At 42.1% G+C, this 128,321-nt stretch overlaps 3 protein-coding genes and 2 non-coding genes across 9 annotated transcripts; 2 read left to right on the top strand and 3 right to left on the bottom strand.

Annotated features, from left to right (window-relative positions):
- Positions 1–6,873: 6,873 nt before the first annotated feature.
- LOC145515075 (uncharacterized) lies at positions 6,874–89,871 on the bottom strand. The gene is given in 19 exon segments (XM_081514530.1): positions 6,874–8,420; positions 8,423–11,565; positions 16,264–16,356; positions 16,851–16,977; positions 19,085–19,215; positions 22,171–22,297; positions 25,135–25,269; positions 25,825–26,090; positions 48,192–48,284; positions 48,777–48,903; positions 57,649–57,779; positions 59,783–59,909; positions 62,738–62,821; positions 63,428–63,693; positions 68,095–68,190; positions 82,484–82,576; positions 83,071–83,197; positions 85,313–85,443; positions 88,532–89,871. Coding segments are annotated over 19 exon segments (5,481 nt in total). The 5' UTR covers positions 88,608–89,871; the 3' UTR covers positions 6,874–8,312.
- On the bottom strand, positions 75,003–78,956 carry LOC145512360 (uncharacterized). The gene is given in 4 exon segments (XM_081506105.1): positions 75,003–76,666; positions 76,751–76,912; positions 78,295–78,401; positions 78,811–78,956. Coding segments are annotated over 4 exon segments (2,079 nt in total).
- Positions 89,872–97,410: 7,539 nt separating the features above from the next.
- LOC145515953 (small nucleolar RNA SNORA73 family) lies at positions 97,411–97,614 on the top strand. Its single transcript, XR_014061149.1, has one exon. It is a non-coding gene; the product is annotated as a small nucleolar RNA SNORA73 family (small nucleolar RNA).
- Positions 97,615–99,886: 2,272 nt separating this feature from the next.
- On the bottom strand, positions 99,887–127,758 carry LOC145515077 (uncharacterized). Of its 5 annotated transcripts, none has more exons than XM_081514537.1 (7): positions 127,709–127,758; positions 121,302–121,509; positions 117,773–117,906; positions 108,672–108,798; positions 108,452–108,573; positions 108,086–108,178; positions 99,887–103,391 (listed from the first exon to the last, which is right to left on the bottom strand). In XM_081514537.1, exons 5-7 carry the CDS (start codon positions 108,474–108,476, stop codon positions 100,900–100,902), a joined length of 2,610 nt encoding a protein of 869 aa, XP_081370663.1. In that variant the 5' UTR covers positions 108,477–108,573; positions 108,672–108,798; positions 117,773–117,906; positions 121,302–121,509; positions 127,709–127,758; the 3' UTR covers positions 99,887–100,899. The 5 variants fall into 5 exon arrangements, with proteins under 5 accessions (XP_081370663.1, XP_081370662.1, XP_081370661.1 ...); XM_081514536.1 differs by having other exon boundaries at positions 121,302–121,385; XM_081514535.1 differs by lacking the exon at positions 108,452–108,573.
- On the top strand, positions 115,997–116,069 carry TRNAG-UCC (transfer RNA glycine (anticodon UCC)). The gene has a single exon. It is a non-coding gene; the product is annotated as a tRNA-Gly (tRNA).
- Positions 127,759–128,321: the final 563 nt, after the last annotated feature.

The raw sequence follows: 128,321 nt of genomic DNA, 5'->3' as shown, positions 1-128,321 counted from the left end.
ATCCCACTGCACCAGCCTCGAGCACCCTGTATCATGCATCAAACTTGGACTGGCGATTACTTTCAGATATGATAATTTACATGTTTTAATGCCATTCTCCCATATCATCCCGCCCTCGCCCTCTCCCAGAGTCCAAAAGACTGTTCTATACATCTGTGTCTCTTTTGCTATCTCGCACACAGAGTTATTGTTACAGTCTTTCTAAGTTCCATATATATGCGTTAGTATACTATATTGGTGTTATTCTTTCTGGCTTACTTCATTCTGTATAATAGGCTCCAGTTTCATCCACTTCATTAGAACGGATTCAAATGTATCCTTTTCAATGGCTGAGTAATATTCCATTGTGTATATGTACCACTGCTTTCTTATCCATTCATCTGCTTATGGACATCTAGGTTGCTTCCATGTCCTGGCTATAAGAAACAGTGCTGCGATGAACACTGTGGTACACATGTCTCTTTGAATTCTGGTTTCCTCAGTGTATATGCCCAACAGTGAAATTGCTGGGTCATATGGCAGTAATATTTCCAGTTTTCTAAGGAATCCAACCAGTCCATCCTAAAGGAAATCAGTCCTGAATATTCACTGGAAGGACTGATGTTGAAGCTGAAACTCCAATACTTTGGGCACCTGATGCGAACAGCTGACTCATTTGAAAAGAACCTGATGCAGGGAAAGATTGAGGACAGGAGGAGAAGGGGATGATGGAGGATAAGATGGTTGGAAGACATCACCGACTCAATGCACATGGGTTTGGGTGTACTCTGGGAGTTGGTGATGGACAGGGAGGCCTTGTGTGCTGCTGTTCATGGGGTCGCAAAGAGTCAGACACGACTGAGCGACTGAAGTGAACTGAACTGAATCTGTGTATCAACAGATTCTGGCAGGAGTAACGGTATGTCATTTGTGTGGTTATGTTACAAACGACAATGTGGGTTCCAGTCTCCCTCTTTCCTTCTGGACTCCCTTCCTAAGGGAAAAGCCAGCTGCCCTGTTGTAAGCAGGTCTCTGGTTACAATTACTGAGGTTTCCTCCCAACGGATCATCTGAGTGATTCAGTTCAGTTCAGTCGCTCAGTTGTGTTCGACTCTTGGGACCCCATGGACTGCAGCATGCCAGGCCTCCCTGTCCATCACCAACTCCCGGAGTTGACTCAAACTCACCTCCATTGAGGTGGTGATGTCATCCAACCATCTCATCCTCTGTTGTCCTTTCTGCTCTTGTCTTCAACATTTCCCAGTGTTAGGGTCTTTTCCAATGTCACTTCCTCGCATCAGGTGGCCAAAATATTGGAGTTTCAGGTTCAGCATGAGTCCTTCCAATGAATATTCAGGACTGATTTCCTTTAGGATGGACTGGTTGGATCTCCTGGCTGGCCAAGGGACTCTGAGAGTCTTCTCCAAAACACAGTTAAAAAGCATCAATTCTTCGGCACTCAGCTTTCTTTATACTCCAACTCTCATATCCATACATGATTACTGCAAAAACCATACTTTTGTCTACATGGACCTTTGCTGGCCAAGTAATATCTCTGCTTTTTAATATGCTGTCTAGCATGTTCATAACTTTTCCTCCAATGAATAAATGTCTTTAAATTACATGGCTGCAGCCACTATGTACAGTGATTTTGGAACCCGAAAAAATAAAGTCTGTCACTGTTTCCATTGTTTCCCATCTATTTGCCATGAAGTGTTCAGACCAGATGCCATGATGTTCGTTTTCTGAATATAGAGTTTTAAGCCAACTTTTTCCCTGTCCTCTTTCCGTTTCATCAAGAGGCTCTTCAGCTCTTCTTCGATTTCTGCCCTAAGGGTCATGTCATCTGCATATCTGAGATTATTCCTATTTCTCCCAGCAATCTTGATTCCAGCTTGTGCTTCCTCCTGACCAGCATTTCTCATGAGGTACTCTGCATAGGAGTTAAATAAGCAGGGTGACCCAGGCTTAAGGTGGGGCCAAGAGCAGTGCCAATAATAGGACCGCACAAGAGCTTGCTGGAGCCTGAAAGGGACACACAGAGCACACCCCGAGGGGAACATGCTGAGAGGAGCCACACTCAGCGGCCACTCTCCCCATGGGTGTGCTCCAGTCCCACCAGCCCCGCACCACAGATCAGAAACATAGCTACGGAACAGAGCTGGGGCTCTATTCCACCAACCAGGGAGCAGGCATCCCCACAGAGAGGGCAGTGAAAACCACAGAGCAATGCGGAAGTTCCCCTCAATATCCACTACCGGCTCTGGTCATAGGAACGCAATCAAAGCCAAGATCAAGGGGATAAGGGCACAAACCTCGGGACCAACCTCACCCACAAAGTAGCAGACACCAGAAGGAAGACTAACTAGGTTCCCATAGCCTTCAAAATAGAGGTCGAAGACAGAAAACTGGACAAAATGAGATGGCAAAAAATAGGTTATATAGAGAGAAGAAACATCAAACCCTACAAGAAGCACTAAATGAAGAGGAGATAGGCAGTCTAATGATTGCTTCTTGCTTTTAGTTGCCTTAAGTGGAGACACCAGATGTTTTTCACAAATCCTTGGTGCCTGATAATTCTTTAATCCACTTCTTCTGACACATGTTTCTGAGAATGTTCTATTAGATGTTTCAATCTAAAAATCATAAATGATAGTGACAGAAAACTAATCAGAAAGTGAGGACACATAAGACAGTGTCCAAGGAAGTGGATGACAAATAAGATAAACCTAATAAAGTGCTAGTTCTTAAGAAATTTAATAAGAAAAGGGCCTTTAAAAAATATTGTTGAAACACAGGGACCTCTACTCATAGCTCTGTGGAGACCAAAGTGGGATGGAAATCAATAGAATGGGGAAGCCTGGAGATCTCCTCAAGAAAATTGATATACCAAGGGAAATTTTCATACAAAGATGGGCACAATAAAGGACAGAAATGGTATGGACCTAACAGAAGTGGAAAATATTAAGAAAAAGGGAGAAAAATACAACAGAAGAGATATATAAAAAAGATATTAATGACCAATATAACCAAGATGGTGTGATCGCTCACCTAGAGACAGACATCTTGAGGTCTGAAGTCAAGTGAGCCATAGGAAGGATCATTATGCATAAAGCTAGTGGAGGTGATAGAATTCCAGTTGAGCTGTTTCAAGTTCTAAAAGATGATGTTGCTAAAGTGCTGCACTCAATATGCCAGCCAACTTGGAGAACTCAGCAGTGGCCACAAGACTGGAAAAGGTCAGTTTTCATTCCAATCCCAAAGAAAAGCAATGCCAAAGAAATATCAAACTATCACATAATTTCACTCATTTCACACTACCAAAGTAAGATTCAAAATTCTCGAAGCGTGGCTTCAACTGTATGTGAACAGAGAACTTCTAGATGTTCAAGCTGGATTTAGAAAAGTCAGAGGAACCAGAGATTAAATTACCAGCATCCGATGAATCATAGAAAAAGCAAGAGAGTTCCACAAAAACATCTACTTATGCTTTATTGACTACGCCACTGTCATTGACGGTGTGGATCAAAACAAAGTATGGAAAATTCGTAACGAGATGGGAATACCAGACCACCTCATCCGTCTCCTGAGAAATGTGTATGCAAGTCAAGAAGAAACAGTACTGGACATGCAACAACAAGAGACTTTACAGGGACTTTCATACAGTTACTCAAAATGGGCACAGTTTTCCTAGGACTCCCAAGAAATGGAACAGTAACCAATGAAAACAATGAATGCAGTTTGTCACAAGCCAGGAGGAGACTTTTAGTTCACACTGTGCTGAAGATAAGTTATCACTGGAGATGAATTCATGAATGATTTAAGAGACAGAATGGGACAGGTGATACATTTCTATGACAGCAGTGGACACAAAACCAGATTTGCCAAAATGATTTCCAGTGAAGATAATCTTCTAAAACCACCTGACGAAGGATGACTTCCTCACTGCTCCTTGAACCTGTCATGAGTCATCATCTCCATCCATTCATACCTACCTGGGTATATGGCGGTTGTCTCCATTCTCCTTATACTCCTGGGATCATTCAGTTGCTCCAGAAAGGTGATCAGGTCCAGCTTAGTGACCACAAGATCTGTTCATCAGAGAAAGGAATATTTGTGTGGCCAGAGTTTCATCAGTGTCCAATCCAATATGTATTCAGTTGAGACAAGAACACATGGGAGAATGATTTCCCCAAACTCTTTATTCAGATCACCTATATAACACTAACAAACACATAACATCAGATCCTGAGATACTGGTCAATTACTGCAAAGGCAAATAAGTGTGTAATTGTGAAATTAAGAAAAGGTGCAACTATTGAACTACAGAGCTCATACAATTACCACTAACCTAGAACGAAGTGAGAGCTTACAGTGAAGGGTGTCAGATTCATGATCCCCAAACAAGAAGATTTAACTTCAGGACCAGGGACCAGGCACCAGGCTTGATCACTCAAGAGCTTTTGTGTAGCACAGTTTTATTAAAGTGAAAAAGGGACAGAGAAGCTTCTGACATAGATACCAGAAGCGGGTGGAGAGTGCCCCTTTTGATACTCTAAGCAAGGGACCTATATAGTTTTTTAATCAGTAATTACAATAAATCAAAAGAATGACTCAAGGTTGTAAAAATCTTACCAGACCCACTCCTACAATTTATGTTTGAGGATAACAAGATTAGAACTTAACAATAGAAAGATCCTAGCAGACCCAGACCGCTTTATTGACTATGCCAAAGCCTTGGACTGTGTGGATCACAACAAACTGTGGAAAATTCTTCAGGAGATGGGAACACCAGACCATTTCACTTGCCTCCTGAGAAATCTGTATACAGGTCAAGAAACAAAAGTTAGAACTGGACATGGGACAACAGACTGTTTCCAAATCGGGAAAGGAGTACTCAAGGCTGTATATTTTCACCCTGCTTATTTAAATTTTATGCACAGTACATCATGAAAAATGCTGAGGTGGATTAAGCACAAGCTGGACTCAAGATTGCCAGGAGAAATATCCATAACCTCAGATATGCAGATGACACAACCCTTATGGCAGAAAGCAAAGAACTAAAGAACCTCTTGAAACTGAAATGGGAAACCACTACAATATTATAAAGTAATTAGCCTCCAATTAAAATAAATAAATTTTAAAAACTACTATCTATAAAATAGATAAGTAACAAGTATATATTGTATAGCATAGGGAATTATACCCATTATCTTGTGATTACTTTTAATAGAGTATAATCTTTAAAAATGCTGACTCACTATGCTTTATACCATAGGGAGCTCCTAAGGCTCTGCTCACACAGACGTTAGTTCACTGACTTCCCTGGTCCAAATCCAGCTAGACCAACCCTGAGGGCTCTCCTGGACTGATGCGGGGACTCAGCTCTCACAAAGGGACCAGGAACCACGTCCTTAACCTGGGCCTCTCCTTAGAATCCCCTGGAAAGCTTCCTACACACCACACTGATGCTCCCACAGGACCGACACAAAATTCTGTTGGGAGGGCATCAGTCAGGACACTGATCACGTGATGCAGATGGGAACCCAGATGGAAACCACTTGGCTGAAGATCTTTCTGAAGCATTTCAATAAATACAAATCCCTGGTGGTCAGGTCCCCACTCCAAAAAGTTATGAATCTGCAGGTCTACAGTGGGGCCATGAAAGGAATCATCAGCAAATCCCATTTTTTTCTGATATTTCTTTCCCCAAACCAACGTTCAGAAGTCCTGAACTCAAAGCCTCACAGTCACCACACCTAAGACCTCTCTGTAGGGAAGGATTTAGGGCAGGAATTTCTGAGAGAGGTCAAAGCTGAAATCAGGCAGAGAAAACAGGAGCACTTGCAGTTCAGCTTTTATAAGTTACCCTGAGTGAAGTGCCTCGGGCTCCCTAGGCTGAGTGTGTATTATTAGTCCGTTGAAACCAAGACAAGGATTCTGGTGAGCACTGTGAGGATGTTGAAAGGTTGCTGCTCAAGCACAAAAGATGCCTGGGTTATTGGCCTCCTGAGAAGAACTCGATCTGGGGCCAGAGATGAGGCTTGATCACTCAGAGCATTTGTGTAATAAAGGTTTATTGGAGCATAAAAGAGATAGAGAATTCATCTGACATAGACATCAGAAGGGGGCAGAAAGAGTGCCCCCTCACTAGTGATGGCAGAAGAGGTATATACTTTTAATTAGTTATTACAGTGAAACAAAAGAATGTCTGGAGGTTGTAAAGACCTCACTAGACCCACTCCCATAATTTTCATTTTAAGAGAACAGGACTAGCCAGGTTTTTCTCCAGACTGTCTGAAAAGCAGGATAATGTTTTACATAAATCTAAGGAATGTAGAGGGGAAAAAAACAAGTTTCTTCATCTTCCTCCTTGAGAATTGCAGACTCATCTCTCCGTGGGGACCCCCGGACTTATCAACCTGCCTAGAAATTGACTCTCTCAGTGTGACTGAAGCGGGGCCTGTGCAGTAGACCCTGGGGTTCAGCGAGACTGCTGATCTCAAGGTGGGTGGTCATCTAGGGCAGGTGCTCACAGGACTGGCTGGTGTGAGTTCAGGGACCTGCAGGCCGCCTGCTGCCCAGACAGATGCTGAGGCAGCAACAGCATGGAGCAGTTCAGGTAAGCTCTGAAACAATACTCTGTATAATCTTTCTCATTACAACCATCACAGTGTCCAAGTAGTTACAAAATGGGAGAGGAGATACAACATAGAAATATTGGGATATATCTGAAGTTATGAGAAATTTAAAGCCAGTGAGTAAAGTAATTTCCACATATTGCATCTCTCTGTGCTACGAATAGTTCATTGTGGTCTCTTCACTACAACCTTAAATAAGGTGGGTGAGGTTGCTGTTGGTGGTGGGTTAACATTTCATTGATTACAATCAATGGAAACACGAAAAGCCATTCACTTTTATTAATAACCATGCATCAATTTCACACATAGTTGAAATAAAACCATTTACAATCCACAGTATGATCCATGATTAAATACAGATGAAAAGTACGGAGAAAGATATTCATTTTTTGATATAATAATGTCAGATTTGTGACTTTTACAGCTTACCAAACAAAGCCTAGGAAGCACTTAGCAAGCATGATATACATTAATTCCATGCCTTTTCCAGGAAGGCTTTCTAATATGTTTCTAGGTTATCATTGTCTTCATTTCAACATTGTCAAGTAATAATCATGACTAGTCTTGATATTATAAAGATACATCAATATTGCAGTGAACTGTCATTGGGTTCTTCTTACAAATCAAGGATATTACTATTGAAACCTGACAACCAACTTCTGTCTTACTTTAATATATGGGAAGATTAAATGATCACTTATATCATGGCAACCTCCAGATATTTGACATCAATGCCAAACACCTCCACTTAGATGTGTATTGTACATCTTACATTATGGTATGCTTCATCTTCTAGTGGAGAATAGATAGAAATGGTTTCAACACAATATAAAAAGGCTAATCTTTTATGAAGCATCAAAAACCTATGTTTCCAAACACACTAGAAACAAAGCATAGTACGGATTATTTGATTCCCGAATTACATTCCCTTCAGTTCAGTTCAGTTCAGTTGCTCAGTCGTGTCCGACTCTTTGCGACCCCATATATTGCCACACGCCAGGCCTCTGTGTCCATCACCAACTCCCGGAGTCTACCCAAACCCATGTCCATGGAGTCAGTGATGCCATACAACCATCTCCTCCTTTGTCATCCCCTTCTCCTCTTGCCCCCATTCCTACCCAACATTAGGGTCTTTTCCAATGAGTCAACTCTTTGCACGTGGTGTGCAAAGTATTAGAGTTTCAGCTTCAACATCAGGCCTTCCAATGAACACCCAGGATTGATCTCTTTTAGGATGGATTGATTGGATCTCCTTGCTGTCCAAGGGACTCTCAAGAGTCTTCTCCAACACCACAGTTCAAAAGCATCAATTCTGCAGTGCTCAGCTTTCTTCACTGTCCAACTCTCACATCCATACATGACCACTGGAAAAACCATAACCTTGAATAGACGGACTTTTATTGGCAAAGCAATGTGTCTGCTCTTACATAGAGAATCGCAAATCACATCATTATTAACAAGTATACATACATTGGTAAGAATTATAACTTTCTAACCATCAACCTTCATCTCACGATTCATGCTAATATATCCAGTTTGTATGGGTTTTAACTATGGAGTACTCCCTACAGTCATTCTGCTTCAGAGAAACTTCTGAAAACAAAATTGATGAAATGCTTTCTAGTATGCAATGTCTGATATTTCGATTTAACTTTTCATTAAATACCGTTCTATATATTTGTTATAACATTTCTATAGATTTTTTTGTATAAACTCTTGTGTTTTCTGATGCATGTTTAGGGCAAACCTCTCCATCAGTTCTTGCATTACTAGGGTTTCTCTCCAGTGTGTCTTCTCAGATGTTTAGTGAGATTACTACTATAACTAAAGGCTTTACCACATTTTGTACATTTATAAGGTCTCTCTCCAGTATGAATTCGCCGATGTTGGGTAAGCGCTGAATTGCAAGCAAAAGCTTTGCCACATTCAGTACATTTATATGGTCTCTCCCCAGTATGCATTCTCTGATGTTTAGTAAGAGTAGAAGCCTGAATAAAGGCCTTGCCACATTCTGTACATTTATAACGTCTATCCCCGGTATGAATTCGGTGATGGTAAGAAAGGTCCGAACTCTTAATAAAGGCTTTGCCACATTGTTTACATTTATAAGGTCTCTCTCCAGTATGAATTTGCTGATGGTGGGTAAGATGTGACAACCGAATAAAGGCTTTGTTACATTCTTTACATTTATAAGGCTTCTCCCCAGTATGAAGTGGCTGATGTTGAGTAAGATGTGACAACTGAATAAAGGCTTTGTTACATTCTTTACATTTATAAGGTCTCTCCCCAGAATGAATTCGCTGATGTCGAGTAAGAGTTGAGCGACGATGAAAGGCTTTGTTACATTCTTTACATTTATAAGGTCTCTCTCCAGTATGAGTTCGCTGATGGTGGGTAAGATGTGACAAGCAAATAAAGGGTTTGTTACATTCTTTACATTTGTAAGGCTTCTCCCCAGTATGAAATCGCTGATGTTGAGTAAGATGTGACAACTGAATAAAGGCTTTGTTACATTCTTTACATTTATAACGTCTCTCCCCAGAATGAATTCGCTGATGTGTAGTAAGATTTGAGGGAAGATGAAAGGCTTTGTTACATTCTTTACATTTATAAGGTCTCTCCTCAGAATGAATTCGCTGATGTCGAGTAAGAATTGAGCGAAGATGAAAGGCTTTGTTACATTCTCTACATTCATAAGGTCTCTCTCCAGTATGAATTCTCCGATGTTTACTAAGCGTTGAAGTATCACCAAAGGCTTTGCCACATTCAGTACATTTATACGGTCTCTCTCCAGTATGCACTCGCTGATGTTCAGTAAGACGAGAACCCTTAATAAAGGCCTTGCCACATTCTGTACATTTATAACGTCTATCCCCGGTATGAATTCGACGATGTTGAGTAAGGGCCGAATTCCTAACAAAGGTTTTGCCACATTCTTTACATTTGTATGGTGTCTCCCCAGTATGGATTCGATGATGTACAATTAACTCTGAATGAAAAATAAAGGTTTGGCCACACTCTGTACAATGATAAGGTCTCTCTCCAGAATGAATTCGCTGATGTTGAGTAAGAAATGAGCAACGGATAAAGGTTTTGCCACATTCTTTACATGTATAAGGTCTCTCCCCAGTATGAATTCGCTGATGTTGGGTAAGATGTGAGGATTGGATAAAGGCTTTGTTACATTCTTTACATTTATATGGCTTCTCCCCAGTATGAATTTTCTGATGGTGAGTAAGATGTGACCGCTGAATAAATGCTTTGTTACATTCTTTACATTTATAAGGTCTCTCTCCAGTATGAATTCGCTGATGTTTAATAAACGTTGAGGTGTAACCAAAGGCTTTGCCACATTCAGTACATTTATACGGTTTCTCTCCAGTATGCACTCGCTGATGTTCAGTAAGAGTAGAACCCTTAATAAAGGCCTTGCCACATTCTGTACATACATAACGTCTATCCGCAGTATGAATTCGGTGATGTTGCGTAAGGGCCGAAGTCGTAATAAAGGCTTTGCCACATTCTTTACATTTGTATGGTTTCTCCCCAGTGTGGATTCGATGATGTACAATTAATTCGGAATGAAAAGTAAAGGTTTGGCCACACTCTGTACAATGATAAGGTTTCTCTCCACAATGAATTCGCTGATGTTGAGAAAGAAGTGAGCAACGGATAAAGGCTTTGCCGCATTCTTTACATGTATACGGTCTCTCCCCAGTATGAATTCGCTGATGTTGGCTAAGATGTGAGGATTGGATAAAGACTTTGTTACATTCTTTACATTTATAAGGCATCTCTCCAGTATGAATTCGCTGATGCTCCATTCGATGTGAGTAAGAGATAAATGCTATGTTACATTCTGTACATTTGAAAGGTTTCCTTCCTGTATGAATTGTCCTATGCTTACATAGATTGGATGACTTACTAAAGACTTTCCCACATATCTTACACTTGCTTTCTTTCTGTGGATTCTGAACAGTGTGCTGTTGAAAAAGTTTTGAAGACTGCTTAGAAGTCTTAACATATTCAGTACAAGTCCTCTCTTCAGTAGAAGTACTCTTATCTAGAGAAAAACCTGACATTTGATAAAAGGTATTTCTATATTTATTACCTTTAGATTCCTTGTTTGAAGATTCGGGTCCCTGATATTTCAAAAGGTTTGAGTCTCCTTCAACCATACACCCAGTTTCATTGCCTGAACACCCTCTTACTTCACCATAAATGCTCTTGTAATTATTGAAGCTGGAGCTCTTACTTAAGATCTGACTCATTTCATCACACATGGAGCGCTGTTGTGTATTGACCACATCACAATATGTTTTCAACAATGATGGTTGAATTATGTCTCTTCCATTATCATCAACATTATGCATCTTCGGATGGAGCGAAAATATCTGTTGCGGGAACAATAATGACCCCCTGCTCATGCTTAGATTGATTACCCCCTCAAATTGATTAGATTGTGAGTTTTCCCACTCACTGGTAAATTGTAGGTGTTCAGACATGCTTGAATGTATGCTTAGTCCAAGCCTATGTTCAGAATTGTCTGAATGAGTATTTGCAGTAGAGACTAGATTACATTCCAGGTTTTCCACATTTCCTTTCAGAAAACATGTGTGTTCCATAGAAGGAGGGAAACCTTTTCTTAAACACTTACACTTCTCGGCAGATATTGAAGACTGAAGTTGGTGTTTTCCCCAGTTTGACTCATACTTTTCATTTCTTTTTGCACTAATGTTAGCATTACGTGTAACTGTCTCCATTTCTTTATGTCCATAAAAACATCCTCTCCGTCTTTCATATATTCTCATATATTCCCCGTCTTTCATTAAACTTAAGTTTCCGAGGTGAAATGTTTGATATATTCCTATGTTTGCTTTTGGGAATACATCTTCTAATGCTGGATTCTTTGGCATCAAATGATGGGTGTCTTGTGGAGACAAAGCTGAAAGATACCAAATGGCAAGTAATTTTACCTGCTTTTCTCAGTGAATATCTTTAAAGATTTAGAGACAATAGATGACCATTAGCTAGTTTAAAAATACAAGCGGGACAGAAGAATCAAGATGCCAGAGGTTTAGGCAGATGTGGAGATCATCTCTCCTCCACAAATGAATGAGAAATGGAACAATTCTCACACAGCCCGGCTGAACACTAGCAGAGGCCCCTGGAAATCTGAAAGGACAAGAAATATTCCTGCTAAGCCAGGGAGGACAAAAGAAAGAAGAAAGAAAACAAAGAGACGAAGTGGGTTTGGGCCTGCAATGCTGCAAGGAGATGAAAGTGAGGAGACATCTCCATATCCGGGGAAGCCCCTCACTTGGGGAGCTCAGTGTGGACAAGGAGAGCCTCATTCTCTGTGGGAAGAGAACACAGCAACCAGCGTGTGGCAGCAGGACAGAGTGTGACCTGTACAGAGGCTGCTGACCCCAGCCCTGCCCACCCAGCCTCAGAGGCATGTCCACCACTGCAGACAAGGGCTGGGTGGAGAATGTGGGGTCTGGAGGGCAGACCCAGGCAGAGGACTGCTGTGGGCTATGAGGAAACATCCTTAAGGGATGGGAGTGTGGGAAGAGCTCTGCAAACGGGAATGCTTGAGGTGACGCCTGAACCACCATAGAGCACAGTGCCATTGGTGAGTGATGGCCAAAGAAGGAGCCCATTGCATCCCTCGTCCCTTACGCCGGCCTGTTCTCAGCAGGACTACGAAGAACTCCACTCATGTAGGTGTTTTCATCCCGCAGCCACGACCTCCCCCATCGACCTCATCCACAATCAGTAGACTCCAGGGCTCTGGGGCAGTCTCAGGAGCACACACGTGTGAGTTGGCCACAAGCTCAGATGGAGCTGAAAGCACACCTGAACCCCAGGGATAAGCAAGAAAAGCGGAAACCTCTCCTTGCAGCAACACAAGCCATGGTCTTACACCCACGACCAGCTTTGCAACCTCAGCCCCTACAAAACATGTGAGTCAACTACCAGGCCTGTCCCAGTCAGGGCAGGTGTAGCTTTAGCAGCTGTACACTCTGTGGGCTCCTACACAAGGGGCCGGGGCCAGCACAGAGCCTCAGCTGCCCCGGAGCACCACAGTGGGTCCAGCTCCACATTGAATGCAATCCCAGGACCTGAGTTCTCTGAATCTATGTGGTGGCCTTGTGAAAACAACATCTGAGAGACACCAAGGCCATATGCCATCAGGCCCATGGTGAAGGTGGGCCAGAGCAGTGCCAACACTAGCATCACATGAGCGCTCGCAGAATGCATGAGAGGGGACACCAGAGCACATCCCAAGGTGAACATCCCCAGAGGAGTAATACTCAGAGACTTCTCTCCCAGTGGGTGTGCTCCAGTCCCACCAGCCTGGCATCACGGCACAGAATCACAGCTAAGGATCAGATCTCGGGGCTCTATTCCACCAAGCAGGGAGCAGGCACCACCAGAGAGAGGGCAGTAACAACCACAGAACAATGGGGAAACAGCCCTGAATATCCACGGCAGGCCCTGGTAACAGTTAACAACAATCAAAGCACAGATCAACAGGATAAGGGCACAAATTTCTAGACCAACCTCATCCACCAAGGGGCAGACACCAGAAGAAGTCTAAGTAGGTTCCTGCGGCCTTCAAAACAGAGACAACAAATAGAAAGCTGGACAAAATGAGATGGCAAACAAATAGGTTCTAGAGGAAGAAGCAAGATAAAACCTACAAGGACCACTAAATGAAGAGGAGTTAGGCAATCTAATGATTACTTCTTGCTTTTAGTCATCTTATTTGGAGACACCAAACACTTTCACAAATCCTAGGTACCTAATAATTCTTTAATCCTCTTTTTGCCACACATGGTTCTGAGAATGGTCTATTAGATGTTTAAATCTAAAAACCATAAATGATAGTGACACAGAACAAATCAGAAACTGAGGACACATAGGACAGTGTCCGAGGAAGCTGAATACAAAGAAGATAAACTTAATAAAGTACTTGTTTTAAGCAATTAAATAAGAAGAGTCTTTAAAACTATGATTGAAAGAGGGAACTCTACTCCTTGCTCTGTGGTGACCTACATGGGAAGGAAATCAATGCAATGGTAAAGGCTAGAGATCTCTTGAAGAAAATGAGAGGTACCGGGAATATTTCATGCAAAGATGGGAACAATAAAGGACAGAAACGGGATGGACCTAAAAGAAGCAGAAGATATTAAGAGAAGCTGGCAAGAATACATGGAAGAACTATACAAAAAAGACCTTAATGACCCAGATAACCACCATGACGTGCTCACTCACCTAGTAACAGACATCCTGGTATCCAAAGTCAAGTCGGCCTTAGAAGGCATGACCACCAACAAAGCTAATGCAGGTGACAGAACTCTAGCTCACCTACTTCAAGTCCTAAAAGATCATAATGCTAAAATTCTGCACTCAATAAACCAGCAAATTTGGAAAACTCAGCAGTGGTTACAGGACCGGAAAAGGTCAGTTTTCATTCCAATGAAAAAGAAAGGCAATGCCAAAAATGCTCAAACTACTACACAATTTCCCTCATTTCAAACAATAGCAGAGGTCAAATTTTTTCCTAGTGAGGCTTTAACAGTACCTGAGCCGAGAGCTTCCAGATGTTCAAGTTGGACTTATAAATGGCACAGGAACCAGAGATCAAATTGCCAACATCCCTTGGATCATACAAAAAGCAAGAGAGTTCTGGAAAAACAACTACATCTGCTTTATTGACTACACCACAGCCTTTGATTGTGTGGATCTCAAGAAACTGTGGAAAATTCTTAAAGAGATGGGAACACTACCATCTCTTACCCGCCTTACCCGCCTCCTGAGCAATCTGTATGCATGTCAAGCAGCAGCAGTTAGAACCGGACATGTGACAACGAACTGATTCCAAACTGGGAAAGGAGTACGTCAAGGCTGTATATTGTCAGTTTGCTTATTTAACTTATATGCACAATATGTCATGTGACATATTGGGCTGGATTAAGCACAAATTGGAATCAAGATTTCAGGGAGAAATATCTGTAATCTCAGATATACAGATGATACCACCCTTATAGCAGAAAGTAAAGAGGAACTGAGGAGTCTCTTGATGAAACTGAAAGAAGTTGAAAAAGCTAGCTTCAAACTCAACATTCAAAAAATAAAGATCATGGCACCAGTCAGATAGTTTCATGGCAAACGGTGGGAGAAACAGTGGAAACAGTGAGAAACATTAATTTTGGGGGCTCCAAAATCACTGCACATGGTGACTAGAGCCATGAAAATAAAAGATGCTTGCTCCTTGGCAGACAAGCTACGACCAACCTAGGCAGCATATTGAAAAACAGAAACATTACTTTGCTGACAAAGGTCCATCTAGTCAAAGCTTGGCTTTTCCAGTAGTCATGTATGGATGTGAGAGTTGGACCATGAAGAAGGCTGAGCATCGAAGAATTGATGCTTTTGAACTGTGGTGTTGGAGAAGACTCTTGAGAGTCCCTTGGACTGAAAGGAGATCACACCACTCCATCCTAAAGGAAATCACTCCTGAATACTCATTGGAAGAACTGAAGCTGAAGCTCTGATGCTTTGGCCACGTGATGCAAAGAACTGACTCACTGAAAAAGATCCTGATGCTGGGAAAGACTGAAGATGGGAGGAGAAGGGGACGACAGAGGATGAGATGGTTGGATGGCATTAGTTACTCGATGGACATGAGTTTGAGCAGGCTCTGGGAATTGGTGATGGACAGGGAAGCCTGGCTTGCTGCAGACCATGGATCACAGAGTAGGACTCGACTGAGCAACTGAACTGAACTGACCGCTAGGCATAAATGATTCTCTCTGCTCTACTGGAGTACAAAATTGGAAAATAGCTATATTCCAATTAGAACTTTTAAAAAAGATTTCTTTATATAACCTAAAATTTGTCATAGTTTGAATCAGCCATTAATAATATAGTAGAAAATGTGTTAAAGTTTTATGTCAATTTATTTTAAAATTCTATGAGGTAATAGAATAAAGTATTTTAGCAAGTTAGAATTGGGGCAAATACACTTAAGATATTTAATATGAGGTCATATAATTAAAAGAAAAACTTTGAAGTCAACCTGAGATGGGCATTCTTTCATTTCCACGAGGTTTTGCTTTCTGCAGTGCAAAATTACTTGAATTTGAAATTTCTTTAGAAGGTTCTAAGTGTTGCTCCTAGTGGATACAAAATTATAAACCAGAGAACAAAAACCTGTCCCCAGTATTCCTAGAAGTTTGGCAGTTTGTTTACCACTCTTCTCACACATTTCTGTCTAGAAGTAGAAAGAAACTTTAAAAGGAGTGTCATACAGTTACTGAGAAATGGACAGTTTTCCTAGGGCCCCGAAGAAACCAAAAAGCAAAGAATGAGTGCAGTTTGTCACAAGCCAAGAGGAGACTTTGAGTTGACACTGTGATGGAGAAAAGTGATCACTGGAGATGAATTCATGAATGATTTAAGGGACAGAATGGGTCAGGTGATACATTTCTATGGAAGCAGCAGACACAAACCCAGGTTTTCGAAAACCATTTCCATGGAAGCAAATCTTCAGAAACCATGTGACGAAGGATGAGTTCCTCACGGCTCCTTGGACCTCTCATCTGAATCATCATCTCCATCCATTTATACCTACCTGGGAATATGGCTGTTGTCTCCAGTCTCCTCATATTCCTGGGATCCTTCAATTGCTCCAGAAAGGCGACCAGGTCCAGCTTAGATACAAGCCCTGTTGATCAGAGACAGGAATATTTGTATTGTTAGAGATTCATTAGTATCGAATCCAATATGTATTCAGTTGAGACGAGAAACTATTTTGTTCTAGGAAACGATTTCCCGAAATACTTTATTGAAAGCCACTACAGAATACTAACAAACACGTAACAATCAGATCCTGAGATTCTGGTCAAGTAGTACTAAGGCAAAAGTAAGTAGTGTGAATGTGAAATTAAGACAGAGTGCAACTATTTAATACCACAGAACTTGTACAATTATCAGTAACCTAAAATGAAGGAGGCAGAGTACATCAAGGAAGAAAAAGCTTACCAGCATAACGAATCATCATGAAGCCTTTCTTTCTAAACTCACAAATACCCATTTTCCCCTAGAAAGCGGAGATCTGAAACTACTGTGGAAAGCAGAAAATTACAGAAGACGTTCTTGAAATGATGGAACCAAAACCCAGTGGGTAGATAAGGGATTCTGGAAGGCAGTTATCCTCACCCAAGGAGGCCAGGTTCCTGTAGTTCTCTACCATAACGTCCCTGTACAATTCCCGCTGACTGAGGTCCAGGCATTCCCACTCCTCTTGAGTGAAGTCTATGGTCACATCCTCGAATGTCAGCCGACCCTGAAACACAAAGTACAGATGCCATGTGGCCGTGGGAAGACTTCCTAATGTGACCCAAGGTGAAAACAGCACATTCAGAGACCTGTTCATGATTTAGCGACTTGGCTGGTATTACAGGATATATTTTTTACACAGCGATACTTTCTACCCAATTTCTAACGTGAAGAAAAGAGGATGAGTTATGATTCACAAGTCATTAGAGAAACTATTCTCATCTGAAAGAGAAATTATAAAATCATCAGAGTGACATTAGCATATTTATTTTTCAGTGTTCTACTCGTGTGACATAGGATAAATTGTTTATCAAAGGAACAGGAAATTTTTTGTTTTTAAAGTGTATTCTGAGCCAAGAGATCTGAAGTGGTGCCAAAGTGCCACTTTTTTAGCAGGGTTATTTGAGTTGCTAATGTTGAAAATTCTGCTTAATGAATGATGATTTTGAACAGCAATGAAAGAGAATAGTACGGTAAGAATTGATACTTAAGTTGGAACTTCAATTCTTTTACGGATTTTACCAGGTCTAATAGGATAGTCTGGAAGCCTTTACAAGTGGCAGTCATCCAGTGAATTTGCAGGAGTCGGGGAAGCTTGGTCCTTCCCACTCCTGAGAAACAGGACCACAGCACGCCAGGACTCCCTGTCCATCACCACCTCCCGGAGCCGACTCAGACTCATCTCCACTGAGTACAGACACACTCAAATGGGGCTCTATACTCTTCAAGGGTAAGAGAGAAAACGTTTCAGGTCACTAAACTCAGGTAATTTTGAATGGATTAAAAATGTGCATAATGTTTGAGGATGATATTCTTTATTTGTACTGAGCTGTATTTTAAATTTTAATACAGTCCAGCATAGATTAGGACTAATAAGATTCTTGTAAACATTTTGGAAAATACAAACTGTGATGAGACTCTGTGATGTGAGCATGGAGTGTACTGCAAAGGATAAGACCTGGGCTTGGGATGAAAACCCCTACTCCCCAAATCCAGTATCTCTGCTGAACACACATGAGTGTTCATTTTCCAGAGGAGAAAGAGAGAAGATGTGAATTTACTCCATTAATTGTGATAGTTTAGATACATCCCTCACTTTTTCTTTCCAAGACACTTGTTCAAGTCCAATCGAAAAAAATAAATTCAGAGCATGGGAATCTCACAGAAACACCTAAACCAGTGAACATGAGTCATGAGGTAAGACGTACCTGGAAGAATGCATTATCACTGCATGGGTATTTCGGCACTATTATGGAAACTATGATCTGAATCTATCATTAAAAAATGTTAGTTTGGGGACTTCGTGTTGATCCAGTGACTAAGACCCTGAGCTCCCAATGCATGGAACTCTGGTTCTTTCCCTAATCAGCAAACTAGATCCCACATGCTGAAGCTAAGGGTTTTTATGTCACAACCAAAGAACCTGAAAACTACAAGGATGACTGAAGATCCTACCTGCCACAAGAAGATCCGGTGCAGTCAAATTAATAAATATTTTAAAAACGTGTTGTATGCAAATTTTACTGCATATATGCCTTCCCTCATCTGTAGGCTAATAATACATTTAAGTAGTTAGTCTCACTTATCGATATAGAGCAGTCTCTGCAACGTTTTTATTTCTGAAACTTTTCTAAAGAACTGTGGACCACTGAGTTCACCCTGTTTAGAAGAACAATCTGTAACTCCTGTTCTAACCACCTGAAGCTGCAACCACATGTAAACTCATCATGGCATTTCCCCTCCTTCCCTATGATCCTGACACCAGACCATATCCCAGTGGGAATCTCTGGTACCTGTGCCTCCCCGTGCTCATCTCACACAAAGGGCATAGAGTCAACAACTGAACATCACTAATTCATGCTGAGAACTCATCATGCTCTAGAGAAAGCCGGGATACAGACAATGGATAACAGGCTCTGAGATTCAACGGAGAAGTTAGTCTAAAGAGCTGCTCTTCACTATTATAAGAACAAAAGGAAAAAATAAGAAGTAGATATCAACAAACCCCCAGGGAGAAAACTTAGAATCAGAGAAGTAAAGGTTTGCAGGTTCTCAGTCCAGGCATTTCAGGAGGAAAAGCAGACACATTCCCAGACCCGGGACAGGACATTTACCCGAGAAGCTGCCATTTCCTCCTCTTCCTGCTGTTCTGCGTCTTCTCGCGGGATGTTACGTCGCAAACTCACATCCACAGGTTGAGAAAATACCTTCAAAGGCATCCACACAGCCCTTTCACCTGCAACTGCTGCAGAGAAAAGAAGAAAAGAGGTTCTTGTTTCTCCAGCCGTTTTATGAGCCTATTTTTGGCTTCCTGTTCCTGATCGGCAGGCGGCAATCAAGCCTAATCTCACATGCTAATAACATCCTGTGTTTGGTGCTTACCTTTGGTGCATTCTCTTTGCAGACCACCCCTGAGAGTTCTCCTTTCCTTCTGCATTAGAGAGCAGGTCACAGTAGAATTCACGGGAGATAATGGACCAGACTACTGACCTAGCTGACAAATATTTTGAGGGATTTTCAAACATCACAAGAGGAAGACCTGCATTCAGGAGCCCTGAGCTGCAGCCTCACACTCCGCACACCTGAGACCTCTCTGGAGCTGAGGATTAGGGCGGGAACTTCTAGAAACAAAGGATGTTGGGCTGATTGCCTGGGGAGGGGCTCTTTCTAGGATGGGTGTGGCCCTCCCCTGCCTCTGCCTGTGCCCTTGGGGGAGGGGTGGTAGGGAATGCTTGCTTGGTGAGAATCACCTGGGAGCCTTGGGTTCCTGCAAAGTTTTGCCCAGAATTGTTCCCAAAGATGCCTTGCCTTCAGCGTGCTAAATCCGACTCTTTGCCTCTCCATGGACTGTAGCCCGCCTGCCTCCTCTGGCAATGGGGAATCTCCAGGGAAGAATACTGGACTGGGTCGCCATGCCCTCCTCCAGGGGATCTTCCTGACCCAGGAATTGAACCCACATATGTTGATGTCTCCTGCATTGCCAAGCGGTTCTTTACCACTAGTGCCACTTTGAGGCAGGATGCCCTGAGTACTTAGATTTTTTTTCCCTACCCTCTGCAGCCTGGGGACACAGGTTTGCACAAAATGATTTGCACTGTGAGCACCTGTCTGCAAGTGAGGACGTCGAACTTCAGAGACCAGGAGGCTGAAAGCATTTCCATTGTTGCAGAAAGGAAGCGTCACACTCAGTGGAGAACTCAGGTTTATTTTGCCGGGCCGAGGGGGGGAGCCAGAGGACTTAACATTCTAAGCTCTAAGCCCCAAACAATGGGGTTACAGAGGTTTTATACACGGACAGGCATGATTAAGAGAGTTTGCAGGGGCTAGGGCAATTGCCAAGAGCAGGACAAGGGTGAGTGAGATAAATTCCAGTTCCTAGTATAGGGAGTCCCCACTTTTTGAGACCTATGTGATCAAGACTTTGCAAAGAGCAAGCTGAGCTACAGAGGCAGAAGGAGCTGGAGGTTATGGAAAAATGTGACATTCTCCTCTTCATTGCTCCCTCTGGATACTTCTACCACTCACTGTAGAGAGCATCATCTCAAGTTTGATAGGACATTCAGAGCTAGCCGTCGTTTACAACTATATTGAGCTATTAACATTTGTAACCTTACGGATTCAATTCGCGAGGTTATGAACTGAGTAATATCTTGAGAATACAAGGGCCAAACAAAGGCGCCGCAAAGAACATGAAGAGAGGACTGGTTAAAGGGAGAAGCCATGATGCCCAGCTCCAGATATTGTTCCAATTACCCCAGGAATTTGCTACTTCCTCTCTCCTTTTCATGATTCATTCCCTTAGCTGTTGGACCACGTCTTTGACTATTCTTAATTGGTTTACATAAAAGCAGAATTCTTCATTCAAGAAGAGGCAGAGGCCTGCCTGCCTTTTCAGCTGTCAGTAGGTCTAGCCCTCTCCTATTCCTTAAAACCACCTCAGCCAAGGGATCTACTTGGTCCTGTAAGGCCACTAGATGTGGCTACTCTCTCAATGTCGTATGTGTGTTGTAGCCACACGTTCTGGGAAACAAACTCACTCAGAAAACAATGCAGATAGTGGAGTGCAGCTTATTACACCGGTGGGCCCAAGGCAGAGTCTCGTCTTAGCCAAGGACCCCGACCAGTTTTTGTGAAAGCCTTATATACCCTAAGTGTATAAGGTTGCCTGAAACTAGTCTGAAGAAAGGAAAAAGAAAGATACACTCTTAACCCCCGATCATATGCCTTAAGCCTACGTAGTTAACAGTGGACAGTTATCAAGAGGCCTGTGGTCATACCCCAATAAGCACAATGGAATGTATGATTCTATTCCGTTACACAGATAATTAGGGTATTCTTTTAGGTAACGGAGAGCCCTGGGGTCTTCCTTCTGTGGGCCTGGTTTTCCAGTTGATATGTCGTTTGCATAGATACTGGGCATATAGCTCAATGTCCACAGTCATTGACAGAGATTCATCACTTTCCAATCTAGTATGTATCTAGGTGGGGAGAGAATGCATGATAGAATGTTAAGACAGCCTAGAAAATGATTTCCTCAAATACTTTATTGAAAGCACCGATACAACACTAGGGAGGAGGAAATGGCAAACCAATACAGTATTCTTGCCAGGAGAATCCCATGGACAGAGCAGGCTGGTAGGCTAAAGTCCACTGGGTCGCGGAGAGTAGGACACGACTGAGCAACTTCACTTTCACTTTTCACTTTCATGCACTGGAGAAGGAATGCCAACCCACTTCAGTGTTCTTGCCTGGAGTATCCCAGGGACGGGGGAACCTGGTGGACTGCTAGCTACGGGGTCGCACTAAGTCAGTCACAACTGAAGCAACATAGCAGCAGCAGCAGCATACAACACTTACTACATAAAAATCAAATTCTGAGATTCTGGTCACCAACGACAAGGCAAAAGTAAGTAGTGGAAATTAGATTTGAAGAGGAAGGTAGCATCATTTTATAGCACAAACCTCACAGAATTAGCACTAACTTAGAGGAAGCAGGCAGATTACATCAAGGGAGAAATAAAGTAGAATCATAATAAATCATCATGAAGTCTTCTTTCTAAACTTGGAAATTCCCATTTTCCCATAGAAATCAGGGATCTGAAATGGTATTATAAGTAGAAGATTCCAAGAGACATTGTAGAAATACAGGAAGCAAAACCCTGACAGTAGATAAGGCATTCTGGAAAGAAGTTATCCTCACCCAACATGGCCAAGTTCCTATAGTTCTCTAACGTCACGTCCCTGTACAATGCCCGCTGACTGAGGTCCAGGCATTCCCACTCCTCTTGGGTGAAATCTATGGTCACATCCTGGAACATGAGCTGTCCCTGAAATACAAAGTACAGATGCTATGTGACTGTGAGAAAACTTCCTAACGTGCCCAAAGACAACAACAGCAAGCTCACACAGAACTGGTTTCGATACAGGAGAGGGTCTGGTGTTATACTATACTCTGACTTTTACATGGTAATATTTTCACCATATTTCTAACCCAAGAAAAAATGAGCTATGGCCCACAAATCATTTCAGAAACTATTCTGATCTGGAAGAGAAATGATAAAGGAATCAGATAAACAATGGCATATTTATTTTTGAGTGTTGTATTCGTATAACACGGAATGAATTGCCTATCAAGGAAACAGGTAGTATTTTTAAAAAGCCTAGTCTGATCCAAGAGTTTTTGAGTGGGACAAATGTGCCATTTCTTTGAACAATCTTATTGTTTCTTCTTAGTATTTTTAACAAGCTTCTTTGAACTAGTAATGTTGAAATTCTGCTTCATGAATGACCATTTTGAACAGTAAGGAAGTACAATACTAAGGTAAGCATTCATACTTACTTTTGAACTTCAAGTGTTTTACAAATTTTACAGATCTACTAGGATAGCATCCTCAGCAGCAACAATCATTTTAACTATATGATATACTAAATATCTTTCTAAGAGTTTTTACAGAGTATTGGATGCGCAACAGAAATAATTTAAAATCAATAATGTTGTTTCCCCAACTTTTTGCAAATATTTAGCAAACGTTCCTTAAATAGGTTAAATTTACTTCAGTTTATGTACTCTAGACTTTAACTAACAAAACACAGACAAATACATAGGGACAACTCTAATGAAAGTTCATAGAAGTTTCTCTAATTGTGAAGAATACAAAAAACAAGAAAATTAATTGATCAAATCATATGAACATTTTCATGCATATATATATTAAAATGGAACTATATATTCATTTCATAAAATGAAACAATCTAAGGCCATGGAAAATATGTAAGAACAATTTTCAAAGGTGAGAATAAAGAAAAATATTCCTGAAATGATGATGTCTTTAATATATACTCTAGGTTTTGCTTGCATACACACATGCACATAAACACACATAAGGTAAAAGCAATCTTCTGTAAATAACACATCTTTTGGAAGAAACATTTTTAATCTTTTTTTTTTTAACTCATGTGTATTTTAGAATTTATGGTAAAACAACTATTTCTAATTCTGCATGAATGTGTTCTAAGTCACATCAACATGGCCAACTCTTTGTGACCCCATGGGCTGGAGCCCTCCAGGCTCCGCTGTCAATGGGATTTCCCAGGTAAGAATACTGGAATGGGTTGCCATTTCCTTCTCCAGGGGACCTTCCCAACCCAGGGATCAGACTCAGGTCTCCTGCATTGGCAGGCAGATTCTTTACCGCTGAGCCAACTGGGTACACTGAAAACAATTTTTCTTCTTTAGTAACAGTAATTAAAAACACAATATGAGAAACAGTCTACATTTTACTAGCAAATATACCATGACAGCTATTTACAACACATTTCCAGACCTATGTGAAGAAACTGTAAAACTTTACTGAAGCAGATAAAGTCTGAAAATCACAACTTTTACCTGGAAGATGTAGTGACATAAAGACTTCAGTGACTGCAAATTCAGAAGAATTCAAACTCAAAACAAACATGGATATGTCAAATGTAAGTCTCAGCTGTATCTAGGAAAGCTAACATAATTTTGCATATAAAAAACAAAAAAGCCTAATCAAAGGGAACCTGTCAAATGACAGATGAAGCTATCACTGTATAGACTAGTTGAAATTTTAAAATAACTGAAGCAAAATAGCTACAAGGTAGCCAAAGAAGCTCACCGAAAGAGAGACTTGGACATTGTTTTCAACACTAAAAGAGTAGGATGCAACGCAACATAATATTTTGTAATCATGCAGCAGGTGAGGTATTCCAAAGCAACATCTAAAATCAGAGGGGGAAAAAATATCACAGGGCATAAAGGAAAGATTTAGGTTTCAGCATTGTGTAATAAAGAATGTAGGGACTTGCCTGATGGTCCAGTGGTGAGAAATTTGCCTGTCAATTCAGAGACATGGGTTCCATGCCTGGTCAGGGAAGATCCCAATGCCTTGAAGGAACTGAGCTAGTGTGCCACAACTACTGAAGCCCACTTGCTCCAGAGCCTGCCAGTTATTAAGGCAATCACTGAATCCCTGCCTTAGAGCCAGAGCTCCACAACAAGTCTCCTCCTAATCACAACAGAGAAAGCCCAAGACCATCAGCAAAATCCCAGCAGAGCCAAAACTAAACAAATATTAAAATTTAAAATGAAAAAGAGAATTTAGACGGCTTTGGTCCACAGGTTCTAGAAGTTTGCTTTCAATCTTGGAATCTAAGTTTTTTCACTCTTGGTATTTCCTTAGTGACTGCAATGGCTTTATTACTCTCCATGGGCCGTCATAATTTATGTTAACAAGATGACTTATGTGGGCCCCTAGTTTAATAAGGGGTGACTCAGGTTGTGAGGCTGGTCATTTCACAAAGACCAACGAAGTGACTAGAGGTTTGGGGCTTTGAGCCAGGTGGGCTTATTAGCCCAACCTCTAAGGAGGGGAGAATGCTGGAGCTGTTATCAACCATGCATATGTAGCTAAACCTCAATAAAAACTCGGGACTTAAAAGCTTGAGGGAGCTACTTTGGCTGGCAATACTCTTGTTTTCTATCACACCGATAGGCCAGGAGGGAAATGGGTCCCTTCGGATGATGACTATGGGTCAGTTCAAACAAACCCGTTCAGAAGTTAAGGAGCTTATCAAGTCCAAAAAAAAGAGCATTTCAGGAAAGAGAGACAGAACAAACAAACAAAAGGACTATGCCTCTTACCTCGGAACGAGTCATTTCTGACTCCTTGCTTTTCTCTTCCTCTGGGCTTCCTTCTCCAGTAAGATCAGTCTTGGGAAGTGACCCCTCAATGTTGAAAATAGGCTGTTCAATACTTAGAGAAACACACCGAGGACCCTGTAACACAGCCCCACACAGAGGGAGTATCTCAACAGCTACAAAACACAATCCCCTATGACCACCGACACAGCAGGGAGTCTGGAACACAGATTCAAACGAGGTGTTTCCAGTTTTATTTTTCAGAACTCGCGGTCCTTCCTCTGAAAACCACACGTTCTAGGCTGACCCTCGCCTTCAAACCATAGGCGAGACTCTGACCAAACTCCACACACAATAGAGCCTCCTTCACCTCTTCGTGGATCAGGGACCTAGCGGTTGGGCAATGCAGGACTTTAAGGAGCGGTCTCTACAAGTTAGAAGGCAGAACTGCCAGAGAAGGACATGGACTCTAGAACGATGTTAACAGGAGGCGGACGTGGGCCCCAGGGACCCGGCAGCTAAGCTAACGGACTTCAGAACTTCTCACGGCGATGCGAGCACACACTGGGGACGGGGAAATGGGGACGGTAGTTTGAACGTCCACAGAGACCTCGAAACCCACGTGTGAAGGACAACAGGCTGTGGGACTACGAAATCCAGGTTGTAGACAAACAAACCTACAAACAAACTCACCAGAACTCTCTGCCGCTCATTTAAACTCAATTCCGGGTCTTCATGATACTGCGCAGGCGCGGGCGGAAGATCCGGTACAGAGGAAGGTGAGCGCGCTACGCCGCGTCGATCGAAAGGCGACGTCAGGGGAGAGGGTGCGACGAGGCCGGAAACGCAGGTACGAAGGGGCGGGGCCAGTGGGGACGAAGCCTTGCCTCCCCTCACCGCCGTCCCTGTCAGTTTTGGATCTGTTGGTTTTTCTGTCCAAGTGTGCTTCCTTTCTCTGCCTTTTTTTTTTTTAATACAAAAAATTCCTTTATTTTTGAAAAAATACTATTAAAGAGAAACATTTCAAGTCCCTTTAACTGTTTTTATTGCTTTCAAATTACTGTCTTAAATTTGTGGAATATATCCATTCAATACATATATATATCTCTACCTTAACACCTATATAAATTAGGTCTCACAGCATCACTATTACTAATTAAAATGATTTTCGCCCTGTTAAGAATGAACCTGCTATTCATTCTGTCCTCAAGGTTTTTGTGTTTGTTTGTTTTGGTTTTGGTTTTTTCAGCAGTTTATTTTTTTATTTTTTGTTGTTTTTGATTTATTTTTTACTTTACAATATTGTATTGGTTTTGCCATATATTGACATGAATCCACTATGGGTGTACATGTGTTCCCCATCCTGAACCCCCCTCCAATCTCCCTCTCCATCCCATCCCTCTGGGTCATCCCACTGCACCAACCCCAAGCACTTGGTATCATGCATCAAACTTGGACTGGCAATTCTTTTCACATATGATAATTTACATGTTTTAATGTCATTCTCCCATATCATCCCGCCCTCGCCCTCTCCCAGACTCCAAAAGACTGTTCTATACATCTGTGTCTCTTTTGCTATCTTGCACACAGAGTTATCGTTAAGGTCTTTCTAAGTTCCATATATATGCGTTACTATACTATATTGGGGTTTTTCTTTCTGACTTACTTCATTCTGTATAACAGGCTCCAGTTTCATCTACCTCATTAGAATGGATTCAAATGTATCCTTTTCAATGGCTGAATAACATTCCATTGTGTATACGTACCACAGCTTTCTTATCCATTTGTCTGCTTATGGACATCTAGGTTGCTTCCATGTCCTGGCTATTAGAAACAGTGCTTCAATGAACACTGTGGTACACATGTCTCTTTCAGTTCTTGTTTCCGCAGTATATATGCCCAGCAGTGGAATTGCTGGGTCATATGGCAGTAATATTTCCAGTTTTCTAAGGAATCCAACCAGTCCATCCTAAAGGGAATCAGTCCTGAATATTCACTGGAAGGACTGATGTTGAAGCTGAAACTCCAATACTTTGGGCACCTGATGCGAAGAGCTGACTCATTTGAAAAGACCCTGATGCTGGGAAAGATTGAGGGCAGGAGAAGGGGATGATGGAGGATGAGATGGTTGGAAGACATCACCGACTCAATGGACATGGGTTTGGGTGGACTCCGGGAGTTGGTGATGGACAGGGAGGCCTGGCGTGCTGCTGTTCATGGGGTCGGAAAGAGTCAGAGACGACTGAGTGACTGACCTGAACTGAACTGAATCTGTGTATCAATAGATTCTGGCAGGAGTAACGGTTTGTCATTTGTGTGGTTATGTTATAAACGACAATGTGGGTTCCAGTCTCCCTCTTCCTTTCTGGACTCACTTCCTAAGAGAAAAGCCAGCTGCCCTTTTGTAAGCAGGTCTCTGGTTACAATTACTGAGGTTTCCTCCCAACTGATCATGTGAGTGATTCAGTTCATCTCAGTTCAGTCACTCAGTCGTGTCCGACTCTTGGGACCCCATGGACTGTAGCATGCCAAGCCTCCCTGTCGATCACCAACTCCCGGAGTTGACTGAAACTCACCTCCATTGAGGTGGTGATGCCATCCAACCATCTCATCCTCTGTTTTCCCTTTCTGCTCCTGTCTTCAACCTTTCCCAGTATCAGGGTCTTTTCCAATATCACTTCCTCGCATCAGGTGGCCAAAATATTGGAGTTTAAGCTTCAACATCAGACCTTCCAATAAATATTCAGGACTGCTTTCCTTTAGGGTGGACTGGTTGGATCTCCTGGTTGGCCAAAGGACTCTGAGAGTCTTCTCCAGCAACACCGTTAGAAAGCATCAATTCTTCGGCACTCAGCTTTCTTTATAGTCCAACTCTCATATCCATACATGATTACTGGAAAAACCATACCTTTGCCTACATGGACCTTTGCTGGCCAAGTAATATCTCTGCTTTTTAATATGCTGTCTAGCATAGTCATAACTTTTCCTCCAAGGAATAAATGTCTTTAAATTACATGGCTGCAGTCACTATCTACAGTGATTTTGGAACCCGAAAAAGTAAAGTCTGTCACTGTTTCCATTGTTTCCCATCTATTTGCCATGAAGTGTTGGGACCAGATGCCATGATGTTCGTTTTCTGAATATTGAGTTTTAAGCCAACTTTTTCACTGTCCTCTTTCCGTTTCATCAAGAGGCTCTTCAGCTCTTCTTCCCTTTCTGCCCTATGGGTCGTGTCATCTGCATATCTGAGATTATTGGTATTTCTCCCCACAATCCTGATTCCACCTTGTGCTTCCTCCAGTCCCGCATTTCTCATGAGGTACTCTGCATACGAGTTAAATAAGCAGGGTGACCCAGGCTTAAGGTGGGGCCAAGAGCAGTGCCAATAATAGGACCACACAAGAGCTTGCTGGAGCCTGAAAGGGACACACAGAGCACACCCCGAGGGGAACATGCTCAGAGGAGCGACACTCGGCGGTGTCTCTCCCCGGGGGTGTGTTCCAGTCCCACCAGCCCCGGACCACAGATCACAAACGCAGCTACGAAACAGATCTGGGGCTCTACTCCACCAACCAGGGAGCAGGCATCCCCACAGAGAGGGCAGTGAAAACCACAGAGCAATGGGGAATTTCCCCTCAATATCCAGGGCAGACTCAGGTCATAGGAACGCAATCAAAGCCCAGATCAAGGGGATAAGTGCACAAACCTCTGGACCAACCTCACCTACCAAGTTCCTAAAACCAGAAGGAAGACTATCTAGGTTCCCGTAGCCTTCAAAACAGAGGTCACAGATAGAAAACTGGACAAATTGAGATGGCAAAGAAATAGGTTATATAGAGAGAAGCAACATCAAACCCTACAAGAAGCACTAAATGAAGAGGAGATAGGCAATCTAATGATTACTTCTTGCTTTAAGTTGCCTTAAGTGGACACACCAGACGTTTTTCACAAATTCTTGGTGCCTGATAATCCTTTAATCGACTTCTTTTCACACATGTTTCTGAGAATGTTCTATTAGATGTTTCAATCTAAAAATCATAAGTGATAGTGACAGAAAACTAATCAGAAAGTTAGGACACATGACAGTGTCCGAGGAAGTGGATTACAAATAATATAAACCTAATAAAGTGCGAGTTCTTAAGTAATTAAATAAGAAGAGAGTCTTTAATATCGTTGAAACACAGGGAAGTCTACTCATAGCTCTGTGGAGACCAAAGTGGGATGGAAATCAATAAAATGGGGAAGACTGGAGATCTCTTCAAGAAAATTGATATACCAAGGGAATTTTTCATACAAAGATGGGCACAATAAAGGACAGAAATGGTATGGACCTAACAGAAGCGGAAAATATCAAGAAAAAGGGAGAAGAATACACAGAAGATATATATTAAAAAGACCATAATGACCAATATAACTAGGATGGTGTACTCACTCACCTAGAGACAGACATCCTGTAGTCTGAAGTCAAGTGGGCCATAGGAAGGATCACTATGAATAAAGCTAGTGGAAGTGATAGAATTCCACTGAGCTAGATGTCCATCAGTGGACGAATGGATATGGAAGCTGTGGTACATATACATAATGGAATATTACTCAGTCATTAAAAAAATACATTTGAACCGGTTCTATTGAGATGGATGAAACTGGAGCCCATTATGCAGAGTGAAGTAAGCCAGAAAGAAAAACACCAATACAGTATACTAATGAATATATATGGAATTTGGAAAATGGCAACGGTAACCCTATATGCGAGACAGAATGAGAGACACAGATGCATAGAGCAGTCTTGTGGACTCTGAGGGAGAAGGTGAGGGTGGGATGTTCTGGGAGAATAGCACTGAAACATATATATTATCATATGTGAAACAGAACACCATTCCATGTTCGATGCATGAGACAAATGCTCAGGGCTGGGGCAATGGGATGACCCAGAGGGATGGGATAGGGAGGGAGGTGGGAGGGGGGCCCAGGAAGGGGAACACATGTAAACCCATGGCTGATTCATGTCAATGTATGGCAAAAACTACTACAATATTGTAAAGTAATTAGCCCCCAACTAAAATAAATAAATTTATTAAAAAAAAAAAAAGAATTCCACTGAGCTGTTTCAAGTCCTAAAAGATGATGTTGCTATAGTGGTGCACTCAATATGCCAGCTAATTTGGAAAACTCAGCAGTGGTCACAGGACTGGGAAAGGTCAGTTTTCATTCCAATCCCAAAGAAAGGCAATGCCAAAGAATGAGCAAACTACCGCACAACTGCACTCATTTCACATACTACCAAAGTAAGGGTCAAAATTCTCCAAGCGTGGCTTCAACCGTATGTGAACCGAGAACTTCCAGATGTTCAAGTTGAATTTAGAAAAGTCAGATCAACCAGAGATTAAATTGCCAACATCCATTGAATCATAGGAAAAGCAAGAGAGTTCCAGAAAAACAACTACTTATGCTTTACTAACTAAGCCACAGCCTTTGACAGTGTGGATCAAAACAAAGTGTGGAAAATTCTTAACAAGATGGGAATACCAGACTACCTTACACGGCTCCTGAGAAATCTGTATGCAAGTCAAGAAGAAACAGTACTTTACATTTAACAATGGATTTGTTCCAAATTGGGAAAGGAATATGTCACGACTGCCTATTGTCCCCCTGCTTATTTAACTTATATGCAGAGTACATCATGCAGGAGACCTCGGTTCGGTCCCTGGGTTGGGAAGATCCCCTGGAGAAGGGAATGGCTACCCAGTCCAGTATTCTGGCCTAAAGAATTCACTGGATTGTATAGTCCATAGGGTCACAAAATTGGTCAGAACTGAGTGACTTTCACTTTCACTTTTCATCATGGGAAATGTCGGACTTGAAGAAGCACAAACTGGAATCAAGACTGCAGGGAGAAATATCAATAACCTCAGATACACAGATGTTACCACCCTAATGGCAGAAAGCAAAGAGGAACTGAAGAGTCTGTTGATGAAACTGAAAGAGAGGAGTGAAAAAGTTGGCTTGAAACTCAGCATTTAGAAAACTAAGTGCATGGCATCTGGTCCCATCACTTCATGGGAAATAGATGGGAAAACAATCAAAACAGTGACAGACTTTATTTTCTTGGGCTCCAAAATCACTGCAGATGTTGACTTCAACCATGTAAGTAGAAAACGCTTACTCCTTGGAAGGAAAGCTATGAGCAATGTAGACAGCATAATAAAAAAATAGAGACATTACTTTGCAGACAAATGTCTGTCTGCTAATGTCTAAGCTAAGGTTTTTTCAGTAGTCATGTATGGATGTGAGAGTTGAACCATAAAGAAGGCTGAGTGTCGAAGAATTGATGCTTTCGAACTGTGGTTTTGGAGAAGACTGTTGAGAGTCTCTTAGACTGCAAGGAGATCACACCACTCCATTCTAAAGGAAATCAATCCTGAATATTCCTTGGAAGGACTGATGCTGAAGCTGAAGCTCCAATACTTTGAGCATCTGATGCGAAGAACTGATGCATTGGAAAACATTCTGATGCTGGGAAAGACTGAGGGCAGGAAGAGAAGGGGATGACGGAGGATTAGGTGGTTGGATGGCATCACTGACTGGATGGACATGAGTTTGAGCAGGCTCTGGGAGTTGGTGATGGACAGGGAAGCATGGTGTGCTTTAGTCCACGGGGTCCCAAAGAGTTGGACATGACTGAGTGACTGAACTGAACTGACTGATAGGTATAATTGATTCTCTTTGCGGTACAGTAGTACAAAATTGTAAAACAGCTATATTCCAATTAGAACTTTTTAAACTGATTTCTTTATATAATCTAGAATTTGTTATAGCTGGAATCAAGTGTTAATAATATAGGGGAAATGTGCTAAGCATTTATGCCATTTTATTTTAAAATTCTATGAGGTAATTGAATATACTAAATATTTTAGCATTTTAGAATTGCGGCAAATACACTTAAGATATTTAATATGAGATCCTAAAGGAAAAGAGAAACTTTGAAGTAAACCTGAGATGTGCATTCTTTCATTTTCAGGAGGTTTTGCTTTCTGCACTGAAAAAAGTACTTGAGTTTGAAATTCATTTAGAAGGTCCTATCTCTAGTTCCCAGTGGATAGGAAGTTATAAATCAGAAAACAAAAACCTGTCCCCAGTATTCCTAGAAATTAAGCAGTTTGTCTACCACTTTACTCACACATTTTTGTCTAGAGGTACAAAGAAACTTTAAAAGGACTGTCATACAGTTACTCAAAATGGGCAGTTTTCCTAGGACCCCCAAGAAATGAAAGAGCAACCAATGAATGCAGTTTGTCACAAGCCAAGAGGAGACTTTCAGTTGACACTGTGATGGAGAAAAGTAATCACTGGAGATGAATGCATGACTGATTTAAGAGACAGAATGGGGCAGGTGATACATTTCTATGACAGCAGTGGACACAAAAGCAGGTTTTCCAAAATGATTTCCAATGAAGATAATCTTCCAAAACCACCTGATGAAGGATGACCCTCACAGCTCCTTGGACCTCTCATCTGAGTCATCATCTCCATCCAACCACACCTACCTGGGTAAATGGCTGTTGCCTCCATTCTCCTTATACTCCTGGGATCATTCAATTGCTCCAGAAAGGTGATCAAGTCCAGCTTAGAGACCACAGGACCGGTTCATCAGAGAAAAGGATATTTGTGTTGTCAGAGATTCAGCAGTGTCCAATCCAATATGTATTCAGTTGAGATGAGAATGCATGGGAGAATGTTAATACAGCCTGGGAAATGATTTCCCAAAATTCTTTATTCAAATCACCTATATAACACTAACAAACACATAACATTAGATCCTGAGATACTGGTCAAGTACTACGAAGGCAAATAAGTGTGTAATGTGAAATTAAGAAAAGATGCAACTATTTAATACTGCAGAGCTTATACAATTACCACTAACCTAGAATGAAGTGACAGCTTACAGGGAAGGGTGTCAGATTCATGATCTCCAAACAAGAAGATTCAACTTCAGGACCAGGGACCAGGCACCAGGCTTGATCACTCAAGAGCTTTTGTGTAACACTCTCCGACATAAATCACAGCAGGATCCTCTACGACCCACCTCCCAGAATATTGGAAAGAAAAGCAAAAATAAACAAATGGGACCTAATTAAAATTAAAAGCTCTGCACAACAAAGGAAACTATAAGCAAGGTTAAAAGATAGCCTTCAGAATGGGAGAAAATAATTGCAAACAAAGCACTGACAAATAATTAATCTCAAAAATATTCAAGCAACTCCTGCAGCTCAATTCCAGAAAAATATATGACCCAGTCAAAAAGTGGGCCAAAGAACTAAACAGACATTTCTCCAAAGAACACATACAGCTGGCTAACAAACACATGAAAAGATGCTCAACATCACTCATTATCAGAGAAATGTAAATAAAAACCACAATGAAGTACCATTTCACGCCAGTCAGAATGGCTGCTATCCAAAAGTCTACAAGCAATAAATGCCGGAGAGGCTGTGGAGAAAAGGGAACCCTTTTACACTGTCAGTGGAAAAGCAAACTAGTACTGCCACTATGGAGAACTGTGGAGATTCCTTAAAAAACTGGCAATAGAACTGCCATATGACCCAGCAATCCGACTGCTTGGTATACACACCGACGAAACCAGAATTGAAAGAGACACATGTCCATCACAACACTGTTTATAATAGCCAGGACATGGAAGCCACCTAGATGTCCATCAGCAGACGAATGGATAAGAAAGATGTGGTACATATACACAATGAAATATTACTCAGCCATTAAAAAGAATACATTTGAATCAGTTCTAATGAGGTGGATGAAACTGGAGCCTATTATACAGAGTGAAGCAAGCCAGAAAGAAAAACACCAATAAAGTATATTAATGCATATATATGGAATTTAGAAAGATGGTAATAATCACCCTGTATGTGAGACAGCAAAAGAGACACAGATGTATAGAACAGTGTTTTGGACTCTGTGGGAGAGGGTGAGGGCGGGATGATTTGGGAGAATGGCATTGAAACATGTATATTATCGTATGTGAAATGAATCGCCAGTCCAGGTTCAATGTATGATACAGGGTCCTCGGGGCTGGTGCAGTGGGATGACCCAGAGGGATGGGATGGGGAGGGAGGTGGATGGCAGATTCATGTCAATGTGTGGCAAAACCAATACAATATGTAAAGTAATTAGTCTCCAATTAAAATAAATAAATTAAAAAAAAAAGAGCTTTGGTGTAGCAGAGTTTCATTAACGTGAAAAAGGGACAGAGAAGCTTCTGACATAGACACCAGAAGGGGGCAGAGAGTGCCTCCCCTTGCTAGTCTAAGAAAGGGAGCTATATACTTTTTTTCAGTTAATCAATAAATCAAAAGAATGTCTCAAGGTTGCAAAAATGTTACCAGACCCACTCCCACAATTTACATTTGAGGATAACAGGATTCCAACTTAGCAATAGAAAGATCCTACTAGACCCAGACCAATTTATTGGCTACACCAAAGCCTTTGACCATGTGGATCACAGCAAACTGTGGAAAATTCTTCAGGAGATGGAACACCAGACCACCTCACCTGCCTGCTGAGAAATCTGTATACAGGTTAAGAAGCAACAGTTAGAACTGGACATGGGACAACAGACTGCTTCCAAATTGGGAAAGGAATACTCAAGGCTGTATATTGTCACCCTGCTTATTTAATTTATATGCACAGTACATCATGAAAAATGCTGGGCTGGATGAAGCACAAGCTGGAGTCAAGATTGCCAGGAGAAATATCCATAACCTCAGATATGCAGATGACACCTCCCTTATGGAAGAAAGTGAAGAAGGACTCAAGAACCTCTTGATGAAACTGAAAGAGGAAACCATTACAATATTGTACAGTAATTAGCTTCCAATTAAAATAAATAAATTTTTAAAAAGCTACTATGTATAAAATATATACTATGTATGTATACATATGTATACATGTATGTATACATATGTATACATGTATACTATGAATAAAATTTATACTATGTATAAAATAGATAAGTAACAAGGATATATTATATAGCATAGGGAATTATACCCTTTATCTTGTGATAACTTTTAATGGAGTATAATCTGTAAAAAATACTGAATCACTATGGTATATACCTGAAACTAATGTAATATTGTACATCAATTATACTTCAATTAAGAAAAGAATTCAGAACAAAATAAGTATGAGATTTTTTTTTTTTCTTGGAAGAAGTGCTCAACTCAATGTAAATACAGGTTCTTCTTTCTAGGGGAAAAAAAAAGAAAGAAACTGAAAGAGGAGAGTGAAAAAGTTGGCTTAAAACTTAACATTCAGAAAACTGAGATCATGGCATCTGGTCCCATCACTTTCTGGCAAATAGATGGGGAAACAATGTAAACAGTGATAGGCTTTATTTTGTGGGGGCTCCAAAATCACTGCAGATGGTGACTGAAGTCATGAAATTAAGAACACTTGCTCGTTGGAAGAAAAGTTATGACCAACCTAGATAGCGCATTAGAAAGCAGAGACATTACTTTGCCAACAAAGGTCCATCTAGTCAAAGATGCTTTTTCAAGAAGTCATATATGGATGTGAGAGTTGGACTACAAAGAAAGCTGAACACCGAAGAATTCATGCTTTTGAACTGTGGTGTTGGAGAAGACTTTTGGAAGTCCCTTGGACTGTAAGGAGATTCAATCAGTCCATCCTAAAGGAAATGAGCTCTGAATATTCATTGGAAGGACTGATGCTGAAGCTGAAACTCAATACTTTGGCCAGATGATGTGAAGAGCTGACTCATTTGAAAAGACCCTGATGCTAGGAAAGATTGAAGGCGGGAGGAGAAGGAGAACACAGAGGATGAGATGGTTGGATGGCATCACCGATTCAATGGACATGAATTTGAGTAAACTCCAGGAGTTGGTGATGGACAGGGAGGCCTTGTGTGCTGTGGTCCATGGGGTCACACACAGTCAGACACGACTGAGTGACTGAACTGAACTGAACCAGACCCACTCCCATAATATAAATTCTAAGATATCAGGATTAGTCAGAAGGTTTTCAGGAAAGAGAAACTATACTCAAGCAGGATACGTTGTTGTTATATAATCCCTAGTACAGAGTTTAAACCGACTTGTTTGCTGTTTAATCATCAGTTCTGGGCTTAAAGGAAAAGTCATGTTTCTAAGACACATAAAAAAAGTCATTTTATGTGTCTAAGACCAAGGAATGTAGAGGAAAAAACGGTGTTTGTCCTTTCCCCCTCCTTGAGAATTCCAGACCCCTATCTCTTCTTCGAGAGTCCCAGACTCCTCCTTCCTCCTCAGGGACCTCGGACTTCTTATCAACCTGCCTAGGAATTGACTCTCACAGAAGGAGGCAGAGAACATCAGGGAAGGAAAAGGTTACCAGCATAATGAATTATCCTGAAGCCTTTCTTTCGCAACTCATACATACCCATTTCCCCTAGAAAGGAGAGATTTCAAACTACTGTGGGAAGCAGAAAATTTCAGAAACATTCTAGAAGTGATGGAACCAAAACCCAGTGGGTAGATAAGGGATTCTGAAAGGAAGCTGTCCTCACCCAAGCAGGCCAGGTTCCTATAGTTCTCTAACATCACGTCCCTGTACAATGCTCGTTGAAAATTTTCTGAAAAACTGGACCACTGAGTTGATTCACTGAGCTTCCCAGCTGGCTCAGTGGTCAAGAATCTGCCTGCAGATGCTGGAGATGTGGCTTCAGTCTTGGGGTGCAGAGAATCCCTGGGATGACGAAATGGCCACCCACTGCAGAATTCTTGCCCGGAAAATCCCATGGACAGAAGAGAGTTGGCTCTATGTATAACGGCATTTTCAAACTCTGTTTTAAATATCTAAATTGCATCCAGGTGCTAAGTCATCACTGCATTTCCCAACTTCCCTAAAATCCCAACATCAAACCACATCCCAGTGGGAATTAGGATTGGAGTGACTCCCCATGCTGATCTCTCACAAAAAGAATATTTTCAACAGTGGAACGTCACTGATTCATGTTGAGAATTCATCATGCTCCATAGAAAGCGAGGATGCAGACAATGCAGAAAAGGCTGAGGGACACAAGGAAGTAGTCTAAAGGGCTGGTCTTCACTATTATAAAAAGAAATGGGAAAAAATAAGATGATAACCAATGCCCCGGAAGAAATATTAGAAGAAGAGAGCTAAAGGCTTGCAGATTCTCATTCGGGCATTTCAGAAGGAAAAGCAGACACAGCCCAGGACAGGACATTTACCCGAGAAGCTGCCATTCCCTTCTCTTCTTCCTCCTGCTCTGTCTTCTCTGGGGATATTATGCTGCAAACGCAATTCTGAGTTTTGAGAAAATACCTTTGAGGGCATCAACACAGCTCTTTGACCTGCAACCATCGTTCCTACAGAGAGAAGTTCCTGGAAAAGCTGAGAAGACCGACCTCTCCTGTCCTCTGTCTCAGGAGAGATTCAGGAACAAACAATTCCTACCTGGAGACCAGCCTGTGAACTAATTTCTTGATTGTTCTCTCCTCATAGAGAGTTCCTAACACTCTGCTCACACAGACGATGTGAGGCGACTTACTTCCCTGGTCCAAATCCAGCTAGACCAACCCTGCCGCCTCTCCTCAGGCTGACCTCTGGGCTCAGCTCTCACAAAGGGACCGGGAGCCACGTCCTTAACCCGGGCCTCCCCGTAGAGTCCCCTGGAGCACTTCCTACACACCACATTGATGCTCACACAGGACCAACACAGAACTCTTTTTGGCAGGGCATCAGTGCAATCATTTCTTGACACTGGTCACATGATTCTGATGGGAAACCAGGTGGAAATTACTTCGCTAAACATACTTTCTGAACCATTTCAATGAATACAAATCCCTAGTGGTCACATCCCCACTCCAAGAATTTACAAATCTCCAGGTCTACAGTAGGTCCATGAAAGGAGTCATCAGCAAATCCTGTTTTTTCTGATGTTTCTTCCCCCAAACCAACGTTCAGGATTCCTGAGGTCAAAGCCTCACAATCACCACACCTAAGACCTCTCTGTAGGGGAGGATTTAAGGCAGGAATTTCTGAGAGAGGTCAAAGCTAGAATCAACTCGAGAAAACACCAGTACTTGCAGTTCAGCCTTTAGAAGTTACCCTGCGTGAAGTGTCTGGGCTCCGAAGTTAGAGTGTGGATTGCTGAATTCAAACTACGACAAGGATTCTGGTGAGCCCTGTGAGGGTGTTAAACGTTGCTGTTCAACCAGGAAAGATGCCGGGATTACGCCGGGATTCTCGGCCTCCAGAGGAGAAGAATTCAATCTGTGGCCAGAAATGAGGCTTGATTGCTCAGAGCTTTTGTGTAATGAAGTTTTACTGAATCATAAAAGAGATCAAGAAAGCTTCTCACATAGACATCAGAAAGGGGAGGGAAGAGTGCCCCCGATGCTAGTGTTGGAGTTATATACTTTTAACTAGTTATTACAGTGAATCAAAAGAATGTCTGGAGGTTGCAAAGACCTCACTAGACCCACTCCCATAATTTGCATTTTAAGATAATAGGATTAGCCAGAAGGCTTTTTCCAGAGACTGTCCTCAAGCAGGATAATTTGTTATATAATTGTAAGGAATATAGAGGAAAAAAACCGTTTGTCCTTCCTTCTTCCTTGAGAATTCCAGACCCCTCTCTCCTTGGGGACCCCCGGACTTATCAACCTGCCTAGACATTGACTCTCTCAGTGTGATTGAAGGGGGGCCTGTGCAGTAGACCCTGGGGTTCAGCGAGACGGCTGAACTCAAGGTGGATGGTCATCTAGGGCAGGTGCCCACAGGACTGGCTGGTGTAAGTTCAGGGACCTGCAGGCTGCCTGCTCCCCAGACAGATGCTGAGGCAGCAACAGCATGGAGCAGTTTAGGGAAACTGTCAACAGTACTCTGTATGATCCTTCTTATTAGAACCTTCACAATGTCCAAGCAGTTACAAAATGAGAGAGGAGATACAACATAGAAATGATGGACTATATCTGAAGTTATGAGAAATTTAAAGCCAGTGAGTAAACTAATTTCCACATATGCCATCTCTCTGTGCTACCAACAGTTCATTGTGGTCTCTTCACTACAACCTTAAATGAGGTGGGCGAGATTGCTGTTGGTGGTGGGTTAACATTTCATTCATTACAACCAACTGAAACACTAAAAGCCGTTCACGTTTATTAATAACCATATATTAATTTCACACATAGTTGAAATAAAACCTTTTACAATCCATGGTATGAACCATGAGTAAATACAGATCAAAAGTACAGAGAAAGATACTCATTTTTTGATATAATGATGTGAGATTTGTAAGTTATATGGCTTACCAAACAAAGCCTAGGAAACACTTAGCAGGAATGATATACACTAATTCCATGCCTTTGCAGGAAGAGTTTCTAATACATTTCTAGGTTATCATTGTTTTTATTTCAACAATGTCAAATAATAATCATGACTTGTTTTCATATTCTAAAGATACATCAATATTGCAGTGAACTGTCATTGTGTTCCTCTTACAAATCAAGGATATTACTATTGAAACCTGACAACCAACTTCTGTCTTACTTTAATACATGGGAAGATTAAATGATCACTTACATCATGGCAACCTCCAGATAGTTCACATCAATGCCAAACACCTCCATTTAGATGTTCACTGTATATTTTACATTATGGTATCCTTCATCTTCTAACGGACAATAGATAGAAATGGTTGCAACACAATATAAAAAGGCTAATCTTTAATAAAGCATCAAAAACGTATGTTTGCAAACACACTAGAAACAAAGCATAGTATGGATTACTTGAGTGCTGAATTACATTCCCTTCAGTTCAGTTCAGTTCAGTTCAGTCGCTCAGTCGTGTCCGACTCTCTGCGACCCCATGAATTGCAGCACGCCAGGCCTCCCTGTCCATCACCAACTCCCGGAGTCTACCCAAACCCATGTTCATCGAGTCGGTGATGCCATCCAACCATCTCATCCTCTGTCGTCCCCTTCTCCTCCCGCCCCCAATCCTACGCAGCATTAGGGTCTTTTCCAATGAGTCAACCCTTCGCATGAGGTGGCCAAAGTATTGGAGCTTCAGCTTCAACATCAGACCTTCCAATGAACACCCAGGATTGATCTCTTTTAAGATGGATTGACTGGATCTCCTTGCAGTCCAAGGGACTCTCAAGAGTCTTCTCCAACACCACAATTCAAAAGCATCAATTCTTCAGCGCTCAGCTTTCTTCACCGTCCAACTCTGACATCCATACATGACCACTGGAAAAACCATAGCCTTAACTAGACGGACTTTTGTTGGCAAAGTAATGTCTCTGCTTTTAAACATGCTATCTAGGTTGGCCATAACCTTCCTTCCAAGGAGTAAGCGTCTTTTAATTTCATGGCTGCAGTCACCATCAGCAGTGATTCTGGAGCCCAAAAACATAAAGTCTGACACTGTTTCCACTGTTTCCCCATCTATTTCCCATGGAGTGATGGGACCAGATATCATAATCTTAGTTTTCTGAACGTTGAGCTTTAAGCCAACTTTTTCACTCTCCTCCTTCACCTTCATCAAGAGGCTCTTTAGTTCTTCTTCACTTTCTGCCATAAGGGTGGTGTCATCTGCATATCTGAGGTTATTGATATTTCTCCCAGCAATCTTGATTCCAGCTTGTGTTTCTTCTAGCCCAGCATTTCTCATGATGTACTCTGCATATAAGTTAAATAAGCAGGGTGACAATATACAGCCTTGACGTACTCCTTTTCCTATTTGGAACCAGTCTGTTGTTCCATGTCCAGTTCTAACTGTTGCTTCCTGACCTGCATACAGGTTTCTCAAGAGACAGGTCAGATGGTCTGGTACTCCCATCTCTTTCAGAATTTTCCACAGTTTATTGTGATCCACACAGTCAAAGGCTTTGGCATAGTCAATAAAGCAGAGATAGATGTTTTTCTGGAACTCTCTTGCTTTTTCGATGATCCAGCGGATATTGGCAATTTGATCTCTGGTTCCTCTGCCTTTTCTAAAACCAGCTTGAACATCTGGAAGTTCACGGTTCACGTATTGCTGAAGCCTGGCTTGGAGAATTTTGAGCATTACTTTACTAGCATGTGAGATGAGTGCAATTGTGCAGTAGTTTGAGCATTCTTTGGCATTGCCTTTCTTTGGGATCGGAACGAAAACTGACCTTTTCCAGTCCTGTGGCCACTGCTGAGTTTTCCAAATTTGCTGGCATATTGAGTGAAGCACTTTCACAGCATCACCTTTGAGGATTTGAAATAGCTCAACTGGAATTCCATCACCTCCACTAGCTTTGTTCGTAGTGATGCTTACATTCCCTTCAGAGAATCTCAAATCACGTCATTATTAACAAGCATACATACATTGCTAAAAATTGTAACTTTCTAACCATCAACCTTCATCTCACGATTCATGCTAATACATCAATTTTCTATGTGTTTTAACTATGGAGTACTCCCTACAGTCATTCTGCTTCAGAGAAACTTCTGAAAACAAAATTGATGAAATGCCTTTTAGCATGAAATCTCTGATATTTATTTTGATTTAACTTTTGATTAAATACCTTTCTACATATTTGTTACATCATTTCCATAGGCTTCTTGTATAAACCCTTGTTTTCTGATGCATGTTTAGGGCAAACCTCTTCCATCACTTGTTCCATTACTAGGGTTTCTCTCCAGTGTGTGTTCTCAGATGTCTAGTGAGATTAGCACTACTACCAAAGGCTTTGCCGCATTCTGTGCATTTATAACATCTATCCCCGGTATGAATTCGGTGATGTTGAGTAAGGGCCGAACTCGTAATATAGCTTTGCCACATTCTTTACATTTGTATGGTTTCTTCCCAGTATGGATTCGATGATGTACAATTAACTCTGAATGATAAAGAAAGGTTCGGCCACACTCTGTACAATAATAAGGTTTCTCTCCAGAATGAATTCGCTGATGTTGAGTAAGAAGTGAGTAACGGACAAAGGCTTTGCCACGTTCCTGACATTTATATGGTCTGTCTCCAGTATGAATGGCCTGACGCTTGCTAAGAGTTGAGTACTGAATAAAGGCTTTGTTACCTTCTTTGCATTTATAAGGTTTCTCTCCAGTATGAATTCGCTGATGATAGGTTAGCTGTGAGTAACTGATAAAGGCTTTGCTACATTCTGTACATTTATAAGGTTTCTCTCCAGTGTGAATTCTCTGATATTTAGTAAGAAGTGAGCGAAGGTTAAATGCTTTGCTACGTTCTGTACATTTGAAAGGTTTCCTTCCTGTATGAAATTTCCTATGTTTACTTAGATGGGATGACTTAGTAAAGACTTTCCCACATATCTTACACTTGTTTTCTTTCTGTGGATTCTGAACAGTCCGTTGTTGAATAAGTTTTGAAGATTGATTAGAAACTTTACCATATTCAGTACAAGTCCTCTCTCCAGTACAAGTCCTCTTATCTAGAGAAAAACCTGACATTTGATAAAAGGTATTTCTACATTTATTACTTTTAGATTCCTTGTTTGAAGATTCGGGTCCCTGATGTTTCATAAGGTTTGAGTCTCCTTCAACCATACACCCAGTTTCATTAACTGAATACCCTCTCACTCCACCATAAATACTCTTGTAATTATTGGAGCTGTAGCTCTTACTTAAGGTCTGACTCATTTTATTACACATGGAAAGCTGTTGTGTATTAACCATATCACAATATGTATTGAACAATGATGGTTGGATTACGTCTCTTCCATTATCCTTAACATTATACATCTTGGACTGGAGAGAATATACCTGCTGGGGGAAGAATAATGATCCCCTGCTCATGGATCCCTCAAATTGATTAGATTGTGAGTTTTCCCCCTCACTATTAAATTGTACGTCTTCAGACATGCTTGAATGTATGTTTCGTCGAAGCCTACGTTCAGAATTGTCTGAATGAGTATTTGCAGTAGAGACTAGATTACCTTCCAGATTTTCCACATTTCCTTTCAGAGAACATGTATGTTTCAAAAAAGGATGGAAATCTTTCCTTAAACACTTACACTTCTCAGCAGACGTTGAAGACTGAAATTGGTGTTTTTCCCAATTTGACTCATGGTGCTCATTTCTTTTTGCAGTAATGTTAGCATTATCTGTAACTGCCTTCATTTCTTTATGTCCATATAAACATCCTTTCTGTCTTTCGTATACTCTAGTATATTCCCAGTCTTTCATTAAATTTAAGTTTCTGAGGTGAAATGTTTGATATGTTCCTAGGTTTGCTTTTGAGAATACATCTTCTAATGCTGGATTCTTCGGCATCAAATCCTGGATGTCTTGTGGAGAGAAAGGTGAAAAATACCAAATGGCAAGTAATTTTACCTGCTTTTCTCAGTGAATATCTTTAAAGATTTAGAGACAATTGATGACCATTAGCTAGTTTAAAAATAAAACGGAGTCAGAAGGATCAAGATGGTAGAGGATTAGGCAGATGTGGATATCATCTCTCTCTCCAGAAATGAATGAGAAATGGAAAAATTGTCACAGAGCCCAGCTGAACACTAGCAGAGGCCCCCGGAAATCTGAAAGCACAAGAAAGATTCCTGCTGAGCCAGGTAGGACAAATGAAAGAAGGAACAGGAAGAGGAGAGGAAGTGGGTTGGGGCCTGCAACCCTGCAGGGAGATGAAAGTGAGGAGAGATCTCCACATCCAGGGAAGCCCCTCACTGGGGGAGCTCAGTTTGGACAGAAGGGGAGCCTCGTTCTCTGTGGAAGAGAACACGGCAACCAGTGTGCAGGACAGAGTGTGACCTGTACACAGCGTGCTGACCCGAGCCCTGCCCACCCAGCCTGAGAGGCATGTCTACCACTGCAGACAAGGGCTGGGTGCTGGAATGTGGAGTCTAGAGGGCAGACGCAGGCAGAGGACTGGTGTTGGCTATGAGGAGACATCCTGAAGGGATGGGAGTGTGGGAAGAGCTCTGCAAACAGGAATGCTTGAGGTGACGTCTGAACCACCATAGAGCAGAGTGCCGTTGGTGAGTGATTGCCAAAGACGCAGCCCATTGCATCGCTTGTCCCTTATGCCGGCCACTCCTCGGCAGGACTACGGAGAACTCCACCCATGTAGGTCTTTTGATCCCCCAGCCACAGCCTCCCCTATTGACCTCCTCCACAATCAGCAGACTCCTGGGCTCTGGGGCAGTCTCAGGAGCAGACACCTGTGAGTTGGCCACATGCACAGGTGGAGCTGAAAGCACAGCTGAACCCCAGGGATAAAGAAGAAAAGCGGAAACCTCTCCTTGCAGCAACACAAGTCATGTCTTACACCCAAGACCGGCTTTGCAACCTCAGCCCCTACAGAGCATGTGAGTTAATGACCAGGGCTCTCCCAGCCATGGCAGGTGTAGCTTTAGCAGCTATACACTCTGTGGGCTCCTACACAAGGGGCCGGGGCCAGGACAGAGCCTGAGCTGCCCCAGAGCACCACAGTGGGTCCAGCTCCACGTTGAATGCAATCCCAGGGCCTGAGTTCTCTGAATCTATGTGGTGACATTGTGAAAACAACATCTCAGAGACCAGGGCCATAGCCATCATTCCCACGGTTAAGGTGGGGCCAGAAGCAGTGCCAACACTAGCATCACATGAGAGCTTGCAAAAGGCATGATAGGGGGCACCAGAGCACACCCCGAGGAAAACATCCCCAGAGAAGTAACACCCAGCGACTTCTCTCCCAGTGGGTGTGCTAAAGTCCCACCATCCTCGCACCACAAATCAGAATCACAGCTAAGGATCAGATCTGGGGGTCTATTCGACCAAGCAGGGAGCAGGCACCACCAGAGAGAGGTAAGTAAGAACCACACAACAATGGGGAAACAGCACTGAATATCCACAGCAGGCTCTGGCCACAGTTAACAGCAATCAAAGCACAGATCAAGAGGATAAGGGCAGAAACCTCTGGACAACCTCACTCACCAAGGGGCAGACACCAGAAGGAAGTCTACGTAGGTTCCTGTAGCCTTCAAAACAGAGACCACAGACAGAAAGCTGGACAAAATGAGATGGCAAAGAAATAGGGTCTAGAGGAAGAAGCAAGATAAAAACCTACAAGAACCACTAAATGAAGAGGTGATAGGCAATCTAATGATTACTTCTTGCTTCTAGTCATCTTAAGTGGTGACACCAAACACTTTCACAAATCCTAGATGCCTAAATAGTTCTTTAATCCACTTCTTGCCACAAATGTTTCTGAGAATGTTCTAATAGATGATTCCGTCTAAAAATCATAAGTGATAGTGACACAGAAGGAATCAGAAACTGAGGTCACATAGGACAATGTCTGAGGAAGCAGAATACAAATGAGATAAACCTAGGAAAGTACTCGTTTTCAGGAATTAAATAAGAAGACAGACTTTAAACTATGATTGGAAGACGGAACTCTACTCATTGCTCTGTGGAGACCTAAATGTGAAGGAAATCAATACAATGATAAAGACTAGAGATTTCTTGAAGAAAAGTAGAGGTACCGGGAATATTTCATGCCAAGATGGGAACAATAAAGGACAGAAACGGGATGAACCTAAAAGAAGCAGAAGATATTAAGAGAAGTTGGTGAGAATACTTGGAAGAACTATACGAAAAAATCTTAATGACCGAGATAACCCTGATGGTGTGATCACTCACCTAGTAACAGACATCCTGGTGTCCAAAGTTAAGTTGGTCTTAGTTAAGGTGGCCTTAGGAGGCATGACTACCAACAAAGCTAGTATAGGTGATGGAACTCCAGCTGACCTATTTCAAGTCCTGAAAGAGGATAATGCTAAAGTCCTGCATTCGATAAGCCAGCAAATTTGGAAAACTCAGCAGTGGCCTCATGATGGGAAAAAGTCAGTTTTCATTCCAATCACAAAGAAAGGCAATGCCAAAGAACGCTCAAATTGTGACACAACTTCCCTCATTTCAAACAATAGCAAAGGCTCAAAATTCTCTAAGACAGGCTTTAACAGTAGGTGAACCAAGAGCTTCCAGATGTTCAAGCTGAATTTAGAAACGGCAGAGGAACCAGAGATCAAATTGCCAATATCCCTTGGATCATATAAAAAGCAAGAGAGTTCCGTAACAACAACTACATTTGCTTTATTGACTACACCACAGCCTTTTTTTGTGTGGATCACAAGAAACTGTGGACAATTCTTAAAGAGATGAGAAACTAGACTACCTTACCTGCCTCCTGAGGAACCTGTATGCATGTCAAGAAGCAACAGTGAGAACTGGACATGTGACCATGGACTGATTCCAAATTGGGAAAGGAGTACGTCAAGGCTGTATATTGTCACCCTGCTTATTTACCTTATATGCACACTACCTCATGTGACATAGCGGGCTGAATGAAGCACAAATTGGAATCAAGATTTCAGGGAGAAATAGCCATAGTCTCAGATATACAGATGACACCACCCTTATAACAGAAAGCAAAGAGGAACTGAGGAGTCTCTTCATGAAACTGAAACAAGAGGTTGAAAAAGCTGGCTTCAAATTCAATGTTCAAAAAAACAAAGATCATGGCACCAGTCAGATCGTTTCATGGCAAACGGCGGGAGAAACAGTGGAAACAGTGAGAGGCTTTATGTTTTTGTGTTCCAAAATCACTGCAGATGGTGACTACAGCCATGAAAGTAAAAGATGTTTACTTCTTGGAAGAAAAGCTATGAGCAAGCTAGGCAGCATATTAAAAAGCAGGAACATTACTTTGCTGACAAAGGTCAGTCTAGTCAAAGGTATGGTTTTTCCAGTGGTCATGCATGGATGTGAGAGTTGGACCATGAAGAAAGCTGAGCGCAGAAGAATGGATGCTTTTGAACTGTGGTGTTGGAGAAGACTCTTGAGAGTCCCTTGGACTGCAAGAAGATCACACTACTCCATCCTAAAGGAAACCAGTCCTGAATATTCATTGGAAGGACTGATGCTAAAGCTGAAGCTCCGATACTTTGGCCACTTGATGCAAAGAACTGACCCACTGAAAAATATTCTGATGCTGGGAAAGATTGAAGATGGGAAGAGAAGGGAACAAGAGAGGATGTGATGGTTGGATGGCATCACTGACTTGATGGACATGAGTTTGAGCATGCTCTGGGAGTTGGTGATGGCCAGGGAAGCCTGGCTTGCTGCAGATCACGGGGTTGCAGAGTCAGATTCGACTAAGCGACTGAACTGACTGCCATGTATAATTGATTCTCTTTGCTGTATATGAGTACAAAATTATAAAACAGGTATATTCCAATTAGAACTTTTAATAAAGATTTCTTTATATAATCTAAAACCTGTCATAGTTTGATTCAATCATTAATAATATTGTGGAAAATGTGCTAAGATTTTGTGTCAATTTATTTTAACATTGTATGAGGTAATAGAATGTAATAAAGTATTTTAGCATGTTAGAGTTGGGGCAAATACACTTAAGATATTTAATATGAGATCATATAAGGAAAAGAGAAACTTTGAAGTCAATCTGAAATGTGCATCTTTCATTTTCAGGAGGTTTTGCTTTCTGCAGTGAAAAATTACTTGAATTTGAAATTTCTTTAGAAGGTTCTATGTGTTACTCCCAGTGGACAGGAAATTATAAACCAGAGAACAAAAACCTGTCCCCAGCATTCCTAGAAGTTTTGCAGTTTGTCTACCACTCCACTCATACATTTCTGTCTAGAGGTAGAAAGAAACTTTAAAAGGAGTGTCATATAGTTACTCAGAAATGGGCACTTTTCCTAGGGCCCCGAAGAAACCGAAGAGCAAAGAATGAATGCAGTTTGTCACAAGCCAAGAGGAGACTTTTAGTTCACACTGTGATGGAGAAAAGTGATCACTGGAGATGAATTCATGACTGATTTAAGGGACAGAATGGGGCAGGTGATACATTTCTATGACAGTAGCAGACACAAACCCAGGTTTTCAAAAACCATTTCCACTGAAGCAAATCTTCCAAAACGATGTGATGAAGGATGAGTTCCTGGCTGCTCCTTGGACCTCTCATCTGGGTCATCATCTCCATCCATTCATACCTACCTGGGTAAATGGCTGTGGTCTCCATTCTCCTCATATTCCTGGGATCCTTCAATTGCTCCAGAAAGGCAACCAGGTCCAGCTTAGAGACAAGACCTGTTGATCAGAGAACGGAATATTTGTGTTGTTAGATTCATCAGTATCGAATCCAATATGTATTCATGTGAGACGAGAACACATTTTGTTCTAGAAAATGATTTCCCGAAATACTTTATTCAAAGCAGCTATACAATACTAACAAACACCTAACAATCAGATCCTGAGATTCTGGTCAAGTAGTACTAAGGCAAAAGTAAGTAGTGTGAATATGAAATTAAGAGAGGGTACAACTATTTAATACCACAGAACTTACACAATTAGCACTAACCTAGAACTAAGGAGGCAGACTGTATCAAGGAAGAAAAACATCACCAGCATAACAAATCACCATGAAGCCTTTCTTTCTAAACTCACAAATACCCATTTTCCCCTAGAAAGCAGAGATCTGAAACTACTGTGGGAAGCACAAAATTTCAGAAGATATTCTAGAAATGTAGGAACAAAAACTCAGTGGGTAGATAAGGGATTCTGGAAGGCAGTTATCCTCACCCAAGGAGGCCAGGTTCCCGTAGTTCTCTACCATCACGTCCCTGTACAATTCCCGCTGACCGAGGTCCAGGCATTCCCACTCCTCTTGAGTGAAGTCTATGGTCACATCCTGGAACGTCAGCCGTCCCTGAAACACAAAGTACAGATGCCATGTGGCCGTGGGAAGACTTACTGATGTGACCCAAGATGAAAACGGCAAGTTCAGAGACCTTCTCGAGATTTAGTGGCTTGGCTGGTATTGCAAGCTATATTTTTTACACAGTGATACTTTCTAACCAATTTCTAATGTGAAGAAAAGAGGATGAGTTATGATCCACAAGCCATTAGAGAAACTATTCTCATCTGAAAGAGAAATTATACAATCATCAGGGCAACATTAGCATATTTAGTTTTCAGTGTTCTACTCATGTGACATAGGATAAGTTGTTTATCAAAGAAACAGGAAAAAAATTTTTTTAAAGCATATTCTGAGCCAACAGTTCTAAAGTGTGGCCAAAGTGCCACATTTTTAGCAAGGTTATCTGAGTTAGTAATGTTGAAAATTCTGCTCGATGAATGACCATTTTGAACAGCAATTAAATAGAATAGTAAGGAAAGAAATCATACTTAAGTTTGAACTTTGTTGTACAGATTTTAACTGGTCTAATAGGATAGTAACCTTTCTTGTGGTCTGGGTTGGAAAAGAATTTCCAGACATGAGACAAAATGAGAGGGAAATAAAGTTTATTAGAATTGGAGGCGCTGTTAGAACAGCAGGCCAGCTCAAGGGAGAATGGATGTTGAACAGGGATCCTTAGTCCACTTTCATAGCCAGGATACAAGAAGTGGGAGATAAGGGTCTTGTGGATCATTTGCTGAATGGATGGGGCACATATACTGGTTGGGGGAAGAGTAAGAAAGATACTTTTTCATTATGGGGGAGGAGGGAGGACAGTTTATGCTGCTCAGGAGGACCTGAAATCCATCAGTAGTCACAACATGGGGGCGGGAAAGATGCTAAGGGCCTTGACTTTCCATTCCTGCATTCCAAACCCTCCTTGGTTTTCTCTACTTTTTTGTCCCTGGGTCACCACATACCTCCCTCTCTTTATTTTTAGGGCCAATTCTTTGGCCCCTGTTGATATCCTGTTCATGTCTAACTGTCTACTCATTTCACTTGTCACACATTTGGGAATCCAGTTTCAAGGGAAAAGGGGCGATGACCGCTCTGGCTTCTTCAGGCTGAGCAGGGGCACCTTGGGGCTCTGGGTTCCCTTTGCCTACTCTGTCCAGGTGCATTTATGGAGGGAGATGAGAGTACGTGGAATGATAAGGTGACATGTTTCACCATTGTCTAGGTGTTGGTCAGGGAATGTTCTTGTACGACCACTTGGAAATGTGTTGTATTTTAGAAGAAACAAACTTTACAAGAAAGTTAAAGGTACATGACCCAAAGATTAAGAGAAGTAGAAAAGCTCCTCAGGGGCTAGCCAGGAGAACCAGGCCCGGACATCGGTTCATGACGTTAGTGTTTCTCTAGGTACGAGAAGCAGCAAGAATTTGGGCTCATAAAATCTTTACCTGAAAACAGCTGACTATCGGAAGGTCTGTTCTTCTGGACTTTCCCAGAGGACAGAGTGCCTTATTTCTGATCTCTACTCTGAACTCCTTCGGGGGCTGTGGAAGGCCAGCAGCTTGCAGTAGTCATGATGTAATCTTTGTAGAGACAGCTGGCAGAGTCCAGTCAGCAGGGTCCCTTCATAGCCACATATTTGACCATGCTTTGGGGGCATTTCTTGGCCATTGTGTCCTGTGGCACTGGGAAGGATCATTCCCAGGTCTAGGGAAGGTCCATTGATAGGCCACTCAATGTGCTGTTTCTAGAGCAGACCTTGTGAGTAGCAAAATCTCTGGACCATATCTGTCTTACTAGCCTCTTGGTCCAGGAAAATATTCCCTCTGCTTGCTTCTTCCCATATCTAGAGTTACATTATTACAATCACTGATGTCATAGGGAACTGCATAGCAGCTTTTTATCACAGGCTCAGTCACACACCGAGCAACATAAGAAACAATCTTCTGAAACAAGCGACATAGAAAATAATATAGCTATAGCTAGAAGTTATTAGTAAGTTATTATTAAGTTATCAGTAAGGTCGTAAGTAAGAATGATAAGTCAAGAACTTTCATTAGGTAGAGCCCAGTGTACCCCAGGTCATCTGACTTGATTTGTTCAATGACTAAAGCCTGGTGTTAATCTCCTGGTTGGACATCATGGAGTATCTACTCTTTATCTGAAGATTGCTTACTGAGATTAGCTTTAGAAACAAACTTAGAGTGTCCTTTTTAATAACTTAATTGAATCTTTTAGAAATATAACCTAACAAGGAACTATCTCAGAAGTGAGTTTTAGTAAACACTAGACTTTAATTAACAAAACTAGAAACTTAGTTTAACAATGAACAAAAGTTAATATTCAGTGAAACACAATTTTTTCATTATGAGGACATTAACCCTGTAGCCAGGGAAGGGTTTAACCCATCAAATAAAAAGGAGGTTTGTCAGGGAGCCGTGGAAAGCCAGGCAGCCATCTTGGATTTCCCATAGCCCTGACTCTTTGATTTACAGCTATTGTTCACTCATTTTTAATTCCTCAATTTAGGAGCAGACTATGGCCATGTTTTAAAGACATCAGGATAGCAAAGTCCAACAGTGAGGGGTTATTTTTGTAGAAGAATCAGCTTTGTCTACATGTACCAGAATCTTCAATAATGCTTATTTACTTTACCAAAGTAACAAAAGATTTTAAAAATGAATATAAATCACTTAAAGGCAAAGAAATTCATAATGTCTTATTGAAAGCTGCAATCTAAGAAAACTTTCTTCTATTAATATAGAGATTAAATTTCAGTCTAGTAGTAGCAGACCAGATAAGAAACAAACAAAATTCGTTTATCAGTTAACCTTAGAAAAATCTTTTCCATACATCTTGAAGTAGCAGTATTCTGATTAAAGTGCAATTGACAGTGTAGCCTGGTCATTGTTGTGACTTGTAACACTTTAACAGGATAACTAGAATTATAGTTGACCACATTTTATTAGGGCATATCAGATCTATATGACCTCCACATAATTTTAGGATATCTCTATTAGTAACACCAACCATACAGCATAATCTGAGAAGACTTATCACCCCTTCAACCGTACTTCCCATGTAATTTAACATGGCCAATGAACCTAGGTAGTTTAATATCTCCCTGGGATGTCGGAGGGGCCCTCTGAAGCATTCCAAAGCCATCTAGAAGTCAAGTCATTTAGGAAGTTTTGTTGACAAACATCAAAAGGGATTATAACTTTCAGTCAGAAAATATCATATAAATCACTGGGAAACAATATATTCATTTAGCCAAAGTAACAAAGAAGATTTCAAAGGTAAACATAGAATAAATCACGTCAGAGGTCAAGAAACTTAAAATCCATTATCAAAGGCAGTTCAACATCTCAAGAAAACTTGTATTTACGCACAAAACTCTTCCTTCCCTTGGGGTCCACTTTCCATAAAACCTTCTTATCACTTTCTGTACCCATTACTTTGTTCTCCCATCCTGAAACAGCCACCGTAAGTCAGACCTACTTCCTTTTCCCTTCATAAAATGTAATTTCATTCCTCACAGCTTCTTTACTGAAAATACACATGCTACTTTCCTTAAGCAACCAAGAACTTAAGCATTCTATAGATTGCCGAACATAAATACAAGTGATAATTTCTAAAAAAAATTCTAGAGAACATCTCAGGATGGCATCAAACATTACTCACGAATAGTCCCAAACCCCTAGTTTCTCTGTAAGAGGACGTTAGTCCTCAGTAATGAATGTTTCAGAATCTTATTTTATTTTGAAATGACTCAGCTGTTCAATAAACTTCCATCACATAGTTTAACAGAGCCCTAGAAATTCAGGTTGCCACAATCTAGAGACTGTTTTAGACAGACATTTCTTAAGTTTAATTATTCTTAATAGAGTTTATCTGAAAGCTCATATCTCTTTTACATTTTCTTTGAAGTTATTTTTCTCCCCAAGAGGTACTTTCCTGGTGACAAACTTGTAACAGATATAACAATATAACAATATTGAACTTACAATAAACCTAGGCACAATGAAAATTCTATGCTTAATGACTCTTAGACATATCTATATTAGATTAGCAAACAAACATTAATACTAGATATTAAATATGGAATAATTCCCAGTTCACGTGAATCTGAAATTCATGTAGGTTAGTTTCTCTTGTAGTTAGAACTGTCTGTTTCTATGTGCTTACTTTTCTTTGGGTCAATTAAATTAGAACTCATTTACAACTTCAGCTATTATAAAAAATAAAAAAAAGGACGCACACTGAGACATACATACATCCAGACAGACAGAGAATTCATAGATTTCTGCCTGTTATTTAAAACATCTCTTTGCCCCTTTTTTTGTTTGTTTCTTTGGCTTGAAGTTCTCATTTGCCCAAGGCTGAGTGAGGTCTCAGGCAAAGTGGGCAGTGTATTTCAAGGACATGGAAAGGGTAAACTTCAAGCTTATCCCTAGGCAGGCCTTTTAACAAGCTAGTTGTTTTTAAATGCATATGCAAAAAGAACCGGTTGCCCAGTTTCCAATGGAAAGAAAATCTCATTTTAACCAGTTTTCTCCAGAGTCTAAAGAATATCAGGGCCATCCTGTGTCAAGAAATTATCTTTCCTTTCTGTAGTCTTAGTTGTATAGCTAAAATATAGACCAAACAGTGCTCAAACTGACTCTGACATCAGGGGCATTTCAGCTGATAAAAATCTTGGACTGTCCCTCTGGTGGGAAGTGAAGTCTTTGTCCCATGAGAAGAATCTGAAGGGTTAAGGGAATTTGCAGGAGTGGGGGAAGAGTGGTCCTTCCCAGCCCTGAGAAACAGGAGTAGTCAGAAGGGAATTCTTTAGGATGTTCAGGACAGGGCGGGGGGGCGGGCCTGGTTCCCTCCCCACGTGAGAGATAAGCTTAGCTAGAAATAACTGAATATCAGTAATGTTACTCTTATACCTTTTGGCAAATATTAACAAACAGTCATTAACTGGCAGAGCTTAAACTTTACTTCAGTTTATGTACTTCAGGTTTTAACTAATAAAACACAGACCAGATTCACTAAGACAACGCTAAGAAAAGGTGATAGAAGTTTCTGTAACTGTAAAGAATATTAAAGACGAGAAGAGTTTTAGTCACTCAGTCATGTCCAGTTCTTTGTGACCCCATGGACTCTAACTTGCCAGGTTCCTCTGTCTAAGTAATTCCCAAGCAGGAATACTGGGGTGGGTAGTCATGCCCTTCCACAGAAGTTCTTCAAAAAAACTAACTAAAAAGAAGAAGAAGAAGAAGAAAATTGATCAAGTCATGTTAATATTTTCATACATACATTCGAGTTCAGTTCAGTCGCTACGTCCTGACCGACTATTCGCGACCCCATTGACCACAGCACGCCAGACCTCCCTGTCCATCAGTTCAGTTCAGTTCAGTCGCTCAGTCGTGTCCGACTCTTTGAGACCCCATGAATTGCAGCACGCCAGGCCTCTCTGCCCATCACCAACTCCCGGAGTCTACCCAAACCCATGTCCATCGAGTCGGTGATGCCATCCAACCATCTCATCCTCTGTCGTCCCCTTCCCCTTCCACCCCCAATCCTACTCAGCATTAGGGTCTTTTCCAAAGAGTCAACCCTTCGCATGAGGTGCCCAAAGTATTGGAGTTTCAGCTTCAACATCAGGCCTTCCAATGAACACACAGGATTGATCTCTTTTAAGATGGATTGACTGGATCTCCTTGCAGTCCAAGGGACTCTCAAGAGTCTTCTCCAACACCACACTTCAAAAGCATCAATTCATTGGCTCTCAGCTTTCTTCACCGTCCAACTCTCACATCCATACATGACCACTGGAAAAACCATAGCCTTGACTAGACGGACTTTTGTTGACAAAGTAATGTCTCTGCTTTTAAATATGCTATCTAGGTTGGCCATAACCTTCCTTCCAAGGAGTAAGCGTGTTTTAATTTCATGGCTGCAGTAACCATCAGCAGTGATTCTGGAGCCCAAAAACATAAAGTCTGACACTGTTTCCACTGTTTCCCCATCTATTTCCCATGAAGTGATGGGATCAGATGCCATGATCTTAGTTTTCTGAACGTTGAGCTTTAAGCCAACTTTTTCACTCTCATCTTTCATTTTCATCAAGAGTCTCTTTAGTTCTTCCTCACTTTCTGCCATAAGGGTGGTGTCATCTGCATATCTGAGGTTATTGATATTTCTCCCAGAAATCTTGATTCCAGCTTGTGTTTCTTCCAGCCCAGCATTCCTCATGATGTACTCTGCATATAAGTTAAATAAGCAGGGTGACAATATACAGCCTTGACGTACTCCTTTTCCTATTTGGAACCAGTCTGTTGTTCCATGTCCAGTTCTAACTGTTGCTTCCTGACCTGCATACAGGTTTCTCAAGAGACAGGTCAGATGGGCTGGTATTCCCATCTCTTTCAGAATTGTCCACAGTTTATTGTGATCCACACAGTCAAAGGCTTTGGCATAGTCAATAAAGCAGAAATAGATGTTTTTCTGGAACTCTCTTGCTTTTTCGATGATCCAGCGGATGTTGGCAATTTGATCTCTGGTTCCTCTGCCTTTTCTAAAACCAGCTTGAACATCTGGAAGTTCACGGTTCACGTATTGCTGAAGCCTGGCTTGGAGAATTTTGAGCATTACTTTACTAGCATGTGAGATGAGCGCAACTGTGCGGTAGTTTGAGCATTCTTTGGCATTGCCTTTCTTTGGGATTGGAACAATCCCAGATAGCTTACAGATAGCTGGGAAGAGAAGAGAAGCGAAAAGCAAAGGAGAAAAGGAAAGATATTCCCATCTGAATGCAGAGTTCCAAAGAATAGCAAGGAGAGATAAGAAAGCTTTCCTCAGTGATCAGTGCAAAGAAATAGAGGAAAACAACAGATTGGGAAAGACTAGAGATCTCTTCAAGAAAATTAGATATACCAAAGGAACATTTCATGCAAAGATAGGCTCGATAAAGGACAGAAATGCTATGGACCTAACAGAAGCAGAAGATATTAAGAAGAGGTGGCAAGAATACACAGAAGAACTGTACAAAAAAGATCTTCACGACCCAGATAATCACGATGGTGTGATCACTCACCTAGAGCCAGACATCCTGGAATGTGAAGTCAAGTGGGCCTTAGAAAGCATCACTACGAACAAAGCTAGTGGAGGTGATGGAATTCCAGTTGAGCTATTTAAAATCCTCAAAGGTGATGCTGTGAAAGTGCTGCACTCGATATGCCAGCAAATTTGGAAAACTCAGTAGTGGCCAGAGGACTGGAAAAGGTCAGTTTTCATTCCAATCCCTGTCCATCACCAACTCCCAGAGCCTACTGAAACTCATCTCCACTCAGTACACACACACCCTCAAATGGGGCTATATACTCATTAAGAGGAAGAGAAAAAAAGTTTCATGTCAGTAAACTCAGGTAATTTTGAATGGATTAAAAATGTCCATAATGTTTGAGGATGATGTTGTTTATTTGCACTGAGCTGTATTTTAAATTTTAATACAGTTGAGCATAGATTAGGACTAATAAGATTCTTGTAAACATTTTGGAAAACACAAAACTGATGAGACTCTGTGATGTGAGCATGGAGTGTACTGGAAAAGATCCGACCTGGGCTTGGGATGAAAACCCCCACTTCTGAAATCCAGTATCTCTGCTGAACACACGTCAGTGTTCATTTTCCAGAGCACAAAGTAGGAAGACATGAAGTTACTCCGTTAATTGTGATAGTTGAGGTACATCCCTCACTTTTTCTTTCCAAGACACTTGTTGAAGGCAAATCAAAAAAAACAACATCAGAGCATGGGAATCTCACAGAAACACCTAAACCAGTGAACAGGAGGCATGGGGTAAGACGTACCTGGAAGAAAGCATTATCACTGCATGGGTATTTTGGCACTATTAAGGAAACTATGATCTGAATCTATCATTAAAAAATGTTAGTTTGGGGACTTCATGATGATCCAGTGACTAAGACCCTGAGCTCCCAATGCATGGAGCTCTGGTTCTTTCCTTGATCAGCAAACTAGATCCCACATGCTGTAGCTAAGAGTTTACACGTCACAACCAAAGAACCTGAAAACTACAAGGATGACTGAAGATCCTAACTGCCACAACGAAGACCCAGTGCAGCCAACTAAATAAATATTTTTACAGTGTGTTGTAAGCAAATTTCACTGCATATGTGCCCTCCCTAATCTGTAGCCTAATATAACATGTAAGTAGTTAGTCTCACTTATCAATATAGAGCAGTCTCTGCAACGTTTCTATCTCTGAAACTTTTCTGAAGAACTGTGGACCACTGAGTTCACTCTGTTTAGAAGGACAATCTGTAACTCCTGTTCTAAGGAGCTGAAGCTGCATCCACATGTAAACTCATCACGCCATTTCCCCTCCTTCCCTATGATCCTGACACCAGACCACATCCCAGTGGGAATGTCTGGTACCTGTGCCTCCCCGTGCTCATCTCGCACAAAGGGCATATAGTCAACAACTGAACGTCACTAATTCAAGCTGAGAATTCATCATGCTCTAGAGAAAGCCGGGATACAGACAATGGATAACAGGCTCTGGGATTCAACAGAGAAGTTAAAGAGCTGCTCTTTGCTATTATAAGAGCAAAAGGAGAAAATAAGTCGATAACAACAAACCCCCCAGGGAGAAAACTTAGAATCAGAGAAGTAAAGGTCTGCAGGTTCTCAGTCCAGGCATTTCAGGAGGAAAAGCAGACACATTCCCAGACCAGGGACAGGACATTTACCCGAGAAGCTGCCATTTCCTCCTCTTGCTGCTGCTCTGCGTCTTCTCGGGGGATGTTATGTCGCAAACTCACATCCACAGGTTGAGAAAATACCTTCAAAGGCATCCACACAGCCCTTTCACCTGCAACTGCTGCAGAGAAAATGAAGAAAAAAGGTTCTTGTTTCTCCAGCCCTTTTCTGAGCCTTTTCTTTGGGTTCCTCTGTTCCTGCAGGCGGCAATCAAGCCTAATCTGACATGCTAATCACATTTGTGTTTGGTGCTTACCTTGGGTGCATTCTCTTTGCAGACCACCCCTGAGAGTTCTCCTTTCTTTTTGCATTACAGAGAGCAGGTCACAGTACAATTCACGGGAGACAATGGTCCCGACTATGGGGCTAGCTGACACACATTATGAGGGTTTTTGAAACATGGCGGGTGAAGACCCTCATTTAGGAGCCCTGAGTTGCAGCCTCACACTCTGCACACCTGAGACCTCTCTGGAGCTGAGGATTAGGGTGGGAACTTCTAGAAACAAAGGAATTGGGCGGATTGCCTGGGGAGGGGCTCTCTCTAGGATGGGTGTGGCCCTCCACTGCCTCTGCCTGTGCCCTTGGGGGAGGGGTGGCGGGGAATGCATGCTCTGTGGGAATCACAAAGATGCCTTGCCTTTAGCATGCTAAGCCCGACTCTTTGCCTCCCCATGTGCAGTAGCCCACCTGGCTCCTGTCAGTGGGGAGTCTCTAGGGAAGAATCCTGGAATGGGTTGCCACGCCCTCCTCCAGGGGATCTCCCTCACCCAGGAATTAAACTCACATCTCTTAATGTCTCCTGCATTGCCAAGTGGTTCTTTATCACTAGTGCCACTTTGGACAGAACCACCTCAGCCAAGAAATCTACTTGGTCCTGTTAAGGCCACTAGATGTGGCTACTCTTTCAGTGTCGTCTGAGTGTTGTACCCAAGCATTGTGGGAAACAAACTCCCTCAGAAGGACAACCCAGATAGTGGAGTGCAGTTTATTACACTGGCGGGCACCAGGCAGAGTCTCCTGTTAGCCGAGGACCCCGGCCAGTTTTTGTGAAAGCCTTATGTACCCTAAGTGTATAAGGTTGCCTGAAACTAGTTTGAACAAAGGAAAAAGAGAGATACAATCAAAATTAATCCTGGATCATAAGCCTTAAGCCTAGGTAGTTAACAGTGGACAATTATCAATAGGCCTGTGGTCATACCCCAAAAAGCACAATAGAATGTATGATTCTATTCCATTACACAGATAATTAGGGTATTCTTTTAGGCAATGGAGAGCCCTGGGGTCTTCCTTGCACGGGCCTGGTTTTCCAGTTGATATGTCGTTTCCATAGATACTGGGCATATAGCTCAATGTCCACAGTCATTGACACAGATTCATCACTTTCCAATCTAGTATGTATCTAGGTGGGGAGAGAATGCATGATAGAATGTTAAGACAGCCTAGAAAATGATTTCCTCAAATACTTTATTGAAAGCACCTATACAACACTAGGGAGATGGAAATGGTAAACCACTCCAGTATTCTTGCCAGAAGAATCCCATGGACAGGGGAGCCTGGTAGGCTAAAGTCCATGCGGTCTCTGAGAGTCGGACCCGATTGAGCGACTTCACTTTCACTTTACACTTTCATACACTGGAGAAGGAAATGGCAACCCACTTCAGTGTTCTTGCCTGGAGAATCCCAGGGACGGGGGAGCCTGGTGGGCTGCTATCTATGCAGTTGCACAAAGTAAGTCATGACTGAAGCAATTTAGCAGCAGCAGGAGCATACAACACTTACTACATAAAAATCAAATTCTGAGATTCTGGTCACGAACTACAAGGCAAAAGTAAGTAGTGGAAATTTGATTTGAAGAGGAAGGTAGCACCATTTATATCACAGAACTCATAGAATTAGCACTAACTTAGAGGAAGCAGGCAGATTACATCAAGGGAGAAATAAAGTAGAATCATAATAAATCATCATGAAGTCTTCTTTCTAAACTCAGAAATTCCCATTTTCCCATAGAAATCAGGGATCTGAAATGCTATTATAAGAAGTAGAAGATTCCAAGAGACATTCTAGAAATGCAGGAAGCAAAACCCCGAGAGTAGATAAGGGATTCTGGAAAAAAGTTATCCTCACCCAACGTGGCCAAGTTCCTATAGGTCTCTAACATCACGTCCCTGTGTAATGCCCGTTGACCGAGGTCCAGGCATTCCCACTCCTCTGGAGTGAAATCTATGGTCACATCCTGGAACATCAGCTGTCCCTGAAATACAAAGTACAGATGCCATGTGACTGTGAGAAGACTTCCTAATGTGCCCAAAGACGACAACAGCAAGTTCACACAGAACTGGTTTCGATAAAGGGGAGGGTCTGGTGTTATAGTATACTCTGACTTTTACACGGTAATATTTTCACCATATTTCTAACCCAAGAAGAAATGAGCTATGGCCCACAAATCATTTCAGAAACTATTCTGACAGGAAGAGAAATGATAAAAGTATCAGATCAACAATGCCATATTTATTTTTGAGTGTCGTATTCGTATAACACAGGGTGAACTGCCTATTAAGGAAACAGGTAATATTTTTAAAAAGCATACTCTGATCCAAGAGTTCTCGAGTGGAACAAATGTGCAATTTATTTTCCAACCTTATTTTTTCTTCTTAGTATTTTTAACAAGCTTCTTTTAACTAGCAATGTTGAAATTCTGCTTCATGAATGACCATTTTGAACAGTAAGGAAATACAATACTAAGGTAAGCATTCATACTTAGTTTTGAACTTCAAGTGTTTTACAAATTTTACAGATCTACTAGGATAGCATCCTCTGCAGCAACAATCATTCTACCTATTTAGAATATACTGTATATCTTTCTTAGAGTTTTTACAGAGTATTGGATGTGAAACAGAGATAATTTAAAATCAATAATGTTGTTGCTCCACCTTTTAGCAAATATATTTAGCAAACATTCCCTAAATAGCTTAAATTTACTTCACTTTATGTACTCTAGACTTTAACCAATTAAACACAGACAAATACATAGGGACAACTCTAATGAAAATTCATAGAAGTTTCTCTAATTGTGAAGAATACAAAAAACAAGAAAATTAATTGATCAAATCATATGAACATTTTCATGCATATATATATTAAAATGGAACTATATATTCATTTCATAAAATGAAACAATCTAAGGCCATGGAAAATATGTAAGAACAATTTTCAAAGGTGAGAATAAAGAAAAATATTCCTGAAATGATGATGTCTTTAATATATACCCTAGGGTTTGCTTGCACATACACATGCACCTAAACACACATAAGGTAAAAGCAACCTTCTGTGAATAACACATCTTTTGGAAAAAACATTTTTAATCTACCTTTTTTTTTAAACTTGAGTATTTTAGCATTTATGGTAAAACAACTATTTCTAATTGTGTTCTAAGTACATGAATGTGTTCTAAACCATGTCCAACTCTTTCTGACCCCATGGGCTGGAGCCCTCCAGGCTCCTCCATCCATGGGATTTCCCAGGCAAGAATACTGGAGTGGGTTGCCATTTCTTTCTCCAGGTGACCTTCCTAACCCAGGGGTCAAACCCAGGTCTCCTGCACTGGCAGGCAGATTCTTTACCGCTGAGCCAACTGGGTTCACTGAAAACAATTTTTCCTCTTTAGTAACAGTAATTAAAAACACAATATGAGAAACAGTCTACATTTTGTTAGCAAATATACCATGACACCTATTTAGAACACATTTCCAGACCTATGTGAAGAAAGTATAAAACTTTACTTAAGGATATAAAGTCTGAAAATCAAACTTTTACTTGGAAGTGTAATGACATAAAGACTTCAGTGACTGCAAATTCAGAACAATTCAAACCCAAAACAAACAAGGATATGTCAAATGTAAGTCTCAGCTGTATCTAGGAAAGCTAACATAATTTTGAATATAAAAAACAAAAAAGCCTAATTAAAGTCAAATGACAGTTGAAGCTATCACTGTAGAGACTAGTTGAAATTTTAAAATAACTGAAGCAAAATAGCTACAAGGTAGCCAAAAAAGCTCACCAAAAGAGAGACTTGGACATTGTTTTGAACAATAAAAGAGTAGGATGCAACGCAACATAATATTTTGTAATCATGCAACAGGTGAGGTATTCCAAAGCAACATCTAAAATCAGAGGGGGAAAAAATATCACAGGGCATAAAGGAAAGATTTGGGTTTCAGCGTTGTGTAATAAAGAATTTACGGACTTGCCTGTGGTCCAGTGGTGAGAAATCTGCCTGTCAATTCAGAGACATGGGTTCCATCCCTGGTCAGGGAAGATCCCAATGCCTTGAAAGAACTGAGCTATTGTGCCACAACTACTGAAGCCCACTTGCTCCAGAGCCTGCCAGTTATTAAGGCAATCACTGAACCCCTGCCTTAGAGCCAGAGCTCCACAACAAGTCTCCTCCTAATCACAACAGAGAAAGCCCAAGACCATCAGCAAAATCCCAGCAGAGCCAAAACTAAACAAATATTAGAATTTAAAAAGAAAAAGAGAATTTAGCAGGCTTTGGTCCACAGGTTCTGGAAGTTTGCTTTTACTCTTGGAAGCTAAGTTATTTCACTCTTGGAATTTCCTTAGTGACTGCAGTGGCTTTATTACTCTCCGTGGGCCCTCATAATTTATGCTAACAAGATGACTTATGTGGGCCCCTAGTTTAATAAGGGGTGACTCAGGTTGTGAGGCTGGTCATTTCACAAAGACCAACGAAGTGACTAGAGGTATGGGGCTTTGAGCCAGGTGGGCTTATTAGCCCAACCTCTAAGGAGGGAAGAATGCTGGAGCTGTTATCAACCATGCCTATGTAGCTAAACGTCAATAAAAACTCGGGACTTAAAAGCTTGAGGGAGCTTCTTTGGCTGGCAATACTCTGTTTTCTATCACACCGATAGGCCAGGAGGGAAATGGGTCCCTTCGGATGATGACTATGGGTCAGTTGAAACAAACCCGTTCAGAAGTTAAGAAGCTTATCAAGTCCAAAGAAACAGCATTTCAGGAAAGAGAGACAGAACAAACAAACAAAAGGACTATGCCTCTTACCTCGGAACGAGTCATTTCTGACTCCTTGCTTTTCTCTTCCTTTGGGCTTCCTTCTCCCGGAAGATCAGTCTTGGGAAGTGACCCCTGAATGTTGAAAATAGGCTGTTCAATACTTAGAGAAACACACCGAGGACCCTGTAACACAGCCCAACACAGAGGGAGGATCTCAACAGCTACAAAACACAATCCTCTATGGCCACCGACACAACAGGGATTCTTGAACACAGATTCAAACGAGGTGTTTCCAGTTTTATTTTTCAGAACTTGCGGTCCTTCCTCTGAAAACCACACGTTCTAGGCTGACCCTCCCCTTCAAACCATAGGCGAGACCCTGACCAAACTCCATACACAATAGAGCCTCCTTCACCTCTTCGTGGATCAGGGACCTAGGGGTTGGGTAATGCAGGACTTTAAGGAGCTGTCTCTACAAGTTAGAAGGCAGAACTGCCAGAGAAGGAGATGGACTCTAGAACGATGTTAACAGGAGGCGGACGTGGGTCCCAGGGACCCGGCAGCTAAGCTAACGGACTTCAGAACTTCTCACGGCGATGCGAGCACACACTGGGGACGGGGAAATGGGGACGGTAGTTTGAACGTCCACAGAGACCCTGAAACCCACGTGTGAAGGACAACAGGCTGTGGGACTACGAAATCCAGGTTGTAGACAAACAAACCTACAAACAAACTCACCAGAACTCTCTGCCGCTCATTTAAACTCAATTCCGGGTCTTCATGATACTGCGCAGGCGCGGGCGGAAGAGCTGGTACAGAGGAAGGTGAGCGCGCTACGCCGCGTCGATCGAAAGGCGACGTCAGGGCAGAGGGTGGGACGAGGCCGGAAACGCAGGTACGAAGGGGCGGGGCCGGTGGGGACGAAGCCTTGCCTCCCCTCACCGCCGTCCCTGTCAGTTTTGGATCTGTTGGTTCTTCTGTCCAACTGTGCTTACTTTCTCTGCCTTTTTTTTTTAAATACAAAAAATTCCTTTATTTTTATAAAAATACTGTTAAAGACAAAAATTTCAAGTCCCTTTAACTGTTTTTATTGCTTTCAAATTACTGTCTTAAATTTGTGGAATATATCCAATCTATGTATCTATCTATCTATAAACTCTGTACCTTAACACATATATTAATTAGGACTCTCAGCATCACTATTGCTAATTAGAATGATTTTGGCCCTGTTAAGAATGAACCTTCTATTCATTCTGTCCTCAAGGTTTTTTTGTTTGTTTTCTTTTCATTTTGTTTTTTTAGCAGTTTATTTTTTTATTTATTTATTTTTAATTTTTTACTTTACAATATTGTGTTGGTTTTGTCATACATTGACATGAATCCCCCATGGGTGTACATGTGTTCCCCATTCTGAACCCCCTCCCAGCTCCCTCCTCATCCGATCCCTCTGGGTCATCCCACTGCACCAGCCCTGAGCACCCTGTATCATGCATCAAATCTGGACTGGCGATTCTTTTTACATATGATAATTTACATGTTTCAATGCCATTCTCACATATCATCCCACTCTCGCCCTCTCCCACTGAGTCCAAAAGATTGTTCTATACATCTGTGTCTCTTTTGGTGTCTCACATACAGGGTTATCATTACCGTCTTTCTAAATTCCATATATACGTGTTAGTATACTGTATTGGTGTTTTTCTTTCTGCCTTACTTCATTCTGTATAATAGGCTCCAGTTTCATCCACCTCATTACAATTAATTCAAATGTATTCTTTTCAATGGCTGAGTAATATTCCATTCTGTATATGTACCACACCTTTCTTATCCATTCCTCTGCTGATGGATATCTAGGTGGCTTCCATGTCCTCGCTATTAGAAACAGTGCTGCGATGAACATTGGGGTACACGTGTCTCTTTGAATTCTGGTTTCCTCAGTGTGTATGCCCAGCAGTGTAATTGCTGAGTCATATGGCAGTTCGATTTTCAGTTATTTAAGGAATCCAAACAGTCCATCCTAAAGGAAATCAGTCCTGAATATTCATTGGAAGGACTGATGTTGAAGTTGAAACTTCAATACTTTGGGCACCTAATTCGAAGAGCTGACTCATTTGAAAAGACCCTGATGCTGGGAAAGATTGAGGGCAGGAGGAGAAGGGAACGATGGAGGATGAGATGGTTGGATGGCATCACCGACTCGATGGACAGGGGTTTGGGTGGACTCTGGGAGTTGGTGATGGACAGGGAGGCCTCCGCGTGCTGCTGTTCATGGGGTCGACTGAGTGACTGAACTGAACTGAACCTGTGTATCAACAGATTCTGTCAGGAATAATGGTATGTCATTTCTGTGGTTATGTTATAAACGACAATGCGGGTTCGGGTCTCCCTCTTTCTTTCTGGACTCAGTTCCTAAAAGAAAAGCCAGCTGCCCTGTTGTAAGCAGGTCTCTGGTTACGATTACTGAGGTTTCCTCTCAACGGATCATCTGAGTGATTCAGTTCAGTTCAGTCGCTCAGTCATGTCCAACTCTTTGGAACCCCACGCACAGCAGCTCTCAAGGCCTCCCTGTCCATCGCCAACTCCTGGGGTTGACTCAAACTCATCTTCATTGAGTCAGTGATGCCATCTACTCATCTCATCCTTTGTTGTCCTCTTCTGCTCCTGTGTTCAACCTTTTCTAGTATCAGAGTCTTTTCCAATGTCACTTCTTTGCATCAGGTGGCCAAAATATTAGAGTTTCAGCTTCAGCATCAGTCCCTCCAATGAATATTCACGACTGCTTTCCTTTAGGATGGACTGGTTGGATCTCTTTGATGGCAAAGGGACTCTGAGAGTCTTCTCCAACAACATAGTTAAAAGGCATCAATCCTTCGGCACTCAGCTTTATTTAGAGTCCAAATCTCACATCCATACATGACTACTAGAAAAACAATACCTTTGATTACATGGACCTTTGTTGGCCAAGTAATATCTCTGCTTTTTAATATGCTGTCTAGGATGGTCATAACTTTTCTTCCAAGGAATAAACGTCTTTAAATTACATGGCTGTAGCCACCATCTACAGTGATTTTGGAACCCCAAAAAATAAAGTCTGTCACTGTTTCCATTGTTTCCCATCTATTTGCCATGAAGTGTTCGGACCAGATGTCATGATCTTAGTTTTCTGAATATTGAGTTTTAAGCCAACTTTTTCACTCTCCTCTTTCCGTTTCATCAAGATGCTCTTTAGCTCTTCTTCGCTTTCTGCCCTAAGGGTCATGTCATCTGCATATCTGAGATTATTCCTATTTCTCCCAGCAATCCTGATTCCAGCTTGTGCTTCCTCCAGTCCAGCATTTCTCATGAGGTACTCTGCATAGGAGTTAAATAAGCAGGGTGACCCAGGCTTAAGGTGGGGCCAAGAGCAGTGCCAATAATAGGACCACACAAGAGCTTGCTGGAGCCTGAAAGGGACACACAGAGCAGACCCCGAGGGGAACATTATGAGAGGAGCGACATTCGGTGGCGTCTCTCCCCGGGGGTGTGCTCCAGTCCCACAGTCCCGCACCACAGATCAGAAATACAGCTACGAAACAGATCTGGGGCTCTATTCCACCAACCAGGGAGCAGGCATCACCACAGAGAGAGCAGTGAAAACCACAGAGCAATGGGGAATTTCCCCTCAATATCCAGGCCTGGCTCTGGTCATAGGAACGCAATCAAAGCCCAGATCCACGGGATAAGGGCGCAAACTTCTGGACCAACATCACCCACCAAGTTGCAGACACCAGAAGGAAGACTAACCAGGTTCCCGTAGCCTTCAAAACAGAGGTCACAGACAGAAAACTGGAAAGAATCAGATGGCAAAGCTATAGGTTGTATAGAGAGAAGCAACATCAAACCCTACAAGAAGCACTAAATGAAGAGGAGATAGGCAGTCTAATGATTACTTCTTGCTTTTAGTCGCCTTAAGTGGAGACACCAGACGTTTTTCACAAATCCTAGGCGCCTGATAATTCTTTAATCCACTTCTTTTCACACATGTTTCTGAGAATGTTCAATTAGATGTTGCAATCTAAAAATCATAAATGATAGTGACAGAAAAGTAATCAGAAAGTGAGGACACATAAGATCGTGTCTGAGGAAGTGGATTACAAATAAGATAAACCTAATAAAGTGCTAGTTCTTAAGAAATTAAATAAGAAGAGAGTCTTTCAAAAATATGGTTGAAATATAGGGAAGTTTACTCATAACTCTGTGGAGACCAAAGTCGGATGGAAATCAATAGAATGTGGAAGACTGGAGATCTCTTCAAGAAAATTGATATACCAAGGGAATTTTTCATACAAAGATGGGCACAATAAAGGACAGAAATGGTATGGACCTAACAGAAGTGGAAAATATTAAAAAAGGCAGAAAAATACAACAGAAGAGTTATATTAAAAAAGATCTTAATGACCAATATAACCAAGATGGTATGAACGCTTACCTAGAGACAGACATCTTGAGGTCTGAAGTCAAGTCGGCCATAGAAAGGATCATTATGCATAAAGCTAGTGGAGGTGATAGAATTCCAGTTGAGCTGTTTCAAGTCCTAAAAGATGATGTTGCTAATGTGCTGCACTCAATATGTCAGCTAATTTGGAGAACTCAGCAGGGGCCACAAGACTGGAAAAGGTTAGTTTTCATTCCAATCCCAAAGAAAAGCAATGCCAAAGAAAGATGAAAGTATTACACAATTGCACTCATTTCACGTACTACCAAATTAGGGTTCAAAATTCTCCAAGCGTGGCTTCAACTGTATGTGAAACCAGAACTTCTAGATGTTCAAGCTGGATTTAGAAAAGTCAGAGGAACCAGAGATTAAATTGCCAGCATCCGTTGAATCATAGAAAAAGCAAGAGAGTTCCAGAAAAACATCTACTTATGCTTTATTGACTATGCCACCGCCTTTGATGGTGTGGATCAAAGCAAAGTGTGGACAATTCGTAATGAGATGGGAATACCAGACCACCTCACCCGTCTCCTGAGAAATCTGTAAGCAAGTCAAGAAGAAACAGTACCGGACATGGAACAACAAGAAACTTTAAAGGGACTGTCATACAGTTACTCAAAATGGGCACAGTTTTCCTAGGACCCCCAAGAAATGGAGGAGCAACCAATGAATGTAGTTTGTCACAAGGCAAGAGAAGACTTTAGGTTCACACTGTGATGAAGTAAAGTAATCACTGGAGATGAATTTATGAATGATTTAAGAGACAGAATGGGGCAGGTGATACATTTCTATGACAGCAGTGGACAGAAAACCAGATTTCCCAAAATGATTTCCAGTGAAGATGATCTTCCAAAACCACCTGACGAAGCATGACTTCCTCACAGCTCCTTGGACCTGTCATGAGTCATCATCTCCATCCATTCATACCTACCTGGGTATATGGCAGTTGTCTCTATTCTCCTTATACTCCTGGCATCCTTCAATTGCTCCAGAAAGGTGATCAGGTCCAGCTTAGTGACCACAAGACCTGTTCATCAGAGAAAGGAATATTTGTGTTGTCATAGTATCATCAGTGTCCAATCCAATATGTATTCAGTTGAAACAAGAACACATGGGAGAATATTAATACAGCCTGGGAAATGATTTCCCCAAATTCTTCTTTCAAATCACCTATATAACACTAACAAACACATAACATCAGATCCTGAGATATTGGTCAAGTACTACAAAGGCAAATAAGTGTGTAACTGTGAAATTAAGAAAAGGTGCAACTATTGAACTACAGAGCTTACATGATTACCACTAACCTAGAATGAAGTGATAGCTTACAATGAAGGGTGTCAGATTCATGATCTCCAAACAAGAAGATTCAACTTCAGGATCAGGGACCAGACTTGATCACTCAAGAGCTTTTGTGGAGCAGAGTTTTATTAAAGTGAAATAGGGACAGAGAAGCTTCTGACATAGACATCAGAAGGGGGTGGAGAGTGCCCCCCTTGCTACTCTAATCAAGGGAGCTATATACTTTTTTAATCAGTAATTACAATAAATCAAAAGAATGATTTAAGGTTGTAAAAATGTTACCAGACCCACTCCTACAATTTATGTTTGAGGATAATAGGATTCGAACTTAACAATAGAAAGATCCTAGCAGATCCAGACCCCTTTATTGGCTATGCCAAAGCCTTTGACCATGTGGATCACAACAAACTGTGGAAAATTCTTCAGGAGATGGGAATACCAGTCCATTTCACCTGTCTCGTGAGAAATCTGTATACACGTCAAGAAACAACAGTTAGAACTGCACATGGGACAACAGACTGTTTCCAAATCGGGAAAGGAGTACTCAAGGCTGTATATTTTCACCCTGCTTATTTAACTTTTATGCACAGTACATCATGAAAAATGCTGAGCTGGATGAAGCACAAGCTGGACTCAAGATTGCCAGGAGAAATATCCATAACCTCAGATATGCAGATGACACAACCCTTATGGCAGAAAGCAAAGAAAAACTAAAGATCCTCTTGATGAAACTTAAAGAGGAAACCACTACAATATTGTAAAGTAATTTGTCTCCAATTAAAATAAATAAATTTAAAAAACTACTATGTATAAAATAGATAAGTAACAAGTATATGTTCCCTCTCTGTCTGCGGCCTGTCCCTGGGCCATCTCCCCACAGTGTCACTAGGTGGTGCTGTGGGGTAAAACAGGAGCCCAAAAATAGTTCTTGGAGACTGAAGAGGAGCTGAATATAACTCAACAGAGATGGACAGCCCTCTGGGGTTGAGAATTCCCTGGGCTAACTTATGCCTGACTTTCAAGAATATTTTCACAAGGTCTAGTATGGTCACTTAAGACGATAACTTAAGGATATAAAAGATGGTATTTTTAAATAAATTTCAAAGGGTTATGAAAGGAACATGGGCTATGGAATAACAACTGGATTTGGGCTCTAAATTTGTCACTAACTAGCTAGTTGCATCGGAGAAGGCAATGGCACCCCACTCCAGTACTCTTGCCTGGAGAATCCCATGGATGGAGGAGCCTGGTAAGCTACAGTCCATGGGATCGCTAACAGTTGGACACGACTGAGCGACTTCACTTTCCCTTTTCCCTTTCATGCAGTGGAGAAGGAAATGGCAACCCACTCCAGTATTCTTGCCTGGAGAATCCCAGGGACGGCGGAGCCCGGTGGGCTGCCGTCTATGGGGTCGCACAGAGTTGGACACGACTGAAGCAACTTAGCAGCATATATTGTATAGCATAGGGAATTATACACATTATCTTGTGATTACTTTAAATGGAGTATAATCTTTAAAAATACTGACACGCTATGGTATATACCTGAAACTAATATAATATTGTACATCAACTATACTTCAGTTAACAAAAGAAATCAGGAAATAATAAAGATAACAGATGCTCTTTTTTTTGCTTGGAAGAAGAGCTCAACTCAGTATAAATAAAGGTTGTTCTTTCTAAAAACTAAAAAAAAGAAATGGAAAGAGGAGGGTGAAAAAGTTGGCTTAAAACTCAACATTCAGAAACTAAGATCATGGCATCTAGTCCCATCACTTCTTGGCAAATAGATGAGGAAACAATCTAAGCAGTGATAGAGTTTATTTTTGGGGGGCTCCAAAATCACTGCAGATGGTGACTTCAGCCATGAAATTAAAAGACGCTTGCTCATTGGAGGAAAAGTTATGAACAAACTAGATAGCGTACTAAAAAGCAGAGACATTACTTTCTAACAAAGGTTCATCTAGTCAAAGATATGGTTTTTGCAGTAGTCCTGTGTGGATGTGAGAGTTGGACTAGAAAGAAAGCTGAGCGCCGAAGAATTGATGCTTTTGAACTTTGGTGTTGGAGAAGAGTTTTGGAAGTCCCTTGAACTGTAAGGAGATCCAACCAGTTCATCCTAAAGGAAATCAGTTCTGAATATTCATTGGAAGGACTGATGCTGAAGCTGAAACTCCAATACTTCAGGCACTTGTTGCGAAGAGCTGACTCATTTGAAAAGACCCTGAGGCTGGGAACGATTGAAGGCGGGAGGAGAAGGGGACCATAGAGGATGAGATGGTTGGATGGCATCACCGACTCAATGGACATGAGTTTGAGTAACTCTGGGAGTTGGTGATGGACAGGCAGGCCTGGAGTGCTGCGGTCCATTGGGGTCGCAATTAGTGAGACAGGACTGAGCGACTGAACTTAATCGAACCAGACCCACTCCCACAGTATAAATTCTAAGATATCAAGATTAGTCAGAAAGTTTTCAGGAAGGAGAAACTGTCCTCAAGCAGGATACGTTGTTGTTATATAATCCATAGTACAGAGTTTAAACCGAGTTATTTGTTGTTTAATCATTAGTTCTGGGCTTAAAGAAAAAGTCATGTGTCTAACACACATAAAAAAGTCATTTCATGTCTAAGACCAAGGAATGTAGAGGAAAAAAAGGTATTTGTCTTTTCCTCCTCCTTGAGAATTCCAGATCCCTATCTCCTCTATGAGTGTCCCAGGTCCCCCCTCCTCCTTGGGGACCCCAGACTTCTTATCAACCTGCCTAGGAATTGACTCTCACAGAAGGAGGCAGAGCACATCAAGGAAGGAAAAGGTCACCAGCATAATGAACTATCCTGAGGCCTTTCTTTCTAAACTCATACCTACCCATTTCCCCTAGAAAGGAGAGATTTCAAACTATTTTGGGAAGCAGAAAATTTCAGAAACATTCTAGAAATGATGGATATGGGATTCTGGAAGGAAGCTGTCCTCACCCAAGCAGGCCAGTTTCCTATAGTTCTCTAACATCACGTCCCTGTACAATGCCCTTTGAAACTTTTCTGAAAAACTCGGGACCACTGAGTTGATTCACTGGGCATCCCAGCTGGATCAGTGGTAAAGAATCTGCCTGCCAATGCTGGAGATGCGGCTACAGTTGGGGGGTGTATAGAGACCCTGGGACGAGGAAATGGCAACCCACTGCAGTATTCTTGCCTGGAAAATCCCATGAAGAAATGTGAATTGATTCTATGTATAATGACATTTTCAAACTCGGTTTTAAATATCTAAATTGTATCCAGGTGCTAAGTCATCACTGCATTTCCCAACGTCCCTAAAATCCCAACACCAAACCACATCCTAGTGGGATTTAGGATAGGAGTGACACCCCATGCTGATCTCTCACAAAAAGAATATTTTCAACAGTTGAAATTGGCTGATTCATGTTGAGAATTCATCATGCTCCATAGAAAGCGAGGATGCAGACAACGGAGAAAAGACTCTGGGACACAAGGAAGTGGTCTAAAGGGAGGTCTTCACTATTATAAGAAGAAATGGGAAAAACTAAGATAACAAATGCCCAGGAAGAAAAATTAGGAGCAGAGAGCTAAAGGCTTGCAGATTCTTCTTCGGGCATTTCAGTAAGAAAAGCAGACACAGCCCCAAACCCAGGACAGGACATTTACCCTAGAAGCTGCCATTTCCTCCTCTTCTTCCTCCTGCTCTGTCTTCTCTGGGCACGTTATGCTGCAAACGCACTCCTGAGTTTTGAGAAAATACCTTTGAGGACATCAACACATCTCTTTAACCTGCAACCACCGCTCCTACAGAGAGAAGGACCTTGAAATGCTGAGAAGACCGACCTCTCCTGTCCTCTGTCTCAGGAGAGATTCAGGAACAATCAATTCCTACCTGGAGACCAGCCTGTGAACTAATTTCTTGATTGTTCTCTCCCCATAGGGAGCTCCTAACGCTCTGCTCACACAGACGGTGTTAGTTCACTGACTTCCCTGGTCCAAATCCAGCTAGACCAACCCTGTGGCCTCTCCTGGACTGATGTGGGGACTCAGCTCTCACAAAGGTACCAAGAGCCACGTCCCTAACCCGGCCCTCTCCTTAGAATCCCCTGGAAAGCTTCCTACACACCACACTGATGCTCCCACAGGACCGGCACAGAATTCTGTTGGGAGGGCATCAGTCAGGACACTGGTCACATGATCCATATGGGAAACCAGATGGAAACCACTTGGCTAAAGATTCTTTCTGAAGCATTTCAATGAATACAAATTCCTGGTGGTCAGGTCCCCACTCCAAAAAGTTATGAATCTGCAGGTCTACAGTGGGGCCATGAAAGGAGTCATCAGCAAATTCTGTTTTTTTCTGATGTTTCTTCCCCCAAACCAACGTTCAGAAGTCCTGAACTCAAAGCCTCACAGCCACCACACCTAAGACCTCTCTGTAGGGGAGGATTTAGGGCAGGAATTTCTGAGAGAGGTCAAAGCTGAAATCAGGCAGAGAAAACAGGAGCACTTGCAGTTCAGCTTTTATAAGTTACCCTGAGTGAAGTGCCTCGGGCTCCCTAGGCTGAGTGTGTATTAATCCGTTGAAATCAAGACAAGGGTTCTGGTGAGCACTGTGAGGATGTTGAAAGGTTGCTGCTCAAGCACAAAAGATGCCTGGGTTATTGGCCTCCTGAGAAGAACTCGATCTGGGGCCAGAGATGAGGCTTGATCACTCAGAGCATTTCTGTAATAAAGTTTTATTAAAGCATAAAAGAGATAGAGAATTCTTCTGACATAGACATCAGAAGGGGGCAGGAAGAGTGCCCCCTCGCTAGTGATGGCAGAAGAGGTATATACTTTTAATTAGTTATCGCAGTGAATCAAAAGAATGTCTGGAGGTTGTAAAGACCTCACTAGACCCACTCCCATAATTTTCATTTTAAGACCACAGGACTAGCCAGGTTTTTCTCCAGACTGTCTGAAAAGCAGGATAATGTTTTACATAAATCTAAGGAATGTAGAGGGGAAAAAAAAAGTTTCTTCATCTTCCTCCTTGAGAATTGCAGACTCATCTCTCCGTGGGGACCCCCGGACTTATCAACCTGCCTAGAAATTGACTCTCTCAGTGTGACTGAAGCGGGGCCTGTGCAGTAGACCCTGGGGTTCAGCGAGACTGCTGATCTCAAGGCGGGTGGTCATCTAGGGCAGGTGCTCACAGGACTGGCTGGTGTGAGTTCAGGGACCTGCAGGCCGCCTGCTACCCAGACAGATGCTGAGGCAGCAACAGCATGGAGCAGTTCAGGTAAGCTCTGAAACAATACTCTGTATAATCTTTCTCATTACAACCATCACAGTGTCCAAGTAGTTACAAAATGGGAGAGGAGATACAACATAGAAATATTGGGATATATCTGAAGTTATGAGAAATTTAAAGCCAGTGAGTAAAGTAATTTCCACATATGCCATCTCTCTGTGTTACCAATAGTTCATTGTGGTCTCTTCACTACAACCTTAAATAAGGTGGGTGAGGTTGCTGTTGGTGGTGGGTTAACATTTCATTGATTACAATCAATGGAAACATGAAAAGCCATTCACTTTTATTAATAATCATGCATCAATTTCACACATAGTTGAAATAAAACCATTAACAATCCACGGTATGATCCATGATTAAATACAGATGAAAAGTACGGAGAAAGATATTCATTTTTTGATATAATGATGTCAGATTTGTGACTTTAACGGCTTACCAAACAAAGCCTAGGAAGCACTTAGCAAGCATGATATATACTAATTGCATGCTTTTTCCAGCAAGGGTTTCTAATACATTTCTAGGTTATCATTGTCTTCATTTCAACATTGTCAAGTAATAATCATGACTAGTCTTGATATTATAAAGATACATCAATATTGCAGTGAACTGTCATTGGGTTCTTCTTACAAATCAAGGATATTACTATTGAAACCTGACAACCAACTTCTGTCTTACTTTAATACATGGAAAGATTAAATGATCACTTATATCATGGAAACCTTCAGATATTTCACATCAATGCCAAACACCTCCATTTAGATGTTTATTGTACATTTTACATTATGGTATCCTTCACCTTCTAATGGACAATAGATAGAAATGGTTGCAGCACAATATAAAATGGCTAATCTTTAATAAAGCATCAAAAACGTATGTTTGCAAACACACTAGAAACAAAGCATAGTATGGATTACTTGAGTGCTGAATTACATTCCCTTCAAAGAATCTCAAATCACGTCATTATTAACAAGCATACATACATTGGTAAGAATTGTAACTTTCTAACCATCAACCTTCATCTCACGATTCATGCTAATATATCCATTTTCGATGTGTTTTAACTATGGAGTACTCCTTACAGTCATTCTGCTTCAGAGAAACTTCTGAAAACAAAATTGATGAAATGCTTTCTAGTATGCAATGTCTGATATTTTGATATAACTTTTGATTAAATACCTTTCTATATATTTATTATAACATTTCTATAGATTTTTTGTATAAACTCTTGTGTTTTCTGATGCATGCTTAGGGCAAACCTCTTCCATCAGTTCTTCCAGTACTAGGGTTTCTCGCCAATGTGTGTGTTCTCAGATGTTTAGTGAGATTACTACTATGACTAAAGGCTTTGCCACATTCTGTACATTTATGAGGTCTCTCCCCAGTATGCATTTGCTGATGGTTAGTAAGAGTAGAACCCTTAATAAAGGCCTTGCCACATTCTGTACATTTATAACGTCTATCCCCGGTATGAATTCGGTGATGCTAAGAGAGGTCCGAACTCGTAATAAAGGCTTTGCCACATTCTTTACATTTATAAGGTCTCTCTCCAGTATGAATTTGCTGATGGTAGGTAAGATGTGAGTACTGGATAAAGGCTTTGTTACATTCTTTACATTTATAAGGCTTCTCCCCAGTATGAAGTCGGTGATGTTGAGTAAGATGTGACAACTGAATAAAGGCTTTGTTACATTCTTTACATTTATAAGGTCTCTCCCCAGAATGAATTCGCTGATGTTGAGTAAGAATTGAGCGAAGATGAAAGGCTTTGTTACATTCTTTACATTCATAACGTCTCTCTCCAGTATGAATTCGCCGATGTTTACTAAGCGTTGAGGTATCACCAAAGGCTTTGCCACATTCAGTACATTAATACGGTCTGTCTCCAGCATGCATTCGCTGATGTTGAGTAACACTAGAAACCTTAATAAAGGCCTTGCCACATTCAGTACATTCATAACATCTATCCCGTGTATGAATTTGGTGATGTTGAGTAAGGGCCGAACTCCTAATAAAGGTTTTGCCACATTCTTTACATGTATAAGGTCTCTCCCCAGTATGAATTCGCTGATGTTGGGTAAGATGTGAGCATTGGATAAAGGCTTTGTTACATTCTTTACATTTATATGGCTTCTCCCCAGTATGAATTCTCTGATGTTGAGTAAGATGTGACTGCTGAATAAAGGCTTTGTTACATTCTTTACATTTATAAGGTCTCTCTCCAGTATGAATTCGCCGATGTTTCCTAAGCGTTGAGGTATCACCAAAGGCTTTGCCACATTCAGTACATTTATACGGTCTCTCTCCAGTATGCACTCGCTGATGTTCAGTAAGACTAGAAGCCTTAATAAAGGCCTTGCCACATTCTGTACATTTATAACGTCTATCTCGTGTATGAATTCGGTGATGTTGAGTAAGGCCCGAATTCCTAATAAAGGTTTTGCCACATTCTTTACATTTGTATGGTTTCTCCCCAGTATGGATTCGATGATGTACAATTAACTCTGAATGACAAATAAAGGTTTGGCCACAGTCTGTACAATGATAAGGTTTCTCTCCAGAATGAATTCGCTGATGTTGAGTAAGAAATGAGCAACGGATAAAGGTTTTGCCACATTCTTTACATGTATAAGGTCTCTCCCCAGTATGAATTCGCTGATGTTGGGTAAGATGAGAGGATTGGATAAAGGCTTTGTTACATTCTTTACATTTATATGGCTTCTCCCCAGTATGAATTCTCTGATGTTGAGTAAGATGTGACCGCTGAATAAAGGCTTTGTTACATTCTTTACATTTATAAGGTCTCTCTCCTGTATGAATTCGCTGATGTTTAATAAGTGTTGAGGTGTAACCAAAGGCTTTGCCACATTCTTTACATGTATACATTCTCTCCCCAGTATGAATTCGCTGATGTTCCATTCGATGTGAGTAAGAGATAAATGCTTTGTTACATTCTGTACATTTGAAAGTTTTTTTTCCTGTGTGAATTTTCCTATGCTTACTTAGATTGGATGACTTACTAAAGACTTTCCCACATATCTTACACTTGTTTTCTTTCTGTGGATTCTGAACAGTGTGCTGTTGAAAAACTTCTGAAGACTGATTAGAAATCTTACCATATTCAGTACCAGTCCTCTCTTCAGTAGAAGTACTCTTATCTAGAGAAAAACCTGACATTTGATAAAAGGTATTTCTATATTTACTACTTTTAGATTCCTTGTTTGAAGATTCGGGTCCGTGATGTTTCAAAAGGTTTGAGTCTCCTTCAACCATACACCCAGTTTCATTGCCTGAACACTCTCTTACTTCACCATAAATGCTCTTGTAATTATTGAAGCTGGAGCTCTTACTTAAGGTCTGACTCATTTTATCACATACGGAGCGCTGTTGTGTATTAACCACATCACAATATGTTTTCAACAGTGATGGTCGAATTGCATCTCTTCCATTATGATCAACATTATGCATCTTGGGGTGGAGCGAAAATATCTGTTGGGGGAACAATAATGACCCCCTGCTCATGCTTAGATTGATTACCCCCTCAAATTGATTAGATTGTGAGTTTTCCCACTCACTGGTAAATTGTAGGTGTTCAGACATGCTTGAATGTATGCTTAGTCCAAGCCTATGTTCAGAATTGTCTGAATGAGTATTTGCAGTAGAGACTAGATTACATTCCAGGTTTTCCACATTTCCTTTCAGAGAACATGTATGTTCCATAGAAGAAGGGAAATCTTTTCTTAAACACTTACACTTCTCGGCAGATATTGAAGACTGAAGTTGGTGTTTTCCCCAGTTTGACTCATACTTTTTATTTCTTTTTGCACTAATGTTAGCATTATGTGTAACTGTCTCCATTTCTTTATGTCCATATAAACATCCTCTCCGTCTTTCATATATTCTCATATATTCCCCGTCTTTCATTAAACTTAAGTTTCTGAGGTAAAATGTTTGATATATTCCCAGGTTTGCTTTTGGGAATACATCTTCTAATGCTGGATTCTTTGGCATTAAATCATGGGTGTCTTGTGGAGACAAAGCTGAAAGATACCAAATCGGAAGTAATTTTACCTGCTTTTCTCAGTGAATATCTTTAAAGATTTAGAGAAAATTGATGACCATTAGCTAATTTAAAACTACAATAGGGACAGAAGAATCAAGATGCCAGAGGCTTAGTCGAATGTGGAGATCATCTCTCCTCCACAAATGAATGAGAAATGGAACAATTCTCACAGAGCCCAGTGGAACACTAGCAGAGGCCCCTGGAAATCTGAAAGGACAAGAAAGATTCCTGCTGAGCCAGGGAGGACAAAAGAAAGAAGAAAGAAAACGAAGAGAGGAAGCGGGTTGGGGCCTGCACCCCTGGGGGGAGATGAAAGTGAGGAGAGGTCTCCATATCCGGGGAAGCCCCTCACTGGGGGAGCTCAGTTTGGACAGAAGGAGAGCCTCATTCTCTGTGGGAAGAGAACACGGCAACCAGCGTGTGGCAGCAGGACAGAGTGAGACCTGTACACAGGATGCTGACCCCAGCCCTGCCCACCCAGCCTGAGAGGCATGTCCACCACTGCAGACAAGGGTGGATGCCGGAATGTGGGGTCTGGAGGGCAGACCCAGGCAGAGGACTGCTGTTGGCTATGAGGAGACATCCTGAAGGGATGGGAGTGTGGGAAGAGCTGTGCAAACGGGAATGCTTGAGCTGACGCCTGAACCACCATAGAGCAGAGTGCCATTGGTGAGTGATGGCCAAAGAAGGAGCCCATTGCATCCCCTGTCCCTTATGCCGGCACCTCCTCAGCAGGACTATGAAGAACTCCACCCACATAGGCCTTTTGATCCCCCAGCCACAGCCTCCCCCATCGACCTCCTCCACAATCAGCAGACTCCTGGGCTCTGGGGCAGTCTTAGGAGCAGACAACTGTGAGCTGGCCACAAGCACAGATGGACCTGAAAGCACAGCTGAACCCCAGGGATAAGCAAGAAAAGTGGAAACCTCTCCTTGCAGCAACACAAGCCATGGTTTTACATTCACGACCGGCTTTGCAACCTCAGCCCCTACAGAGCATGTGAGTCAACGACCAGGGCTCTCCCAGTCATGGCAGGTGTAGCTTTAGCAGCTGTACACTCTGTGGGCTCCCACACAAGGGGCCGGGGCCAGGACAGAGCCTCAGCTGCCCCGGAGCACCACAGCGGGTCCAGCTCCATGTTGACTGCAATCCCAGGACCTGACTTCTCTGAATCTATGCTGGTGACCTTGTGAAAACAACATCTGAGAGACACCAAGGCCATGTGCCATCAGGCCCATGGTGAAGGTGGGCCAAAAGCAGTGACAACACTACATCACATGAGAGCTCACAGAACGCATGAGAGGGGGCACCAGAGCACGTCCCGAGGTGAACATCCCCAGAGGAGTAATATTCAGTGCTGTCTCTCCCAGTGGGTGTGCTCCAGTCCCACCAGCCTGGCACCACAGAACAGAATCACAGGGAAGAATCAGATCTGGGGGCTCTATTGCACCAAGCAGGGAGCAGGCACCACCAGAGAGAGGGCAGTAACAACCACAGAACAATGGGGAAACAGCCCTGAATATGCACGGCAGGCTCTGGTCACAGTTAACAGCAATCAAAGCACAGATCAAGAGGATAAGGGCACAAACCTCTAGACCAACCTCATCCACCAAGGGGCAGACACCAGAAGAAGCCTAAGTAGGTTCCTGTAGCCTTCAAAACAGAGACCACAAATAGAAACCTGGACAAAATGAGATGGCAAAGAAGTAGGGTCTAGAGGAAGAAGCAAGTTAAAACCTACAAGGACCACTAAATGAAGAGGAGTTAGGCAATCTAATGATTACTTCTTGCTTTTAGTCATCTTATTTGGAGACACCAAACACTTTCACAAATTCTAGGTGCCTAATAATCCTTTAATCCTCTTCTTGCCACACATGTTTCTGAGAATGGTCTAGTAGATGTTTAAATCTAAAAATCATAAATGATAGTGACACAAAACGAATCAGAAACTGAGGACACATAGGACAGTGTCCGAGGAAGCTGAATACAAAGAAGATAAACTTAATAAAGTACTTGTTTTAAGCAATTAAATAAGAAGAGTCTTTAAAACTATGATTGAAAGAGGGAACTCTACTCCTTGCTCTGTGGTGACCTACATGGGAAGGAAATCAATGCAATGGTAAAGGCTAGAGATCTCTTGAAGAAAATGAGAGGTACCGGGAATATTTCATGCAAAGATGGGAACAATAAAGGACAGAAACGGGATGGACCTAAAAGAAGCAGAAGATATTAAGAGAAGCTGGCAAGAATACATGGAAGAACTATACAAAAAAGACCTTAATGACCCAGATAACCACCATGACGTGCTCACTCACCTAGTAACAGACATCCTGGTATCCAAAGTCAAGTCGGCCTTAGAAGGCATGACCACCAACAAAGCTAATGCAGGTGACAGAACTCTAGCTCACCTACTTCAAGTCCTAAAAGATCATAATGCTAAAGTTCTGCACTCAATAAACCAGCAAATTTGGAAAACTCAGCAGTGGCCACAGGACTGGAAAATGTCAGTTTTCATTCCAATCAAAAAGAAAGGCAATGCCAAAAAATGTCAAACTACTACACAATTTCCCTCATTTCAAACAATAGCAAAGGCTCAAATTTCTTCCCAGCGAGGCTTTAACAGTACCTGAGCCGAGAGCTTCCAGATGTTCAAGTTGGACTTATAAATGGCACAGGAACCAGAGATCAAATTGCCAACATCCCTTGGATCATACGAAAAGCAAGAGAGTTCTGGAAAAACAACTACATCTGCTTTATTGACTACACCACAGCCTTTGCTTGTGTGGATCACAAGAAACTGTGGAAAATTCTTAAAGAGATGGGAATACCTTACCTGCCTTCTGAGCAATCTGTGCGCATGTCAAGAAGTAAGAGTTAGAACCGGACATGTGACAATCGACTGATTCCAAACTGGGAAAGGAGTACGTCAAGGCTGTGTATTGTCATCTTGCTTATTTAACTTATATGCACAATACATCATGTGACATACTGGGCTAGATGAAGCACAAATTGGAATCAAGATTTCAGGGAGAAATATCTGTAATCTCAGATATACAGATGATACCACCCTTATAGCAGAAAGTAAAGAGGAACTGAGGAGTCTCTTGATGAAACTGAAAGAAGTTGAAAAAGCTAGCTTCAAACTCAACATTCAAAAAACAAAGATCATGGGACCAGTCAGACCATTTCATGGCAAACGGCAGGAGAAACAGTGGAAACAGTGAGAGGCTTTAATTTTAGGGGTTCCAAAATCACTGCAGATAGTGACTAGAGCCATGAAAATAAAAGACACTTGCTCCTTGGAAGAAAAGCTATGGCCAACATAGGCAGCATATTGAAAAGCAGAAACATTACTTTGCTGACAAAGGTCCATCTAGTCAAAGCTTGGCTTTTCCAGTAGTCATGTATGGATGTGAGAGTTGGACCATGAAGAAGGCTGAGCATCGAAGAATTGATGCTTTTGAACTGTGGTGTTGGAGAAGACTCTTGAGAGTCCCTTGGACTGAAAGGAGATCACACCACTCCATCCTAAAGGAAATCACTCCTGAATACTCATTGGAAGAACTGAAGCTGAAGCTCTGATGCTTTGGCCACGTGATGCGAAGAACTGACTCACTGAAAAAGATCCTGATGCTGGGAAAGACTGAAGATGGGAGGAGAAGGGGACGACAGAGGATGAGATGGTTGGATGGCATTAGTTACTCGATGGACATGAGTTTGAGCAGGCTCTGGGAATTGGTGATGGACAGGGAAGCCTGGCTTGCTGCAGACCATGGATCATAGAGTAGGACTCGACTGAGCAACTGAACTGAACTGACTGCTAGGTATAATTGATTCTCTTTGCTGTATTGGAGTAAAAAATTGGAAAATAGCTATATTCCAATTAGAAATTTTAAAAGAGATTTCTTTTTATAACCTAAAAATTGTCATTGTTTGAATCAACCTATAATAATATAGTAGAAATGTGTTAAAGTTTTATGTCAATTTATTTTAAAATTCTATGAGGTAATAGAATATAATAAAGTATTTTAGCAAGTTAAAATTGGAGCAAATACACTTAAGATATTTAATATGAGGTCATATAATTAAAAGAAAAACTTTGAAGTCAACCTGAGATGTGCATTCTTTCATTTCCACGAGGTTTTGCTTTCTTCAGTGAAAAATTACTTGAATTTGAAATTTCTTTAGAATGTCCTATGTGTTGCTCCCAGTGGATAAGAAATTATAAACCAGAGAACAAAAACCTGTCCCCAGTATTCCTAGAAGTTTGGCAGTTTGTCTACAACTGCTCTCACACATTTCTGTCTAGAAGTAGAAAGAAACTTTAAAAGGAGTGTCATATAGTTACTCAGAAATGGACAGTTTTCCTAGGGCCCCTAAGAAACCAAAAAGCAAAGAATGAGTGCAGTTTGTCACAAGCCAAGAGGAGACTTTGAGTTGACACTGTGATGGAGAAAAGTGATCACTGGAGATGAATTCATGAATGATTTAAGGGACAGAATGGGGCAGGTGATACATTTCTATGACAGTAGCAGACACAAACCCAGGTTTTCGAAAACCATTTCCATGGAAGCAAATCTTCAGAAACCATGTGACGAAGGATGAGTTCCTCGCGGCTCCTTGGACCTCTCATCTGAGTCATCATCTCCATCCATTCATATCTACCTGTGAAAATGGCTGTTGTCTCCATTCTCCTTCTATTCCTGTGATCCTTCAATTGCTCCAGAAAGGCGACCAGGTCCAGCTTAGATACAAGCCCTGTTGATCACAAAAAGGAATATTTGTGTTGTTAGAGATTCATTAGTATCGAACCCAATATGTATTCAGTTTAGATGAGAACATATTTTGTTCTAGGAAACAATTTCCCGAAATACTTTATTCAAAGCCACTGCAGCATACTGACAAACACGTAACAATCAGATCCTGAGATTCTGGTCAAGTAGTACTAAGGCAAAAGTAAGTAGTGTGAATGTGAAATTAAGAAAGGGTGCAACTATTTAATACCACAGAACTTGTACAATTATCAGTAACCTAGAATGAAGGAGGTGGAGTACATCAAGGAAGAAAAGGCTTACCAGCATAACAAATCATCATGAAGCCTTTCTTTCTAAACTCACAAATACCCATTTTCCCCTAGAAACTGGAGATCTGAAACTACTGGGGAAAGCAGAAAATTTCAGAAGACATTCTTGAAATGATGGAACCAAAACCCCGTGCGTAGATAAGGGATTCTGGAAGGCAGTTATCCTCACCCAAGGAGGCCAGGTTCCTGTAGTTCTCTACCATCACGTCCCTGTACAATTCACGCTGGCCGAGGTTCAGGCATTCCCACTCCTCTTGAGTGAAGTCTATGGTCACATCCTGGCATGTCAGCCGTCCCTGAAACACAAAGTACAGATGCCATGTGGCCCTGGGGAGACTTCCTAATGTGACCCAAGATGAAAACAGCAAGTTCAGAGACCTGGTCATGATTTAGCGGCTTGGCTGGTATTACAGCATGTATTTTTTACACAGCAATACTTTCTACCCAATTTCTAATGTGAAGAAAAGAGGATGTGTTATGATCCACAAGTCATTAGAGAAACTATTCTCATCTGAAAGAGAAATTATAAAATCATCAGAGTGACATTAGCATATTTATTTTTCAGTGTTCTACTCGTGTGACATAGGATAAATTGTTTATCAAAGAAACAGCAAATTTTTTTTTAAAGTGTATTCTGAGCCAAGAGTTCTGAAGTGGAGCCAAAGTGCCACATTTTTAGCAAGGTTATTTGAGTTAGTAATGTTGAAAATTCTGCTTGATGAATGACGATTTTGAACAGCAATGAAAGAGAATAGTAAGGTAAGTATTCATACTGAAGTTGGAACTTGAACTGTTTTACAGATTTTAACAGGTCTAATAGGATAGTCTGGAAGCCTTTCTAAGTGGCAGTCATCCAATGAATTTGCAGGAGTCGGGGAAGCTTGGTCCTTCCCACTCCTGAGAAACAGGACCACAGCACGCCAGGACTCCCTGTCCATCACCAACTGCCAGCGCCTACTTAAACTCATCTCCACTGAGTACAGACACACTCAAATGGGGCTCTATACTCATCAAGTGTAAGAGAGAAAAAGTTTCAGGTCACTAAACTCAGGTAATTTTGAATGGATTAAAAATGTGCATAATGTTTGAGGATGATATTCTTTATTTGTACTGAGCTGTATTTTAAATTTTAATACAGTCCAGCATAGGTTAGGACTAATAAGATTCTTGTAAACATTTTGGAAAATACAAAATGTGATGAGACTCTGTGAGACTCTGTGATGTGAGCATGGAGTGTACTGCAAAGGAACAGACAAGGGCTTGGGATGAAAACGCCTACTCCCCACACCCACTATGTCTGCTGAACACACGTGAGTGTTCATTTTCCAGAGCAGAAAGAAAGTAGGAAGATGTGAATTTAATCCATTAATTGTGATAGTTTAGGTACATCCCTCACTTTTTCTTTCCAAGACACTTGTTGAAAGCAAATCGAAAAAAACAAATTCAGAGCATGGGAATCTCACAGAAATACCTAAACCAGTGAACATGAGTCATGGGGTAAGACCTACCTGGAAGAATGCATTATCACTGCATGGGTATTTTGGCACTATTATGGAAACTACGATCTGAATCTATCACTAAAAATGTTAGTTTGGGGACTTCGTGATGATCCAGTGACTAAGACCCTGAGCTCCCAATGCATGGAACTCCGGTTCTTTCCCTGATCAGCAAAGTAGATCCCATATGCTGTAGCTAAGAGTTTACATGTCACAACCAGAGAACCTGAAAACTACAAGGATGACTGAAGATCTTAACTGCCACAAGAAGACCCAGGGCAGCCAACTAAATAAATATTTTAAAAATGTGTTGTAAGCAAATTTCACTTCATATGTGCCTTCCCTAATCTGTAGCCTAATACTACATTTAAGTAGTTAGTCTCACATCGATATAGAGCAGTCTCTGCAACGTTTCTATTTCTGAAACTTTTCTGAAGAACTGTGGACCACTGAGTTCACTCTGTTTAGAAGGACAATCTGTAACTCCTGTTCTAAGGAGCTGAAGCTGCATCCACATGTAAACTCATCACGCCATTTCCCCTCCTTCCCTATGGTCCTGACACCAGACCATATCCCAGTGGGAATCTCTGGTACCTGTGCCTCCCCGTGCTCATCTCACACAAAGGGCATATAGTCAACAACTGAACGTCACTAATTCATGCTGAGAATTCATCATGCTCTAGAGAAAGCCGGGATACAGACAATGGATAACAGGCTCTGAGATTCAACGGAGAAGTTAGTCTAAAGAGCTGCTCTTCACTATTATAGGAACAAAAGGAAAAAATAAGAAGCAGATATCAACAAACCCCCAGGGAGAAAACTTAGAATCAGAGAAGTAAAGGTTTGCAGGTTCTCAGTCAAGGCATTTCAGGAGGAAAAGCAGACACATTCCCAGACCCGGGACAGGACATTTACCCGAGAAGCTGCCATTTCCTCCTCTTCCTGCTGCTCTGCGTCTTCTCGGGGGATGTTATGTCGCAAACTCACATCCACAGGTTGAGAAAATACCTTCAAAGGCATCCACACAGCCCTTTCACCTGCAACTGCTGCAGAGAAAATAAGAAAAAAGGTTCATGTTTCTCCGGCCCTTTTCTGAGCCTTTTTTTGGCTTCCTCTGTTCCTGATCGGCAGGCGGCAATCAAGAATAATCTGATATCTAATCACATCCTGTGTTTGGTGCTTACCTTTGGCGCATTCTCTTTGCAGACCACCCCTGAGAGTTCTCCTTTCTTTTTGCATTACACAGAGCAGGTCACAGTAGAATTTACGGGAGATACGGACCGGACTACTGACCTACCTGACACACATTTTGAGTGTTTCTGAAACATCACAAGAGGAAGACCTGCATTTAGGAGCCCTGAGCTGCAGCCTCACACTCTGCACACCTTAGACCTCTCTGGAGCTGCTGATTAGGGCGGGAATTTCTAGAAACAAAGGATGTTGGGCTGATTGCCTGGGGAGGGGCTCTTTCTAGGATGGGTGTGGCCCTCCACTGGCTCTGCCTGTGCCCTTGGGGGAGGCGTGGTGGGGAATGCTTGCTTGGTGGGAATCACCTGGGGGCCTTGGATTACTGCAAAGCTTTGCTCTCGGAAAGAAAAGAAAAAAGTGAAATTGCTCAGTCGTGTCCGACTCTTTGCGACCCCTGGACTATACCCTACCAGGCTCCTCTCTCCTTGGAATTTTCCAGGCAATCGTCCTGGAGTAGACTGCCATTTCCCTCTCCAGGGAATCTTCCTGACCCAGGGATCAGACTGAGGTCTCCTGCATTGCAGGCACCAGGAAAGCACCCCAAGAACAAAGGCCCAACCATGCCTTGCCTTTATCGTTCTAAGTCGCTCAGTAGTGTCCGACTCTTTGCCACCACATTGGGTAGCCAGCCTGGCTCCTCTGCCCTGGGGAGTCTCCAGGAAAGAATATTGGAATATGGGTTGATATGCCCTCCTCCAGGGCATCTTCCTGACCCAGGAATTGAACTCACATCTCTCGGTGTCTCCTGCATTGCCAAGCGGCTCTTTACCACTAGTGCCACTTTGGAAGCCACAGGATACCCTGAGTACCTAGGATTTCTTCACTACCCTCTGCAGCCTGGGGACTCAGGTTTTCACAAAATGATTTGCAGTATCACCACCTGTCTGCAGGTGAGGGACCTCCAACTTCAGAGACCAGGAGCCTGAAGGCATTTCCATTGTTGCAGAAAACAAGCACCACACTCTGAGAGTTGGAGAACTCAGGTTTATTATGCCGGGGGACCCAGAGGACTTAACACTCCAAACTCTGAGCCCCAAACAAAGGGGTTACAGAGTTTTTATACATGGACAGGCATGATTAAGCCGGTTTACAGGGGCTAGGGCAATTGCAAAGAGCAAGACAAGGGCGAGTGAGATAAGTTCCAATTCCTGGTATTGTCAATCCCCTCTTTTTGAGACGTACATGATCAAGACTTTGTGAGGAGCAAGCTGAGTTACAGAGGCAGAAGGGGCAGGCGGTTATGTAAAAATTTCAAATTTTCCTCTTCCTTGCCCCTCCTGATGCTTCTATCAGTCATTGCAGAAAGCATCAGCTCATGTTTGGTAGGTAATTCAGAGCTCATTTCGTTCGGGGGACTATATTGATCTATTGCCATTTGTAACTTATGGACTGAATTTGAGACGTTATGAACTGGCTAAGATCTTTGAGAATACAAGGGCCAAACAAAAGTGCCGCAAAGAACATGAAGAGAGGACTGGTTAAAGGGAGAAGCCATGATGCCCAGCTCCAGATATTGTTCCAATTACCCCAGGAATTTGCTAGTTCCTCTCTCCTTTTCATGATTCATTCCCTTAGCTGTTGGGCCACGCCTTTGACTATTCTTAATTGGTTTACATAAAAGCAGAATTCTTCATTCAAGAAGACGCAGAGGCCTGCCTTTTAAGCTGTCAGTAGGTCTAGCCCTCTCCTATTCCTTAAAACCACCTCAGCAAGGAATCTAGTTGGTGCTCTAAGGCCACTAGATGTGGCTACTCTCTCAATGTCGTATGTGTGTTGTAGCCACGCGTTCTGGGAAACAAACCCACCCAGAAAACAATGCAGATAGTGGAGTGCAGCTTATTACACCTGCGGGTCCAAGGCAGAGTCTCCTCTTAGCCAAGGACCCCAACCAGTTTTTGTGAAAGCCTTATATACCCTAAGTGTATAAAGGTTCCCTGAAGGTAGTCTGAATAAAGGAAAAAGAAAGATACAATCAAAGTTAACCCACGATCATATGCCTTAAGCCTAGGGAGTTAACAGTGGACAATTATCAATAGGCCTGTGGTCATACCCCAATAAGCATAATAGAGTGTATGATTCTATTCGGTTACACAGATAATTAGGGTATTCTTTTAGGCTTCGGAGAGCCCTGGGGCTCTTCCTTCCGGGGTCCTGGCTTTCCAGGAGGTATGTCGTTTCCATAGATACTGCTCAGACAGCTCAAAGGCCGCAGCCCGGCCCAGGATGCAGTCCTGCTTTCCAGTCGGAGCCTGCTGTTTCCTCCTTCCTTCCCCACTCTTGGCACTCTTAACTCATAGTATCAGCATCATTCACAGGGATATATTGCACCCTGGCTCTCCAACCCCCGATTTGGGAGAACGACACCAACCTCTGTTACAAAGTCCATACTACATTGTAAAATGCACGGTCCACAAAGCAGCTATAACAATGGTAAGCACAATAATGGTAAATATAGTTTTCTACCAATCACCCTTCACCCAAGATAGTACCAAGGTCCAGAAAGGAATGTTTTCCTTTCACATTGTTTTTACATGGTTTTTCATGACATCTAAAGCAGGAATATATATACAACATTCAACCTTAATTATAGCACAGGTCCCTCCTTGGGCAGCTGTGACCATGTCCAAAACCATTCTCTTTTGGATTACCGCTTTCGTTACTTCTATGAAACTGGTATTTACATAATATGTAACTCCATGACCTGAGTCTATTGACTGTAGGTCTGGCTTAGACCAAGAGGGCAGGGAGAGATTATGATTGACAAGAGAAAGGAAAGTCTCTTTGTTGTCCCAGAAAAGAGCAGAGTGGTTTAAAATCTCCTTGGCGGAGCGATGACACCCTCCAGGAAAGTCCATCCATCACAGACAGAGGCACAGCCCCACATACCCAAGAGTTGGAGGTGTTGTGAAAGTCCGCGAAGGAATGTGCATGTTGATGAGGCCAAGCAGCAGGAATTGATCATGTGGCTGCATCCTCAAGGGGCTTGTCTAGGATATTCTTTTCCTTCTTAAGGATGATCTTAGTCTCTCGAGGGTCAGTAGGGTCCCTCTGCGCAGTCCACTCAGCGTTTTGGGGTCTTGGTGGTATGCTCTCTTCACCCTCCTATGATGTATCTAAGGGGCAACACCTGCAACTTTAACTGCAGTAGGGGTAGTTAGAATAACAGTATAAGGCCCTTCCACTGAGGGGCTAGTAAATCATGTTTCCAATCTTTGACCCATACTTGGTCACCAAGTGTAAACTCATGAATCTGTTCCTCAAGGGAGAACGGCACCCTTTCTTGTACAAACCTAGTTACCTGATTTATCACTTTACCCAGTTGTTCCATCTGCTGTGAAATCTCATCCCCTCTACCTGAGGCAAATTTGTTGACACCTGTTTTATTATGCGAGGGGCCTCCCATACACAATTTCGTACAGAGAATAGCCATGGGACCGTGGGGTCATCCTGAGTCTGAGCAGAGCCATCGGAAGCAAGTACACTGAGGAGCAGTCAGTCTCTATGATCCATTTGGAGAGTGTCTCTTTAAGTGTCCGGTTGGTTCGTTCCACCATCCCAGAACTCTGGGGCCTATATGCAGTGTGCAGTTCAGTTCAGTTCATTTCAGTCGCTCAGTCGTGTCCGACTCTTTGTGACCCCATGAACCGCAACACACCAGGCCTACCTGTCCATCACCATCTCCCAGAGTCCACCGAAACCCATGTCCATCGAGTTGGTGATGCCATCCAGCCATCTCATCCTCTGTCATCCCCTTCTCATCCTGCCCCCAATCCTTCTCAGCATTAGGGTCTTTTCCAATGAGTCAACTCTTCCCATGAGGTGGCCAAAGTATTGGAGTTTCAGCTTCAACAGCAGTCCTTCCAATGAACACTGAGGACTGATCTCCTTTAGGATGGACTGGTTGGATCTTCTTGCAGTCCAAGGGACTCTCAAGACTCTTCTCCAACACCACAGTTCAAAAGCATCAATTCTTGGGCTCTCAGCTTTCTTCACTGTCCAACTCTCACATCCATACATGACTACTGGAAAAGCCATAGCCTTGACTAGATGGACCTTTTTTAGCAGAGTAATGTCTCTGCTTTTCAATATGTTATCTAGGTTGGTCATAACCTTCCTTCCAAGGAGTAAGAGTCTTTTAATTTCATGGCTGCAATCACCATCAGCAGTGATTTTGGAGCCCCCCCAAATTAAGTCTGACACTGTTTCCACTGTTTCCCCATTTATTTCCCATGAGGTGATGGGACCAGATGCCATGATCTTAGTTTTCTGAATGTTGAGCTTTAAGCCAACTTTTTCACTCTCCTCTTTCACTTTCATCAACAGGCTCTTTAGTTCTTCTTCGCTTTGCTTTCTGCCATAAGGGTGATGTCATCTGCATATCTGAGGTTATTGATATTTCTCCTGGCAATCTTGATTCCAGCTTGTGTTTCTTCCAGCACAGTGTTTCAAATGATGTACTCTGCATATAAGTTAAATAAGCAGGGTGACAAACTACAGCCTTGACGTTCTCATTTGCCTATTTCGAACCAGTCTGTTGTTTCAGGTCCAGTACTAACCGTTGCTTCCTGACCTGCATACAGGTTTGTCAAGAGACAGGTCACATGGTCTGGTATTCCCGTCTCTTTAAGAATTTTCCACAGTTTATTGTGATCCACACAGTCAAAGGCTTTGGCATAGTCAATAAAGCAGAAATAGATGCAGTGTGCAGTTTCCATTTATTGTTTAAAGTTGTCAGCTATGAAAGCCGGGCCATTGTCTGATCCAATGCTGGTAGGAAATCCAAATCTGGGAACTATTTCCCTAAGCAGGCACCGGGCTACTTCTGATGCTCTTTCAGTCCGGGTAGGAAACACTTCTACCCATCCCGAGAATGTACATACCACGATCAGTAGGTAACGGTAGTGTCGGTGAGGTTTCATTTCAGTGAAGTCCACTTCCAGGTGTTCAAAGGGCAGCGTGCCTTTCAGCTGAATCCCCGGAGGTTTTCGTCTGTGCCGAGAGGCAGCATTGACCTGTGAGCATGCCAAGCAGTTCTGAGGTTCTGTCCTGCACAGGGAAGAGAGGTGGGGAACCAAGAAATATTTTCGAATTAGCTCTTCCAGTTTATCATGTCCTAGGTGGGATGCTTGGTGTGTTTGGCTTACCAGTGTGGGTGCCAGCTCCTTCGGTACCAATAATTTGCCACTTGGCAATTCCCACCATCCCTTTTCAGTCCTGATGGCCCCCTTCCACTTTGGCTGTTGGTTTTAGGCTTCAGTGGGCTCCCGTGTTAGCTCAGGCAGCTCCACCAATACGAGAGCTTTAATAGGGGCTTCACCTGTCACCCCCAGCCCTCGGCTGCTTGTTTAGCGGTCTTATCTGCCAGTCTGCTTCCCCGAGCCTGGTGGGTATCCTCTTTTTGATGTCCTCGGCAGTGTATGACTGCAACGCCTTCTGGTTCCCAAACAGCACCTAATAGGGTCAGGATTTCTTCTTTATTTTTAATGTCCTTTCTGTTGGCTGTCAGAAGACCTCTCTCTTTATATAAAGCCCCACGTACATGTAAAGTGGCAAAAGCATACCTGGAGTCTGTGTAAATGTCTGTCTTCTTACCTTTTGACAGCTGGAGGGTCCGGATTAGAGCACATAGTTTGACCCGTTGAGCAGATCAGTGTGATGGCAGAGAGCTAGCTTCAACGATGGTTTCTTCCATGACTGCTGCATATCCCGACAGTCGTCCTTGTTTCACCAGGCTGGTGCCATTGCTGTACAGCACCCAATATGGGTCCGTGATTCGCTGGTCTTTTAACACATCTTAGAATCAGGGGATGTTGATCTGAACGGAAAAATATTGTAAGAGTCATTACGTAGAAGAACATGTGCTATATAAATAGAGACTAAAGCAATAAAGATTATGGTCCTTGGGCCATCAAAAACACTCTGTTTCTTTCTTTCCTCTTGCCAACGTCGTTCATGCCTTGGGGACCCCTGGACCAGCTGGAGTGGGACTCCGGCACATTCTGCCTTAGTGGGCTTGATCAGGTGTGGATGAAAACACAGATGGGTTAAATATCCTGCATCCCAGGCTGTCTCCGGGAAAGTCAATTCATACTCACTTATGTATCCCACTCCTTCTAGCCTGACAATTCCGAGGAGGTCAAGAATTTCACGGCAGATGGGACACCTCCTGGGGGAGGGTAGAATACGAGCACACAAGGACCAAGTTTCTTCTAAACATCTCCTGGAGTTTGCTTGGTAATAATCTTCCCCAAGACAGCATGGACACACCTCCTAAATGACCTTCACAAATTTCCTTACTAAACCCTAACATGCTCTTTCACCTATGTACCAAGCAATTGCTGCCACCTGACTATTCCAGGCTCCTGTGGGTCTGTGCCCCTTCTAGTCCCTCCCAGGGGGATGATCAGGCCCCCTCTTCCACCCTGCCGGATGGGTTCCTCCTCACCTGAGCGCTCAGTTCCCCTGCTGCAGTCCACTACCTGCTAACGTGAAAGGTCCGGGCGTTGAGAAGCAGAATCCTTCCAGAAGGGCGAGATGCCTTTCCCCGTCTAGAAGATTCAAGCCGCAAGGCCTCGGAGTAGTCCTAAATGTACTTGTCTCCTTAAAGTGAGAAGTTTCCCTGCCAACGCACCAAATGTAAGCCACATGTTCTGGAAAACAAACTCACTCAGAAGGACAATGCAGATAGTGGAGTGCAGTTTATTACACTGGCGGGCCCAAGGCAGAGTCTCCTCTTAGCCAAAGACCTCGACCAGTTTTTGTAAAAACCTTATATGACCCAAGTGTATGAGGTTCCCTGAAACTAGTCTGAAAAAAGGAAAAAGAAAGATACAATCAAAGTTAACCCGCGGTCATAAGCCTTAAGCCTACGTAGTTAACAGTGGACAATTATCAATAGGCCTGTGGTCATACCCCAATAAGCAAAATAGAGTGTATGATTCTATTCGGTTACACAGATAATTAGGGTATTCTTTTAGGCGATGGAGAGCCCTGGAGCTCTTCCTTCCGGGGGCCTGGTTTTCCAGTTGATATGTCGCTTCCATAGATACTGGGCATATGGCTCAAAGTCCACAGTCCGGCCCAAGATGGAGTGCTGCCTTCAAGAGAGAGCCTGTTCTGTTTCCTCCTTCATGTGAAGTCCCTGGATAGTGTATGGCAGAACGCGATTGATGAAGCAATTCCTCCTATTCCAATACTTACTCCAGCCAAAATTTCCAACCCAACTAGTAGGGGTATAAACTGGATGGCTCTTTTTGACCACATATGTGCTGTCAGAGGTACGGTAAGAGTCTGGTTGTTAGGGCCAATATTCATCTGGGGAGTGAGGAAAACTAAGGTGCACATACCCATCCAATTGATTGGTAGACATAAGTAAGCATCTGTCCCACATCCTGACCCAAACCCCAGTCCTGGGGTGTGACTGAAGCTAGTTCTGTAGCGAAGAGCACAGCAATAATACCAATCAGGGATAGAGGCCAGGGTTGACAATAAAAATCCATTGATATTTGGATAGCCTGATCATGAAGATTCCACCTTGCGTTGAGCAGCCAGCTGCCAGAGTGAGGCTGGAGCAAGGCTGAAGAATCTTCAAGCTTCTGCCGTGTGTGGACTAGTTAGCTTCTGGGGGGACTAGAGCAGGGCTCAGCGTCTTTTGTGGGTGAGGGCCTTTGTTTTTGGAACCAAACCTTGAGGGGATTTTCAGGGTCTGGAAATGTTTTTCAGGTGTCCTCATTACAGGAAGCCGCTGCCTTCTTGAGTCTGGTGTGGTGGATCCAAGGCATGATGCCTGTAACTTTAAGAGCAGTAGGTGTTGCCAGGACAACCGTGTGAGGGCCTGTCCCAACTGGCTGACATGGTTCTTTATTCCAATTTTCAACCCATACCTCATCTGGCTGATTGGGTTGAACCTATTTGCCCAAAAGAATGGGTGTCCTTTCTACGGTTTCTCGGGCGATATGGTAGAAGACTTTTCCCAGGACCTGGAGGTGTCGGGACATCTCCAGGTCAGCTAGTTGTTGGGGGTTTCCCTTGAGTTTTTCTCTCACTGGGGGTTTTCTCTCGTAAAAGATCTCAAAGGGAGAATAGCCTGAGGACTCAGGGTGCATGGGGCTCGGAGTAAGACTGGGGGTTAACATATTGACCCAAGATAACTGGTCTCCTGACAGAGTTTAGCTAATGTCGTCCTGAGGGTACAATTTATGCGTTCAACTTTCCCTAAGCTCTGTGGCCTGTAAGCGGTGTGAAGCTTCCATTTGATCCCCAGTGTGCAGGATAAAGTTTGGATTATCTGAGACCTTATGGAGAGAGGCAGCCCATATCTTGGGATCATGTCTCTTCACAGGGCCTTGGCCACTTCTCGTGCCCGTTCAGCGCAAGGGGGTAGGGTTCAGCCCGTCCTGTGTAGTTGCAGACTAGCACAAGGAAATACTTAAAGCCCCTATAAGGGCTTCAGTAATGTCCACTTCTAGACCTTCAAAGGGCAGTGTCCCAACTGTCAGCACCCCTGGGTTGGGTCTCGGTCCTTCGCTGGCATTGTTCTGAGCACAAGTCACACAGCTAGACCTGATCTGCACACACAAGGTTGGGAGCTTAGGAAAGCAATAGTAGCGGCTCAGTAAGCTCTCCAGTGCGGTTTTTCCTAAACGAGTTTTCTCATGATGTTGTTTTACCAGCTGGATTTCTATATTGCTGGAGACAAAGAGTCTTTGGTCTGGGAGATTCCAGCAGCCCTCCTTTTTTTATTCTTCCCTCATTTAGAGCCCATTGATCTTCTTCTTGGGGTACTTTGGTGATGGAGGCAATTCTGCTGCCAAGAGGACCTTAAAGATTGAATTGGGACCCACTGTGGGGCTCGGTTGGGTCGCAGCCTCCTTGGCCGCCTGGTCACCCAACCAATTCCCTTTGCTGATTGGATCAGTTCCTCGCTGATGGCCTTTACAATGGATGACTGCCACTGGGAAGGCTTCCAGACTGCTTCTAGCAGCTGAAGATTTCTTTTTTGTTTTTAATCTCCTTTCCCCCTGCTGTGAATAGCCCCCTTTCTTTATAAATGGCTCCATGTACATGTAAAGTAGCAAAAGCACACCTCACCTCGGTATAGATGTTGACTCCTTTCCCTTTGGCATGTCTTAGTGCCTAGGCGAGTGCCCATAGCTCAGCCCGCTGTGCTGACCACCCTTGTGGCAGGGCCTCAGGCTTCACTATCTAGTCAGTTGTTATGGCAGAGCCTGCTTTGGGCTGCCCCTCTGGGATGAAACTGCTTCCGTCAGTGAATAGTTGCAGTTCTGGGTTCCAGAAGGGAATGTCCATCAGGTGCAGCCCGCTTGAGTAAATCTCATCTATGAGCTCCTCACTGTTATGATCGGGGTTCCTGCTTCTGTAGGTAAAAAGTGGTGGGATTCAGTGTCCGCACAGTCTTGAGTTGGACCCGTGGGTTTTTGCAAAGCAGTTCTTGATGGTGAATCATCCTGGAGATGGTCAGCCACTTGTGTGCCCTGTTCATCAGGGCAGTAACAGCATGGGGAACCTTTACATTTACATTTTGTCCCAGTGTAAGCTTATCTGCTTCTCTGGCCAAAATCACAGTGGCAGCTATTGCCCAGAGGCATGGCGGCCATCCGTGGCCACTGGATCCAGTCGTTTGGACAGGTATGTGACTGGGCGCTGCCATGGCTCAACTGTTTGTGTGAGGACCCCCAGTGCAGTGTGATTTTTTCATGTACAAAGAGGGTAAGGTCCCGTGTCTCATCTGCAGCCTTAATGCTGGAGCACTGTTCAAGGGTCTCTTAATCTCCTTAAAGGCCCTCTCGTTGTTCAGGTCCCCACTCCAGGGGGTCCTTACCAAACCCTGCTGTGACTTTATACAAAGGCTTGGCAATTTCAGAGAAACCCGGTCTCCAGATCCGGCAGAATCCAGGAGTGCCAACTCAGGGACTTCTTTCTTGGTGTTCAGCCGAGGTATTGAACAGATGGCTTGTTTCCTCTCATGTCTCAGTGCCCAATGCCCTTTTGAGATGACAAACCTGAGGTACTTGACCTTCTGTCTGCAGATCTGAGCCTTTTCCATGACACGTTGTGTCCTGTGGTGGAGAATAGAGCCAGCGGGGCTTTGGTGCCTCCAGCAGTTCCCTGGGTGGGACCGGCTAGCAACAGGTCATCCACGTGCTGGAGTGGGGTGCAGTTCTAAGTTTCTCCAGGAAAGGCAGCAAGGTCCATAGCCAAGGGTTCACCAAACAGGGTAGGTGAGTTTTTAAAGCCTTGTGGCAGTCTGGTCCAAGTCAGCTGTGTCTTTCTCCAGATGTGTGGGTCATCCCATTGAAAGGCAAACAAGGGCTGACTGGCTGGTGACAGCTGGAGGCAGAAGAATGCATCCTTGAGATCGAGGCATGTGAACCAGCTTGCCTGAGCAGGTAAGAGACTCATGAGAGTGCAAGGATTTGGGACCACTGGATGGATGATGATCACTGCACTGTTGATGGCGGGGAGGTCCTGGATGGGGCGGTAATCATTACCTCCAGGCTTTTGGACTGGTAAGAGTGGGGTGTGCCAAAGATACTGACATTAGATTACCATCTTGGCATCTCGTAGGCACTGGACATGGTCCTAAATTCCCAGGCGTGCCTCCCATGGTTCTGGATATTGTTTCCGTCTAACAGGTGTGGCTTCTGGCCTCGGGGCCACTGTAATGGGCACATGGTTATTGACAAAACCTGGGAGCCCCTTCTCTGCCCAGACATCAGGGAATTCTTTTAGTACTCTGGGGGGATTTATTTGTTCCCTCCCTGAGGAATAGAGATGTCATTGATCTTCACTGGGCACAGTCACGTCCATCATCAGAGCTGATTGTCTCCTCAGGGTGAGGCTCACAGGCTTTCCGGGAGCAAAGGTGATTATTTGTGCCCCCAGCTTTGTCAGTAGGTTTCTACCTAGCAGGGGAATGGGGCATTCCGGTAAGTGGAGAAATTCATGAGTTCCCAGATGGCCCCCTAGCTGACACAAATGGGCCTTGCAAAATGAGTGGGCTTTCATGTCCACTGTGGCCCCCAAAATAGTCGCTGTTCAGCCTGTGAGGGGAGCCACAGGTGTGGTTACCACGGAGTGTTCAGCCCTGGCATCCGCCATAAAAGTCATTGATTGGCCCCCTACTTTCGTTGTGACCATGGGCTCCCGGGGGCCTAGGATCAGGGAGCTGGGTCTTCCCTACTCTGATTCTGCTCCAGCCAGGCAGATAAGGTTTTGGAAGGCTGGCTCAGGCTGGTACATTTCTTTGTCGGGTCGACTGAATTTCTTGGGCCCTTTCGATGTCCCTCTGCAATGGGGGAACTCATTCCTCCAGGATCTGGTCTCTTTGCAATGGGCACACTGCTCATGACATAGAGGTGGTCTCTTCTTAGTTTCCCCTTTCCACGAGGGATCAGTCTGTTTCACTTGATCTGAGCTCCTCAGTGCCGCTGCTAGCAGGGCCGCTTTCTTTCTGTTTCATTCTTTTATCGGCTTCTTGTTGGGCTTCACGGTCTCGGTTTACAAAGACTTTATCTGCTACCTCCAGAAGCTGTGTGGCATTCATACCAGCCGAAGCCTTCCAGCTTTTGGAGCTTTCGTTGGATGTCTGCACAGGATTGAGCCACAAAGGCAGCGTTAATCATCCGTTGATTCTCAGGGGTCTCAGGATCGAACGGGGTGTGTGTCCAGAACGCTTCACACAGTCTTTCACAGAAATCGGTGGGAGTCTCATGTACTTTCTGTATTATCATTGCAATTTTGGACCAACGTGGATACCCCGGGAGGTCACTCTGCCCGGGCTCTGTCCAGGTGGCGTACGGGAGCACAGGGCTCTGCCCGGTGATGTACAGTCCCCTTCCAGAGCGTTGGAGATGAAGCCGGGCCTTGAGTCTGCGCCTGCATATTCCTACGTCTTCTCAGAGTCCTGTGGACAATGACTGGGGAGAAAAACCATGCAGGAAACAGATCTCTAGAGCAATCTGTCTGGATATGGGGTGCTCCAAAGTGAGTTTTTTTTAATTGTGTTAACCTGTTTTGCTGTACAGTTGGGTTAAGGTTTTCCTCTTTTGCAGCATTTCGTTTGGGATTCCAAATACAACTAGATTTGAGGAGAGAAGAGCCTCACCAGCTTTGCAGTTAGCAATGCTCTGGAGTCTGTCTTTGACAGGGAAATGAGTAAAGTAAAAATTAATTCTCCAGGCAAGAATACTGGAGAGAAACCCATTCCTTTCTCCATGGGGATCTTCCTGACCCAGGGATTGAACCTAGATCCTACTGCATTGTAGATAGATTCTTTACCTTCTGAAACACCAAGTAAAGTGAGTAATACATTAATTGAAGGTAAGCTTGGGAGATTTGGAAGTGTATAGGTACGATATTTAACCCCTGGAACTGCACCTTACAACCCAGCAGAGTTATTTAGTGTTCTGTTGCCCAGGCACTTACAGAAATTTACAAGAAATGCCAGAGACCATATGGGCAGGTCTTAGAAGGTATAGTAACCTGGAAGGCTCAAGAGATCTTTTCAGGTTTCCTATCTGGTGAAAACGTGATGTAATGACAGTAAGATATTGACCTCTCTGTCAGTCTTAAAAGTGGAAAGTAGGTGCCCATGAGAATGCATGTCTTAAAGAAATACATCAATTTCTAATGTAATCGTGAACTTTAATAAAGATGACTGTGTATGTACAAAAAAAAAAAAGAAAGTCACTGATTCATGTTGAGAATTCATCATACTCCGTAGAAAGTGAGGATGCAGACAACGGAGAAAAGGCCCTGGGACACAAGGAAGTAGTCTAAAGGGCTGGTCTGCACTATTATAAGAAGAAATGGGAAAAAATAAGATGATAACAAATGCCTGGGAAGAAAAATTAGGAGCAGAGAGCTAAAGGCTTGCGTATTCTCATTCGGGCATTTCAGGTGGAAAAGCAGACACAGCCCCAGCCCCAGGACAGGACATTTACCTGAGAAGCTGCCATTCCCTCCTCTTCTTCCTCCTGCTCTGTCTTCTCTGGGCATGTTATGCTGCAAACGATTTCTGAGTTTTGAGAAAATACCTTTGAGGGCATCAACACAGCTCTTTAACCTGCAACCACTGCTCCTACAAACAGAAGGACCTGGAAAAGCTGAGAAGACCTACATCTCCTGTCCTCTGTCTCAGGAGAGATTCAGGAACAATCAATTCCTACCTGGAGACCAGCCTGTGAACTAATTTCTTGATTGTTCTCTCCTCATAGAGAGCTCCTAACACCCTGTTCACACAGACGATGTGAGCTGACTGACTTCCCTGGCCCATATCCAGCTAGACCAACCCTGCTGCCTCTCCTTGGACTGAAGCCGGGTCTCAGCTCTCACAAACGGACCCGGAGCCACGTCCTTAACCCGGGTCTCTCCTTAGAATCCCCTGGAGCACTTTCTACACACCACAGTGATGCTCCCACAGGACCGACACAGAGCTCTGTTGAGAGGACATCACTGCGGTCATTTCCTGACATTGGTTAAATGATCCTGATGGAAACCAGGTGGAAACCACTTGGCTAAAGATTCTTTCTGAAGCATTTCAATGAATACAAATCCCTGGTGGTCAGGTCCCCACTCCAAGAAGTAATAAATCTGCATGACTACAGTGGGGCCAGGAAAGCAGTCATCAGCAAATCCCGTTTTCTGTTTCGTCCCCCAAACCAACGTTCAGGAGTCCTGAGCTCAAAGCCTCACACTCACCACAGCTAAGACCTCTCTGTAAGGGAGGATTTAGGGCAGGAATTTCTGAGAGAGCTCAAAGCTAGAATCAGGCACAGAAAACACCAGTACTTGCGGTTCAGCCTTTAGAAGTTACCCTGGGTGAAGTGCTCTGGAATCCCTAGGTGGAGTGTGGATTGCTGAATTCAAGCCAAGACAAGGATTGTGGTGCAGGCTGCCTGCTCCCCAGACAGATGGTGAGGCAGCAACAGCATGGAGCAGTTTAGGGAAACTGTCAACAATACTCTGTATAATTTTTCTTATTAGAACCATTACAGTGTCCAAGGAGTTACAAAATGGGAGAGGAGATACAACATAGAAATGATGGAATATATCTGAAGTTATGACAAATTTAAAGCCAGTGAGTAATTTCCACATATGCCATCTCTCTGTGCTACCAAATAGTTCATTGTGGTCTCTTCACTAAAATTTTAAATAAGGTGGGCAAGGCTACTGTTGGTGGTGGGTTAACATTTCATTCACTGCAATCAACCGAAACACTAAAAGCCATTCACTTTTATTAATAACCATGAATTAATTTCACACATAGTTGAAATAAAACCTTTTACAATCCATGGTATGACCTATGATTAAATACAGATCAAAAGTACATAGAAAAATATTCATTTTTTGATATAATGATGTGAGATTTGTGACTTTTACAGCTTACCAAACAAAGCCTAGGAAACACATAGCAAGCATGATATACACTAATTACATGCCTTTTCTAGGAAGGGTTTCTAATATGTTTCTAGGTTATCATTGTCTTTATTTCAACATTGTCAAGTAATAATCATGACTAGTCTTGATATTATAAAGAAACATCAATATTGCAGTGAACTGTCACTGTGTTCTTACAAATCAAGGATATTACTATTGAAACCTGACAACCAACTTCTGTCTTACTTTAATACATGGAAAGATTAAATGACCACTTACATCATGGCAACCTCCAGATATTTCACATCAATGACAACCACCTCCATTTAGATGGTCATTGTACATTTTACATTATGGTATCCTTCATCTTCTAGTGAACAATAGATAGAAATGGTTGCAACAGAACATGAAAAAGTTAATCTTTAATAAACCATCAAAAATCTATCTTTGCAAACACACTAGGAAGAAAGCATAATATGGATTATTTGAGGGCTGAATTACATTCACTTCAAATAATCTCAAATTACGACCTTATTAACAAGCATACATACATTGCTAAGAATTGTAACTTTCTAACTATCAACCTTCATCTCATGATTCATGCTAATATATCCATTTTCTATGTGTTTTAACTACGGATTACTCTCTACAGTCATTCTCCTTCAGAGAAACTTCAGAAAAGAGGATTGATGAAATGCTTTCTAGTATGCAGTCTCTGATATTTATTTAGATTTGATTTTTGATTAAATATCTTTCTACATATTTGTTACATCATTTCCATAGGTTTCCTGTATAAACTCTTGTGTTTTCTGATGCGTGTTTAGGGAAAACCTCTTCCATCACTTGTTCCATTACTAGGGTTTGTCTCCAGTGTGTGTTCTCAGATGTCTAGTGAGATAAGCACTACGACCAAAGGCTTTGCCACATTCTGTGCATTTATAAGGTCTCTCTCCAGTATGAATTCGCTGATGTTGAGTAAGCGTTGCCTTGTAACCAAAGGCTTTGCCACATTCTGGACATTTATAAGGTTTCTCTCCAGTATGAACTCGCAAGTGTGTAGTAAGAATTGAGTTCCAAATAAAGGTTTTGCCACATTCTGTACATTTATACCGTCTCTCTGCAGTATGGATTCGCTGATGTTTAGTAAGAGTAGAACTGTTAATAAAGGCCTTGCCACATTCTGTACATTTATAACATCTATCCCTGGTATGAATTTGGTGATGTTGAGTAAGGACCAAACTCGTAATAAAGGCTTTGCCACAGTCTTTACATTTATAAGGTCTCTCTCCAGTATGAATTTGCTGATGTTGAGTAAGATGTGAGCACTGAATAGAGGCCTTGTTACATTCTTTACATTTATATGGCTTCTCTCCAGTATGAATTCGCTGATGTTGAGTAAGCTGAGAGCACTGAATAAAGGCTTTGCCACATTCTTTACATTTATAGGGTCTCTCCCCAGAATGAATTCGCTGATGTCGGTTAAGAGTTGAACGAAGGTGAAAGGCTTTGTTACATTCTTTACATTTATAAGGTCTCTCCCCGGAATGAATTCGCTGATGTCGGGTAAGAAGTGAGCGAAGACGAAAAGCTTTGTTACATTCTTTACATTTATAAGGTCTCTCCCCAGAATGAATTCGCTGATGTCCAGTAAGAAGTGAGCGAAGACGAAAGGCTTTGTTACATTCTTTACATTTATATGGCTTCTCTCCAGTATGAATTCGCTGATGTTCAGTAAGTTGTGAGCACTGACTAAAGGCTTTGCCACATTCTTTACATTTATATGGTCTCTCCCCAGAATGAATTCGCTCATGTCGGGTAAGAACAAAGCAACTGTGAAAGGCTTTGTTACATTCTCTACATTTATAAGGTCTCTCCCCAGAATGAATTCGCTGATGTCCAGTAAGAAGTGAGCGACGATGAAAGGCTTTGTTACATTCTTTACATTTATAAGGCTTCTCTCCAGTATGAATTCGATAATGCTGAGTAAGCTTTGTGCGCTGAATAAAGGCTTTGCTACATTCTGTACATTTATAAGGTCTCTCTCCAGTATGAATTCGCTGATGATAGGTTAGCTGTGAGCAAGAGATAAAGGCTTTGCTACATTCTGTACATTTATAAGGTTTCTCTCTAGTATGAATTCGCTGATGTTCAATAAGTTGTGAGTTGTAAGTAAACGCTTTGCCACATTCTGTACATTTATATGGTTTCTCTCCAGTGTGAATTCTCTGATGTTTAGTAAGAAGAGAGCGAAGGTTACACACTTTGCTACGTTCTGTACATTTGAAAGCTTTCCTTCCTGTATGAACTGTCTTATGTATACTTAGATAGCATGACTTACTAAACACTTTCCCACATATCTTACACTTGCATTCTTTCTGTGGATTCTGAACAGCCTGCTGTTGAATAAGTTCTGAAGACTGATTAGAAACCTGACCATATTCAGTACAAGTCCTCTCTCCATTACAAGTCCTCTTATCTAGAGAAAAACTTGACATTTGATAAAAGGTATTTCTGCATTTATTACTCTTAGAATCTCTGTTTGAAGATTTGGGTCCCTGATGTTGCATAATGTTTGAGTCTCCATCAACCATATACCCAGTTTTATTGCCTGAATACCCTCTCACTCCACCATAAACACTCTTGTAATTATTGGAGCTGGAGCTCTTACTTAAGGTCTGACTCATCTTATTACACATGGAAAGCTGTTGTGTATTAACCACATCACAATCTGTTTTGAACAATGATGGCTGGATTGCGTCTCTTCCATTATCATCAACATTACACATCTTGGAATGGAGAGAAAATATCTGTTGGGGGAAGAATAATGATCCCCTGCTCATGGATCCCTCAAATTGATTAGATTGTGAGTCTTCCCCCTCATTGTTAAATTGTAGGTGTTCAGACATGCTTGAATGTATGTTTAGTCGAAGCCTACATTCAGAATTGTCTGAATGAGTATTTGCAGTAGAGACAAGATTACCTTCCAAACTTTCCACGTTTCCTTTCATAGAACACGTATCTTTCAAAAAAGGATGGAAATCTTTTCTTAAACTCTTACACTTCTCGGCAGATGTGAAAGACTGAAGCTGGTGTTTTTCCCAATTTGACTCCTGTTTCTCATTTCTTTTTGCAGTAATGTTAGCATTATGTTTAACTTTCTCCATTTCCTTATGTCCATATAAACATCCTCTCTGTCTTTCATATACCCTCGTATATTCCCAGTCTTTCATTAAATTTAAGCTTCTGAGGTGAAATATTTGATATATTCCTAGGTTTGCATTTGGCAATACATCTTCTAACAGTGGATTCTTCGGCATCAAATCCTGGGTGTCTTGTGGAGACAGAGCTGAAAGACACCAAATGGCAAGTAATTTTACCTGCTATTAACAGTGAATATCTTTAAAGATTTAGAGAAAATTGATGACCATTGGCTAGTTTAAAAATAAAATAGAGACGGAAGGATCAAGATGCCAGAGGCTTAGTCGAATGTGGAGATCATCTCTCTCTCCACAAATGAATGAGAAATGGAACATTTCTCACAGAGCCCGGCTGAACACAAGCAGAGGCCCTTGGAAATCTGAAAGGACAAGAAAGATTCCTGCTGAGCCAGGTAGGACAAATGAAAGAAGGAACAGGAAGAGGAGAGGAAGTGGGTTGGGGCCTGCAACCCTTCGGGAGATGAAAGTGAGGAGAGGTCTCCACATCCAGGGAAGCCCCTCAGTGGGGGAGCTCAGTTTGGACAGAAGGGGAGCCTCATTCTCTGTGGAAGAGACCACGGCAACCCGTGTGCAGGACAGAGTGTGACCTGTACACAGGCTGCTGACCCCAGCCCTGCCCACCCAGCCTGAGAGGCATGTCTACCACTGCAGACAAGGGCTGGGTGCTGGAATGTGGAGTCTGGAGGGCAGACCCAGGCAGAGGACTGCTGTTGGCTATGAGGAGACATCCTGAAGGGATGGGAGTGTGGGAAGAGCTCTGCAAACGGGAATGCTTGAGCTGACGCCTGAACCACCATAGAGCAGAGTGCCGTTGGTGAGTGATGGCCAAAGAAGGAGCCCATTGCATCCCCTGTCCCTTACGCCGGCACCTCCTCGGCAAGACTATGAAGAACTCCACCCACGTAGGTCTTTTGATACCCAGCCATGGCCTCCCCCATCGACCTCCTCCACAATCAGCAGACTCCTGGGCTCTGGGGCAGTCTCAGGAGCAGACAACTGTGAGCTGGCCACATGCACAGATGGAGCTGAAAGCACAGCTGAACCCCAGGGATAAAGAAGAAAAGCGGAAACCTCTCCTTGCAGCAACACAAGCCATGTCTTACACCCACGACCAGCTTTGCAACCTCAGCCCCTACAGAGCATGTGAGTCAATGACCAGGGCTCTCCCAGTCATGGCAGGTGTAGCTTTAGCAGCTGTACACTTTGTGGGCTCCTACACAAGGGGCCGGGGCCAGGACAGAGCCTCAGCTGCCCCGGAGCACCACAGCGGGTCCAGCTCCATGTTGACTGCAATCCCAGGACCTGACTTCTCTGAATCTATGCTGGTGACCTTGTGAAAACAACATCTGAGAGACACTAATGCCGTGTGCCATCAGGCCCATGGTGAAGGTGGGCCAAGAGCAGTGCCAGCACAACATCACATGAGAGCTCACAGAACGCATGAGAAGGGGCACCAGAGCACGTCCCGAGGTGAACATCCCCAGAGGAGTAATATTCAGTGCTGTCTCTCCCAGTGGGTGTGCTCCAGTCCCACCAGCCTGGCACCACAGAACAGAATCACAGCTAAGAATCAGATCTGGGGGCTCTATTGCACCAAGCAGGGAGCAGGCACCACCAGAGAGAGGGCAGTAACAACCACAGAACAATGGGGAAACAGCCCTGAATATGCACGGCAGGCTCTGGTCACAGTTAACAGCAATCAAAGCACAGATCAAGAGGATAAGGGCACAAACCTCTAGACCAACCTCATCCACCAAGGGGCAGACACCAGAAGAAGTCTAAGTAGGTTCCTGTAGCCTTCAAAACAGAGACCACAAATAGAAACCTGGACAAAATGAGATGGCAAAGAAGTAGGGTCTAGAGGAAGAAGCAAGTTAAAACCTACAAGGACCACTAAATGAAGAGGAGTTAGGCAATCTAATGATTACTTCTTGCTTTTAGTCATCTTATTTGGAGACACCAAACACTTTCACAAATTCTAGGTGCCTAATAATCCTTTAATCCTCTTCTTGCCACACATGTTTCTGAGAATGGTCTAGTAGATGTTTAAATCTAAAAATCATAAATGATAGTGACACAAAACGAATCAGAAACTGAGGACACATAGGACAGTGTCCGAGGAAGCTGAATACAAAGAAGATAAACTTAATAAAGTACTTGTTTTAAGCAATTAAATAAGAAGAGTCTTTAAAACTATGATTGAAAGAGGGAACTCTACTCCTTGCTCTGTGGTGACCTACATGGGAAGGAAATCAATGCAATGGTAAAGGCTAGAGATCTCTTGAAGAAAATGAGAGGTGCCGGGAATATTTCATGCAAAGATGAGAACAAAAAAGGATAGAAACGGGATGCACCTAAAAGAAGCAGAAGATATTCAGAGATGTTGGCAAGAATATATGGAAGAACTGTACAAAAAAGATCTTAATGACCGAGATAACCACGATGGTGTGATCACTTACCTAGTAACAGACATCCTGGCGTCCAAAATCAAGTCGGCCTTAGCAGACATGACTACCAAAAGCTAGTCCAGGTGATGGAACTCCAGCTGACCTATTTCAAGTCCTAAAAGATGATAATGCAAAAGTTCTGCACTCGATCAGCCAGCAAATTTGGAAAATTCAGCAGTGGCCGCAGGACTTGAAAAGGTCAGTTTTCATTCCAATCACAAAGAAAGGCAATGCCAAAGAATGCTCAAAGTACTATACAGTTTCCCTCATTTCAAACAGTAGTAAAGGTTCAAATTCTCCAAGCGAGGCTTTAACAGTATGTGAACCGAGAGCTTCCAGTTGTTCAAGCTGGGTTTAGACGGCAGAGGAACCAGAGATCAAATTGCCAACATCCCTTGATTCATATAAAAACCAAGAGAGTTTTGGAAAAAGAACTACATCTGCTTTATTCGCTACACCACAGCCATTGATTGTGTGGGTCAGAAGAAACTGTGGAAAATTCTTAAAGAGATGGTAACACCAGACTACCTTACCTGCCTCCTGAGAAATCTGTATGCATTTCAAGACGCAACTGTGAGAACTGGACATGTGACAACGGACTGATTCCATGTTGGGAAAGGAGTAGGTCAAAGCTGTATATTGTCACCCTGCTTATTTAACTTATATGCAGAGTACATCATGTGACATAGTGGGTTGGAAGAAGCACAAACTGGAATCAAGATTTCAGGGAGAAATATCCATAATCTCAGATATAGAGATAGCAGAAAGCTATCCTTATAGCAGAAAGCAAAGAGGAACTGAGGAGTCTCTTGAAACTGAAAGAAGAGAGTGAAAAAGCTGGCTTCAAACTCAACATTCAAAAAACAAAGATCATGGCACTGGTCAGATTGTTTCATGGCAAACAGCGGGTGAAACAGTGGAAACAGTGAGAGACTCTATTTTTTTGGGCTCCAAAATCACTGCAGATGTTGACTACAGCCAAGAAAGTAAAAGATGCTTCCTCCTTGGAAGAAAAGCTAAGACCAACCTAGGCAGCATATTAGAAAGCACAAACATTACTTTGCTGACAAAGGTCCATCTAGTTAAACCTATGGTGTTTCCAGTAGTCATGTATGGATGTGAGTTGGACCATGAAGAAAGCTGAGTGCCAAAGAATTGATGCTTTTGAACTGTTGTGTTGGAGAAGACTCTTGAGAGTCCCTTGGATGGCAAGAAGATCACATCACTCCATCTTAAAGGAAATCAGTCCTGAATATTCATTGGAAGGACATGCTGAAGCTGAGGCTCCGATACTTTGGCCACCTGATGCGAAGAACTGACTCGCTGAGAAAGACCCTGATGCTGGGAAAGATTGTAGATGGGAGGAGAAGGGGACAACAGAGGGTGAGATGGTTGGATGGCATCACTTACTCGATGGACATGAGTTTGAGCAGGCTCTGGGAGTTGGTGACGGACAGGGAAGCCTGCCTTGCTGCAGACCATGGACCGTAGACTCAGACTCAACTGAGTGACTGAAGAGAACTGACTGATATGTATAATTGATTCTCTTTGCTGTATAGGAGTACAAACTTGTATAACAGCTATATTCCAACTAGAATTTTTAATAAAGATTTCTTTATATAATCTAAAAATTGTCATAGTGTGATTCAACCATTAATGATATAGCAGAAAATGTGCTAACATTTTATGTCAATTTATTTTAAAATTCTATGAGGTAATAGAATATAATAAAGTATTTTAGCATGTTAGAATTTGGGCAAATACACTTAAGATATTTAACATGAGATCATATAAGGAAAAGAGAAACTTCGAAGTCAACCTGAGATGTGCATTCTTTCATTTTCATGAGGTTTTGCTTTCTGCAGTGAAAAATTACTTGAATTTGAAATTTCTTTAGAAGGTCTTATGTGTTGCTACTAGTGGATAGGAAATTATAAATCAGAGAACAAAAACCTGTCCCCAGTATTTCTAGAAGTTTGGCAGTTTGTCTACCACTCCACGCATACATTTCTGTCTAGAAGTAGAAAGAAACTTTAAAACGACTGTCATACAGTTACTAAGAAACGGGAAGAGTTTCCCAAGGGCCCCGAAGAAATCGAAGAGCAACAAATGAATGCAGTTTATAACAAGCCAAGAGGAGACTTTTAGTTCACACTGTGATGGAGAAAAGCAATCATGCAGATAAATTTATGAATGATTTAAGAGAGAGAGTGGAGCAGGTGATACATTTCTATGACAGTAGCAGGCACAAACCCAGGTTTTAGAAAATCATCTCCATTGAAGCAAATCTTCCAAAACCATGTGACAAAGGATGAGTTCCTCGCTGCTCCTTGGACCTCTCATCTGAGTCATCATCTCCATCCATTCATACCTACCTGGGAAAATGGCTGTTGTCTCCATTCTCTTTATATTCCTGGGATCCTTGAATTGCTCCAGAAAGGTGACCATGTCCAGCTTAGATACAAGACCTGTTGATCAGAGAAAGGAATATTTGTGTTGTTAGAGATTCATCAGTATTAAATCCAATATGTATTCATGTGAGATGAGAATGCATTTTGTTCTAGAAAACGATTTCCCAAAATACTTCATTCAAAGCAGCTATACAATACTAACAAACACTTACCAATCAGATCCTGAGATTCTGGTCAAGTAGTACTAAGGCAAAAGTAAGTAGTGTGAATGTGAAATTAAGAGAAGGTGCAACTATTTAATACCACAGAACTTACACAATTACCACTAACCTAGAATGAAGGAGGCGGAGTACATCAAGGAAGAAAAACATCACCAGCATAAGGAATCATCATGAAGCCTTTCTTTCTAAACTCACAAATACCCATTTTCATCTAGAAAGCAGGGTCTGAAACTATTGAGGGAAGGAGAAAATTTCAGAAGACATTCTAGAAATGACGGAACCAAAACCCAGTGGGTGGATAAGGGATTCTGGAAGGCAGTCATCCTCACCCAAGGAGGCCAGGTTCCCGTAGTTCTCTACCATCACGTCCCTGTACAATTCCTGCTGACTGAGGTCCAGGTATTCCCACTCCTCTTGAGTGAAGTCTATGGCCACATCCTGGAATGTCAGCTGTCCCTGAAAGACAAAGTACAGATGCCATGTGGTTGCAGGAAGACTTCCTAATGTCACACAAGATGAAAACGGCAAGGTCAGAGACCTTCTCATGATTTAGTGGCTTGGCTGGTATTACAAAATATATTTTTTACACAGTAATCCTTTCTACCCAATTTCTAATGTGAAGAAAAGAGGATGAGTTTTGATCCACAAGCCATTAGAGAAACTATTCTCATCTGAAAGAGCAATTATAAAATCATCAGGGGAACACTAGCATATTTATTTTTCAGTGTTCTACTCATGTGATATAGGATAAATTGTTTATCAGTGAAACAGGAATTTTTTTTTTTAAGCATATTCTGAGCCACGAGTTCTGAGTAGGGCCAAAGTGCCACATTTTTAGCAAGGTTATTTGAGTTAGTAATGTTGAAAATTCTGCTCGATGAATGATGATTTTGAACTGCAATGAAATAGAATTGTAAGGTAAGAATTCATACTTAAGTTGGAACTTTAATTGTTTTATAGATTTTAACAGGTTTAATAGGATAGTAACCTTTCTTGTGGTCTGGGCTCGTGTTGGAAAAGAATTTCCAGACTTGAGACAAAATGAGAAGGAAATAAAGTTTATTAGAATGGGGAACGCTGTTAGAACAGCAGGCCAGCTCAAGGGAGAACGGATGTTGAACAGGGGTCCTTAGTCCACTTTCATAGCCAGGGTACAAGGAGTGGGATAAAGGTCTTGCGGATCATTTGCTGAATGGATGAGGCACATATACTGGGTGGGGGAAGAGTAAGAAAAATATTTCTCCTTACTGGGGAGGAGGGGAGAGCATTCATACTGCTCAGGAGGACCTGAAATTCATCAGTAGTCACAACATGGGGGAGGGAAAAATGCTAAGGGGTCTTGACTTTTTGCTCCTTAATTCCAAGAGCCTCCTTGGTTTTCTCTACTCTTTTGTCCCTGGGTCACCACATACCTCCCTCTCTTTATTTTTAGGGCCAATTCTTTGGCCCCTGTTGATACCCTGCTCATGTCTAACTATTTACCCATTTCCCTTCTCACACATTTGGGAATCCAGTTTCAAGGAAAAAGGGGCGATGACAGCTCTGGCTTCTTCAGGCTGAGCGGGGGCACCCTGGGGCTCTGGGTTCCCTTTGCCCACTCTGTCCGGGTGCATTTATGGAGGGAGATGAGAGTCCGTCGAATGATAAGGTGACTTGTTTCAGCATTGTCTAGGTGTTGGTCAGGGAATATTCTTGTACGACCATTTGGAAATGTGTTGTATTTTAGAAGAAACAAACTTTGCAAGAAAGTTAAAGGTACATGGCCCAAAGATGAAGAGAAGTAGAAAAGCTGCTCAGGGGCTAGCCAGGAGAACCAGGCCCGGACATCGGTTCATGACGTTAGTGTTTCTCTAGGTACGAGAAGCAGCAAGAATTTGGGCTCATAAAATCTTTACCTGAAAACATGTGACTATTGGAAGGCCAGTTCTTCTGGGTTTTTCCCAGAGCACAGAGTGCCTCATTTCTGTCTCTACACTGAACTCCTTCAGAGGGTATTGAAAGTCAGGAGCTTGCAGTGTAATGATGTAATCTTTGTGGAGACAGCTGGCAGAGTCCAGTTAGCAGGGTCCCTTCATAGCCACATATTTGACCATGCTTTGGGGGCATTTCTTGGCCATTGTGTCCCACAGCACTGGGAAGGCTCATTCCCAGGTCAAGGGAAGGTTCCATTGATAGACCACTCAATGTGCTGTTTCTAGAGCAGGCCTTGTGGGTAGCAAAATCTCTGGACCATACCTGTCTTACTAGCCTCTTGGTCCAGGAAAATATTCCGTCTTCTTGCTTCTTCCCATATCTAGAGTTACATTATTACAATCATTGATCTCATAGGGAGCTGCATAGCAGCATTTTATCACTGGCTCAGTCACACATTTAGTAACCTAAGAAACAATCTTCGAAACAAGTGACACAGAAAATAATATAGCTATAGCTAGCAGTTATTAGTCAGGTCATAAGAAAGAATGGTAAGTCAAGAACTTTCATTAGGTAGAGCCCAATATAGCCCAGGTCATCTGACTTCATTTGTTAAATGACTATAGCCAGGTGTTAATCTCCTGGTTGTATATAATGGAGCATCTCATCTTTATCTGAAGACTGCTTACTGAGATTAGCTTTAGAAAGAAACTTAGAGTGTCCTTTTTAATAACTTAATTAAATCTTTTAGAAATATAACAAAAGAAGGAACTATCTCAGAAGTGAGTCTTAGTAAAGACTAGACTTTAATTAACAAAACTAGAAACTTAGTTTAACAATGAACAAAACTTAATATTCAGTGAAACATGATTTTTTCATTATGAGGGCATTAACCCTGTAGCCAGTGAAGGCTTTAACCCATCAAATAAAAATGAGGTTTGTCAGGGAGCTGGGAAAAGCCAGGCAACCATCTTGGATTTCCCATAGCCCTGACTCTTTGTTTTACAGCTATTTTTCACCCATTTTTCATTCCCCGATTTAGGAGCAGATTATGGCCATGTTTTTAAGCACATCAGGATGGCAAAATTATAACCATAAGGGGTTATTTTTGTAGAAGAATGAGCTTTGTCTACATGTACCATAATCTTAAGTAATGCTTATTTACGTTAGCAAACTAACAAAAGATTTTAAAAATGAATATAAATCACTTAAAGGCAAATAAATTCATAATCTCTTATTGAAAGCTGCATTCTAAGAAACTTTTGTTCCATTAAAATAGAGATTAGACTAAATTCCAAACTGGTACCAGCTTACCAGATAGCAAACAAAACTTGTTTATCGGTTAACCTTAGAAAAATCTTTTCCATAAATCATGAAGTAGCAGTATTCTTACAAAGGCATCAGAGTGAAACCATAGAAGGCATGTTTAAATCTGGTTAAACTGCAATTGACAATGTAGCCTGGTCATTGCTATGACTTGTAACACTTTAACAGGATAAGTAGAATTATAGTTGACCACATTTTCTTAGGGCATATCAGATCTACATGAAGTTCACATAATTTTAGGATATCTCTAGCAAAATCTGAGAAGATTTATCACCCCTTCAACAGCATTTCCCATGTAATTTAACATCTCCAATGAACCCAGGTAGTTTAATAGCTCCCTGGGATTCTCAGGGGCCCTCTGAAGCATTCCAAAGTCAGCTAGAAGTCAAGTTATTTAGGAAGTTTTGTGGACAAATATCAAAAGCGGTTATAACACTCAGTCAGATAAAATCATATAGATCACTGAGAAACAATATATCCACTTAGCCAAAGTAACAAAGAAGATTTCAAAGATAAACATAGAATAGATCACTTCAGAGGTAAAGAAACTTAAAATCTATTATCAAAGGCAGCTCAACATCTCAAGAAAACTTGTATTTATGCACAAAGCTCTTCCCTTGGGGTCCACCTTCCATAAAACCTTCTTATCACTTTCTGTACCTATTACTTTGTTCTCCCATCCTGAAACAGCCACCGTAAGTCAGACCTACTTCCTTTTCCCTTCGTAAAAATGTGATTTCATTCCTCATAGCTTCTTTGCTGAAAATACACATCCTACTTTCCTTAAGCAACCAAGAACTTAAGCATTCTGTAGATTGGTGAACATAAATACCAGTGATAACTTCTAAAAAAAAATTCTAGAGAACATCTCAGGATGGCATCAAGCATTATTCATTAATAGTCAAAATCTCTAGTTTCTCTGTAAGAGGACATTAGTCCTCAGTAATGAATGTTTCAGAATCTTATTTTATTTGGAAATGACCTAGCTATTCAATAAACTTCCGTCATTTAGTTTAGCACAGCCCTAGAAATTCAGTTTACCAAAATCTAGCGAGAATGTTTTAGACAGACATTTCTAAAGTATAATTATTCTTAAAAGAATTTCTCTGAAAGCTCCTATCTCTTTTCCATTTTCTTTGAAGTTTTTTTTTTTTTTTCTCCTTTCCTTGAGGTACTTTCCTGGTTGACAAACTTGTAACAGATATAAAAATATAACAATATTTAACTGATAATAAACCTAGGCACAATGAAAATACTGTGCTTAATGACTCTTAGACATATCTACATTAGATTTGGAAATAAACTTTAATACTAGATATTTAATATTGAATATTTCCCAGTTCACGTGAATCTGAAATTCATTTAGGTTAATTTCTCTTGTAGTTAGAATTGTCTGATTTGTAAGCGCTTACTTTCCTTTAGGCCAATTAAATTAGAACTCATTTACAACTTCAGCAATATTGTTCAAAAAAAAAAAAAAGCGCACACACTGAGACATACATAAATCCAGACAGACAGACAGAGAACTCATAGTTTCCTGCCTGAGATTTTTTTTTTCCCGACAGTTTGTGGACATCACTCTTTTACATTTGAAAATATCATATTGAAATATGGTAACTACTTAAATGTATATTGAGTTGACTGTGAAATATTTTGTAACAGTTTGTAAATTCTGTTATATATATATTTTTTACAACAGCCAAGCTAAGGAAAAAATGAAGAAAGTAAATTCGATTAGACCATTAACATTGGTAAGCTGTGAAATATTAAGTTTGAATCAGTTCTGCCTTCATTGAAGTTTGATGTCTTGGATCTGTAGTGAGAAGTACTTTAGGATTCTCTGCAGGCAGTGATAGATGTCCTGGATTGGCTCATTGTATTTATTTATTTATTTTTAAATTAATTTATTTATCTATTTTTTAACTTTACAATATTGTATTTGTTTTGCCATACATTGACATGCATCCACCATGAGTGTACATGTTTTCCCCTTCCAGAACCCCCCTCTCACCTCCCTCCCCAGCCCATTCCTCCAGGTCATCCCGGTGCACCAGACCCTAGCACCCTGTATCATGCATCGAACCTTGTCTGAGATTTAAAACATCTCTTTCACTCTTTTTTGTTTGTTTGTTTGCCTTGAAGTTCTGATTTGTTCAAGGCTGAGTCAGATCTCAGGCAAAGTGGGCAGTGTATTTCAAGGATATGGAAAGGTTAACTTCAAGCTTTTCCCTAGGCAGGCCTTTTAACAAGCTAGTTGTTTTTAAATACATATGCAAAAAGAAAAGGTTTTGCAGTTTCCAAGGGAAAGAAAATTTCATTTTAACCAGTTTTCTCCAGAGTCTAAAGAGTACCAGGGCCATCCTGTATCAAAAAGTCACCTTTCCTTTCTGTATTCTTAGTTTTATAGTTAAAAGATAGACCAAATAGTGCTCAAATTGACTCTGATATCAGGGGGATTTCAGCTGATAAAAATTTTGGACTGTCCCTCTGGTGGGAAGTGAGGTCTTAGTCTCATCAGAAGAATCTGAAGGGTTAAGGGAATTTGCAGGAGTTGGGGAAGCTTCGTCCTTCCCATCCCTGAGAAACAAGTTGTCAAAAGGGAATTCTTTAGGATGTTCAGGAGTGGGGGAAGCTTGGTTCCCTCCCCACTTGAGAGATAAGCATAGTCAGAAGGGGATTCTTTATAATGTTAGGAGAGTTTTTGATCCTTCAGGGTTTTGAATATAGAAGAAAGACCTGGACCAAAGAGAACCTCAGAAATCCTTTCCTAGAGATCAGGTGGCTATGAAAAGTCGAGTAGGAGTCATCTAGGAAATCTGATGGAGAGAGACAGAGAGGGACAGGAGACAGGGAGGCAACAGAACGCAAGGACATTCTGAGTCCTTTCTCCTCTTTTGGCAAAAGCTAGTGTGCCATTCAGGGGCCATTTTTTTGGGGGGTACCCCCATTTGTATTGGAGCCAGGCCTTCTGGAGGGTCAAAATTTTCCAGTTTCTGAGAATGTAGCTGAGGGTTGAGTATGAGAGGGCCTCCTGGGATGTAACAGAACCCACTCGTAGCCTACCTACCACAGAATGGGAGCACTGAGAGCCACTGGCTGACAGAAAGGTGTCCTCTTTCCCCGGTGATCTCTCCGAGCGACTAATGGCACAAAATGGCCGAGCGTCCCAACAGTCGTGTCCGACAGAAAGAGGAGACCTCTGAAAACCCTGCAGCTAAGCCACCAAGTGACTCGGGCAGAGAAAGACAGAGATTCCCAGGAGCACCCAGGTGACTCACCAGTTGGTGATTCCCTGAAACGGGGAAGGCACTCTTAGGATGGCTCAGAGGCAACACCCAGACTCCTGTAAATCAACCCGGACCAAAAGGGAAAGAAGTGAAAGTGACAGGGAAGAAGGCTGAGGAATCCGCCTTACAATATATCGGGGAGGCAGTGGCCAGGGGACACTGGTCTGTTTTGCTTCAACCACTATGTTCCTGATAGGGTGGACAAAGTTGTCTTGCTGGGGGTGGATGCCCTTGTGGCCTGATCCGTTCTGTGTCCCCCTTATCCTCACATGGGAGTCTTCCTGTGGCAGGCGCCCTAATAGCTTTATGTGTCTGACCTGTGCCCACAGAATATCGGTTGGCACAGTCCTCAGTTGGAAAAAAGACAAAGGAGAGACCCTCATCCATTCAGGGGACAGCTACTGGGGTGCAGTGAGCAGTGGGGCTCTTGGAACACACCAGATGGTAACCCTGGCCAGACTTCCTCAGTTGCTGCCACAGCACTTGCCTGTTGGCAGAGGGTCCCTATGAGAAAGGAGAAGCAAGGAGGTGGAGAAGAGACCCCAAGTCCCTGAACAAGCCACCAAAAAGGTCATGGTCTGGGCACGGGTTGGAAAAGAATTTCCAGACATGAGACAATACGGGTCTGTTTTTCCAGTTTCTGCATTCTAAGACCCTCCTAGGTTTTATATGCTCTTCGCTCTTTCGGTAACCACAACCTTGGCAGAAAGAATCATTTTAACTATTTAGTATATACTCTATATCTTTCTGATTGTTCTTATCAGAGTCTTGAAAGTGCAACAAAAATACCTAAAAATCAGTAATGTTGTTCTTGTACCTTTTGGCACATATTTTAACAAACAGCCATTAAATGGCAGAGCTTAAACTTTACTTCAGTTTATGTACTTTAGACTTTAACTAATAAAACACAGACAGATTCATAGAGACAACTCTAAGAAAAGGTGATAGAAGTTTCTGTAACTGTAAAGAACACTAAAGAAAAGTTTTAGTCACTCAGTCATGTCCCATTCTTTGTAACCCCATGGACTCTAACTTGCCAGATTCGTCTGTCGAAGAAATTCCCAAGCAGGAATATTGGAGTGGTAGTCATTCCCTTCCACATAAGTTCTTGAAAAAAACAAAGCGGGACTTCCCTGGTGGTCCAGTGGTTAAGACTCTGGGCTTCCAATGCAGGGAGCCCAGGTTCAATCCCTGGTCAGGGAACTAGATCCCACATGCCACAACTAAAGATTGAACATCCCAAGTGCCACATAAGATCTGGAGCGGCCAAATACATAAACACAAATAAATATTTTAAAAAAATAAAAGGAAAATAAAAGAAGAAGAAGAACAAATTGATCAAGTCACTTTAATATTTTCATACATACAGTCCAGTTTAGTTGCTCAGTCATATCCGATTCTTTCCCACCCCATGTACTACAGCACGTCAGACCTCCCTGTCCATCAGCAACTCCCGGAGCCTACTCAAACTCATCTCTGCTGAGTGCAGACATACACTCAAATGGGGCTGTATGCTCATTAGGAGGAAGAGAGGAAAATTTTTCATGTCACTAAACTCAGGTAATTTTGAATGTATTAAAATGTACATTATGTTAGAGGATGATATTCTTTATTTGCACTGAGCTGTATTTTAAATTTTAATACAGTCGAGCATAGATTAGGACTAATAAGATTCTTGTACACATTTTGGAAAATACAAAACTGATGAGACTCTGTGATGTGAGCATGGAGTGTTCTGGAAAAGATCAAACCTGGGCTTGGGATGAAAACCACCACTCTCAAAACCCAGCATCTCTGCTAAACACACGTTCAGTGTTCATTTTCCAAAGCAGAAAGAACGAAAGAAGACATGAAGTTACTCTGTTAATTGTCACAGTTTAGGCACATCCCTAACTTCTTTCCAAGACACTTGTTCAAGTTAAGTGGAAAAAAACAAATTCATAGCATGGGAATCTCACAGAAACACCTAAACCATTGAACATGAGTCATGGGGTAAGACGTACCTGGAAGAATGCATTATCACTGCATGGATATTTTGGCACTATTATGGAAACTATGATCTGAAACTATCATTAAAAAATGTTAGTTTGGGGACTTCGTCATGATCCACTGACTAAGACCCTGAGCTTCCAATGCACGGAGCTCTGGTTCTTTCCCTGATCAGCAAACTAGATCCCACATGCTGTAGCTAAGTTTACATGTCACAACCAAAGAACCTGAAAACTACAAGGATGACTGAAGATCCTACCTGCTACAAGAAGACCCAGGGCAGCCAAATAAATAAATATTTTTAAAATGTGTTGTAAACAAATTTCACTGCATACATGCCTTCCGTGATCTGTAGCCTAATACTACATGTAAGTAGTTAGTCTCACTTATCGATATAGAGCAGTCTCTGCAATGTTTCTATTTCTGAAACTTTTCTGAAGAACTGTGGACCACTGAGTTCACTCTGTTTATAAGGACAATCTGTAACTCTTGTTCTAACGAGCTGAAGCTGCATCCACATGTAAACTCATCACGGCATTTCCCCTCTTTCCCTATGATCCTGACACCAGACCACATCCCAGTGGGAATGTCTGGTACCTGTGCCTCCCCATGTTGATCTCGCACAAAGGGCATACAGTCAACAACTGAACATCACTAATTCATGCTAAGAATTCATCATGCTCTAGAGAAAGCCGGGATACAGACAATGGATAACAGGCTGTGGTATATAAGGGAGAAGATAGTCCCAAGACCTGCTCTTCACTATTATAAGAAAAAAGGAAAAAATAACAAGTAGATAACAACAAACCCCCAGGGAGAAAACTTAGAATCAGAGAACTAAAGGTTTGCAGGTTCTCAGTCCAGGCATTTCAGGAGGAAAAGCAGACACATTCCCAGACCTGGTACAGGACATTTACCTGAGAAGCTGCCATTTCCTCCTCTTCTTCCTGCTGCTCTGAGGCTTTTCGGGGGATGTTATGTCGCAAACTCACATCCACAGGTTGAGAAGATACCTTCAAAGGCATCCACACAGCCCTTTCACCTGCAACTGCTGCAGTGAAAAAGAAGAAAAAAGGTTCTTGTTTCTCCGGCCCTTTTCTGAGCCTTTTTTTGGCTTCCTCTGTTCCTGATCGGCAGGTGGCAATCAAGACTAATCTCATATCTAATCACATTCTGTGTTTGGTCCTTACCTTTGGTGCATTCTCTTTGCAGACCACCCCTGAGAGTTCTCCTTCCTTTTTGCATTACAGAGAGCAGGTCACAGTAGAATTCACGGGAGACAATGGACCTGACTACTGGGCTAGCTGACACACATTATGAGAAGACTCTTGAGAGTCCCTTGGACTGCAAGGAGATCCAACCAGTCCATCCTAAAGGAGATCAGTCCTGGGTGTTCATTGGAAGGACTGATGTTGAAGCTGAAACTCCAATATTTTGGCCACCTGATGGGAAGAGCTGACTCAGTGGAAAAGGCCCTGATGTTGGGAAAGATTGAAGGCGGGAGGAGGAGGGGATGACAGAGGATGAGATGGTTGGATGGCATCATCGACTCAATGGACATGAGTTTGGGTAAACTCCGGGAGTTGGTGATGGACAGGGAGGCCTGGCGTGCTGCGGTCCATGGGGTCGCAAAGGGTCGGACACGAGTGAGCTGAACTGAACTGGTGTTATACTATAATATAACTTTTACACAGCAGTATTTTCTACCGTAATCCTAACCCAAAAAGAGATGAGAAATGACCCACAAACCATTTCAGAAACTATTCTGATATGAAAAGAAATGATAAAATAATCAGAACAACACTGGTATATTTATTTTTGAGTGTTGTATTTGTATGACACAAGATGAATTGTCTATCAAGGAAACTGGTAATATTTTTAAAAAGCATACTCTGACCCAAGAGTTCTTGAGTGGGAGAAATGTGCCATTTATGTTAACAAGCTTAATTTTTTTCTTAGTATTGTTAACAAGCTTCTTTTAACTAGTGATGTTCAAAATTCTGCTCCATGAATGCCCATTGTGAATAGTAACTAAATGCAATAGCAAGGTAAGCATTCATACTTACTTTTGAACTTCAAGTGTTTTACAAATTTTACAGTTCAAATATGATAGCATCTCAGTAGCAACAATCATTTTAACTATTTCGTATATACTATATATCTTTCTGAGAGTTTTTACCGAGTCTTGGATGTATAATGGAAATAATTTAAAATCAATTATGTTGTTGTTGTTCCACCTTTTTGCAAGTATGTAGAAAACATTCCTTAAACAGCTTAAATTTACTTCACTTATGTACTCTAACTAATAACACACAGACAAATACGTAGGGACAACTCTAAAGAAAGTTCATAGAAGTTTCTCTAACTGTGAAGAATACAAAATACAAAAAAAATAACTGATCAAATGGACATTTGATGTAGAACATTTTCATGCATACATATATTAAATGGAACTACATATTCATTTCACTAAAATGAAAAAATCTAAGGCCATGGAAAATATGTAAGAACAATTTTCAAAGGTTAGAATAAATAAAAATATTCATGAAATGATGATGGCTTTTATATAAACCCTAGGTTTCTGCCTGCACACACAGACGCACACATAAACACACTTAAGGGAAAAGCAACTTCCATAAGTAACAGATCTTTTGGAAGAAACATTTTTAATCCACTTTTTGTTTTTTAAACTCAAGGGTATTTTGACATTTATGGTAAAACAAACATTTACAAACTGTGCATGAATGCGTGCTAAGTCACATCAATCATGTCTACTACTTTGCCACCCCAGGGACTGTAGCCATCCAGACTCCTCTGTCCATGGGATTTCCCAGGCAAGTATACTGGAGTGAGTTGCCATTTCCTTCTCCAGGGGACCTTCCAAACCCGGGGATCAAACCCAGGTCTCCTGCACTGGCAGGAGGATTCTTTGCCACTGAGCCACCTGGGTTCACTGAAAACAATTTTTTTCTCTTTAGTAAGAATGATCAAAAACACAATATGAGAAATAGTCTACATTTTATTAGCAAATATACCATGACACCTATTTAGAATAGATTTCCAGACCTATGTGAAGAAACTGTAAACCTTTACTGAAGCACATCAAGTCTGCAAATCACAAGATTTACATGGAAGATGTGGTGACATAAAGACTTCAGTGACTGAAAATTCAGAACAATTCAAACTCAACACAAACATGGATATTTCAAATATAAGTCTCAGCTGTATCTAGGAGAGCCAATATAATTTTGAATTTAAAAAAAGAAAAAAACCTAAATAGAGGGAAATGACAGATTTCTGTAATTACAATCTGTAAATCTGTAATTCTGCCAAATTACAGATGAAGTTATCACTGTATAGACTAGTAACACTTCAAACTAAATGAAACAAAATAGCTACAAGGTAGCCAAAGAAGCTCACCTAAAGAGAGACTTAGACATTATTTTGAACAATAAAAGAGAAGGTAAACACAACAAAATATTTTTTAATAATGCAACAGGTGAGGTATTCCAAGGTAACAAAAATCAAAGGGGAAAAAAAAGATCAAAGGGCATAAAGGAAAGATTTAGGTTTCAGCGTTGTGTAATAAAGAATTTAGGGACTTGCCTGATGGTCCAGTGGTGAGAAATCTGCCTATCAATGCAGGGGACACGGGTTCCATCCCTGGTCAGGGAAGGTCCCAATGCCTCGGAGCAACTAAGCTAGCGTGCCACAACTACTGAAGCCCACCTGCTCCAGAGCCTGACAGTTATTAAGACAACGACTGAACCCGTGCCTTAGAGGCAGAGCTCCACAACAAGATAGTAGCCCCTCCTCATCACAACAGAGAAAGCCCAAGTGCATCAGCAAAATCCCAGCAGAGCCAAAATGAAATAAATACTAAAACTTGAGAAAAAAAAAAAAAGAAGAACTTAGCAGGCTTTGGTCCCCAGGTTGTGAAAGTCTGTTAACTACTCTTGGAATTTAAGTTTTTTCCCTCTTGGACTTTCCTTAGTGACTGAAGTGGCTTTACTACTCTCCGTGGACCCTGATAATTTATGCTAACAACATGGCCTACAGTTGGCCCCTAGTTTAATAATGGGATGACTCAGGTTGTGCGGCTGGCCATTTCACAAAGACCAAGGAAATGACTACAGGTTTGGGGCTTTGAGCCAGGTGGGCTTATTAGCCCAACCTCTAAGGAGGGGAGAATGCTGGAGCTGTTATCAATCCGCTTATGTAGTTAAACCTCAATAAAAACTCGGGACTTAAAAGCTTCAGTGAGCTTCTTTGGCTGGAAATTCTGTTTTCTGTCACAACGATGTGCCAGGAGGACAATAGGTCCCTTGGGATGATGACTATGGGTCAGTTCAAACAAACCCGTTCAGAAGTTAAGAAGCTTTACAAGTCCAGAGAAACAGCATTTCAGGAAAGAGAGACAGAACAAACACAGACTATGCCTCTTACCTCGGAACGAGTCATTTCTAACTCCTTGCTTTCCCCTTCCTCTGGGCTTCCTTCTCGGGTAAGATCAGTCTTGGGAAATGACCCCTGAATGTTGAAAATAGGCCGTTCAATACTTAGAGAAACACACCGAGGACCCTGTAACACAGCCCCACACAGAGGGAGGATCTCAACAGGTACAAAACACAATCCTCTACGGCCAGCAGGGATTCTGGAACACAGAATCAAAAGGGGTGTTTTCAGTTTTATTCTTTTCTTCAGAACTCGCGGCCCTTCCTGTGAAAACCACACTTTCTCGGCTGACCCTCCCCTTCAAATCTTAGGCGAGACCCTGACCAAACTCCATACAGAATAGAGCCTCCTTCACCTCTTCGTGGATCAGGGACCTAGGGGCTGGGCAACGCAGGACTTTAAGCAGTGGTCTCTACAAGTTAGAAGGTAGAACTGTTAGGGTAAGCACACTGACTGAAACCGCACACCCTGGCCAGGCCCTTTAGTAACCATTCAAGTGAGTTGTTTTATGACAGGAGATGCTGGTAAGAAATATGGAACTAATAAGCCACCACCAACCGGAAGAGTTCCGGAAAGGTGGAAAGGAGACACCGCATGTCTGTCCACTTCCCAGAATCCCTCTCGCTAGCATCCTTCTTGGCTGAGTGATGCGTGCGCCACCAGGAAAGACTCCGAATTAGAATGATTGGCCGAAGACCACCTGGAAACTAATTCTATCACTGTAAAACCTGAGACTGCAGAGCTGTTCTCCTGGGTTCCCTTACCCTGCTGCTCTCCACCCGGGTGCCCTTTCCGAATAACATCTCTTGCTTTGTCAGCATAGGTATCTCCTCCGAGAATTCATTTCTGAGTGTCAGACAAGAGCCCAGTTTCGAGCCCCGAAACGGGTCCCCCTTCCTGCAACAACTGGCGACTCTGGTGGGATTATTCTTTGCTGCACTGACATCCTGACCACTTGGGGTATTCAGGGGCCAGCTTGCCTGCCAATGGACCAGACCTAGCGGCCGCAACTGGGACCTTTTTGTCCCTGGTCTCCTCCTGACGCGGACAACTGGCCAGAGTGCCCCGACCGGTAAGGAACAAGAGACTTATTGACCTCTCTCCCCCTTTCTCTCTCTTTCCTCTCCTTAACCCTTCCTATCCTTCCCCTTTTTTCTAGTCCCCCGGTCCTGGACGCAGGAGTCTGATGGTCGAAGGGCCTCAGCCTGAGCTGAGGATTGGAGACTGATCACCTCCTCTTGGCAGAGAACTCGAATTCTGGTTCTAGTCTGGTCTGATTTCTGGTAGGGCCGAGTTCCAGTCCTCCCTTCTCTGGAGGCCCAGGGTAAAGTCCCATAACGCCTGGTTATCTGCAGGTGGCAGGAGACGTCTGTAAGGCCACCCCTTTTGTCCCCCTGACCCGCCTCCTCCCCTTTCTTCTTTCAACCCGGCTTCTCTTCCTCCCTTTGAAATCTTTGAAGACCTGAGATATCTTCCTTTACTCTGTTAGTACTTGGATCTGAAATTCTGTCTCTATAGGAGGTTTTCTGAGAGACTGTATTCTTGTATTTAAGGGAGTGTCTGATGAGGTCTGCCAGGTTTATATGTGTGTGTTTTAACTTTGTGTTCTGTGTTGTGATTTTTGATGGCCATTTTGCTTTGTCTGGCCACCATTTGGTTTAGACCTGCTGCCATTTTGTTAAAACTTGATTTTCTTTCCCTGTACCTTGAGACCAGGGCTCTGGCTCTGTTCTCAGAAACACTTATCTAGACCATCTCTGTCTCCTGAGACTGAGAAAAAATGGACAAAAGCCTTTAAAGGTTTTATTTATTCCAACTGTTTTTTTATAAACTAGTAAATTTTATATTCTAATATCTAATTCATGACTACGCTTAGAAAATAAAGCTAGATCTTGCGTTGTGTCTGTCTAAATATGTCTTGGTATGTCTTTTCTCTGGATAATATTTTTGAGGTTAATTTGTAAATGAGCTCTATTTAATTGGCTTAAAAAAAAGTAAGTGCTTACAAATCAAATAATTCTACGTTAAACAATAAATTCAAGGTTCATGTGAAGTGGGAAATATTCAGTATTAAATACCTGATATTAATGTTTGTTGATCTATCTAATATAAATATGTCTTAGAGTAATTAACATTAAGTAAAATATTTCCATTGTACCTAGGTTTCATATAAGTTAAATATTATATCTGTTACAAGTCTGTCAACACAGAAATTACCTCTAGTGAAAAAACTTCTAAAAAAATGTAAATGAGATATGAGCTTTTGTATAAACTATTAGAAATTTGGGGCTATAAATAAATAATGTTTGGTGCCATCCTAAAATGTTCTAAAAAAGCAAGGGTTTTTGGAGATTATCACTGGTATTTATGCTCACCAATCTGTAAAATGCTAATATAAAAGTTAGTTCTTGGTTACTAAAAGAAAGTAAGAAGTGTGTTTCCAGTAAAAAAAAAAAAGGAATGAAAAAATACTAAAAAGAGTTATGCATGACCAGGATTTTCTAAAATTGGATCACAATTAGTTAGATAAATGGATTTTGTTAGGAATGACACAGCCATAAGAAAACTGGTTAGAGCCAACTGGGTCCAAGATGGCGGAGCTGACTTTCAAACTAGCCTTAATTTGGTTATATTTGATAAAAATGAGGGTAATTTTAGGGAGAAAAAGATGTTTCAATAAACGTTAAATCCCAGTTTGTTAATGGAGGTCTGCATCTAGTAAGACTCATTTCTTGGATAATTCTTTGCTGCTATGTGATATTAATGTAAAATTTAATTGAATTCTTAAAGAACACCCTAAGTTTGTTTCTAAAGCTTATCTCAGTAAGCTATCTGTGGATGAAGATCAGATGCCTCATGACCTGCAACCAGAACTAGAAAAAGACATAATTTAAGAGACTGTCTCCAACCTGGATGAAAGGACTTTTTTATCAGGTACTCTTAACTAGCTCATGCACGAAACTGAAGGGAAATTAACTTTTAGATTAATTCCCACTTCTAAAGGCCCCTACACTGAATTGGTCTATAGAAAAGACAGATGACCTGATCCCACCTTAAAATGATGCTCAAACAGAGGAAAAACTACACTATACCAGGATGAGAAGATGACGACATCAGAGGTAGACAGCTTGACCAAGATGCTGGACCTGATTCGTATGATCATTTATGTTTTCTTGAATTCGTAGACCTTTGCATATAAATCAAATGCTTTTCTATCATAGGCCTGATCCTATGCTAGTTTTAGAAATCAATCCAATTGTTGGGTTTGTGGCTAATTACCTGTATCTAGTTCTGGGTTACCTCGGTAAATTTCTATACTACAAGGCTCTAACTGGTTGGCCCTGAAAAAATTTACTTAAAAAAAAAATTTATCATCATGTTCAGGTCACTGTGATATTACTAGATGGGATCCCCTTACTAGGTCAATTAATAATGCCTGCTCTGACTCTGGCCATAAATTTGAGCTTTCTTCTATTACTCAAGCTCAATCAGAGCAACAAACAAAGTTTCAGCAAAAGAAGAAAAAATCTCCCACAATTATGGGATGGATTTATATAGATAACACCAGGCTATGGTAATTTAGGTTTAAAGTCTCCTCTATGTTGGAAACAATTAAATCATACTAAAGATAATCAGTCTAGTAACACTAGAAAACTGGGCTATGTGCCTTATACAGAGTGCCAATATATAATTTCCCTGAAAGATAAAGATTCTACATAGTAGACTAAGTCAGATGACCTGGGGTGTACTGGGCTACATCTAATGGAAGCTCTTAAGCTTAAGTTGTACTTGTGACTTTACTAATACTGCTGGCTATGTTATTTGTATTTCACCTGTTTTACAAAATTGCTGTTTCTTACACTGCCAAATGTGTGACTGAGGCCTCTGATAAAATGATATATAGTTCCATATGAGATCGATGATGGTAACAGTGTAGATCTAGATATGGAAAGAGGCAACAAGAGAAGATGTTTTCCTGGACCAAGAGGCTAGTAAGACAGGTGGTCCAGAGAATTTTAGATACTGTTTTATGGCCTAGTCCAGTAACAACACATCCAGTGGCCTGTCAACAAAATCTTTGCCAAACCTGAGAATGGATATTCTCAGCACCATGGGATGAAATGGTCATGAAATGCCCCCCTCAGAATCATGGTCAAGTTTATGAACAAAAAGGGGCTCTGCCAACTGAAAACTGACACTTGCCATCTACATCTACAAATATTAAATCATGGCCACTGCAACTGCTGACCTTCAACTCCCCTGAAAGGAGTTCAGGGTGAAAATCAGGAATGAGGCACTCTGTACTCTGGGAAAAAACTGACAGAACAGGCCTTCAGATAGTTAGATCTTTTCAAGAGAAAACTTTATGAGTCCCAATTCTTACATCTTCTCATACCTAGAGAAACACTGACGTCATTAACAGTAAAATCTGCTTTGGCTATTAAAAAAAGTTTACAATTAAAAGTCAAAATAGAGTAGCTATGGTTCAGACATCCTGGAAAATAACTAGGTGATGCTATGGGTGTACTTTCAGGTTAGACCTTGTATTGATAAACACTTGAGTTTTCTGAGTCGTATCAGGCTTGGATGTCACCATTCTCAAAACAATGTCTGCTGGAAGCTAGTAACTGCAACCTTACTTTTTATAAAACTAGACAACTGGCTACATGGCTACAAGTCTCCCTGAAGTGCCAGGTCCAGACTGGTTTTCAGGCCTATTCTTCTAAAAAGAAATGAGATTTACTTTGTCTACTAAATTCCAGTTATCACTCCTCCAAATACTTCTAACTGGGTCTGTTACACCAAAATGGCAGACCAAGAGATTGAGATTTTAATCATACAAGACTCAGATCTAGAACTTGGAACTCAGAAATACTTCCAATTCAGTGTCTACTCTCCAAGCTGAGACAGTCCTATGTCCCATTTTGACAGGAAGTTATCACAATCATAGTTGCCTAGTTCCCTAAATTAAAACTGAGCAGAACTCTGTGGGGTTCGGGAGTACAGATCTGTTCTGTGTTCTCCATCTCTTGTCTGTAAGATATAGGTTTCATTCAGCCTCCTTGACCTTCCCTGAGTTCGAAAGGGTGGATTCAAACAATTGCTAATCAGGGAAGAGAGGAGATAAAAAAACAGAAGAAAAACAATCAAATGGTGGTACAGCCTCCAGACAGGGTCCTGGTTCCTACTCAAAAAATTATGCATAACAATGTCTTTGACTTCTTCTACAGAACTGGAACCCCAACCCAGGTGGAGGATGGTAACTTCAGACTGAACACAAGATTCCTGGAACACAGCTCTGTTGCCTCACCACCAACCAATCAAAAAAAAAAAAAAAAAAGGTCACAAACCCTGCAGCCCTCACCCCAAATGTTGCCTCCTGTTTCTGGGGACTAGTGATGACCATCTTGTTAGGTCTCCTGTTTGGCCCCTTTCTATTTCATCTCTGAGAGGAGCCAACAGTTTCTAAGTAAATTGCTGTTATTACAAGGGTGAATGCTGGTTTCAGGCAAAAAATACTTTGACTTAGATCAGGTAAAGAAAGACTTCTGCTCTGCTAGGCAGGCCTACGCCCATGCACAGCAGAAGTTATGGAAGAAAGAGATCTCCGCTCCATTTCCCAAGAAGTATCTTGAGTAGGAAGTCTCTCAGAGGGGAGTTGTTAGGATAAGCACACTCACTGACTGAAACCACCCACCCTGGCCAGGCCCTTTAGAAACCATTCGCATGAGTTGTTTTATGACAGGAGATCCTGGTAAGAAATACGGAACTAATAAGCCACCGCCAACCGGAAGAGTTCCAGAAAATTCGAAAGGAGACGACGCGTGTCTGTCCAATTCCCAGAATCCCTCTTGCTAGCATCCATCTTGGCTGAGCGGATGCGTGTGCCACCAGGAAAGACTCTGAAGTAGAATGATCGGCCGAAGACCACCCGGAAACTAATTCCATCACCATAAAGCCTGAGACTGCGAGCCACGTGGCAGAGCTGTTCTCCTGGGTTCCCTTACCCTGCTGCTCTCCACCCGGGTGCCCTTTCCCAATAAAAGTTCTTGCTGGGTCAGCACATGTGTCTCCTCGGGGAATTCATTTCCGAGTGTTAGACAAGAGCCCAGTTTCGGGCCCTGGAAGGGGTCCCCCTTACTGCAACAGAATTGCCAGAGAAGGACATGGACTCTAGAACGATATTAACAGGAAGCGGACGTGGGCCCCAGGGACCCCGCAGCTAAGCTAACGGACTTCAGAACTTCTCACGGCGATGCGAGGACACACTGGGGACGGGGAAATGGGGACGGTAGTTTAAACGTCCACAGAGACCCCGAAACCCACGTGTGAAGGACAACAGGCTGTGGGACTACGAAATCCAGGCTGTAAACAAACAAACATACAAACAAACTCACCAGAACTCTCTGCCGCTCATTTAAACTCAATTCCGGGTCTTCATGATACTGCGCACGCGCGGGCGGAAGAGCCGGTGCAGAGGAAGGTGAGTGCGCTACGCCGCGGACAAAGAGAGGTGACGTAAGGGGAGAGGGTGGGACGAGGCCGGAAGCGCAGGTACGTAGGGGCGGAGCCAGTGGGGGCGGAGCCTTGCCTCCCCTCACCCGCTCTCCTGTCAGTTTGGGGTCTGTTGGTCCTTCTATCCAGTTGTGCTTGGTTTCTCTGCCTTTTGATGCCTTAATCTCTTTGATTTCCTCTGGAGCAGAGCTGCTTCCTGCCTGTTCTAAGTTAGTGTTTCACACAACTTAAGGCAAAAGAGAAGAATTTTGAGAGCTGCCTCTATGGGAAGACAAGATGTTTTCAGCAAGTTGAAAAACGGGGAAAATTCAGAAGCCATTTGTGTAAGTGTGTGAAGATGGGTGTCTCCTCAGTGACGAAAAGTAGAATGTAATCACTCAGATGATCCGCTGGGAGGAAGCCTCAGTAATTGTAACCAGAGACCTGCTTACAACAGGGCAGCTGGCTTTTCTCTTAGGAAATGATTCTGGAAAGAAAGAGGGAGACCGGAATTCA

Source organism: Giraffa tippelskirchi, chromosome 7 (genome assembly GCF_054371585.1).
Source record: "Giraffa tippelskirchi isolate mGirTip1 chromosome 7, T2T-mGirTip1v1.2.pri, whole genome shotgun sequence".
In the NCBI taxonomy this organism is placed as follows: domain Eukaryota; kingdom Metazoa; phylum Chordata; class Mammalia; order Artiodactyla; family Giraffidae; genus Giraffa; species Giraffa tippelskirchi.
Note: the sequence above shows the minus strand (reverse complement) of the source record. Positions and strands in the feature narration are given on the sequence as shown.

Excerpts from the sequence above, each read along its gene's own strand:
- LOC145515077 (XM_081514532.1), bottom strand. The coding sequence starts at position 117,880 with ATGCCTTTGAAGGTATCTTCTCAACCTGTGGATGTGAGTTTGCGACAT. Across the intron at positions 108,799-117,772 it reads AGGAAATGGCAGCTTCTCAG|GGACAGCTGACATTCCAGGA; the intron begins GTAAATGTCCTG and ends TTTGTCTTTCAG. Across the intron at positions 108,179-108,659 it reads CTCCTTGGGTGAGGATGACT|GTCTTGTATCTAAGCTGGAC; the intron begins GCCTTCCAGAAT and ends TCTGATCAACAG.